Below are 144,179 nucleotides of genomic sequence, written 5' to 3' on the forward strand. Positions count from 1 at the left end.
TCTATTTGAAACTCAATCTCTCCAAAACTGAACTACTTCTGCTTCCGCCGTCTACTAACCTCCCTAAATCTGACATTTCCCTCTCCGTGAGTGGCACCACAATAACACCCCGGCAGCAGGCGCGCTGTCTGGGTGTTATGTTTGACACCAATCTCTCCTTCACATCCCATATACAATCTCTTGCCCGCTCTTGCCGCTTACACCTAAAGAACATCTCTAGAATCTGCCCTTTTCTCACCATGGAAACGACAAAAACCCTCACTGTAGCATTGATCCACTCCCGGCTGGATTACTGCAACGCTCTATTAATTGGCCTCCCCGTCACTCAACTATCCCCTCTCCAGTCCATACTTAATGCAGCAGCCAGGGTTGTCCATCTGGATAATCGGTACTCGGACGTGTCCGCTCTTCGTCAGTCATTACACTGGCTGCCCATTCATTATAGGATCCAATTTAAACTACTTGTTCTCACCCACAAAGCTCTCCACGGTGCGGCACCCCCTACATCTCCTCCCTCATCTCTGTCTATCGGCCTAGCCGATCGCTGCGCTCTGCAAACGACTTTCGACTAACCTCTGCACTAATCCGTACCTCCCACTCACGACTCTAAGACTTCTCCCGTGCTGCTCCTATCCTCTGGAATACTCTACCCCAAGAAAGTAGGACTAAACAATTTGCACAGTTTTACGCGCTCCCTCAAAACACATTTGTTCAGAGCGGCTTATCACGTTCACTAATCAAAGTCATTCTATGTGTAAGGGTGCGTGTGTAGCCCATTCACTATCTCCATCCATCCTTCACTCCCTCTAGATGGCTGGACCATCATTGTAAATACACCATTGTAAATACACACCTGTACTCTGTATCTCCCTCACCTCATTGTAGATTGTAAGCTCTCACGAGCAGGGTCATCTTATTTTGTCTTATTTTGCTTTAATTATTGTATTGTTAACCTTGTTACTTATGACTTGTGTTTTAAAACTGTTAAACTGTAAAGCGCTGCGGAATATGTTGGCGCTATATAAATAAAGATTATTATAATTATTATGTAAGTGGTGAAAAAAAATTCCAAAGTTTCTAATAAAAATTGCGCCATCTTCCGAAACCCCTAGCGTCTCCATTTTTCATGATCTGGGGTTGGGTGAGGGTTTATTTTTTGCGTGCCAAGAAGTTGTTTTTAATCATACAACTTATGTGCAGATAGACTCTTTTGATCGTCTGTTATTGCATTTTAATGCAATGTCGCAGCGACCAAAAAAGCGTAATTCTGGCGTTTTGATTTTTTTCCTCGCTACGCCGTTTAGCAGTCAGGTTAATTCTTTTTTTTATCGATAGATCGTGCGATTCTGAACGCGGCGATACCAAATATGTGTAATTTTTTTTTAAATGGGGAGAACGGGGTGTGATTTAAACTTTTATATATTTTTTTATTTTTTTCATATTTTTAAAAACTTTTTAAAATTTTTTTAGCATGCTTCACGGGAGGCAAGAAGCATCCACAACTCGATCGGCTCTGCTACATATAGAAGATAAGCAGATTGCCTCTATGTAGCAGAAATACTGCATTGCTATGAGCGCCGACTACCGGTTGATGCTCATAGCAATCAGGCAGCAAGAATCAGAGAGGTCTCTATGAGATCTCTGGTTGTTATGCCAACGCATTGCTGACCCCCGATCATGTGACGCACAGTGAATATTAAAAATGTAGAGTAGGACCCCCCACATGAGACTGCCTTGGCGGGGTGGCTCGATTTATTGATCAATATTTTGCTAAATGTCTCATTTTGAATACAGTTAGATGCTAATATGTGCATATGCACCTCATGTTATGCGTTCTGACCACCGGCAGCGCTGGCTTCTCTCTTTTTTTGGTATATGTGTATGTGTATACGGTGTATGTGTGTGTATACGGTATATGTATATATGTGTGTATGTATACAGTATGTGTATGTATATGGTGTGTGTTTTCTCCACACATACCACTTAGAAATAAAACTAAAAAGTTCTATCTTCGTCTCATCAGACCAGAGAAACTTATTTCTCATAGTCTGGGAGTCCTTCATGTGTTTTTTTTTTTTTTTTTTTTTTAGCAAACTCTATGCAGACTTTCATATGTCTTGCACTGAGGAGAGGCTTCCATCAGGCCATTCTGCCATAAAGGCAGGGTCGGACCTACCGCCTGTGCAGCCGTTCATTGCAGGGCCCCAAGGGGACAGGGGGCCCCTCCAGCCTCCAGCACCGCATGGCTAATTATTCAATGCAAATTAGCCATGTGGAGCGCGAGCACTGCAGAGCCAGTAAGGAGAGGAGAGCAGCCCTGAGGGCTAAGGTGAGATCATCAGCCAGCAAGTGCGGACACTGTGACTGGAGAGTGGAGTGGACAGTGTGGATCCTCTTGGTCTGGGACTCTGGCCTGCCCTGCCTGCTCCAGGTAAGAGTACCAGAGCTGAGCAGAACTGAAGGACTGGGACCGAGGAGGCAGGCATGAATTTGGGGGGCTCCTGGGGTGGGGGAGAACTGAAGCATGGCAGGCATGATTTTAGGGGGCTCCGTCCTGGGGGAGAACTGAAGCATGATGGCCTGGCTGCGCATGAATGGGGGGGCCCCTGGCCTGGGGAAAATCATGGCCTTGGCTGCTCACGAATGGTGGGGCCCCTGGGGAGAAGCATGGCTGCTCATGAATGGGGGGGCCCCTGGTGGAGATGCTTGGCTGCTCATGAATGGGGGGCCCAATAGTGTGGTATTATCACCCCCATCATTCCTGCTTTGCACAATAGTGACGTATAATCATCACAGCCATCATTGCTGCTTTGCACAATAGTGCGGTATAATCATCACACCCATCATTGCTGCTTTGCACAATAGTGTGGTATAATCACCCCATCATTGCTGGTTTGCACAATAGTGCCGTATAATCATCACCCTGGTCATTGCTGGTTTGTACAATAGTGTGGTGTAATCATGACCACCATCATTGCTGCATGGCACAATAGTGCAGTAAAATCATCACACCCATCATTGCTGCTTTGCACAATAGTGTGTTATAATCATGACCCCCATCATTGCTGCATGGCACAATAGTGCAGTATTATCATCACCCCATCATTGCTGCTTTGCACAATAGTGCGGTATAATCATGACCCCCATCATTACTGCATGGCACTATAGTGCGGTCTAATCATCACCCCCATCATTGCTGCTTTGCACAATAGCGCGTTATAATAATCACCCTCATCATTGCTGCTTTGCACAATAGTGCGGTATAATCATCACAGCCATCATTGCTGCTTTGCACAATAGTGCCGTATAATCATCACCCTGGTCATTGCTGGTTTGTACAATAGTGTGGTGTAATCATGACCACCATCATTGCTGCATGGCACAATAGTGCAGTAAAATCATCACACCCATCATTGCTGCTTTGCACAATAGTGCGGTATAATCACAGCCATCATTGCTGCTTTGCACAATAGTGCGGTATAATCATGACCCCCATCATTACTGCATGGCACTATAGTGCGGTCTAATCATCACCCCCATCATTGCTGCTTTGCACAATAGCGCGTTATAATAATCACCCTCATCATTGCTGCTTTGCACAATAGTGCGGTATAATCATCACAGCCATCATTGCTGCTTTGCACAATAGTGCAGTATAATCATCACCCCCAGCTTTGCCACCTGGCATTACAGTGCCATGTAATCAAGACTCCCATCATTGCTGCATGGCACAATAGTGCGGTATAATCATCACCCCCATTATTGCTGCTTTGCACAATAGTGCGGTATAATCAGCACCCCCATCATTGCTGCTTTGCACAATAGTGAAGTACAATCATCACCCCCATCATTGCTGCTTTGCACAATTGCGCGGTCTAATCATCACCCCCAGCATTGCCACCTGGCATTATAGTGCTGTATTATCATCACCCCAAGCATTGCCGCCTGGTACTATAGTTCCGTATTATCATAACCCCTAGTATTGCCACCTGGCACTACAGTGCCATATTATCATCACCCCAAGCATTGCCGCCTGGCACTATAGTGCCGTATTATCATCACCCCCAGCATTGCCGCCTAGCACTACAGTGCCGTATTATCATTACCCCCAGCATTGGTGCCTGGCACTATAGTGCCGTATTATCATCACCCCCAGCATTGGTGCCTGGCACTATAGTGCCGTATTATCACCCCCAGCATTGCCGCCTGGCACTACAGTGCCATATTATCATCACCCCAAGCATTGCCGCCTGGCACTATAGTGCCGTATTATCATTACCCCCAGCATTGGTGCCTGGCACTATAGTGCCGTATTATCATCACCCCTAGCATTGCCACCTGGCACTACAGTGCCGTATTATCATCACCCCCAGCATTGGTGCCTGGCACTATAGTGCCGTATTATCATCACCCCTAGCATTGCCACCTGGCACTACAGTGCCGTATTATCATTACCCCCAGCATTGGTGCCTGGCACTATAGTGCCGTATTATCATCACCCCCAGCATTGCCACCTGGCACTACAGTGCCGTATTATCATCACCCCAAGCATTGGTGCCTGGCACTACAGTGCCGTATTATCATTAACCCCAGCATTGCCGCCTAGCACTATAGTGCCGTATAATCATCACCCCCAGCATTGCCACCTGGCACTACAGTGCCGTGCAATCATCACCCCCAGCATTACCACCTGGCACTATAGTGCCATATTATCATCACCCCAAGCATTGCTGCCTGGCACTATAGTGCCATGCAATCATCACCCCAGCATTGCCATAGCCGCAAAGAACCAACATAGGCAGACCCACACACCAGCATTCAGCTTTAGGAGCTTTCAGAGGGGAGGATGCGATGCCACGTCAATAATAGAGGAACTGACGATTCCAACGCTGACAATGCAATGTAGGAATGAGGCGGAGGGATTTCCGGGAGGCGGAGAGCCGCAGATAACCACTGCGCATGCCCGAGAATCCCAGACCCGCAGTGTGAATAAATCATAAACGACTGCGGGGCGGGATCTCAGGCCCACGCGATATGAAGGCCGGGATGTTATCTGACAGCACGGGCACGTCAGGAAGCGCTGACTGTGCATGCCCACTAAACTACAGTACAGCGCAAGCGCTAGCATTTCAAAAGAAAACGGAGGAGGAGGCGCCAAATACGAAATCAGTGATGAATGCGAGGTGTCTGTCAGAGGGGAAAGACCTGCCCCCCTGTCAAAATTCAGGTATTTTTGAACAATTATATAAACGATTATTTCAGCGGTGTAATGGAAGCTAAGTAACAGAGACACCTTGACAGAATGCAGCATTAGTGCTGCACAAGGTGGCTCTTTTACTTAAAAACGCCTGCGTGGGGGTCACAGGTTCCCTTTAAAGCTATGCTGAACTTTATATATTAACTGGAGGCTGTGCTAGGCTGTATTATATATTACCTGGAGTCTGTGCTGGGCGCTGTATATATTACCTGAAGGCTGTTGCTGTACTGTATATATTAACTGGAGTCTGTGCTGGGCTGTATATATTAACTGGAGGCTGTGCTGGGCTGTATATATTACCTGGAGGCTGTCCTGGGCCGTATATATTACCTGGAGGCTGTGCTGGACTGTATATATTACCTGGAGGCTGTGGTGGGCTGTATATATTACCTGAAGGCTGTGCTGGGCTGTATATATTAACAACTAGAGGCAATGCTTGGCTAGTGGGCTATATATGTTATTTGGAGGCTGTGCTGGCCTGGACATTGTGCATGTCACATGTGTGTTTTTAATCCAGTTTTTTTTCGTGCTTATGCATGATTTGAGACTCCCCACCCCTCTCTTGTGTGACATGCACATAAGGAGTTGTCTTGCACCAAGTGCCCATACCAGAAAGCTCCTGTCTTAATCCTGCTCATCTAGACACTGTTCATATGTTCAGGTTTTAAATACATTAGATAGGAACTGCTTCAATTCGGGTTACCTTGACGTTGGTGAAGCAGCTTGGTATACATTTTTTTGCAAAAACACGTGTCGACTAAATACCCTGTGTTTGTTATTACCTTTTATCAGCACTTGCAGATTACTGTTATATGTCTAATTGCAAGGTATTTTTGCACATTTGTCATTCTGTGCTTTTTGTTTGTATTACCTGAAGGCTGTTGCTGTACTGTATATATTAACTAGAGTCTGTGCTGGGCTGTATATATTAACTGGAGTCAGTGCTGGGCTGTATATATTAACTGGAGGCTGTGCTGGGCTGTATATATTAACTGGAGGCTGTGATGGGCTGTATATATTACCTGGAGGCTGTGGTGGGCTGTATATATTACCTGAAGGCTGTGGTGGGCTATATATATTACCTGAAGGCTGTGCTGGGCTGTATATATTGCCTGAAGGCTGTGGTGGGCTGTATATATTAACTGGAGGCTGTGCTGGGCTGTATATATTACCTGAATGCTGTGCTGGGCTGTATATATTACCTGAAGGCTGTGCTGGGCTGTACATATTACCTGAAGGCTGTGCTGGGCTGTACATATTACCTGAAGGCTGTGCTGGGCTGTATATATTACCTGAAGGCTGTGCTGGGCTGTATATATTAACAACTAGAGGCAATGCTTGGCTAGTGGGCTATATATGTTATTTGGAGGCTGTGCTGGCCTGTATATATAATTTTGAGGCTGCAACTTGCAAATCTAATATATAAAGCTCAAAGTGTGTATGTATGTATGTATGTATGTATGTATGTGTGTGTATGTATGTGTGTATGTCCAGGATAAGCATCCGCACCGTCGCAGCTACAGCCACAAAATTTGGCACAGTCGCACGTCTGGACCACGAGAGCGTCCTAAGCTATGCTGTGAGGCGAAATTTTAACCCCGCGCGTTCCAATTCACCAAACAATTTTGCCTCTATCTACATACTGGGGGAAAAAGTGTGTGCGTATCAAGCCCTGCCCCTCATTATCTCATAATGGTTGCCATGGCGACGCTGATGTCATCATAGGTTGCAAGCCCCGCCGCTCATTATGATGTCATAATGGTTGACCATGGGATGGAGGATGTGTGATGGGTATATGGGCATGGGACTATGGGATGGAGGATGTGTGATGGGTATATGGGCACTGGACTATGGGATGGAGGATGTATGACAGGTATATGGGCACGGGACTATGGGATGGAGGATATGCATGATGGGTATATATGGGCACGGGACTATGGGATGGAGGATGTGTATGATGGATGTATGGGCACTCTACTATGGGATGGAGAATATGTATGATGGGTATATGGGCACGGGACTATGGGATGGAGGATATGTATGATGGGTATATGGGCACGGGACTATGGGATGGAGGATATGTATGATGGGTATATGGGCACGGGACTGTGGGATGGAGGATAATTATAATTTGTTGTAACTAACCACAGTTAGTTACTATGCCCGGGCAGCGCCGGGCTCTTCAGCTAGTAATAAATACAGCCCAGCAGCACCCTACAGATATTATATCCAGCCCTGCATAGCATCAATATCAGATATACAGTACATTTACGGTGGGAAAATCCGCAACAAAAATTGACATGGTGTAGATTTTCCCGCTCTAAAAAACGCAGCATATCCGCTGTTTATTTTAGTGGCACCATGTAACGCGGATCTAGCACAACTGCACTTGCCGCGGCCGGCCGCAAGCCCGATAGAGAATGAATGTGGCTTGCCGGATTGGTGGCAGAGGTGCAGAAGTCTGCCGCATCTGCTGCTAGTGTCGAAAAACGCCAGTGTGAAAGAATCCTTAAGGGCAAAAAGAAAAACCATATCAAGTCGGATGCAGTTTTCGCCTGATCTCATTGGATACAAAAAACTCGCCTATGTGAAGGCACCCTAACTTACTTTCCAGCCACAAACACTAGAGAGTCGTTCCAATGTCAGGTAGAGGGTCACAAACCTATTTGTCCCTATAGGGCCCTATATCTCTCTCCTACCTGACAGCGGAGGTTGGCACCCTCTTGATATGCAAATGGCGCCCCCGCTCCTCGGCGGCTCTCCCTAATCACCCTGTTGACTCCTATCTAAATGACATCAGCTTGGAGTACAACAGATGGCCGGGGACAAAAATATAATAGATAATAACCCCATGCTACAAACCACCAAGACAAAAATATAAGGAATAGTAACTGGAAAAAACTCTAATTTTTGGCAGATTTGTAAACATTTGCTTTGGGAGGAAAAGGGGTCTAAGTAACCCTATTTAGGTGTCTCCCTGCCTGACAGCGGAGCTTTTACACCCTACGTTACTCTGGTGCCCCCGCTCCACGTGGGCTGACCCTTACTGACCCCTACACTTCTCACCCAGAAAGAGGAAAGAGGGTGTCAGAACATATGGCCAAGGGAGACAGGGGTAATAACTTAGAATTATCCCTGAAAAAATCCCCCCCAAAGACAAAAAATGTTTTAATAATAATAATAAAAAAAAATGTATCTGCAAACTGATGTATACAGTGTACGGGATAATAGTGCATTAGCAAAGGCAGTTGCAAGTAAAGGGGGTAAGATATCAATCAGAACAGATACACAATCATTTAAATGTTCTTAAGCAGCATTAATGTACATTTCTCACATCACAAAACGCTGCTATTGCCTCTAATCCCCAACAACACATTTTTCATATTGCATCATGCCCAAAACAATGAGCCATTGATCGCTCAGGCTCAAAATTGCACTGTCCCAAAAAAAAAAAAAATCAGCAAATTAACAAATATGTAAGAACTTAGCTCATGGCCACTGAAAAATCACCTCAATATATATAGTAGGCGGGGTGATAGTACTTTGACAAAGGCAGTTTCAAATAACGGGGGTAAGGTATCAATCAAAACAGATATACAACCATCTGAGTATTCTTAAACAGCATTAATAAACATTTCTCAAATCACCAACCGCTGCTATTACCTCTAATCCCCCATAACAGCATTTTTTCATATTGCTTCATGCCCAAAAACAATAAGCCATTGATCACCCGGCTCAAATTGCACTATCCCCAAGTATTAAATCAACAAAATTGACAAATATGTAAGAACTTAGCTCATGGCCAATGATAAATCGCCTCGACGCGTTTCCCTCCCGTAAAAGGAGTTCATCAGGAGGCCCATGATGTATTATGAATTATTTACCACTACATAATGGCGGCATCAGGTAGGAAGTAAATGAAAGGAGGTATTTTTGGGACCTAAAATCATGGCGCAGATGAACTATATGAAGTGGAGACATATAAGGATCATAAGTACTATGACCCCATTTTCCTCTATCACTTTGACTAGGTTGTAAGGTCACTATAAATGACCAGTGGTCACCACATACCCATTGATACCTGCAACCAGGCATGACATCTGATGCTCGGAGGGAGCATTCATAATACATCATGGGCCTCCTGATGAACTCCTTTTACGGGAGGGAAACGCGTCGAGGCGATTTTTCATTGGCCATGAGCTAAGTTCTTACATATTTGTCAATTTTGTTGATTTAATACTTGGGGATAGTGCAATTTGAGCCGGGTGATCAATGGCTTATTGTTTTTGGGCATGAAGCAATATGAAAATATGCTGTTATGGGGGATTAGAGGTAATAGCAGCGGTTGGTGATTTGAGAAATGTTTATTAATGCTGTTTAAGAATACTCAGATGGTTGTATATCTGTTTTGATTGATACCTTACCCCCGTTATTTGAAACTGCCTTTGTCAAAGTACTATCACCCCGCCTACTATATATATTGAGGTGATTTTTCAGTGGCCATGAGCTAAGTTCTTACATATTTGTTAATTTGCTGATTTTTTTTTTTTTTTTTTTTGGGACAGTGCAATTTTGAGCCTGAGCGATCAATGGCTCATTGTTTTGGGCATGATGCAATATGAAAAATGTGTTGTTGGGGATTAGAGGCAATAGCAGTGTTTTGTGATGTGAGAAATGTACATTAATGCTGCTTAAGAACATTTAAATGATTGTGTATCTGTTCTGATTGATATCTTACCCCCTTTACTTGCAACTGCCTTTGCTAATGCACTATTATCCCGTACACTGTATACATCAGTTTGCAGATACATTTTTTTTTTATTATTATTAAAACATTTTTTGTCTTTGGGGGGGATTTTTTCAGGGATAATTCTAAGTTATTACCCCTGTCTCCCTTGGCCATATGTTCTGACACCCTCTTTCCTCTTTCTGGGTGAGAAGTGTAGGGGTCAGTAAGGGTCAGCCCACATGGAGCGGGGGCACCAGAGTAACGTAGGGTGTAAAAGCTCCGCTGTCAGGCAGGGAGACACCTAAATAGGGTTACTTAGACCCCTTTTCCTCCCAAAGCAAATGTTTACAAATCTGCCAAAAATTAGAGTTTTTTCCAGTTACTATTCCTTATATTTTTGTCTTGGTGGTTTGTAGCATGGGGTTATTATCTATTATATTTTTGTCCCCGGCCATCTGTTGTACTCCAAGCTGATGTCATTTAGATAGGAGTCAACAGGGTGATTAGGGAGAGCCGCCGAGGAGCGGGGGCGCCATTTGCATATCAAGAGGGTGCCAACCTCCGCTGTCAGGTAGGAGAGAGATATAGGGCCCTATAGGGACAAATAGGTTTGTGACCCTCTACCTGACATTGGAACGACTCTCTAGTGTTTGTGGCTGGATTTTGAAAATCAGCAATAAGCCTATTTTTTTTTGCCTGTTTTTTAAAGTTTTGAAAACTTTTTAATGATTGGTTAATAAAGTATCTTTTAAGGATTGATTTTTTTTGTATATGAGCCGTTGAATAATTAATCCAGAATTATATTTATTAAGAATTTTTGTCACCCTAACTTACTTGTTGCATATTTAATGAAAAATTAAACAACTTTACTATTTAGATTTGATAGTTGCGTTCTAAATAAATATTACAATGTATATGTTTACATAACTTTGTTGCCCTATGAAGGGCACGGGGGGGGCCAGAAAAATTTCTTGCACAGAGGCCCACTACAGTCTGTGTCCGCCCCTGCCCGACTGGTGAAGGGCTGCAGTGATAGTTGACTGTGGAACTTTTTCCCATCTCCCTACTGCATCTGTGAAGCTCAGCCATAGTGATCTTGGGGTTCTCTTTACCTCTCTCACCAAGGCTCTTCTCCCACAATTGCTCAGATTGGCTGGACGGCCAGGTCTAGGAAGACTTCTGGTGGTCACAAACTTCTTCCATTTAAGGATTATGGAGGCCACTGTGCTCTTAGGAGCCTTGAGTACTGCAGAAATTCTTTTGTAACCTTGGCCAGATCTGTGCCTTGCCACAATTCTGTCTTTGAGCTCCTTGGCCAGTTCCTTTGACCTCATGATTTTCATTTGGTCAGACATGCACTGTGAGGTCTTATATAGACAGGTGTGCGTCTTTACAAATCAAGTCCTCTCAGTTTAATTAAACACAGCTGGACTCCAATGAAGGAGTAGAACCATCTCAAGGAGGATCACAAAGAGATGGACAGCATGTGACTTAAATATGAGTGTCTGAGCAAAGGGTCTGAATACTTATGACCATGTGATTTCAGTTTTTCTTTCTTCATAAATTTGCAAAAATTCCTACATTTGTTTTGTTCAGTGAAGATGGGTACAGATTGTGCATTAATGAGAAAAAAAATGACCTTTTTAATTTACCAAATGTTCGCAATGAACCAAAGAGAGACAAATTTAAAGGGGTCTAAATACTTTCCGTACCAACTGTAGACTAAGTTAATTGAACCCATAAATGCAGTAACATTAATAAAATGTACGGAGTTCAAGGTCAGTGTCGAGTTAGGTTATGTGCATACATCTTTTCCAGGAGGCTAACCCATTGAATTTTTTGAAGAGGAAGGTGATTCCAAAAATGCTGTTTTTTTCCTGAAGCATCTTTTTTTAGAGTTTTTTTTTTTAGCATCCCGATGCCATCCATTTACATGGACTGATCTGAGAAGCTGTTATAAAGACTGATGAAACTCAGTTCATTTTTCTTGCACGTGAAAATAAAATGGACATATGAATGAACCCTAAGGAAAAGAAAAACTTCTCTAAAGAAAGCGTTTCCTATTAAAGTGGTTGTTTGGGATTTTAACATTGTTGGCCCATTTCTAGGATAGGACATAAATGTATGACCCATTTGGGTGTGACACCTGGCACCCCGTTGATCAGCTTTTCCAGGTATTGGCCTGCAACTGCTCATATGCTGAGCAGCACAGCAACGTCTACAGAATAGTGGCCGTGGATGGAAACTGCACATCCACCCTCTGTTGATTTGAATAGGGCACTGATGTGCAGTACCCGGACTTGGCCACTCTGCAATCGACTGCGCTGTGCTGTGCAGCTGCGCAACTGGGCTGACAGCGGGAACAACTGATCCACGGGGGTGCAGAGTGTCGCACCCCCATCGATCAGACATTGATGACCTATTCTAAGGATAAGTCAATGTTAAAGTCCCAGACAACCCCTTTAAATGAATGAATTCACCTCTGCTATAACTGTAGCTTATGTACTAGAAAAGAGAACACCCTTTTGTTCGGACACACAGAACCTTGTGCTGCTTAAGTTGATGAAGAAAGCGGTGATGATGGGTTCATGATATAGTGCCTGACTAGACAAAGCCGCTTTACAAGACTTGATAATGAATGCAGACACTGACTATTTCTATCGTTAATAATACTGGGCGCAGGTTGTGCTCTTCTTGCTCATTGCTGAGATAACAGATGGGCCCGTCCATTCACGTCTCTTCCCACCACATTTTGGCAACCAATGAAAGCATTGATCATCCCCGGGACAATTGTTGGCTATGAGTCATCTCTATAAGCTCAGCATTTATTTATTAAGTGCTTGGATAATAATTGAAACAAAACAAGAGAAACTTTCTTTTATTAGAGTTTTGATTTATCTGGTGAAAACTGGTGGCATTGCAAAATGAACAAAACGAACTGCCTAATACTGGATAGATGTACGAACAGAGCATCACAAATAGGAAAGTGAATCAGTGTCATGTGGAAAGGGTAGGAGTAGCTCAGAATTAGGGCTCATTCCCACTTGCAATGAAATCGGACAAATGCAAATCTGATTAAAAATAAGATGCGTCAATTCTGGCACTTAGCCTCTTACTTCTCACATGCCCTGCAGCGGTGGCAAGTGTGGTGGTAGTTGGGGGGGTTGATGTCACCTTTGTATTGTCAGGTGACACCAAACCCGGAGGTTAGTAATGGAGAGGCGTCAATAAGACTCCCCTATTACTAAGCCCATTGTATGAAAACACACACACCCAGAATAAAGTCCTTTAATTGAAAGAAAGACACCGATTCCTTTAATACATCTGTGTATCTATCTATTCTATGTGTATTTACTGTATGTAATCCATCTATTCTACGATGTCGGCTCCTGCTGTGATTTTACACTTCATGGCTGCTGAATTGCCGGCTTTTATTCTATCTAATATATCACACACTCAGGAACAGGCACCGTATTCTGCTTTAACAGTGTAACTTTACGTGATAACAAACAATCCATGGCAATTTCAGTACAGCACAAGTTCATGTTTTCAGCCTGAGCTTTCCCTCTCAATGCTGGCTCCTCTAGCCTGTGAGATGCTCTTTCTGGCTCTGCAATCCCCATATTCCTGCACCCACTTTCCCGTACTGGTTCCCACTATGGCTCCCCTTCACTGGGAGATGAAAACGGTTCCTCTTTCCTGATTCGAGCCATAGGCCCGTATTCTTTATGGGACATCATTGTACCAAGTGGCGGCTGACAGCATTCTTCTTTCCTAAGCGTTCTGTGCCTTTCTGTACTGTGTGGCCCTCTGGCCTATTCTGCCTTCTCCTGAACCACTCTCCAACACTTTCTTAACTTTACACTCATTGTGGTCACTAAATCCTGTAAGGATAGATGCGCTACAATCCCTCCCCCATTATGTAGCAATGTCCCCCATTGTGGCTGCATCCTGGTTTATGAAACACCCCTTTAAGCCGCCTCCATGGAAAGGGTGTCCCGTAGTTCTCACCTCAATAAGGAAAACAGCCTCCAACCGAATCTGGCTGGGAGCTGTAGTGGGATGCAGGAGAGTCGTCTTCTGTTAATGGTTGACTTGGGAAACCCTTGTCCACACTCCATACACACTCATAAGAGATGAGGTTGGAACACTTAGCCATTTATTCCCCTCTATAAATAAATCTGTTAATGTTGTCAAGTAACAGCAAAATAAAAATAGTATTACACAATATACAAATACAGACACAAGATGGGGTTGGCAGTAAACTTGAATGTTAGGGATGGCGCTTCCCCTTTAAATCACATGCACAATAGCATCACTTAAACTACAAATGACTGCACCAATGGAAACACCACATTCTAATGTTGGTGCCCAGTTGCCACAGATGTTGGCACGCTTGCAGAAACAGTTGGTGCACTCAATACAATAAACAAGATTCCCTACATGGCTTGCCCTATTATAATTCCTCATGCATTGAACCACAAATCCCAGCAATGCTCCATTATAGCTAGCTTTAATACACTTCCCAACAGTGGATTCACAAGTCCTTGTAGTAGCTACTCCGTAATGTAGCAGTTCGGCCATCACACAAGCTTCCAGCCTATGAGTTCAGCTGTGTCATCATACTGACTATTAACTTCATTCAAGGTGTCAAAGATAAGAATACTCATTAATAGTTGGAATAATATTCAATTATTTATTTTTCAATTTCCTATCAGTATGTATTTGGAGTGTGGGAGGAAACCGGAGAACCCGGAGGAAACCCACGCGAACACGGGGAGAACACACAAACTCCTTGCAGTTTTCTTTGGTTGGGTTTGAACCCTAGCGCTGCAAAGCAACAGTGCTAACCACTGAGCCACCGTGTTGCCCAATAGTCTTCAATGTGGCTCTAATTATGATAGGCCTCATGACGAAGACATAAATTAATATAGAAGTCACTTCATCTGTGAACTCTTCTCAGCACAAAAAGTCTGGTAAATGTCGAGAACAGATTCCAAGCCCGGAATCTGCTTCTTTATGCAGCAGGAAACTCACATTATTCCGTGAGTATGTCTGACTGCGAAAAGTCCTATAAGTGATATGTTCATAAGTGAGTACAGAGCCCGAGCCCGGAATCTGCCTCTTTATGCAGCAGGAAACTCACATTATTCCGTGAGTATGTCTGACTGCGAAAAGTCCTATAAGTGATATGTCCATAAGAGTACAGAGACCGAGCCCGGAATCTGCCTCTTTATGCAGCAGGAAACTAGCATTATTCCGTGAGTACGTCTGACTGCGGAAAGTCCTATAAGTGACATGTCCATAAGTGAGTACAGAGCCCGAGCCCGGAATCTGTCTCTTTTTTTCTGACATGTTTTCGTCTTGTAGAAGAGTCGTCACATCTGGCTGGATTCTTTATTCATTGACGGATCACACTCAGGCCTCTCTCTGGAATAGTGATCTGCAGAAATAACAAATATGACTGAAGATGAAACAACTGGATATCATATATAAGTGGCATGCAATGTACTCCTGGTTACTGAATTATTGCCTTGCAAGAAAAGATTTAAGATAATTGATAGTTGCTCATTCTTGGGTTAGGACTATACCCTCTATTCATATAGAGATGGCTGTCAACAAACTTCAGAATGGAGATTAATTACTTTTTGGTGATTTTAACATTGATTCAAATGGTTACTTAGACTCGACTGCTCAGACAGGGTAACTATCCCAAATATTAGACTAATGGCTAAATAAAGAAGAACTACAAGATGTATGTCGGTGTCTAAACATCTCTTCAAGGCAGATCACACACTACTCCGAATCATTACTAGAATGAAATTTGGTTCTCACAATTATATTCTCTTTATCAAAAATGTAAAAAATGGCTACTGGTCAAAAGACACAATCTGACCATTCCCATCTTATCGTACCTTTAAGTTTTCCTCAGGTCCAGCCATAAAAAATTCCAATTTAAGGAGATGCAACTATTATCGCCTTCAGGAGACAATCTATAAAGAAAAAATAGAATCAGGATTATAAAATGATTTTATAAAATAATACAGAAGGCTTATCTATATATACAGTAGAGCATTAAACCTGACGTATTCTACCAGTACATGCGCTTCTCTCCATGAGACACACTATGACATTGTGTTACGGTGGTACTTTACTCCAGTGCAACTCCACAGAGTATTTCCTTCCCAATTTCCTCTATGCTCGAGAGACTGTGGGAAAATGGGGTAAACTTTACCCATATTTTGGATTTGTCCATTTTTAAAGGAATTGTGGAAAGAAACTTCGAACTTATTCCCATGAATTTCTAAATCCAATATTACTCCATAGTTAGTAGTATTACAGCAAGTTGTAGAAGACATTCCACCCGAATTTCAACATATCTCTTGTTACATCTTTTTGGTGATTAAACATTTAATTACAACAAAATTAAAGCAAATAATTCATCAATATCAGACGTAATGGAAGGCGCATCAACACACAATATTAGAAGTTCAACTTTGTACTTGGGTTTTAAAAAAACTTTTTTTACCTATATTGAGTTGGATGAATGTCATGATGTAAATGTGTTTTTTTTTTTTAACACATGCTAAATCCACAACTTAAAAACTAAAGGAGGTGTATTACCAAAATATACCAGATATGTACCAAATTAAATGTTTGTAAATATTATGTGCAAAATGCAACATTATAATAGTCGGTTTATTCCTAATAATAATGAGCAGCCTTGACTTTACTTTCTATCCTGTAACTTCGCGTTGTTACCCCATTCTTCCCTTTTTATCGCTCCCCAGTTTATAGTCCTTGTTAACATTATTGTAAAATTTGAAAATGTTAAATAAACAATTGAACAAGATGACCGGACATTTAACTATTTTTTTCACCTGTGCCGTCATTCTCCTGAAACTATCATTGCTCGTCATTTTATTCCTGGGGTTCTCAATTCTCCCTTTATGTAAATCTAGTTTTTATTTTTTTTTAAGTGGGTATGACTTTCAAAATGTTTCTCTTTTTGAGAAATATCTTGATGATCATGCCTAGTTGGCTAAAATGCTTGATAAATATACAGGAAGACATATATCAGGAATGGGGAGATACGAGAGCCACAAACAACGCCAGAAAAAGAGCGGAATTTACACCAGGCTAAAATATCTGCATATTTAGTTATGGAGCTTTGTTACTCTCATGTTATGGAGCTTTGTTATGGAGATAGAGGTATTATACAGATGCTGGGGATTACAGTTACTGATTATGGAGCTAATGCTAATCCAAATTAATTCTGCAAGAGATATGAGTGGGTAATGAACATATTTCTGTATGTACCTTCAGACTCTGTCTCTGCCGTCTTGCGGTCTTTTTCAATAAAGTGGGCACATGCCAAGAAGAATCCTCCTCCAATAGCCACGGCAACGGGACAAAACATGAGGGCGTACTGTAAACGGTGGAACCTCCATATAGCCGTGTCTGGATTAAGACTTTTGAAGGTGTTGGATATCTGAAAATATGACAAAATAAATAGTTATGTATGGTTAATGAAAGTAAAAAAAAAACATAATTGACTGGACACAGTTACACTGACAGCAGTCAATGGATAACAATGAAATCTGGTGATCATAGAACTAAAAGGTGCCTCACTGCAGATAGTGGAGGAGCTTCCATCCTCCAAACCATGAACAGCACCGGTACCAGTTTCCACAGCCCCATCACTACACATTGTCTAGAGACAGAATAGCACAATCTCAAACACAGATATCATAATCAGAATTCGGGATTTAAACAACCCGAATAAATATGGGCATCAACCTTGTGGAGCTCCCAAACAACATTCAAACACCAAAACATGGTGCAAATACACCACCAAAGGACAAAGGAATTTTTTAAATAGAATAAAATGTTATATTCTTTAATAGCATAATAAATAAAAAAGACAATGAATTAATAGTGTACCTAAACAGAGCTATCCGAATATGGCCACAGATGCCAAAATGTAAAACATGATGCTACAAACAAGACAAAAGGCTACTTTCACACTTGCGTTTTTTTGTGCTTCGCTGCGTGCGCAGTGCAAATGCGCATAAAAAATGCGTCATGCGTTTTTAATGCGTTTTCTTGTTTTTTGTGCAAGGTTTTTACAAAAAACGCATGCGTTTATAAAAGCAGATGTGCGCATAATCATGCGCACGTCAGCGCTCCCATAGACTTTGATGTGTTTTTGGGTGAATTCCGTGCGCATGCGTTTTTTTGAGACAGGTCGGACGCACCAAAAATGCAACAGGTTGCATTTTGTGCGCCTGGGTGCACACTACGAAAAAATGCATGAGCATACAAATGCATACAAACGCATGGCAATGCGCATCCATGTTAAATATAGGAAAAACACATGCGCATATATGCGCAAAAACGCAGCGCAAAAAAAGTGTGAAATCAGCCAAATCAAGGGAAAAGGTAATACATTATTATTGACAGTATCCCCAATCAGAATATTAGTTCAAAATAAAGTGCCAGAGCATATTCTCCAAAGATATAGGGATGACCAAATCCTAAATGCATATAGGTAATACTACAATAGCATGGAGATTTCTCCTAGTTCTCTGGTCAGTGACCTATCACATAGAACTCACCACCTAGTAAGCTAAGGGGCCATAAATACTATAAATAGTTCTTACCCATATTGATGTCCATCTGTAGCCACAGGCCCCGACGTGCATTTCGCAATGGCTTCCTCGGCGGGCTGGGAAGGCCCCCCGAGGATCCCTATTTCTTTGGAGAATATGCACTGGCACTTTATTTTGAACTGATATTCTGATTAGGGATACTGTTGATAATTATGTGTTACCTTTTCCCAAGATTTTGTCTCGTTTGTAGCATCATGTTTTACATCTTGGCATCTGTGGCCATATTCAGAGACCTCTGTTTATATACACTATTAATTCATTGATTGTCTTTTTTATTTATTATGCTATTAAAGAATATAACATTGTATTGTCTAGAGACAGGACTGATGTGACTTCCTCCTTCAGCAGATGATCTATGACAACTCCAGGACATCTTGTCTTTGGAGTTCTCCTGCCGTGCACACAAGGTAAGAATAGTTTGCTGGTGCATAGCTTCCATATATTGTCCTGCTGGTTAATGTATGTGTATGGATACTACTTGTATGTTCTGAATGTCTGCTGTCTGCAGAGGTAGAATTCGCAGAATAAATGATCATTAGGCCATGAACATTCATTTGCAGGACACAACGTTCCTAAAAGCGATTGTTCATTTTGCTAAATGTGACCACCTAATAAATTATCTAATTACTTAAAGTGGTTATGTAAAGAAAAGATCAATAATACACATGAAAATAAGCAACTTTGCAACAGATCTTATCTTGGACTTCAGAAAGGCGGATATTAATAGACACAGAAATAGGGTAGGAGAGGTCCAATGGTTGGATGTTCTAGAGGACAAATGTCCAAGAAGGATGGGAGATTTTGCTAAATTAAATTCTCACTGCACAATCTGTAACAATTCCGAAAAGAAGGAAGAATTGGAAGTATTTAAAGAGACCAAGATGGATGACCACAGAACTTAAACACTCGCTAAAAGGGAAAAAAATAAATATATATCAAATGGAAAGATGGGGCATATCTTAAGAATAATGTATTGCTGTTTGCAGGGAATGCAGGGCAAGCGTTAGAAGAGCTAAAGCCAGTAATGAAATTAAGCTTGCAAGGTGAGGACAAAAGCAGTAACAAAGGATTTTGGGGGTATGTGAAAAGCAAAAGAAAAGTCAAAAGACAGGATTTTTACAAAATGAAAAGAGTCAAGTGGTCAAAATTGATGTTGAGAAGGCCAAACTTTTAAATTCATATTTTGCCCCTGTGTTCTCTAAGAGAGCAAATGTAACATCAAATGATCATTGGTGTGCTATCGAAGGAATAAATTGATTCACACTATCCATAAACAGAAATATCGTGAGAGAACACTTAGACAATTTACATTAATTTTAATTTCCTGGTCCAGATGAATTACATCCTATGATTCTAAAAGATGTAGCAAAAGAAATTGCAGAGCCACTAGGAAAAAACCTGGAAGAACAGGAAAAGTCCCGTAAGATTAGAGAAGGGCAAATGTCCCTATGTGCAAACAAGGAAAGACGTTAGAACCAGGAAATTACAGGCCAGTGAGCCTTACTTCTATACCAGGAAAGATCTTTGAACAAATTATTAAACAGCATGTATGTAAGTACTTGGATAAGATTACAAGTAACTAACAAGAGCCAGCATGGATTTGTAGCAAACAAGTCATGCCAGACTAATCTAATTTCCTTCTATGATGGAATCTCTAACTGGGTGGATCAGGGAAATGCGGTAGATATTGTATATTTTGACTTCAACAAAGCGTTTGATAAAGTATCTCATACAATCCTTATTGAAAAAATGACCAGGTATGGGATTGACAAGGCTACGGTTAGGTGGATTCATAAATGGCTCAATGATCGTTCTCAAAGAGTGGTAATAAATAACTATTTATTACCACTCTTTGAGTACGATTAGTAGCACATCCAATTGGAAGAGTGCTTCAAGTGGGGTACTACAAGGCTCTTTCCTGGCCACAGTGTTGTGCAACATTTTTATAAATGATCTAGATAAGGGAACTGAAGGTAAACTGATCAAATTTGCAGACAATGAAAAGCTAGGAATGAAGAGCTAACGATAGAGAAGATAGAGAAAGGACTCAGAAGGATCTAGATAAACTTGAATAATGGGCAGTGACTAATAGAATTATATTTAACATGGAGAAATGCAAGAATCTACATGTGGGCAAGAAAAACTAAAATTCCAATTACGGAATGGGAGGAATAGAACTAAGCAACAGTTTGTTTGAAAAAGACGGTATACTAGTAGATCACAGACTGCACATGAGATAACAGTGTGATACAGCAGCAGCAAAAAAAGGCAAATGCAGTTCTAGGATGTATTAAGAAAAGCAGAAAAGAGTCTAGATCACGTGAAGTAATTATCCCCCTCTACTCCTCTTTGGTCATACCTCATATGGAATACTGTGTCTAGTTCTGGGCACCACATTTTACAAAAGACATCGAAAAACTGGAGAAAGTTCAGAGAAGAGGTACCAGGATGGTGAGCGGACTGCAAAGTATGTTCTACGAGGAACGGTTAAAGGATCTGGGAATGTTTAGCTTGCAAAAAAAGCTAAGAGGAGACTTAATAGCTGTCTACAAATATCTGAAGGGCTGTCACAGTGTAGAGGGATCACCCTTATTCTCATTTGCACATGGAAACATGAGAAACAATGGAATGAAACTGAAAGGGAGAAGATACAGATTAGATAATAGCAAAATGTTTTTGAAAATGAGGGTAACCAATGAGTGAAACAGGCTACCACGAGAGGTGGGAGTTCTCCTTCAATGGAAGTCTTCAAACAGAGGCTTGCCAGACATCTGAGATGGTTTAGTGAATCCTGCATTGAGCAGGAGGTTGGACACGATGACCCTGGAGGTCCCTGCCAACTTTAACATTCTATGTTTCTAGGATGTTCAAATGGAAAAAGATGTATGAATGTAGCTTTAAAGTGATGTGAAAATATGTAAAAGTTATTTACCAGCCTGATGACATAGGAGCTTCCGACAGTCCCCAGCTCGGACGCTATCATAAATATGGCTTGTGCTGTTGATCGTCTTGCAGGAGATACTACATACTGAAACAAGAGAATATTCTGAGTGAGCAGAAGTAAGTCACGGGACGCAGCAAGACAAGAGAACATTGGCAAAGTGAACATATGTGAAACAGAAGTAAAGAGCACAGTCAGCCAGGATTGAAAAAAAAGCCCAGAAGCCCGTTATGTACTGAGATTTTATTAAAGAAGTTTTTAATCTTCTTGGGCCAAGTCTATTTTGGAGTTTAGTTGGGAATTATCCAACAAATGCTTGGATACAGCCAGGATTAAGGGGCCTTGATGGGTGAAACAGAACATACAGGCTGACTACATAAATATAATTTTAGCTTTGCTAAGTTTAGCGCTTTTCTCCACTCACCTGGCGAATATCAGCCGAAACGGAGCAGTTCAGATTCAGACACATGATTCCGATGGACATAAACACCTGCAGAGATAAGGAACAATACATATACACATTATAGAATGTAGTAGATAAGCCCCGAAAGGCAGTGGCCGCAGCTTGTAGCGGAAAAGCGAGGTGACCGGTTCCCTTTAATCCATTCATCCCCAGTTTCCATACATTCCTAGACAGCCCCCGCCATAGTCTATGATTTCTACCGCTCATTACATCCGTCCTATTTCCGAGACCCAGTAAGGTTATAAAGCAATCTACACATCAGGTACTTACATATGTGGCCACGATACTGATGTTTCCCATAAATAGAGCCACGGCCAAGAAAACGATGCAGCCGAGCAGGCCCGAAGCACAAACCATCGGGTCGGCACGAGGGTTCTTCCTATATATCTTGGCTATCTTCGCACCTGTTACAACTCCCAAGATGCCAGAGATGCATGAAATTAACCCAAAGATCAGACTGCAAAGGAAAGTGGTAAAGAGATTAGTGAAGGAGCTCGAATGAATGAAATATAAATAATTTGATACAATAATCATTTAAAATATAATTTTTTTTTAAAGAGAAAACTGGGGTAGAGGGAATATTAAATTCCCAACAGTGATTGTCAAATCAAAGTTTGGTAAACTTGTACCTGTGATAGTCACCGCCGACTTCAGTCTGATTTTGTGCGCTCTCTTGTTTGATGTCCCGGGCACGGTGCAGGAAGATAAGACCGTAGGAGCTGATGGCACCGGCAGCAAACTTTACAGCCGTCATGCCAAGAGTGCAAAACATAAAGCTTGGGCTGCAGAAAGGGGAAAGGGGAAAAAAACATGTAAATAATGTAGAAGTCACGGGGTAGATCAGTGACATCAATCAGTGCACAGAAAATACCTACTTTTTAATGAGATTTTTTACATCATAAATCCATGCTCTGAAGCTCAGCGGTTTGCTGTTATTTCCCTCTGCAGCTCTTCTGGTCGGCTCTTTTACAATCACACTCATGAACAGGAGTCCTATCATGCCCAGAACAGGGGAGAGCTGTGTAGATGAAGGAGACATCACATATTACAAATACAGAGGTGTCATCAGAAGAAAAGACTAAAGGGAATTAAAGGGAATCTATCGCCAGGTGTTTTCTGCAAATATGTGAGCAACATAATATAGGGACAGAGACCCCTAATCCAGCGATATGTCACTTGTTGCTCTGCTTGGTGTAGTTTTGATAAAATCTCTGTTTTTTCTGATGCAGATCTTGCAGAGCTTCTGAATGCTGAGCCCATTATAACCCCGCCCACACCAGCTTTTTCTGTGTACAATGTATATAGGCATAAAGCTACCAATCAGTGGGGGAAGGGGTTACACAGAGCAGGAGGACTATGTGGCATGAGACAACTAGTCCCCTCCTCATAATTTCCTGCTGATAAAACAGTGATTTTTTTTTTCTAAACAACTATAAAGAGCAGTAAGTGACACATCGCAGGAATCAGGTCCTCTGCCCCTACAGAAGCCTTGCTCTCAGATTAAATGATAAAAATATACTGGCAGATTCCCTTTAAAACCATATAGGAGTTATAATTAAGATTCACAGTTTGTCCACAAGATCCCTCAGACCTATTACTTACCAGAAAGGCTATTCGCCAGTCGCCAGAGAATGCCCTTGTAACTTCAGAGCCAATGATGTAACCAAGACCACTGTAATAAACAAAAACAAAGTTGTCATCATTTCTGCACACACAAACATATAAATGTGCGAGTGTCTTTCTCCGGCTCCTCCTTTCTGATTAAGGATTCCTCATTACTTGCGGGGGGGGTTGTAAGATGCCATCCATATGTCTTGTACATGCATGCATCTGCAGAGCACAATCTGGGCGGCCAGAGAAAGTCCACAACAAGTCCGCCTTGTCGGAATTCCTCTAATCAATAAATAGGTCCACACTCACCGGCCAATAAATCCTGCCACGTAATAGCAGGAAAGTGCGCGGCTGCGCCGGTCTCCCACATACAGGTCGGCAATGATTGAGGGAGCAGTAATTCTAAAGCTTGCCTGTGCTGCTCCCAGCAGTCCAGTGGTCAACAGAAAAACTGGAAAATACTGTGAAAACACAAAAAGATATTCAGTGACTATTCAAGAAACGTTTCTTAGACATCTAAAGAAATACCATAATAGAAAGATTTGTAACTTTCCCTAATTTTGAGCCGCTCCTGCTTGTGGTTACAAATACTAATGCAAAATACTGATCTAGATACAAACAGGTGAGAGGCTTTACAGCTCCTGCAGACGTCTGTGGATCATGGTCCGATCACTGACTACAATGCACAGACCGCGTGATGGTGATGATCGGGTCGGAAGACCCGCGGCCTGTCCGTGCATTGCGCTCCATGATGGCATCGAGATCCACAGATGCTTCCTGGCATCAGAGGCGCGTGACCGGAAGCCATCTTCTGAGCTTCCGGCCATGACTTAGGTGTTCCGTTCTCCAGCTTCAATGGTGCAGTGCGCATGGCCGTCAGTTCAAACTATGGCTCAAGGTCATGGGCAGTGCACGTCTGAAGCCAGGTAGTGTACACCCAGCTGCAGAGGTGCAGTGACGATGCCGAAATGTGCAGCGCCCGTGTGCGGGATGTGCAGGAGCTGGCGATGACAAAAGCTCCGGAAAATTATGTTATCACTCCCACAGGGGCGTGATAACATGAAAAGGGCTGACTAGTCTGGGGCAACTAACGACCCAACAACTAGTCAGCGCCTCCATTAGCACAGGAAATGGGGACAATATGAAGGCTTTATTAACCTCATTTTTACAGATAAATATTCTACAGGGCTGGTGAGGCAGGAATTTACTCCTAGATAAGTGAGTGCTGCTGGTTGGAGGGCGTGGAAGACCTGACAGGTTCAATTCATGTTCAGTTTACCTCATTGGGAACGAAGATCCTGCCGATACTTATGGCTGCCCAGACGGCCATGCATGTACACGCAATGCGTTTCCTGCTCCAGCGGTCTCCCAGGTATCCAAAGACTAGACCAAACACCACATTGCAGACTGTGAATGCTAGAATGGGAAGGGAAAAAACAGGTCAAGAAAAACATTTCTATATTATTGCAATTTTTAAATTTGAGGATTATTTAGACTGTTGCACTTAAACACTTCTCCCGTCCTCGTCACTTTAGAATAAGATTTTATATTGAAATTTTACCTAATTTTAGAAAGCTGGATCCATTGTCATCCATTTTAAAGGCGGCTTTCAGGTAAGGCATCGCTCCTGCCAGAACAAAAAGAGGAACACAAGTGATTATTGTAATCAGAGAAGTGCAGGAAGAGACGTCACAGCAACTAACGAGCCTTCTCGTTGGCCATGAAGATTTCTTTCCTTTTATGTTGCAGTTAGGGGCTTTCTACACCCTGCCCCACCGACATAACCCACTGTGCCCCTACCTACCTACAACAATGAAGAAAGCCATGGTGTTAACTATATTGATGCAGGATAGAATGACTACAGTGCTGATGGAACGTTTGCTGGAAACTCCCGTCCGCTCGTGCAGGTCCTGTGTTTCGCCGTTTTCATCCTTCTCTTTACAGTCAATGTCTATTTTCACATCATCAGCTAAAATTGGCACTTTGGTGAGATCACTGAGAGATGTCATGTTCACAGAGCCCTGCAAACACTGGAGAAAAACACAGAAGATGGTACAAATATTACATTAGTCTCAGTCTGTGGTGCTCAGTGATAATGCAGTGTATGGTATAATAAGCAAAGAATAATAAGTTAAAGTCCCGTAGGGGAACTAAAAAATAAGGTAAGAATCAATAATTCTAGAGGGAAATCTATATCTGTCCCTCTATAATCAATTGCAGGTTGTGTCTCCCCCTGGGAAAGACTTCTGTAACTCTTTAGGCTAAGTTCAGACTTACCTTTCTCTCTCTCCAACGGAAGGCGCTGATAATAATAAATAATTAAGGCTTTCTATAACAAGTTTTGCAACACACAAATTGTGACTGCAACGCACAATAGAAAGTGACTGGGGTCAGGCCGTCGCCCATAGGGATACACAGGGACCGCCAATTGTGACATCATCAGCCTGTCACATAGGGTTCTAAGTCATTGTGATGTCATCATGCAGTCCATAGGTATACGCAGGGACCGCCAATTGTGACATCATAAGACTGTCACTGGGGGTTCTAAGCCATTGTGATGTCATCATATGCAACATTCCTAACTGGAGGTATTTGCTAATATTTTTACACCTACTGCATATTGAGATAGGATCGTGGAGATGGGAATACCCCTTTTATATAATAAAAGAGGAAACTATGCAATTAAACGCCATCTCTTATTACATAGCATCCTCTAGTTATATATATGGCATTGTCCCTAATTATATAGCATCCTCTAGTTATATATGGCGCCGTCCCTTATTATGTAGCATCCTCTCTAGCTATGTATGGCGCCGTCTATTATGTAGCATCTTCTCTAGCTATGTATGACACTGTCCCTTTTTATATAGTGTTCTCTGTAATGTTCAGTGCTATCCCATTATTACTTAGTATCATGACTTATTATAAATAGCACCGTCCTTTACATAGCGTATTCTCATTATTTTTGTTAGTCACAGCGCCTTCTCTCTAGCACATAGTCCTCTCTTATTAGATATAAAATGACTGCTGATGGGGCAGCATCTGACTAGAAGACCAGTCCATCAGCTCCTCCATCAGAATAGAAGCTTTCCCAAGCTCCATCACCCATCACTGCATTACATTATCTAACAAGCGAGGACGGTATATAATAAAACAGAAAATAACAAAGATAACAGGAGAATTTGACATGTAAAGTACAAGAACTTTGTTGTAAAAAAAGGAGGGAGGCCCAGACATATTTCTTGAACAGGGGTCCCAAGCTGTCAGTGTTCACCCCTGGGTACAATCATGTATATATATGTATATACACATATACTCTCATACTGACCTATATGTATACAAACGTACTTTCACAACTATAGCGGCACAAACATACTGTATATACTCGTGTATAAGCCGAGATTTTCAGCACTTTTTTTGTGCTTTTCAGCGTGTTTTCACACCCCTCTTGGCTTATACATGAGTCATTGCTGGTGGGGGAGGGGGTATGGGGGAGCAGAAGACATCATACTCACCCTCCTGGCCTCATCGCTGCATATCAGTCCCTGCATCTCAGTCCGGGCTCCAGCATCTCTCTTCCTGTCTTCCTTCCAGTGCTGAGTGGTAACTTGGTACCGCTCATTAAAGTAATGAATATGCACGTGTCTCCACTCCCATAGGTGTGAAGCGCATATTTATTTCTTTAATGAGCATTACCACGTGACTACTCAGCATCAGAAGACAGGAAGAGAGATGCCGGCGCCTGGGCGGAGATGCAGGGACTGAGATGTAGCAGTGTCTGGATGGTGAATAGGACTGGGGGGAGTGTGAGCCATGCAATATTCACCTGTCCCCATCAGGGAATATTTTAATATGGAGCATCTTATGGGGCCATCATTAACCTTTGTGCAGCATTATATGGGGAATATTTTAATATGGAGCATTTTATGGGGCCATCATTAACCATTGTGTAGCATTATATGGGGCATATTTTGATATGGAGCATCTTATGGGGCCATCATTAACTATTGTGCATGATTATATGGGGCATATTTTTCTATGGAGCATCTTATGGGGCCATCATTAACCTTTGTGCAGCATTACATGGGGCATATTTTTGTATGGAGCATCTTATGGGGCCCATCATGAACTTTATGGAGCATTATATGGGGCGTATTTTGTATGGAGCATCTTATGGGGCCATCATGAACTGTATTGCGCATTATATGGGGTGTGTTTTGTATGGAGCATCTTATGGGGCCATCATGAACTGTATGGAGCATTATATGGGACTCCTGTTTAAATATGGATATTTAAAAACATTTAACCTACCGATGTCTCAATTAATTTCACTATTATTGGTATCTATTTTTATTTATGAAATTTACCAGTAGCTTCTGCATTTCCCACCCTAGGCTTACACTCGAGTCAATAAGTTTTTTGTGACAAAATTAGGGGCCTCGGCTTATACTCGAGTATATACGGTACTAAAATAAGATAATAGCTTTATCAGTGGTGAAGCACTACAAATCCCTTATCTATCTATCTATCTATCTATCTATCATTAATGTATCAATCCATAAGGAGGAACATTAATTTCAATATATACTGCAATACTGTGTTATTGTAGTATATAGTATAAACAATCAAACAATTATAGGTTTACATCCCCTAGTGGGACTAAAAACATAAGGTAAAAATCAACAAAAAGGTGAAGAAAAAAAAAAACAAATAATAAAACATAAAAATTTAAATCATCTCCTGTTCCGAATTAAAACATAAAGAGATAAAAACATACATATTTTGCATGAATGTGTCCACAAAAGCAAGCATTTTTTTTTCAAAAGTAAAATGAATGGTGTTCTTCAAAACAACAACTCATCTCGCAAAAAAACAAGCTTTCACCTGACTGTGAGATCAGAGAAATGAAGAAGAGGAAATATTGACCTTTTCCTGAAACAGTTAATGCCGATTACAAGAATGTGTCTCTCCTGTTATTGGCGATGATTCTATAGGGAAATCTATATCTGTCCCTCTATAATTATCTGAAGGTCGTGTCTCCCCCTGGGAAAGACTCCCATAACTCATTAGATTAAGTTCAAACTTACCTTTCTCTCTCTTCTCTCTCTTCCTTCTCCTCTCTCTCTTCTCTCTCTTCTTCTCCTCCTCTCTCTTCTCCTCCTCTCTCCTCCTCCTCTCTCCTCTCTTCTCCTCCTCTCTAGCGCTGATAATAAATATCGCTTGATAATAATAAATATCGCTTTCTATATCAGACTTTGCAACACACAACTCGTGACTGCAACGCACAATAGAAAATAACTGGGATCAGACCGTCGCACATAGTTTTACACTGGGGTCAATTGTGACATCATCAGTGTGTCTCAGAGGGTTCTATTGTGTGATGTCATCAGCGTGGCACCGAGTGTTCTAAGTCATTGTGAATCAGCGAGTCACAGAGAGTTCTGTTGTGATGTCATCATGCAGTGCATGTGCAGTACATACAATCATGGCCAAACATTTTAGCATCCTTGAAATTGTTCCAGAAAATGAAGTATTTCTCCCGGAATATTATAGCCATTACACATGTTTCGTTATACACACGTTTATTTCCTTTGTGTGTATTGGAACAACATAAAAAAAATCAGAGAAAAAAAAACAAATTGGACATAATTTCATACAAAACCCCCAAAATGGGCTGGACAAAATTGTTGGCGCCCTCAAATTAATATTTGGTTGCACACCTTTCGGAGTAAATAACTGCAACCATCCACAAGCTTCTTACATCTCTCAACTGGAATTTTAGCATTAAACCAGGAGGATTTGTGGTTATCATCCGCGCTGCTGTACAAATAACGGTCCAGACGAGTAGAAGCTGAAGAATGGCGTTTTACTCTCTCAACACGTTTCGAAGTCTACAGGACTCCTTCATCAGGAGCTGCTATAATCCTACAATATGACCTCATACTGTTAAAATAGATTCCACATTCAAATCTGGCGCCAAAGGGAATCACATGTCCAGCAGTGTCAAAGCTCATGACTCTGACACTTAGCACAGCACATGACAGTTCAGGTTGTAACATTCAACACAATAAAAAGGAATAAAATAGATTCTAGAGATTTATAGATTTATTTAAAAGAAAAAATAAAAAGAAATAAGAACGAAAAGGAGCAACTGCAGGCAAGAACTTGCTCCAAAAAATTACGTATGGACCGAGTTTTGCAGACCCATCTAATGAATGAGCCACAACTCGAGATCGGAAAACTAGTTAAAATTAATAATTGATGATTTTGAATAAAAAATTAGTGATTTGAAATAAAAAAATGTATTTAAAAGGTTGAGATTACCACCATCAGGAATAATGGAGCAGAAGAAAAGGTCACAAAAGGAAAGAGCAAAGAGGACAGGAGATCAATCCCCAGCAGCGCACCAGGCAAAAACAACAACTAAAAAACAGTCCGCACCTCACACATTACACCAGGAACCCCTTGTTCAAATGTTTACAATATCATTATTTACAAGCAATTCATTTAGAAGAACCATTTACATTGAAAGTCGTAGTTTGAAGTGGTACTAACAATGGTAGATCCATTGTATCAGATCAGTATATGAACATGATATAATATCATTGACAAATCCATATAAAATCATTTACAATCTCTTATAGAAGTCACAGATGCATACACAGCACTGATTAAAAGAAATAATAAATATTATTCGTTACAAGGGATGAGAATTGTTATAAAAAAACCCTCTGTAATTTCATTTAGACCATGCGGTTTTATGGTATTAAGTTTGTATATCCAGTATATTTCTTTCCTATGTAATTTCTGTACTCTATTAGGGGTATCTCTGGGGATATGATCAGTTGGTTTTGAGTCGCCCTCGCTTCACCCAGGGCAGTGGGGTACTCGGTACCGGGCCGGTGTCAGGGGGATGATGTGTCACAGCAGCGGTGACCCGGTCCATGACTCAGGGCCTCAATATCAATGGCGGTGGTGTTTGGTTGTAATGTAAAGTTCGTGACGCCACCTGTGGTGTTCGGCAAATATGATGTTAGGCCGACGCTGCATGCAGATCCTCTGGGACTGATGGTGTGTGCAGCATAGATGGTAAAGCTCTCCACAGGCAGAGCTGTAGACCCAAGGCAGTGTATATGCTGTAATGGCGGGGAGACGAAGATGGTGTAGGTACAGGTACTCAGGTGTAGCGGTGCGGAATAACTGGAGGACACCAGGGCGTGCGGTTCCAAAGCTTTACTCACTGTTTGCAGTTCACACACATGCCAGCCTCCGCGCTGTGTTCTCCAGGTCAGGGTTCAAGCCAACCTCCAGGCAAGATAGGTTCTCCTCTCCAGCACTCCGCCAACGTGTACCTGACTGAACGACTCTTCCAAGGCGCCTTTAGGGGCGAAGCACTCCAGTACTTAGTGACCCTGGAATGCCTCTCTCTAGGTGTTCCTAGTCTCTACTTGTATGACAGACAGCTGTAGCCTGCTTCGGGGGACTCTCGCTCCAGAGTCCCGGCTCACTAATAAGGTGCTGTTGTGTCCCAAGCCTATGATGGGAGTAAGGCGTTAGCGGCTCACTACTCCACTGGTGTCTGCTGCTGGACATAAAAGATCCAATCAACCTCGGGGACTGGGCCCCGGCCTTTGCGCTCTGGACTGGAAGGGTTCTTTCTCTTACTCAACCCGCTTCCCACCGTCCTTCTCTTCTCCTTCGTTCCGATCTGTTCTGTCTCTCTTCTGGAAGGTTAGGTCATCAATCTTATCAGTCTCTTTCTATGTCTTTCCCGTGCCAGCAGCCCAGATCACTGGGACCTGCTGCAGCACGTCCCTCAGACATCCATCTTCTCTCTCACTCTCCTCCAACCCACTAACTAACTACTTAACTCTTGACCTCACTCTTTCCACTCTCTTGTATCATCTTGCTCCATCCGCCTCCCAGCACATCTCGTGTTACGAAGCAGGGTTCCACGAGGGGTGCTCTGCTAACCCCCCAGCCTGAAGCTGTTAGGTGGCCCCACTGAACTATCCTGTGTGTGGAATGCAGGTGTGGAGTCTGGAAAGGAGTTCCCACCCTACCTGGATGGTGGGGCACTACACCTTAGGAGAAGGTGCAGTACCTCTGTGGCGACTGAAGCCTCAGGGGCGCCAAATACCCCCCGTTAAACACAGCACGTCTGCGGGCTGCAAGACATAAAATTAACAGTACAGGAACACACAAAAAATTTTAAATGCCAATTAAGAAAACCTATCTAATCTTCCTAACATAAGAGGCACATCTCTTAAACGTTATAAACAGACTAACTTCCTATCTCAATATCAAAAATTTTTACTTAAGTGCAATTCTTAATTCAAAGTGCTATACTCAACACATTTTCTTTATTACATTTCTTTCTATTATTCTTCCTTCAGTTACTCTCTTTTCACTGGACGCAAGACACTGACCATCTACTCTTGGCCTATCACCTGTCGCGTTCAATTCTCATATTCTTTATTCAAGTTTCACATTCTATCTCAAAACTTTCCTAATTCTCTGTATCAAATATTCAGTAAAAGACATTTACTTTTCATAAGACACAACATTATCAAGTACTTTATCATAAAACATTCTAAATTCTTGTAAAGTGCTGAACACTGCTCCCAGCCAGGATTCTTGCAGTGTCCGTTGAGGTAGACATCATTCTTCGAAGAGTGTCCATTCAAAAACATAATCTTCACAAAGTGTCTATATATAAAGGGTATCTTCGCAAAGACTTCCATATGTAAAACCAAGAGAGAGCACCCAAAGGGGTGCAAACTATTTACAATAAAAGTTTTGGACCAATCAGCGTCTATGATCTCCACAGTTCAATTTCAAAAATAACGCTGCCAATTAAAAACTAGGCAACATGATGCAAAAAGTAGAAAAAGGCACAACCGGTCCAACTGACCCTCCTGGGTAACGAGATTTGTATATTTTTCTTCCTCCCACGGTGTCAAGCCAGAGATCCTCTGAGGTTGCCGGGTTGGAGTCAACTTTGTAGTATCTGCAGACCTGGTAGCAGGTACCTGGGTGGTTTGGATGGCTGTTGTACGTGGAGGGGCATTGACGGGTTCCGATGGCAGGTACCTCTCAACAAATTCAGCTGGGATTCGGCGTACATTCAGGGCGTACCATCCCCTGAGCTCCTCATGGCGGGTAAACGTCACATACTTCCCAAGCTGCAGGTTCCTGTCGGGGTGTCCCTTCTGCAGGTGGGGTTCGACGTCCCTCCTGTTGAAAAATAAATCACTTATCCTCTTGGGGTCGGCAATGAATTCAAACCCCCGTTCTTGATTGACATTGAGGACCTGCCCCATCCAGCAGCGTCCTGGGAACTGTAACATCCAGTACGGGCCCTCTCCTTCCTCCTCAAATCGGGGCCTACTACAGCCAGTCTCCGCTGTTCCCTCTCCCGATACTCAGCTGCTAGCTTCTTGATAGTAGCTCGGCGATGGGCCTCACTCTCTTCTGCCTCCTCCCGGGATCTACCGCTGCCGGTTGGAACCTGCGGTACCACCGTTGAGGGTTCCGGTGTCTCCCCCTGGGGACTGGCTTCCCGGTCCCACACCAGGTCTAGCACAACCTGACCAGCCGCTGCAGCTACGGGGCAACCCCGGGCCTTCCCGGGTGAAGGGGCGTCAGATGTACCTGAGGCCTCCCGGCGGTGCGGTCCAGGTGTTGGTGGTGGTGTAGCCGGTGGCGGCTCCGGATCCGCGGGGGCCTCAGTCAGGACCTGCGCAGCCGCAACAGGTCCGGGCGGGAGCACCATCTCAGCTCCCGGGCCCTCCGGTGACTTCTTCGGGCGAGCGGCACTCAGCTGCACAGACAGCATGGAAGTGAAAACCAACGCTGCCGGAGGACAGTCTAGTGCAGCGGTGGCAGGTACCGGTGGAGAGGGTGCCACCGGTGTAGGCTCCTCCGGGGCGTGCTGCCATCTCAGCTTCTCCAGAGCTTCTCTCTTCAGCTGCAGATTTGTGGTCAATGCTATTATGTCATCTTGCAATCGCTGGCATATTGCTCCGGACTCAGGGTTGGAGCCTTCAGCCATGGCGTCGGGGGTTTGCACTTCCCCACACTCCGCAGGCCTCCTTCCCTTGCTTCCCAAGATGGCGTTGTGGCGTTCTCCTTGCTCCGCCCTTCTGCTCGCCTCTGGCTTCCTCTGCCCATCCTTCTGGGGGCGGCGTCTTCTTCCAGCGCCTCCATACCAAGCCAGTATACGAACCCCTCAGGGGGTGGGCCATACATCTGTCACATAGTAATTCAGGCGGGGAAGGCACAATACTCTTCGCGGTCTTTTCTCAGGACCTCCCATCTCCTCACGCCCTTCTTCTCCGCGCCAGCGGCCATCTTTAGGACTCATATCACAGTCTATCAAATTTGGTCTTCTGCACATTTTCAAAAGTCAAAGTTCAACAAGCCACAGGCACACAGAACCCGATAGTGTCGGGTCTCGTCATCCTGTTTGTGACGCCAAAAATTGAGTCGCCCTCGCTTCACCCAGGGCAGTGGAGTACTTGGTACCGGGCCGGTGTCAGGGGGATGATGTGTCACAGCAGCGGTGACCCGGTCCCTGGCCCTGAGCCTCAATATCAATGGCGGTGGTGATTGGTTGTAATGTAAAGTTCGTGACGCCACCTGTGGTGTTCGGCAAATATGATGTTAGGCCGACGCTGCATGCAGATCCTCTGGGACTGATGGTGTGTGCAGCATAGATGGTAAAGCTCCCCACAGGTGGAGCTGTAGTCCCAGGGCAGTGTATATGCTGTAATGGCGGGGAGGCGTAGATGGTGTAGGTACAGGTACTCACGTGTAGCGGTGCGGAATAACTGGAGGACACCAGGGCGTGCGGTTCCAAAGCTTTACTCACTGTTTGCAGTTCACATACATGCCAGCCTCCGCGCTGTGTTCTCCAGGTCAGGGCTCCAGCCAACCTCCAGGCAAGATAGGTTCTCCTCTCCAGCACTCCGCCAACGTGTACCTGACTGAACGACTCCTCCAAAGCGCCTTTAGAGGTGAAGCACTCCAGTACTTAGTTACCCTGGAATGCCTCTCTCTAGGTGTTCCTAGTCTCTACTTGTATGACAGACAGCTGTAGCCTGCTTCGGGGGACTCTCGCTCCAGAGTCCCGGCTCACTGATGAGGTGCTGTTGTGTCCCAAGTCTATGATGGGAGTAAGGCGTTAGCGTCTCACTACTCCACCGGTGTCTGTTGCTGGACATAAAAAATCCGATCAACCTCGGGGACCGGGCCCCGGCCTTTGCGCTCTGGACTGGAAGGATTCTTTCTCTTACTCAACCCGCTTCCCACCGTCCTTCTCTTCTCCTTCGTTTCGATCTGTTCTGTCTCTCTTCTGGAAGGTTAGGTCATCAATCTTATCAGTCTCTTTCTATGTCTTTCCCGTGCCAGCAGCCCAGATCACTGGGACCTGCTGCAGCACGTCCCTCAGACATCCATCTTCTCTCTCTCTCTCCTCCAACCCACTAACTAACTACTTAACTCTTGACCTCACTCTTCCCACTCTCTTGTATCATCTTGCTCCACCCGCCTCCCAGCACATCTCGTGTTACGAAGCAGGGTTCCACAAGGGGTGCTCTGCTAACCCCCCAGCCTGAAGCTGTTAGGTGGCCCCACTGAACTGGAGTCTGGAAAGGAGTTCCCACCCTACCTGGATGGTGGGGCACTACACCTTAGGAGAAGGTGCAGTACCTCTGTGGCGACTGAAGCCTCAGGGGTGCCACAGATTTATTTTTAATTCTTTAAGATCTTTATTGTGCACAATAGTGAAATGCCTAGATCGTCCATATAATAAAAGAACCCTCCCTGCGTGATGCCCCTCTAGGTTGCTGTCACTACTGACAGTGGCATCAGTGGTTACATGCCCACAATTGGTCCTAGCACCGATCGTGGGCATTGCTGCAGGGTGTCAGCTGTCACATACAGCTGACACCTGCACCCGATCACCGGAGTCCTCAGCGTGAGGCCGTGCGATCAGTGCGCCATACTAGTACTGCTGCTTGCAGGAAGGGGTTAAACAAGGCATAGGACCTTATGATACTGTATATTCTTGATCTTTAATAGGTTTTCTATTTTGACGATATCATGTCGTTATGCTCTGTGTTTTCACAGTAACCGTCTCAGAACAGATGGATTACCGCAAACAACGAAAAAGCGCGGCTTACACGATTGGACAAGGTCTTTAGTGAGGGATCGGGTAGTTTTTTTATACTTGAAATCCAGGGAAACTACTGATTTAACTAATAAATACAAGGAATTACTCAACAAATGCACCCACCTATGGTGGAGAAAAGCATTCCTAGCGAGATATATTTAACCCCTTCCCTACATTTGCCGTACTAGTACTGCAAACCGCAGTACTAGTACGGAGCTGCTATTTACGGTCACCATGCTGCATCGTGTGGTGACCAGGTTAAGATGGCTGCTGTCACTGACAGCAAACATCCCTGCACCTCACCCTGGGGGTCTGTACCGTCCCCCCATATTGGCGACTGCTGTGATTGGCTGGTCAGTTCTGACCAGAGAATCACAGCAATGTGACAAAGTTAGTAAAGAAAAAAAAAAAAAAAAGTGGCATGCTGTGATCGGTGTTGTGTGACACAACAAAAATCCCAGTGGTCATAATGGGTGGGTTGATTGCGATGTTACCTCACCTGATTAACCCCTTTGGCATTGATTGGCCAGAAACTGTTATTCAGCCAAACAGCACCAAAAAGGTTAATCTAAAATGGTGATCACCGCCCTGCACTCCATCTTTGTCTCAGATTTGGCATGCAGAGCGGGTGTATAGCATTTTTGCCTGTTTTAGCTTGAAATAAATCCCTGCAAATCTGGAATAAGAGTGTGCGGAGAACGTCATGCTCCTTTATGGCTCCCATACAGGCTCGGACTGGCCCATAGGGTAACAGGGGAATCCCCCATGTGCAAATCTATTCCCCCAACCTTACTGTATGGGCAGTATCGGTGGTCATAATTCACTTTATTCTCTCTGTACAGAAAAAAGCAGCATCTCATTTATTAACCAAACTACCCAGTTTATTATATAGAGACATGGGTAAATATGTGAACCAGGGCCTTGTAATATTTGTATACAGGTGAAAAGTGGGCCCCCATAGTCAATGTTACTGGTGGCCCCTTGGCACCCCAGTCCAACACTGCTCCCATACACATTAGATAGCTGTCGGCTGACAGATCTTTGGGCAGGAGCGTTCTCAACTGACGATGTGAGAGCCGCTGTCACCCTCCTCCTCTGGCAAAGGCTTATCCCAAGGAAAATAAAAGATTTGGCAATGAAATCCAAGGATAATTGTAGGATAATTAGGTAGGACACATATACATTTATTCTATTATATCAGTTCCACCTTCTGCAGACTGCACAGAAGAGTATCATTGGATGACTGATTGGTAATTGCCCATAGATGTGGCAGACTAACCTATGGTGTAACCAGAATCCGATGAGTCTTGGTAAAAAATTTGTACCTGGGGTCCCCTTCATGTTGGTCAGATGTATTAGCCCTTGTAGCTTACTAAATCCTATAAGAACATACGTGTTACCACCCCTCTCTCATTATGTAGTAATGTCCCCCATTTTGAGTCCATCCTGATATATATGTCCCCCATCCTGGGATATATGTCCATTTTTTTGCATATGTCCCACATCTTGGCATATACTGCATGTCTCCCATCCTGGGCCCCATCCTGGTATATATGTCTCCCATCCTGGGCCCCATCATGTTATATATGCCCCCCATCCTGGTATATATGTCTCCCATACTGGGCCCCATCCTGGTATATATGTCTCCCATCCTGGTATATATGTCTCCCATCCTAATATATATGTTATAAATAAAATAAATAATCTTTATTTTTATATAGCACTAACATATTCCGCAGCGCTTTACAGTTTGCACACATCATCATATATGTTCCCCATTCTGGTATATATGTCCCCCATCCTGGTATATATGTCCCCCATTGTGTTATATATGTCCCCCACCCTGGTCTATATGTCCCCCATCCTGGGCCCCATCATATTATCTATGTCCCCCATCAAGGCACATATATCCCCCATCCTGGTATATATGTCCCCCATCCTGGGACCCATCGTGTTATATAAGTCCCACATCCTGGTATATATATCCCCCATCCTGTTATGCACACATGGTCAAAATTTTTGGTACCCCTCATTTAATGACAGAAAAACCCAGAATTGTGACAGAAATAACTTGAATCTGACAAAAGTAATAATAAATAAAAAAATCTATGAAAATAAATAAATGAAAGTCAGACATTGCTTTTCAGCCATGCTTCAACAGAATTTTAAAAAAATTAAACTCATGGAATAGGCCTGGACAGAAATGATGGTACCCCTGAAAATAATGTGACAAAAGGGACATGTTAAATCAAAGCGTGTCCACTAATTAGCATCACAGGTGTCTACAGTCTTGGAATCAGTGAGCGGCCTGTATAGAGGCTACAGATACTCACTGTGCTGTTTGGTGACACGGTATGTATCACTCTCAACATGGACCAGAGGAAGCGAAGGAAAGAGTTGTCTCAGGAGATCAGAAAGAAAATTATAGACAAACATGTTAAAGGTAAAAGTTATAAGACCATCTCCGAGCAGCTTTATGTTCCTGTGACTACAGCTGCACATATTATTCAGAAATTTAAGCTCCATGGGACTGTAGCCAACCTCTCTGGATGTGGCCGCAGGAGGAAAATTGATTGGAAATCAAAGAGATGGATAATACGAATGGTAACAAAAGAGCCCAGAAAAACTTCTAAACAGATTAAAGGTGAACTTCAATCTCAAGGAACATCAGTGCCAGATTTCACCATCCATCGTTGTATGAGCCAAAGTGGACTTCATGGAACAAAAATCATAAAAATGCCAGACTGGAATTTGCCAAACTACATGTTGACAAGCCACAAAGCTTCTGGGAGAATGTCCTATGGACAGATGAGACAAAATGGAACTTTTGGCAAGGCACATCAATTCTATGTTCACAGACTGAAAAATGAAGCATATCAAGAAAAGAACACTGTCCCTACTGTGAAACATGGAGGAGGCTCTATTATGTTCTGGGTCTGCTTTGCTGCATCTGGCACAAGGTGTCTAGAATCTGTGCAGGGTACAATGAAATCTCAAGACTATCAAGGGATTCTAGAGAGAAATCTGCTGCCCAGTGTCAGAAAGCTTGATCTCAGTCGCAGGTCATGGGTCTTGCAACAGGATAAAGATCCAAAGCGCATAGCTAAAAACACCAAAGAAAGGCTAAGAGGAAAACATTGGACTATTCTGAAGTGGCCATATATGAGCCCTGACCTAAATCCTATTGAGCATCTTTGGAAAGAGCTGAAATATGCCATCTGGAAAAGGCAGCCTTCACACACGAGATAACTGAAGCAGTTTGCTCTTGAGGAGTGGCACAAAATACCTGTCGAGAGGTGCAGAAGTCTCATCGACAGTTACAGGCACCTTTTGATTGCAGTGATTGCCTAAAAAGGTTGTGCAACAAAATATTAAGCTAAGGGCACCATCAATTCTGTCCAGGCCTATTTCATAAGGTTTTTTTTAATATTTTTTAATTCTGTGGAAGCATGGTTGAAAAGCAATGTCTGACTTTCATTTTCATAGATTCATTATTTATTATGACTTTTGTCAGAGTCAAGTTATTTCTGTGGAAGACTAATTGGATATGGACCCTTAATACCGTCCAGCCGCATGGCCTCAATGATTACAATACTTTTGCACCCTTTTCTCTGACCACCATATCTACTATTTTTTATCCTTTACGTCTAACATGTATTTTACTATTTTATTTTGTGGTTTTAGTGTCCTTTTTATGTTATTAGTTATTTATTTATCTCTTACAGGTTTTCTACATGTACATGTATATACAGTGCCTTGCGAAAGTATTCGTCCCCCTGGAACTTTTCAACCTTTTCCCACATATCATGCTTCAAACATAAAGATACCAAATGTAAATTTTTGGTGAAAAATCAACAACAAGTGGGACACAATTGTGAAGCTGAACGAAATTTATTGGTTTTTTAAAATTTATGTGGAAATTCAAAAACTGAAAAGTGGGGCTTGCAATATTATTCGGCCCCTTTAACTTAATACTTTGTTGTGCCACCTTTTGCTGCAATTATAGCTGCAAGTCGCTTGGGGTATGTCTCTATCAGTTTTGTACATCGAGAGACTGAAATTCTTGCCCATTCTTCCTTGGCAAACAGCTCGAGCTCAGTGAGGTTGGATGGAGATCGTTTGTGAACAGCAGTTTTCAGCTCTTTCCACAGATTCTCGATTCGATTCAGATCTGGAATTTGACTTGGCCATTCTAACACCTAGATACTTTTATTTGTGAACCATTCCATTGTAGATTTTGCTTTATGTTTGGGATCATTGTCTAGTTGGAAGACAAATCTCCGTCCCAGTCTCAGGTGTTTTGCAGACTCCAACAGGTTTTCTTCAAGAATGGTACTGTATTTGGCTCCATCCATCTTCCCATCAATTTTAACCATCTTCTCTGTCCCTGCTGAAGTAAAGTAGGCCCAAACCATGATGCTGCTACCACCATGTTTGACAGTGGGTTGGTGTGTTCAGGGTGATGAGCTGTGTTGCCTTTACGCCAAACATCGTTTGTCATTGTTGCCAAAAAGTTCAATTTTGGTTTCATCTGACCAGAGCACCTTCTTCCACATGTTTGGTGTGTCTCCCAGGTGGCTTGTTGCAAATTTTAACCCTCCGTCAGGAACAATATTCGCACTAACTCGTAATGGAACAATGTGCCTGTCAAGCACAGGCTAGAAAAATGCCTAGAATATCTAATTTTCTCAATTTCAGTGATCAAAAAAGTGATCAGAGACCTTCATAGGGATGTAATAAAAGAGACTACACATTATCAGGTGCAAAACAAACCCATTTACTCAACATAAAAGTAATAACTTTGATATACACAAATTTCAAAACTCCCACCAAATAGCCCCCAATGATATCAAGTAACTGTTATTAAAAAGAGAAAAGTTTGGCACAAAAACATTTTCTAGGCACCTAGAATAATATTACACACAGAATTAATCTGAATTAGATCCTGAAGGTTCCCCAGAAAAAACACATTTGCAAAGCAAAGAGCAAGAATTGCAATACATTTTTGCATGTGTCAGGCAGATTGCATGATGACATTTGAGACATTCATAATTAGAAAGCCTTCTGTTCCCGCTTTCCATGGTGCAGGTGGTGCATCTCCTTCTTTTGGGAGGTAGTACAGGTGTTGGATTTTCAGTATCAATATCTGGGCGGAATCTTTTGAGCCTAACTTGAAGGCCAGAGGGGATACCGATGGTTTTCATACTTCTCCTGCGTAGCTCTCCAAGCATTAGTTCATGGGCCAATTGTTTCAGGTACAATCGTCTGCGGAGTGGTTCAAGCTGGTTTTCAAGGTAAATGATTTGTGAATTTATACCACCCAAATTTAGCATAGCGAAAAATATGACCATTGGCCAGCGCTTGGTGTTTCTGCTGACGCTGAAAGTTGAGCACATCTGATCAGCTGTATCAACACCCCCTTTGGTTTCATTATAAAATGTAATAATCTCTGGTTTTTGTTGTGCTTCAGATTTAGGATCGATGGCATCATCATTATGAAGCGTTGAGAGAAGAAGTACATTTTTTTTCGCGTGGTACATAGGAAACTAAAACCTTTCCATCATGGAATGCAAACATACTGCTGTACTGTTTTCTCCCTGTCACAGTAACAAGCTATGGCGGCAATTCTTTTTTATTTTTTCTTACAGTTCCGACATATGAAAGCTTCTGCGTTTTTAGATAATCAGTAAGATCACAATTTGAAAACCAATTATCAGCAGTTATATTGCGACCTGATCCAAATAAGGGCTCAGACATTCTTTTCACAACATCAGTGGGTTTGTTGCTGACACAGTAAGGACCATCTGGCTGTTTTCCAGCATAAATTTCAATGTTGCATGTGTAGGTCTTACTGGCATCAACAAGGGCATACATTTTTATTCCGTATTTGCTAGGTTTTGATGGTATGTATTGACGAAATGCGCATCTGCCACGAAAACCAGGGAGCATTTCGTCAATTGTGACATTTGCCCCAGGGCGATAGTTTATCTTACAGTTTTCCACAAATTTTTGGAATACATCGCGAATTGGAGCAAGCCGGTCATATGTTTTACGTTCGGTTCGGGTAGTTCTGTCATCAAACCGAACGAATAAGAATCTTGAATCTTTTTAGAGACATAACAAGGCTAAATTTTTCAATTCCATCACTTTCTATACCCCAAAGTTCCTCCAAACTTTGCCGATTTGCCCTATAAGCTCCTGCAAGGTATAATAATCCCAAAAATGCACGCAGTTCGATTTCATCCGTGGGCTTCAGGATTCTGTCACAGATGAACTTGTGCTTTATACTGTCTATATATTGATTAGTGTATATGACAATAGAGTCCAGAATGTCATCTGTGAAAAAAGTATTCCAGCATTCAGCTGCATTTTTTTGCATTACGTGCTGTTCCCATAACTGCAGGAAGGTGAGTGATAATGTTATGAGGTTCCATACGTTTTTTTATGGGTGGATTCTTGTTCCATTTGATTTTTTTATCTTTTCCCATATAATAAGATTCTATATCTTCTTCCTCCTCATCACTGTCACCATCTTGCTCTGTTTCAGAATTTAGTTCACAGACTTCCACCTCATCATGAGAATCAATCTCACTTTCTTCAAAATCCTCATTCATTGTGGGGTCTGCATCATCATCATCATCATCATCTAACAGCATGTTTCCCACTTCCTCAACCTGATGGGGTTTTGAAAGATCATACATTTTCTTCTCCATTTCAGAAGATAATACGTTGGTATACACGTAATGTGGATCCTCTTCTTTTTTAGTCATTGCACTGCACTTTATTTATAAATCACATTATTATGATAGTATGGCAGCACCATAATAATGTACAATTGATTTTTTTTATTTGTGCACTGCACTTTATATTACTGCTTACATTATTAGGCTAGCATGGCAGTATTATATCTTTGCAATGTTTTATTTTGATTTCTATACGGCTTCCTCTTTATTATTATCCCATATCCTAGTGTGCGTCCTTGTCTGAGTTTTTATTATTATATATTATTCTTTTACCCAGCTGTTACCATTCACTATTACTTGTGTACAGTAAAGATTACTTTTATATCATTACATTGGGATGTTTATTGGTCGGTTTTTCCTTTCTTCCCCCCTTTTTTATCATATTTTAGTACCTACTGTCCCTTGCTCCTAATTTAGTCTGGTCTGCTTGGTCATATAATTTATATTACTGATTCATTATGATTTATTATAATTAATTGATTTATGACCTAGTTACACTACTGTTCAAAAGTTTGGGGTCACCCAGACAGTTTTGTGCTTTCCATGAAAACTCATACTTTTATTAATCAAATGAGTTGCCAAATTAATTTAAAATCTAGTCCAGACATTTCCAAGGTTCGAAAAAGAGATTTTTATTTGAAATAATAATTTTCTCCTTCAAACTTTGCTTTCATCAAAGAATGCTCCCTTTGCAGCAATTCCAGCATTGCAGACCTTTGGGATTCTAGCAGTTAATTTGCTGAGGTAATCAGGAGAAATTTCAGCCCATGCTTCCAGATGCCCCTCCCACAAGTTGGTTTGGCTTGATGGGCACTTTTTACGTACCATACGGTCAAGCTGCTTCCAAAACAGCTCAATGGGGTTGAGATCTGGTGACTGCGCTGGCCACTCCATTACAGATAGAATACCAGCTGCCTGCTTCTTCCCTAAATAGTTCTTGCATAATTTGGAGGCGTGCTTTGGGTCATTGTCCTGTTGTAGGATGAAATTGGCTCCAATCAAGCGCTGTCCACAGGGTATGGCATGGCGTTGCAAAATGGAGTGATAGCCTTCCTTATTCAAAGTCCCATTTACCTTGTACAAATCTCCCACTTTACCAGCACCAAAGCAACCCCAGACCATCACATTACCTCCACCATGCTTGACAGATGGCATCAGGCACTCTTCCAGCGTCTTTTCAGTTGTTCTGTGTCTCACAAATGTTCTTCTGTGTGATCCAAACACCACAAACTTGGATTCGTCTGTCCATAACACTTTTTTCCAGTCCTCTGTCCAATGTCTGTGTTCTTTTACCCATATTAATCTTTTCCTTTTATTATCCAGTCTCAGATATGGCTTTTTCTTTGCCACTCTGCCCTGAAGGCCAGCAGGCCGGAGTCGTCTCTTCACTGTAGACGGTGACACTGGCGTTTTGCGTGTACTATTTAATGAAGCTGCCAGTTGAGGACCTGTGAGGCGTCGATTTCTCCAACTATAAACTCTAATTCACTTGCCTTGTTGCTCAGTTGTGTCCCACTTCTCTTTCTACTCTGGTTAGAGTCTATTTGTGCTCTTCTCTGAAGGGAGTAGTACATACCATTGTAGGAAATTTTCAGTTTCTTGGCAATTTCTCGCATGGAATAGCCTTCATTTCTAAGAACAAGAATAGGCTGTCGAGTTTCACATGAAAGTTCTTTTTTTCTGGCCATTTTGAGAGTATAATGGAACTAACAAATGTAATGCTCCACATTCTCAACTAGCTCAAAGGAAGGTCAAGTTTATAGCTTCGCTAATCAGCCAAGCTGTTTTCAGCTGTGCTAACATTCTTGCACAAGGATTTTCAAGGGTTTTCTTACTATCCATTAGCCTTCTTACACAGTTAGCAAACAAAAAGTACCATAAGAACACTGGAGTGATGGTTGTTGGAAATTGGCCTCTATACACCTATGAAGACGTTTGCAGCTAGAATAGACATTTACCACATTAACAATGTACAGAGTGTATTTTTTAATCATTTAATGTTAGCTTCATTGGAAAAACCTGTGCTTTTCTTTCAAAAATAAGGAAATCTATACGTGACCCTAAACTTTTGAACGGTAGTTTATAAACTCTCTGTTTCCCTTGCTACTCACCCATATACCCATCATACATAGCCGCCATCCCTTAGTCCTGTGCCCATATACCCATCATACATATCCTCCATCCTATAGTCCCGTGCCTATATACCTATCATACATATCATCCATCCCACAGTCCAGTGCCCTTATACAACAAAATCTGCATGTAACAAGTGGGGATTTTGATGAAGAACATTGGAAATGCTGCAGGTAGCTGGGGATAATCAGCAGAAAATCCACATCATATCCACTATTTATACTAGATATATACAAGGTTCTTGAACTTATTCAAGCATAGATCATCGTAGGACACTCATTATTAACCTCTCAATGACTGAAGCTTTTTCGATTTTGCGTTTTCGTTTTTCGCTCCGCTTCTTCCCAGAGCCATAACTCTTTTATTTTTCTGTCAATATGGCCATGAGAGGGCTTATTTTTTGTGGGATGGGTTGTACTTTTGAAATACATCATTGGTTTTAGCATGTCGCGTACTCAAAAATGGGAAAAAAATTCCAAGTGCGGTGAGATTGAAAAAGAAAGTGCAATTTCACACATGTTTTTTGTTTGGCTTTTTTGCTAGGTTCCCTAAATGCTAAAATTGACCCTGCCATTATGATTCTCCAGGTCATTATGAGTTCATAGACACCAAACATGTCTATGTTCTTTTTTTATCTAAGTGATGAATAAAATTCCAAAGCTTGCTAAAAGAAAGAAAAAACAAATTGCGCCATTTTCCGATACCCGTAGTGTCTCAATTTTTGATGATCTGGGGTTGGGGCTTATTTTTATGCTTGCTGAGCTGACATTTTTAACCCCTTAGTGAAGGAGCCAATTTGCAGCTTAATGACCAGGCCAATTTTTATAATTCTGACCACTGTCACTTTATGAAGTTATAACTCTGGAACACTTTAGCGGATCCCGCTGATTCTGAGAATGTTTTTTTCGTGACATATTGTACTTCATGTTAGTGGTAAAATTTCTTCGATATGACTTGTGTTTATTTATGAAAAAAATGGAAATATGGCGAAAGTTTAAAAAACCATTTTCAAACTTTTAATTTTTATGCCCTTAAATCAGAGAGATGTGCTTTACAGAAGTTTATAACATAGAGCCGTGAAAATAAAAAAATCATATTTTTTTCCACAAAAATGATCTTTTCGCACCCAAATTTTTATTTTTGCAAGGCTAACAGGAGAAATTAGACAACCAAAGTTGTTGTGCAATTTGTCATGAGTAGGCCGATACCCCATATGTAGAGGTAAACTACTGTTTAGGCGCATGGCAGGGCTTGGAATGGAAGGAGCGCCGTTTGACTTTTTCAATGCAGAATTGGCTGGAATTGAGATCGGATGCCATGTCACATTTGGAGAGCCCTGTGTGAGCAATTTAAGAGGAGGAGGCTTATACCAGATCCTGATTACCAACTCACCTCACTAATCAGGAGAGAGGAGCCAGGTATTAACTAACTTTGAACTTGTGTCCTGGCCTAGAACGACATCGCAGCGCCAGCCGACCACAACTGCGCCAGCTGTGAATGCAAAGTGCAGCTGATCCTCAGTATCGTGTGTATGATTAGTGCAAACTCTGTGCTACTTATTATCCTTATTATATACACTACCGTTCAAAAGTTTAGGGCCAATTAGAAATGTCCTTATTTTTTTAAAGAAAAGCAGTTTTTTTTCCAATAAAGCTAACATTAAATGATTCAGAAATACACTCTACAGTATACATTGTTAATGTGGTAAATGACTATTCTAGCTGCAAACGTCTGGTTTGTAATGAAATATCTTCATAGCTGTATTTTTTGCCATTGATGAGGCTTTTTCTAGTGTTAGCACCTCTGTAGTATCCATCTTGAGTGGAGGTGTTTTCTCCGACTAGTTATTTATGCTGGTAATTACAACTGGCTGGATATTTTTTAATGATAAGATTTTTTCTGTTTTGCTAGTAATATCAGCTCGCTATTGTGAGGTATTGTCATGATCTGCTTAGTTCATGGGATTAGGTAGTTCAGAGGTTAATCTGGACGGCCTCACTCTGAGATTCTGGGAGGCTTTTTATAGCCTCATTGTGGGCTCATTCCTCGTTGCTTATACTCAGATCCTTGGCTGAGTGTTTGTGACCCTGGTGTGCTTTGTGACTGTGATACTTTATGCTTGTTTGGTTTTGATCTGGTCTTGTCCCTGTTACGAGTTCTGCCTGTTCCCTTTGTACTGCGTTGCTATCTCTGTGTATGACTCATTGCTTACGTTCTGACTATTCTCTGCTTGCCCCTCTGGTACTATGCCGCCCTCTCTGTGTATGACCCCCAGCTTGTCTGACCTGAGTTTCCCTAATCTTTACTCCAGGATTCCTGTAATAGAATCCTACAGTCATCTACTGCAACAGGACGCTAAGCCACGCCCCCTGTGGTCACATGATCGTAGGTCCTTGTACTCTTTACTACCTTTAGTGTCGCAGATCCTGTTCTGGGAACTTTCCCTGCAGTTTCGGACCCCGGGCCCTCCTGTAGTCTGGGTGAGTGACCCTGTTCAGCCACTGCAGTCCGCCAGCGCTGACAGGATCCTGATAGGTATAGGTCTATACAGAAGAGAGAGTATTATTATGTGTATCATTATCATTTTAGCTGGTACTTAATAAAGTGATTTTTTAATAAAAGTTTTGTTTCTTAGTAAGTTAGTTGTATAGAGGCCCATTTCCAACAACCATCACTCCAGAGTTCTTATGGTACTTTGTATTTGCTAACGGTGTAAGAAGGCTAATGGATGGTTAGAATACCCTTGAAAACCCTTGTGCAAGTGTGTTAGCACAGCTGAAAACAGTTTGGCTGATTAGAGAAGCTATAAACCTGACCTTCCTTTCAGCTAGTTGAGATTCTAGAGCATTACATTTGTTGGTCTAGTTGAGATTCTAGAGCATCACATTTGTTGGTTCCATGAAACTCTCAAAATGGTCAGAAAAAAAGAACTTTAATTTGAAACGTGACAGTCTATTCTTGCTCTTAGAAATTAAGGCTATTCCATGCGAGAAATTGCAAAAGAAACTGAAGATTTCCTACAGCGGTGTGTACCACTCCCTTCAGAGGAGAGCACAAACAGGCTCTAACCAGAGTAGAAAGAGAAGTGGGAGGCCCCGCTGCACAACTGAGCAACAAGACACTTACATTAGAGTCTGTAGTTTGAGAAATCGACGCCTCACAGGTCCTCAAGTGGCAGCTTCATTAAATAGTACACACAAAACGCCAGTGTCAACGTCTACAGCGAAGAGGCGACTCCGGGATGCTGGCCTTCAGGGCAGAGTGGCAAAGAAAAAGCCATATTTGAGACTGGCTAATAAAAGGAAAAGATTAATATTGACAAAAGAACACAAACACTTGACAGAGGAAGATTGGAAAAAAGTGTTATGGACAGACGAATCTAAGTTTGAGGTGTTTGGATCACACAGAAGAACATTTTGAGGCGTAGAACAACTGAAAAGATGCTGGAAGAGTGCCTGACACCATCTGTCAAGCATGGTGGAGGTAATGTGATGGTCTGGGGTTGCTTTAGTGCTAGTAAAGTGGGAGATTTGTACAAGGTAAATGGGATTTTGAATAAGGAAGGCTATCACTCCATTTTGCAATGCCATGGCATACCCTGTGGACAGCGCTTGATTGGAGCCAATTTCATCCTACAACAGGACAATGACCCAAAGCACACCTCCAAATTATGCAAGAACTATTTAGGGAAGACGCAGGCAGCTGGTATTCTATCTGTAATGGAGTGACCAGCGCAGTCACCAGATCTCAACCTGTTATGAATAGGTCACCGAGGAGGATAGCCGGGGAATAAGCTATGCAACCGGAAAACCAGAAAGGTTGGTAACTAAGTGGATTGCAGACCCCTAAAACTAACAACACAACTAGAATTAGCCATGGGACGTACCTACGATGCCCTAGACGCCTTGGCACAGCCAAAGAGTTAACTAAGCCTAAAGGAAGAAAGGGGTAAGCAAAACTGCCCTGGAGTAGAACCCCAAAGGAATAGATAGCCCCCAAACATATATTGCCGGTGAGACAAGATGAGGCACATACACAGGCAGAAAATAGAGTAAGCAAATGATGGGGCCCAAACTGTGTAGATAGAACAGGACAGGAAAGATACTGTCTGCAATCACGCAAAAAACCCTAAGAAAAATCCAACATGTCTGATATGCAAAAGTACTGAGGCCACACGACCTCTCCCCTAGTAGATCAGCATTCTGGTGTGAACAGGAAGCAAAGCAAAAGATACTGATATAACAGGGGACTAGTAATACTGAACAGACTGACATAAGCTGTGGCATATGGAACGGAGTCCAGCACTGGTCCCAGCAGGGAACAATGCTGAACCCACACAGAAAAGCAGAAAGCAGAGAAAGGCAAAAACTGGATCAAATGCAAAAAGATTCCAGCAAACAAATAACTTATCTCAACGATGCAGGACCAAGCAGGGGGCAAGCGGACTTCAAAATGCACAGGAAGAAAACCAAATCACCAGCAACAACTGAGGGAAGCTTGCTGACTTAAATCTTCCCAGTCTATAACACCTGACCTCCAATCATCCTCTTTAGGTGATTGACTAGTGTCAACCTGACCAGCTCCATTACTCGCAGCAACCACCAGTGGGAGAAATTTCTCCAGATTTGCTCAGCAAATTAACTGCTAGAATGCCAAAGGTCTGCAATGCTGGAATTGCTGCAAAGGGAGCATTCTTTGACGAAAGCAAAGTTTGAAGGAGAAAATTATTATTTCAAATAAAAATCTTTTTTCCAAACCTTGTCAATGTCTGGACTAGATTTTAACTTCATTTTGGCAACTCATTTGATTAATAAAAGTATGAGTTTTCATGGAAAGCACAAAATTGTCTGGGTGACCCCAAACTTCTGAATGGTAGTGTATATAGTGAAATTTGTTAGACATTTCAGAAACTTTAGGGGATATCAACGGGTTTGGTATATTTTTAACTCATTTTTATATTTTATATTTTTTAGATTTTATTGTTTAATTTTTTTTGCTTTTTCAACATTATTGCTTTGCAAGTATTTTTTTGTTTATATACCTACCTATATCCCACTTTTTCTTTTTTATTTGAGGGAGGTAGTGTTTTATCTGTTGCGATTGTTTGCAAAAAAAAATTTTTGCGCAAGAGTTGGGATATTTTGGAGTAATTTTGCTGTCATTTGGTTCTTAAACGTGTGTGTGTGCGAGTCTTGGACATGTCTTATAAATCTAGGGCAGTGTGCCATCTTGTGCAATTCTGACAGTACTTATTGTACATGTATGACACTTGGGGTGGGGGATATGACCATTGTTAATAATGACCATTTTCGGTCCACTTTGATTGGAAATCTTTCATCTTCGTCAAAAAAAAAGTCTTTATAAAAAGTAGAACTTGTTTGGTGGCTTCCATTGGTGGAAGTCTTAGGCTGGGGTCACACTAACCGACGCAAAATACGGTCCGTAGTTTACAGGCATAATACGGATGAATGACCCCTAAATAGTGCTCTGTATGTCATCCGTAAGCAAGGTGTGGTCGCGTATTTTGCGCATGTAAGCATCCGTATGTAATCCGTATGTAATCCGTATGCTGAGATTTTCTCGCCGGCTTGCAAAATGGACATATAATGGAGCCCTATGACAGGTTTTATAACACAAATGAAAGAATAGATATAGACACATAGAATATATATATATATATACATGTCATTGAGACACATATATATATTGTAAAAAAATGTGTGGGCTCCCGCTGTAATTTGTCAATGCGGGAGCCCACACATTTTTTTAACAATTAATTAACCCCTTAAATTAACACCTACACCTCCCAAATTTTAAACATCAACCCTCATCTAATTACTAATGAAAGACGTACAAAAAAAACATGAAATGAAATGGTTTACTGTATGTAAACCATGTGTCATTTCATGTCGGGTTGGGGAATGATTTGACAAAAGCCAGCAATTGAATTAGGCCTCTTTCACACATCAGGTTTTCGCCGTCAGGCACGATCCGGCGCTTTTGACAAAAACCGGATCCGGCGAAATGCAATGCCGGATCCGGTTTCCCCCCCATTGACTTGCATTTGCGCCGGATCGCGCCGGATGGCCATGTGTTTCATCCGGTTTTCGCCGGATCCGGCATTGTGTCTCAATCCGGCGTCTGGAAAAAACGGCTACTGTAACGTTTTTTGTCTCCGGCGAAAAAGCCGGACACGCCGGATCCGGCGCGTCCGGCTTTTTCACACAATGAAAGCCTATGAGCGCCGCAATGCGCCGGATCCGGTATTTTTGGTCTGAGCATGCTCAGTAGCTCTGCCCACAAGACACATATATAAAAGCAAGACAGTGGGACCCTCAGCCACACCCAACATGGCACCCAAGACAGCAACCAGGCGCAGGACAAGGCAGGAGACATCTGCAGCAGCACCATCAGCACCACCACCACCCCAAATGGAGCAGCATGCTGAACAACGGGAGGGGAGTCCAGCAGCAGATGAGAGACGGTAATTATCAAATCCCCCATTCCTCCAAACTAGGGCCATGGAATATCAAGATATTCATTGCCCCTTTGTTTCTCTTTATTCAACAGCCGCCCAAGAGATGCAGCAGCAGCAGCAGCACTGGAAGCACTGGCAGCAGCAGTACCACCACCCACAGGCATGGAGTCTGGCCAGCAGGAAGACAGCACATCTTCTTCTGGGAGCCCTCCCTCACATCGTCAGCGTTTGACGGGAAGTTTTTATTTCCAAAATCCATCATCTCTGTAATATATGTCTATTCATTGCCTTTTATTTCAAAACAGGAATCACAAGATGAAGAGGAGCTCCCAGAAGAAGAAGGAAGGGGTGGACAGACACCTGGAATGGGCTCACAATTGGTAAGTTTTTGGCATCAAACGCAGAAACACAACATCACACTACACACAACACATAGAAAACAATGTTCTGCAGACCACACACAGCAAACAAATGCCTACATCCAAAGACATAACATTTTTTGTTTTCTTCTCTAGTCTTCCCAATCTGGTGCTCGGCCAAGAGGTCCTCGCAGTGCCTCCCAGGGTCGTCGGCGACAGCAACGCGGCGGTCACCAGCGTGTAAGTATAAATATTTTTGCTTTGCTTTTTTGCACTTTTTATTTCATTTCTTTTGTGGAGGCTAATTATGTTATTTTTGTCTTTTTCTTTAACAGCCTTCACAGCGTGCTCCCGACTCTGACAGTGAGGATGGAGGAATCGATGTGGACCACCTCATCGATCTCGTCAGAGAAAGGGAGCCGCTCTGGAATATGGCTGACCGCCGCCACGCTGACCTGATTGTTACCCGGCGACTCTGGGAGGAAATCTGTTCGCTCCTTGTGGACCGCTGGGAGGACCTCGATGCTCGGGCCCAGATTAAAGAGCGTAAGTATATACAGTACCGGTTGCTTGATGTAAACCAGTGTTTCCCGAACAACAGTCCTCGTGGTCCCCACGGATCATGTGTTCAGGATTTCTATTTACTATGGAAATCCTGAAAACATGACCCCTCGGGACCATGAGGACTGGAGTTTGGGAAACACTGATGTTGTATACTAACCACTCCTTTCTCATTTCAGGGGACAGAAGTGTGAAGCGGTGGCGGTCTGTGAGGGATCGTTTCAAGAAGGAGTTCAATAAAGAGATGCGGGCCCCGAGTGGATCTGGAGGACGCAGGAGCAAGTACAAGTACGCACAAGCCCTGTCGTTCCTCCGGGATACAATGGTCACCAGAAGGTAAATATTACACACCACATGTGAAAAAAAATGTTAGATGTAACTTTTTTTTTTCAGCCAGGGCCATACCATGTCACTATTTTAATTGTTTTTTTTTCTCTTTATTCCACAGCACGGTGAGCAGCACTCGGGAGCCTGCACGATTGGACCCTTCTGAGGCGATCCCTGAGGAGACCGGCATCGAGGGACACTTCGACCGCCCCGGTACATCTGCACCTTCCCAGCCTTCCCACACATTCGACCCATCTGTCCCATCCACCAGCACAGGAGCATCGTGGCCGCCTACATTACATGAAGCTGCTGGTGAGGAGATCGATTTCCCTTTACCCCACCCTTCTGCCCCTGCCACCTCTAGTACACCTGCGGGTACTGGGCGGCAGCGGCAGAGGGGTCAGAAAAAGACTTATGCGCCAGAGTTCTTGCATCTGAATGCATCTTTCCAGAACTGTCTAAAAGTCTTGTCAGAGCAAATCTCCGCAGGCTTTCAGCAGATCAACTCCAGCATTCTGGAGGTGAAGACACTTCTGCAAACCATGCATTCAGAAGCAAGATCTTCGCCAAACCACACCTTTTTCAGGTCTGTTGTGGAGCGCATGGAAACGCTATCTACTACACAGCAGATGCATGTAATGCATTCATGCCACGGTGCTCTCCAGCACGTTACCTCCCAACCTCCTCCTCCCACCACAGTAGTTCCTCCACCTGCACCCCCTCCAGCCACTTTCCATCCTCCCCCTCCTATTACATCTACACCCCCTCCAGCCACTTTCCATCCTCCCCCTCCTATTACATACCATCCACCTCCCCAGTACCAGCAACCTCCCCAGTACCAGCAACCTCCCCAGTACCAGCAACCTCCCCAGTACCAGCAACCTCCCCAGTACCAGACATCTCCCCACTTCCAGCAACCTGCCCCGTACCAAACTCCTTCCCCGTACCAAACTCCTTCCCCATACAACTTGCCATCAACATCATCTGCTCCTACAGTCCCTGCCCAACCCTCCACTCCACCGGCCACCACATCTTCTGCCTCCCACATGTCCACCCATTCTGTTGCTTTTTCCACACCATCACCTCTAACTGTTCCTTCCCCACCACGATCCCAGTCCTCTCTCCACACACCCAGTGTCGAAGTGTCCCGCAGCCCCTCCAGCAGTATTTCCACCCCACACTACACAGATTTATGATGTGTTTTGTAATAAAAATGCCCAGTTGGTTTCAAACCTTTATTAAAAAAGTTTTTTTAACTTTAAAAACAGTTTGCAAAAAAAAAATATTTTAAATAAAAGTTAAATTATTGTTTACACTGGTTGTCTGTCATTTCTTTCTGCGGCGAAATATGTTTAAAAAAAAAGGTTAAATACAGGGTATTTAAAAGGTAAAAAGGTATTCAAAACCAGGTATATAACTGTGGGTAAATTTTAGCTTTTTGCCACAGTTGTGTTCCTGGTTGTGTTTGAAGCAAAGTATTTCACCTAAAAAGTTGTGTTTATTGTTGGTGATTTCCTAACAATGTACACAACTTTTGTTAAAAGGTGAAATACTTTGCATAAAACACAACCAGGTACACACCTGTGGCCTAAAGCTAAAAATAGAGACCATGACAAGATAGCCAACTTTGGTTGGCAAAGGTATATACTGTTGGTACAGAAGGTACACAAGTTTGGTTAAGGGCACAAATCTTTCACAGTCTGTCATCCTGCCAGTGTACTCTGCCTTGAGGTGACATAAAGTATAGTGCAAAATTGTCCCTCATTACTGAAACCGTCACAGAACTTCTAGTGGTAATGTCATGGTAATCTTGCAAGGTGGTTTCTTCAGAGGTGTCCTCAATGGAAATGGGTTCCTTGCAGATAACAAAATTGTGGAGTACCACGCAAGCTTTGATCACCTCGTCCACAGTTTCTGTCTTGAGGTTGATCGCAGTCAATAGGACCCGCCATTTGGCTGTCAGAATACCAAAGGTACATTCTACCATTCTTCTTGCTCTTGTGAGGCGGTAATTAAAAATGCGTTTTGTTCTTGTCAATCCTCTGCTAGAGTACGGTTTCAAAAGGTGTTCTGACAGCTGGAAGGCTTCATCCCCTACACAGACAAATGGCATAGGTGGACCAGATGTTTGCGGCAGCGGTCTAGGGGGTGGGAACTGGAAGGTGTTTCCATACAGTTTACGCCCCATGGCAGACAGTTTGAAAACTTGAGAGTCATTGGAGCGGCCATAGGCCCCAATATCAACAGCAATAAATTTGTATTCCGCGTCAGCGATGGCCATGAGGACAATTGAAAAATATTTCTTGTAATTGAAATATTCCGATCCCGATCCGGCTGGCTTTACAATGCGGATATGTTTCCCGTCCACAGCGCCCAAGCAGTTGGGAAACTGACATATCTGTTGAAACTTTTCTGAAATTTCAATCCACCTCTCTGTTGGGGGCTCTGGTAAAAACTCTTCAGCTAAGGAGTCCCACAGTGCACGGCATGTGTACTTCACTATTCCAGATATGGTGGAAATCCCGAGTCTGTACTGGAAATGCAGTGACGAAAGGGATTCTCCAGTTGCAAGAAATCTGTGGGGAATTAAAAAACATTCAATTAGTTTAAAATCACAGCATTACATACCAAAACTCAGCTATAACACTTGGAGATACAAACTACCACCAACAAGATTGCAGTGAAAGTGTGCTCTGATGCGAGCACATCCAATAAATGTGGCTTACCTTAAAGTCACCATCAGACGCTCTGCGGGTGAAACAGAGAAGCGGCAATAGGTGTCCGCTTTTCTTATGAGGTGTGCAATGCGCTCCACCAAGTAATCAAAATTCTCCATTTTCATCCGAACATATCCAAAAAATGTATCCGGGTTTCGTCGAAGGTCCATGCAGAGTGTAGAATAGACCCCACGCGTCATTCTCTTGGCTGTGATGGGGTGGATCCACAAACGTCGTCTACGATGCCTGATGCGCTGCTGTCTCGCTCTCTCCTTCTCCAGAACAATCACCCTCAAACGATTCGCCTCCGCTGTAAAATCCGCCAAATTCTTCAAAATATTTCCAATGACAACATCCATCTTCGCCAGTAACTTGCTCTTCTCTCCAACCTGCACTTTCTCCTCTACAACCTGTCAAAGAAGGGCTGTAGGAACACGCTATATATAGTTTTCCAGTAGCCAATCCCGTTCGGAAGGCCACAAGGGGTGTTTTTAAAAACCGGATCCGGCGTAATCCGTCGAAAAACGGATAGAAAAACGGATGAACCGGATGAGACGGATCCGGTTTTGTCTGTCAAGAACAAGACGGATCCGGCAGAAAACCGGATCCGTCACATCCGGTTTTACAAAACATTTGCCGGATCCGGCGTTCCGGCACGACGCCGGATCGCGCCTGACGCCGAAAACCTGATGTGTGAAAGTAGCCTTAGCGGCTATTCTGCTATGAAGAACGCTGTGAAATATAAATATATATATGTGTCTCAATGACATGTGTGTATATGTATATATGTATTCTATGTGTCTAGATCTATTCTTTCGTTTCTTTATTAAACCTGTCAGTGTGAGTTTACTGTATAGCGCACTGAATTGGCGGTTTTCTAAAGGACACTGGGTGCGTATTTCTCGCAAGTCACATGTGTGGTCCATGTGTAATGCGTATTTTTAGCGCACCCATAGACTTGCATTGGCGTACTTCGGGCGTAGTACGCTGACAGTCGCAGCATGCTGCGATTGGCACGGACCGTAGAATACAGACGAGAAATATACGGCTGATGGGAGCTGCCCCATAGAGAATCATTGGTCCGTGTGTAATGCGTGCTTTTAACGTCTTTCACTCGTCCGTATTCCTCTCTAGTGTGACCTTAATCTCTTTTCCTACAGTGGTGGCCTCTGGTAACCTGAGCTGGCCTTGATGCCTCTGAGATACAACCTGCAGGCGGCTAAACAGATTCTGGTCTTGTTTTCTTCACCTTCTGCACATTTAGTTACTTTTTTTCTGGTCCCCCCCCAAAAAATACCTTAGGGATAGGCAAGCTCTTCTTCTGAAGACCCATAGGATATTTTAGGAATTATTTTCTAAGTCTTTTTGTTTGGGTGTGCCAGGAAAAAAATACAACTTTGTCAAAACACAAAAAATTACCGTAATACATTAAAAACTAATTTTTTGTATTTTTTGCAATATTTGTATTTTTTCCCCCTGTTACACCTATATAAAAATTGTTACCTAGGGTCATAGATTTTATTTATTTATTTATTTATATATTATTTTTCTGGCTTGAGGATCAGGGAAAAAAATTGACATTGGGTTTTTAACTATATCAAAATTACTTAAACATTCTCAATTGATTTAATTTTTTCTCTTTCCATGCTTGAGGAAGGGGCTAGGACAAGGGGGGGGGGGGCTAAACAGCAATATGTCAAACCTTGTAATATTTCTGCCTAGAAAAAAAATATTGGTAATAATGAAGAAAACAAATCTGACCAATGAATTAAAGGCAGCAATTTTTTTTTTTTGACGAGAAAAATCAACATAAAGAAATACCTCCATGTGACCAAACATTTGTGGGCACCATACACATGGACCAGGATCAGACACGTTCCTTTGTGTTGCATACCAGGATTCATTGCCTGTTACAAATCTCCACCTCAATAGGGGATTATACCCCCTACAATGTCTAAGTGGAAATGGTCGTTGTTTGCTCTGCTTTATGGATCTATTGTTCTTAATCTTTGCTAATCCCAAGGTCACTGATCCTAAAAAACTCCATTTACTGGAGGAATAGTCAATCGCTATGAACATGCAAAGCTGCAGGAATAGCTGATTTATTTACTAGGACCTGTCTCTTGCCATAAATGTATTTATTTTTTTCCTGATGTAAATGCTGCTGTTCTCCTGAATCCGGTATTGTTTTACTTTCGTTCCTACGCCTCTCCGTTCCTGAGAAACGGCCATTTCTTTTCTGTATAAAAATCTAGTCTTGTTAGACAAGTGGGAGTGGTCCTCCAACTCTTCTGTGTGTGTTCTTGAGGAGCACTCCTGGTTGGCTAAAAAACCCTAGATTTTTATACAGGGAAGAGGGAGCCGTATTTCCGGAATGGAGAGGAGTAGGAACAAAAGAGAAACATTGCCCGATTCAGGAGAACAGTGGCGTTTACAACATATAAAAATAATATTAATATTTCTAGTTTAATTCGCCCAACATAAATAAAATCTTTTTTGGAAATGAAGATCTACACAATAGAGAGGCAATTATAGGGTACATATTTTTCTGGACTTTTTCATTCTTTTAGGGAACACTACACTCAGCTTGACATCTGATCACTGGGAAGGATATCCCAGAGAAGGGGATGATGACCTGATTCATGTTTTGTGACCTTCTGCTTCATTAATGCTCTCTCTCTAAAGGGACACTGGTCATCCTAACCTGCCCTTCACGCCGGGTCACCTGTCAGATTTTAGGGGAAGTTGACTTGTCATTCTCCGATTATCAGAACCTGACCCTGAATGTAAGTTAGTACTCTTCAGTGCAATCCAACCATGACTTTCTCATTGGAGTGGCACTGGCGGTCTTCTCCAGCATCCTCATTGGGAGCAGTGTCATCCTGAAAAAGAAAGGTCTTCTTCATCTGTAAGAGCAAGGACAGACGCGTGCAGGTGTGGAAAATGGGGAGCTCCAGTCTATGTGGACTTGGGTTGGATAGACGAGAGGGAAATGTGACCATCCACAGGATAGGGTTAGTGGGGGACTGATCACTAGTTCTCGAAATATGTGGGGGTCCCTTGTGAAAATGGAGAGGTAGCTCACAAGTGTCACCTCTACTCCAGTCACGACTATGGGTGTGTGTCATCTGTGAAGTTGATTATTCATTTTGTCTAGGTGCTGGTGGACACGGATACCTGAAAGACTGGTTGTGGTGGTCTGGACTTCTTACAAGTAAGTTTAAAGGGGAAAACACACTTTTTTACATCCTAACTGCAACAGTTACGCCCTTTTCTAAATCACTTCACTAAATGATTTGTCCTTTTGCTTCTATAAAGTCTTTAAGGCCATGTGCACACACTGAGTATTTGGTGAGTTTTTTACCCCAGTATTTGTAAGCCAAAACCAGAAGTGGAACAGTCAGAGGAAAAGCATAATAGAAGTATTTGCACCACTTCTGCATTTTTCACCCACTCCTGGTTTTGGCTTACAAATACTGGGGTAAAAAACTCAAAAGTTACAAATCCGCCAGCGCTCTGGGTTCTGATAGCTCTCTCTGCTCCCTTCTCTCTGTGTTAAAAATAGCAGCAGGGAGGAGGTTGTACATGGATTTCTAGTGTGGCAAGGGAATAAAGCATGTGGTGTGAATTCTCTTGATCTGACTTCTGAGTCGGGGCTCCCTCTGGTGGCTATTACGGGTAGTGGAGCTGGCCAGGTTGACAGAAGTCTGCCACCTGATGACGATGATTGGAAATCAGGGGTTACTGACTGGGAGGATATAATTGAGCAGGCTTTCCTCAGTTGCTGCTGGTGATTGGTTCTTCCTGTGCATTTTGAAGATTGCTGTCTCCTGCCTGATCCTGCATTTTTCAGTTAAATGGAATCTGTCACCCCTTTTCTGAGATATCATATAATGATATCATTCACTTGTGTGTCACATAAGGATTCTCTTAGTACTTTTGCTTCCCCCTGACCCCGCACCTTTCATGCATAAATACCTTTTTTATATCAGTTCAGATGTATGTAAACTGCCACGGTCCGGTCCAATGGGCAGGGCTTATTCAACTGCTCCCCCCTCCCTGTCTTGCTCTACACAAGAAGAAATGCGTAGAGCAAGACAGGGAGGGGGAGAGCAGCTGAATAAGCCCTGCCCAGCGGACAGGACAGCGGCAGTTTACATACATCTGAACTGATATAAAAAAGGTATATGCATGAAAGGTGCAGGGTCAGGGGGAAGCAAAAGTACTAAGAGAATCCTTATGTGACACACAATTGAAAGATATCATTATATGATATCTCAAAAAAGGGTGACAGATTCCCTTTAAGTTGTTCATTTGCTAATCCGCCCCATATGTTACAGCTTGTGTCAGTTTGTTCTGTCCCCTGTTATATTAGTCTCTTTTGCTTTGCTGCCAGTTCATACTAGAATGCTGATATAGTAAGGGAGAGGTCGTGAGACCTCAGTGTTGTTTGTACATCAGACGTGTTGGATTTTTTAGGGTTTTTGCGTGATTGCAGACAGTGTCTTTCCTTTCTTATCCTATCTAGACAGTTTGGGCCCCATCATTTGCTCAGTCTACTTTCTTCCTGTGTTTGTGCCTCATCTTGTCTCACCAGCAATATATGTTTGGGGGCTATCTATTTCTTTGGGGTCCTACTCCGGGGCAGTTTTGTTTTCACTTTTCTTGCTTTAAGCTTAGTTAGTTCTCCGGCTGTGCTGAGGCGTCTAGGGCATTGTAGGTACGCCCCACAGCTGCTGTTAGTTGTGTTGTTAGGATTTGGGGTCTGCAATCCTCTAAGTTACCAACCTTTCTGGTTTCCTGGTGGCCTAGCTTATTCCTGCCATCCTCATCGGTGACCTATTCATAACAATGTGGTGTCTCAAGGATGGCAAAAAAAAAATAGGAAGAGGAAAGCATCAAGAATAAATCAATGCAGGTTAGAACCTGTGTTGCTATATCAACCTGGATACACCCATATACCTCTTTGTATACTTTTTTCCTGCCATGTAAACGGTATTCATAGTATTTCATTGATTGACATTGTAACACCCCATTTTTAAGTCATGTCTATACCCGCTCTGTTTTGATCTGCTTACAACATAGAACTAACCTCAGATCTTCTGTGGATGTCACTTTTGTAAATCCTTGTCTCTTCATGTAATCCCAGACATATGAATGATGTTGTGATGGGGTCTATGTGGAGGTCATTGTCATTATTTTGAGGACTCCTTGTTCTTCTCTACTTTGAAGAATGTTCTTAATGCCTTTGGGGTCGATGTACTGCTTTAGAATAAATTTGAAGTCAGACGTCTCCTTGATGGTATTATATGATGGATCAACGTCTGTATTCCTTAGCATTAATTACACCAAGAAATGGCAATCTTGAGGACTGTAGTTGCAGTCAGCAGCCAAGGAAACTTAGTGCAGCAGATGAAAGACACATGATGATTACTTCCCTTCGGGAGGTGTCCAGCAGTGCCATCAGTTTAGAATGGGACACAGTTAAGCCCATCTACTGTTGAGAGAAGTATGGCCTTGAGTTGGAAGCATCATGGCCAAAAAACATCTGTAACATGGAAATGAGGCACGTGACTCTACTGTCCACGTAAACATAGGAACTAGGATGCAGAAAACTGGCAGCAGGTGATCTGGACTGAGGAGTCAAAATGTGAAATATTTGGCTGTAACAGAAGATTGTTTACTAAAGGGCTGGAGAGCGGTACACAGTGACTGCAGGAACAGTGAAGCATTGTGGAGGTTTCTACAAGTTTGGGATGCATTTCGGCAAAGGAATTGAGAATTTGGTCAGGACCAATGGTGTCCTCATGGCAGAGTAATGCATCCAGATACTTATCCATAATGTAATACCATCAGGAGGCATCTGATCATCTCCAAATTTATTCTTCAACAGGACGACCCCAAACATACTGCCAATGTCACAAAGAGCCTGAGTCCTAGAAGTGATTATATGAGAACCACAGAGCCCTAATCTCAACATCATCCAGACTGCCTGGAATTACATGTAGAGACAGAACATCTGTTGTTACTTCTCTCAGATGTTTGGGAAAACTTCTCTTCCAAATTACTTCCCTCCCACTCTCCTTATACCTGACTAGATGGTGGCCCGATTCTAACGCATCGGGTATTCTAGAATATGTATGTAGTTTATTTATGACGATTTAAAGGGAATCTGCCACCCTTTTTTTAGAATATGTCCTGCCGGCACCGCCATCAGGGGCTTATCTACAGCATTCTGTAATGCTGTAGATAAGCCCCCGATGTAACCTGAAAGATAAGAAAAGAAGAGTTAGATTATACTCACCCCGGCGTCCGGTCCGGTCCGATGGGCATTGCTGTCCGGTCAGGCGCCTCCCATCTTCATACGATGCCGTCCTCTTCTTTTGTTCCTGTCGTGGCTCCGGCACAGGTGCACTGCTCTGTTGAGGGCAGAGCAAAATACTGCTGTGCTCAGTGCTGGACCTCTCTGACCTTTCCTGGTCTCATAAGAGGAAGATAGAACTTTTTGGTTATAATTTTAAGCAGTATGTGTGAAGAAAACCAGGCACTGCTCATCAGCTGCCCAATAAAATCCCAACAGTGAAATATGGTGGTGGCAGCATCATGCTGTGGGGGTGTTTTTCAGCTGCAGGGACAGGATGACTGGTTGTAACTGAAGGAAACATGAATGCGGCCAAGTACAGAGATATCCTGGATGAAAACCTCTCCCAGAGTGCTCTGGACCTCAGACGTGGCCGAATGTTCATCTTCCAACAAGACGATGACCCTAAGCACACAGCTAAAATAAAAAAGGAGTGGCTTCAGAACAAATCTGTGACCAATCTTGACTGGCCCAGCTAGAGCCCTGACCTAAACCCAATTGAGAATCTCTGGAGAGACCTGAAAATGGCTGTTCCCCCACTTTTACCATCCAACCTGACAGAACTGGAGTGGATCTGCAAGGAAGAATGGCAGAGGATCCCCAAATCTAGGTGTGAAAAACTTGTTGCATCATTCCCAAGAAGACTCATGGCTATACTAGCTCAAAAGGGTGCTTCTACTCAATACTGAGCAAAGGGTTTGAATGCTTATGACCATGTGATATTATAGTTTTTTTTTTTAATAAATTTGCAAAAATGTCTACATTTCTGCTTTTTTCAGTCACGATGGGGTGCAGAGTGTACATTAATGAGAAAAAAAAATAACTTTTTTGAATTTACCAAATGGCTGCACTGAAACAAAGAGTGAAGAATTTAAAGGGGTCTGAATACTTTCCGTACCCACTGTATTTATAGGAGTTGTGGAGCTGATGGTATGCTCCCTGACACTCTAAAGGGTTAAATATATTTGATATTCATGTATGTTATAAAAAGGTAGCATTCACTGGGGCTGCAGTTACCTTAGGCAGGGGTAGCTGTAATGGCTGGCCTAGTTTGGGAGGGGGAACTGAGAGTCAGTGTGAGGATCACAAAGTTTGAGGCAGCTGAGGGACAGTAGTGTGAAGTGGCAGCAGCAGTCTCATGAACTGGGCTGCTAGGGACAACATGGGCCTAATACTCTTGGTTGCCAAGAATGCCCTTCCATGTGATTCCGTCTACCGGCTTGGGGAACCTCGAGATGGACGTCAGGGCCTTTGGGCGCACTCAGCTTGTGAAGCTACAGTGAAAGATGGACTCAGACTACATGGGGCGGAAGGTACTGCAATCTGGATGCACTGCTAGTGGTGGAAAAGACTTCCTAGTGCTAGAGAATATAGCAAGAGGAACACTCTACCTATGTAGGAGGATGGACCGGGATAGGGCGGCTCCTTGCTTGCCTGGTCTGGAACTATCGGGGCTGTTACCAGGGGTAAGGATTTTCTGAAGAACTTTCTGACCATCGCAGACCTGTGCACCTGACTGAAGGGGGTGGGGTGGACATAAAAGGAGTGGAGCGCGTGAAAATAGGGCTGTTGGCGGGAAGACAGTGCACACACAAGGAGAAGGTTCACTCTGCCTTCGCTGCTCTACATCAGCCAGCAGGCCTACTCTGAAGCCTGTCCGCCCCAGCGCACGCAACCCGTGCACACCCAGAGCTGAGCATCTCGCAGACTCCTGTACCAGAGAACCCTGACTGGTCAGCACCCCTGACAATAACTGACAATCTACGCCGTTCCGACCATGTAGCACACGCTCATTCGGAAGGCCCTGCTGTCGCCTCTACCCCGGGACTTTGTGTCACACATGCCGTGAACTCCAACCTCTCGTACAACACCGTGTTGCTGGACCGGGAGTTTACATCTGGAAAACGCAGGATACACCGTTTCGGTACAGAGACAGTGCTACAACTTCATCCGGTCTGCTTCAGAGATGTCTCGCGTCACCTGCGCCGCCATCGTGAGATCTTTCAACCTTGCCCATCCAGGAGCTACAGACTGATAAGTTGAATCGTCTTTGTACTATCTGTTGTTAGCGTTGCATCTCCACCGTTTTTCTTCTTGCATTTGTATAATATCATTTTTCTGCAATCTCCCTGCGTGGAGTATTCGCTGATTAGATTTCTCTGCATAAAGTACCCGTTAACTCTTGCTTTGCCTCCTGCTCGTCACTGCATCCCGTGTTCCTGCTAGAATCTTACACCTATACCAAGAATTAGGGTGAAAGTTGTGTCCGGTACCTGTGGGAAAGACGACAACCCATTGGGCCTTATCCTGTAAGCTTGTTTGTAAAGTCTGCCATTCATTAAGTAAAAGTTGGACTGTTTTTACAAATCTTGTGTCCACTGAATTGATTGCTGCTGAGGTTCCAGAAGAGGAAAACTTTAAGCCAATGGAGGCCTGTAGGCTCAAAGTAAGTGTGATGCACCCCACACACAGCAGCCCACTGGGATGAGGACAAATGTTATCTGTAGAGTGCCAGAGCCAGAGGAGCCACAGCTCGCCAGGACTACCTCGCATGGGCACTTTAGATATTCACTGTGGGACTTTAACTTATCATTATTTGCTTATTATACTACAGTTGTGCTCAAAAGTTTACATACCCCGGCAGAATTTTTGCTTTCTTAGCCTTTTTCCAGGAGGCTTCTTACGTGCAAGCTGCCTTTAAAATGGATGACAGTAGATCTGGCCTTATAAACTTAGGTAAAATTTCAACATAAAATCCTATTCTATAGGTCACTTGTGAGAATGACAATTATTCCAGGCTGGAATCTCGTGACATCATAAGGCTTCACTTTGGTAGCATTCATACGATGGCCGCCTTCAAATTATTATAGTTACCAAAAATGCAAAAAGTGATGAGGACGAGAGAAGGGTTTAATGCAACAGTTTAAATAATAATAATAATTATAATCCCCATATTTAGAGATATATAATTTTTCCATATTTCAGCCCACAGTTATGTGACAGCTTGTTTTTTTGCGGACTAGTTGACGTTTTTATTGGTACCATTTTTAGTCACATGACTTTTTTGATCGCTTTCTATTCCGATTTTTGTAGAGGCAGAATGAACAAAAACCATCAATTCAGGAACTGACCCCCCCCCATTTAGGGTGTGGTAAAATTGATAAGACAGCCATATTCTTCAGGTCAGAACGATTACAGCAATACCCCATTTATATATTTTTTTATGTTTTGGCGATTTTACACAATAAAATTTTTTATAGAAAAGAAAAAATTGTTTTTTATTCTGAGAGCTATAACTTTTTTTATTTTTCTGCTGATGTAGCTGTTTTTTGTGGGATAAGATCACGTTTTCATTTATATTTGTGTTTTTTTCATTGATATTTATTCCAGTTTTTCCAAGCGGTATGATGATAACGCATAATTTTCAAATTTTTTATTTTTTTTATTTTTAAGGCGTTCACTCAAGAGGTTAACTAGTGTGAGCTTTTATAGATCGGGTTCTTCTGGACGCAACGATACCAAATGTAAACTTTTTTATTTCATTTTTTACATAAAAATGTGTATTTGTTAGTGTAATTTTATTATTTTGTATTTTTTCATTTAATTTTCCTTTTTTAACTGTTTTCTTACTTTTTTACTTAGTCCCTTTATGGGACTTTCACTTTTTACTTTGATTGCCGGGATAACACATGGCAGTACACCAGCATTGCTGTGCATTACACCTATACTGAAAGCTTCTGACTCCAAGCTGTGAGTGTGGTGGGTCGCCCTCCCAGGGCTGTGGGGTACTCGGTACCGGGCCGGTGTCAGCGGGATGTGTCACAGCAGCAGTGACCCGGTCCGTGGCCCTGGGCGCCCAAGTAATAGGGGAGATTGAATGGTGGAATGTAGTTGGTTAAATTAATAGTTCGTGACGCCACCTGTGGTGTTGGGCAAGTGAGATGTTAAGCCGACGATGCATGCAGATCCTCTGGGACTGATGGTATGGTGCAGCGAAGATGTAAAAGCTCCCCACAGGTGAAGCTGTAGTCCCAGGGCAGTGTAAATGTGGTTGGCACGGGCATATAGCAGTGCCGGAAGGGTAGGAAGAAGACAAAGACACAACAGGGTGCAATTTCTGTACCTTTACTTGATAAATGCAGTCCAGGGTCCTGATTACAGATGGTACCGGAGCAGGCTAGCCTGGAAGCAGCTCAGGGATTCTCTCTCAGCAGATGGGCTGTGCAGTCTCCTTCCTAGCGCTTATTTGAGTGAAGTACTCCTAGTACTGAGTTACACTGAAGTTCCTCCTAATTCTCTTCTACTAGCACTCCTCGTATGGCAGACAGCTGTAGCCGCATTCCTCTCTTGGCTCACTCCGTGCTGTTGTGCCTCCGAGTCTTAGATGGGGTAGGGCATTTACAGCCTCCTACTCCTCTGGGTTCTGTTGCAGGACCATTAGTGCTATGATTGAGTCACCGTAGGAGGCAAAAGCAGAAATACAAGCTAAGTCCAGAAAACCAGAGAAGTTGGCAACTATCAGATTGCAGACCCCTGAACCTATCAACACAACTAGCAGTAGCCGTGGGGGGTTCCTACGATGCCCTAGACCCCTCGATCACAGCCGGAGAAATACATAGGTTTAAAGAAAGAAAGGGGAAATCTAAACTGCCCCAGAGCAGACCCCAAAGCAATAGGCAGCCCCCAACATATAATGACGGTGAAGCAAGATGAAAATACTAACACAGACAGAAAGATAGACTGAGCAAAGACGGGGCCCCAAAACTACCTAGATAGGAAAGGAAAGGAAGGCTGCTGTCTGCAATCTGCCAAAACCCTATCAAAGACAAAAGCCAACCAGCTGATATGAAAAAGACCCTGAAGCAGCTAGGCTTCAAAAACTGAATCAGCACTCAGGTATTTTCAGAAGACAGAGCTAAATGAATTCAGCACACCCCAGCAGGGAATGGCAGAAATCCAGAAAAACAAAGCCAAAACAAAGTCAATGCACAAAAGCAAAAGGCCGAGCAGCAAACTTAGCTTTGGAGGAGTAGGAAGTCAGACTGGTCTCCAAGGATCCCACAGAGAAATCACCCGCAGGGCAGAAGGGCGTCGGCAGCATTATATCCAGTCCGTAACTCCACTCAGCCTGTCACAATCATCAGCCTCAGGTGTTTGACAATCAGGCTCACTACCTTTCTTTACCAGAAGAGGGAGTTCCTCGGGCCTCAGTAATGAAGGGGAAAATGAACTCACAACAGTACCTCCCCCTTGAAGAGGGGTCACCGAACCCTCAACTATGCCACCAGGGCGATCAGGGTGAGCCCGATGAAAGGCACGCACCAATCGTTTGGCATGAATATCAGAGGCGGAGACCCATTAATTATCCTCCTGACCATAACCCTTCCACTTAACCAAATACTGGAGTCTCCGTCTAGCCAGACGGGAATCCAGTACTTTCTCTACCTCATACTCTATGTTACCTTCAACCAATACAGGGTCTGGAGGTGCCACCCCCGGAACAACAGGTTCAACAAACCTCTTCAACAAAGATTTATGGAACACATTATGGATTTTAAATGTGACAGGAAGAGCCAAACGAAAAGAGACCGGATTAATAATCTCCACAATCTTGTAAGGTCCAATAAATCTAGGCTTAAACTTAGGAGAAGCCACCTTTATAGCAATATTTTTTGATGATAACCACACCATATCACCAACCTTAAACTGGGGACCAATGGTCCTATGTCGGTTGGAAAACCGCTGGGCCTTCTCCTGGGAGAGAGATAACTTATCCACCACTTGGTCCCAGATCTGGTGCATTCTCTCCACCACAGTGTCAACACCTGGGCAGGCAGAGGGCTCCACCTGCCCCGAAGAAAATCGAGGATGAAACCCAAAGTTACAAAAAAAAGGTGACATCAAAGTGGCAGAACTAGCTCTATTATTCAAAGCAAATTCGGCCAAGGGCAAAAATGAAACCCAATCATCCTGATCAGCAGAAATAAAACATCTCAAATATGACTCCAAGGTCTGGTTTGTTCTCTCTGTCTGCCCATTGGTCTGAGGGTGAAAAGCAGAGGAGAAGGACAACTGAATTCCCAGCCTGGAACAGAAAGTTCTCCAAAATCTAGACACAAACTGCACTTCTCTGTCAGATACAATGTTCTCAGGAATCCCGTGCAAACGAACCACCTGTTGTAAAAACAGGGACACCAACTCAGAGGAAGACGGCAACTTAGGGAGTGGTACAAGATGAACCATCTTAGAGAGCCTATCACAAATCACCCAAATAACAGTCATCCTCTGAGAGACAGGCATATCAGAGATGAAATCCATTGAAATATGGGTCCATGGCCTCTTGGGGACAGGCAAAGGCATCAACAACCCACTAGAGCGAGAACACGATTTAGACCGGGAGCACGTCCCACAGGACTGCACAAAATTCCTGACATCACGAGACAAGGAGGGCCACCAAAAAAACCGACTCACCAGATCTCTAGTACCAAAAATACCTGGATGACCAGCCAAAGCAGAGCAATGAACTTCAGACATCACTCTCTTCTTCCACTGGTCAGGAACATACAACTTTCCACTGGGACAACGCTCAGGTTTGTCCTCCTGGAACTCTTCCAGAGCACGTCTCAAATCGGGCGAGATGGCAGAAAGAACTACCCCTTCGCCTAAGATGGTAGCAGGCTTGGTCACCACTGGAGAATCAGCAAGGAAGCTCCTAGAGAGGGCGTCTACCTTGACATTCTTTGTTCCAGGAAGAAAAGAAACCACAAAATCAAAACGTGTAAAAAACAAGGTCCACCTAGCCTGTCTAGGGTTCAAGCGCTTAGCCGACTCTAGGTAAATCAAATTCTTGTGGTCAGTGAGGACCACGACTTGATGCTTAGCTCCCTCCAACCAATGTCTCCACTCCTCAAATGCCCATTTCATGGCCAACAGTTCCCTATTCCCCACATCATAGTTACGTTCAGATGGAGAGAACTTTCGGGAAAAGAAAGCACAGGGATTCATTTTAGATGTTACAGGATCCTTTTGGGACAAAATAACTCCTGCACAATCTCAGAAGCATCCACCTCTACCTGGAATGGAAGTGAGACATCAGGTTGCCGCAAAACCGGGGCAGAGGTGAATCTTCGCTTCAACTCCTGAAAGGAAGAAACAGCCTCCGGAGACCAATTTAACACATCAGCACCCTTCTTAGTCAGATCAGTCAATGGCTTGGCAATACTAGAAAATTTTGCTATAAATTTCCGATAAAAATTAGCAAAACCCAAAAACTTCTGGAGTGCCTTCAAAGAAGTGGGCTGAACCCAATCGTGAATGGCCTGTACCTTGGCCGGGTCCATTTCAATAGTTGACGGGGACAAAATAAATCCCAAAAAAGAAATCCTCTGTACTCCAAAAAGGCATTTAGATCCCTTGACATACAGGGAATTCTCCCTCAAGATCCGGAACACAGTCCGAATATGTTCCACATGAGAATCCCAATCCTTGGAGAAGATGAAAATATTATCCAGATAGATAATCAAAAATTTATCGACAAAATCTCGGAAAATATCGTTCATGAAGCACTGGAAGACAGAAGGGGCATTAGTGAGCCCAAAAGGCATCACCAGGTACTCAAAATGTCCCTCCGGAGTATTAAACGCCGTCTTCCATTCATCCCCATGCTTAATGCGAATAAGATTATACACCCCCTGAGGTCAAGCTTGGTAAACCAGCAAGCACCTTTAACTCTGGAGAATAGATCAGAAATCAGGGGTAACGGATACTGATATTTAACAGTAATTTTGTTGAGGGCACGATAATCAATACAAGGTCTTAATGATCCATCCTTTTTGGCTACAAAAAAAAAACCGGCAACCAAGGGTGACGAGGATGGTCTAATATGACCCTTCTCCAACGCCTCCTTAATATAGGATCGCATAGCCTCGTGCTCGGGTACAGATAAATTGAAGAGCCGACCCTTGGGAAATTTACACCCCGGGCTCAGTTCAATTGCACAGTCATAACTCCTATGAGGAGGCAGAGACGCAGACTCATTCTCACTAAATACATCATAAAAGTCCGCCAAATAATCAGGAACATCATGCGACTAAGGAGAGGTGGAAAACACCGGTGCCTCACTAAAGGCACACCGACAACCCCAACTCACCACAGACACAGATTTCCAATCCAAAACTGGATTATGAATCTGTAACCAGGGAAACCCCAGAACAACAGTATCATGCAGATTATGCAATACCAGAAATCTGCAATTTTCTTGATGGTCTGGGGCGACCCGCATTACCACCTGGGTCCAAAACTGGGGTTTATTTTTAGTCAAAGGAGTAGCATCAATTCCCCTCAAAGGGATAGGCGTCTGCAGAGGTGTCATCGGAAATCCACAACGTTTAGCAAAATCCAAGTCCATTAGGTTTAGGGCTGCTCCCGAATCCACAAACGCCTTGGCGGAAAATGTGGACAGGGAGCAGATCAGAGTAATAGCCAGAAGAAACTTAGGTTGAACACCCCCAACAGAAAACGTGTGTGCAAAGCGTTTCTCTCATTTGGGACAGACAGAAATAATATGCGAGGCATCTCCACAGAAAAAACACAACTTATTACGCCTTCTGAACTCCTGACGCTGCTCTCTGGAAAAAACTCTATCACATTGCATAGGTTCAGACATTTGTTCAACAGGTGGCAACACCTCTCGTGCAGCTTTGCGTTGGCGCAAACGCCGATCAACCTGAATGGCTAATGACATAGAATCGTCAAGATCAGAGGGAACAGGAAATCCCACCATAGTATCTTTTACGGCTTCTGACAACCCCTTCCGAAAGAGAGCAGCCAAGGCATTATCATTCCAGGTAGTAAGTACTGCCCACTTTCGGAATTTTTGACAGTACAATTCTGCAGAATCACGACCCTGGCTCAATGCCAGCAGGGTCTTTTCAGCCTGATCAATGGCATTAGGTTCGTCATACAACAACCCCAAAGCTTGAAAGAATGCGTTCACATTAGTCAGAATAGGATCATCTGGTTTCAAAGAAAACACCCAATCCTGGGGATCGCCACGCAGCAAAGAGATGACAATTTTAACCTGCTGCTGACGAGTTAGGCTTCAAGGCAAAAAATAATTTACAATTATTTTTGAAATTCAAAAATTTAGACCGATCCCCAAAAAATACATCAGGTGTAGGAATCTTTGGTTCAGCAGCATGTGAATGAGCAAGGTAGGCGGAAATTCCCCGCACTTCCGCAGCGAGCTGCTCCACACGATCAGACAATTGCTTTATCTCCATTGAGAGAAAAAAAAAATTCCCCCTACGGCCTCAGAGATATAGAGGAAAAAATATACACTTTTTTTTTTTTTTTTACAATTCTTTCCTGCTATTGAGTACCCTAGAATCTGCGGTATCGCTGGTGATTCTGTTATGAATGAGTCACCGTAGGAGGCAAAAGCAGAAATACAAGCTAAGTCCAGAAAACCAGAGAAGTTGGCAACTATCAGATTGCAGACCCCTGAACCTATCAACACAACTAGCAGTAGCCGTGGGGGGTTCCTACGATGCCCTAGACCCCTCGATCACAGCCGGAGAAATACATAGGCCTAAAGAAAGAAAGGGGAAATCTAAACTGCCCCAGAGCAGACCCCAAAGCAATAGGCAGCCCCCAACATATAATGACGGTGAAGCAAGATGAAAATACTAACAAAGACAGAAAGATAGACTGAGCAAAGACAGGGCCCCAAAACTACCTAGATAGGAAAGGAAAGGAAGGCTGCTGTCTGCAATCTGCCAAAACCCTATCAAAGACAAAAGCCAACCAGCTGATATGAAAAAGACCCTGAAGCAGCTAGGCTTCAAAAACTGAATCAGCACTCAGGTATTTTCAGAAGACAGAGCTAAATGAATTCAGCACACCCCAGCAGGGAATGGCAGAAATCCAGAAACACAAAGCAAAAACAAAGTCAATGCATAAAAGCAAAAGGCCGAGCAGCAAACTTAGCTTTGGAGGAGCAGGAATTCAGACTGGTCTCCAAGGATCCCACAGAGAAATCACCCGCAGGGCAGAAGGGCGTCGGCAGCATTATATCCAGTCCATAACTCCACTCAGCCAGTCACAATCATCAGCCTCAGGTGTTTGACAATCAGGCTCACTACCTTCTTTTACCAGAAGAGGGAGTTCCTCGGGCCTCAGTAATGAAGGGGAAAATGAACTCACAACACATTAGTATCCGTACAACCGTGGAGACCAGGCTCCAGTTCATGCTCTCTCACTGGAGATGAGCCTTTCCTCTCCGCTCGATCTCCGCGCTTCCTCCTCACGTCTGCACACTTCACCCTCCTCACACTAACTGACCACTCCTTTCTCTTGGCCCTCAGAGAGCACTCCTACCCTCAATTCCGCTTCAAAGTCCCCCCTGCTGGCCTGGAGTGGAACTGTGTTGCATGTATAGGTTAACTGCGAGAGAGACCCTTCACTGCTTCCAAGCCTGGCATTACCCTCCCTGGAGGAAGGCAAAGCCACTGTGACGGCCATACTCTTGGGGGCACCACATTCCCCCCTAGTGCAGTCAGCACTCCTGGGCTGAACAAAAGGTGTAAAACATATAAACAGTTAAACAAGGTGAACAGTTATAATTGTACAAGATTTAAAAAAAAAAAAAAAAAAGTTACAAAAACCAAGAGCTCCAAAAATAGTCTATGATGATAAGCCCAGCATCAATGTCCATGGTCCATTCCTGGGCAAATGGTGAACTAATTACAAAGAAAGTTTTTGACCACACACAGTCCTGTGGTTCAGTGTCCATAAAACAAGGTAAAAACTGGAAAATTCAGAGGAAACTCTTACAGATTACCTGTAGGCACAAAACTTGAAAACAGTTACATATACAGTGGGGCAAAAAAGTATTTAGTCAGTCAGCAATAGTGCAAGTTCCACCACTTAAAAAGATGAGAGGCGTCTGTAATTTACATCATAGGTAGACCTCAACTATGGGAGACAAACTGAGAAAAAAAAATCCAGAAAATCACATTGTCTGTTTTTTTTTCACTTTATTTGCATATTATGGTGGAAAATAAGTATTTGGTCAGAAACAAAATTTCATCTCAATACTTTGTGATATATCCTTTGTTGGCAATGACAGAGGTCAAACGTTTTCTGTAAGTCTTCACAAGGTTGCCACACACTGTTGTTGGTATGTTGGCCCATTCCTCCATGCAGATCTCCTCTAGAGCAGTGATGTTTTTGGCTTTTCGCTTGGCAACACGGACTTTCAACTCCCTCCAAAGGTTTTCTATAGGGTTGAGATGTGGAGACTGGCTAGGCCACTCCAGGACCTTGAAATGCTTCTTACGAAGCCACTCCTTCGTTGCCCTGGCGGTGTGCTTTGGATCATTGTCATGTTGAAAGACCCAGCCACGTTTCATCTTCAATGCCCTTGCTGATAGAAGGAGGTTTGCCCTCAAAATCTCACGATACATGGCCCCATTCATTCTTTCATGTACCCGGATCAGTCGTCCTGGCCCCTTTGCAGAGAAACAGCCCCAAAGCATGATGTTTCCACCACCATGCTTTACAGTAGGTATGGTGTTTGATGGATGCAACTCAGTATTCTTTTTCCTCCAAACACGACAAGTTGTGTTTCTACCAAACAGTTCCAGTTTGGTTTCATCAGACCATAGGACATTCTCCCAAAACTCCTCTGGATCATCCAAATGCTCTCTAGCAAACTTCAGACGGGCCCGGACATGTACAGGCTTAAGCAGTGGGACACGTCTGGCACTGCAGGATCTGAGTCCATGGTGGCGTAGTGTGTTACTTATGGTAGGCCTTGTTACATTGGTCCCAGCTCTCTGCAGTTCATTCACTAGGTCCCCCCGCGTGGTTCTGGGATTTTTGCTCACCGTTCTTGTGATCATTCTGACCCCACGGGGTGGGATTTTGCGTGGAGCACCAGATCGAGGGAGATTATCAGTGGTCTTGTATGTCTTCCATTTTCTAATTATTGCTCCCACAGTTGATTTCTTCACTCCAAGCTGGTTGGCTATTGCAGATTCAGTCTTCCCAGCCTGGTGCAGGGCTACAATTTTGTTTCTGGTGTCCTTTGACAGCTCTTTGGTGTTCACCATAGTGGAGTTTGGAGTCAGACTGTTTGAGGGTGTGCACAGGTGTCTTTTTATACTGATAACAAGTTTAAACAGGTGCCATTACTACAGGTAATGAGTGGAGGAAAGAGGAGACTCTTAAAGAAGAAGTTACAGGTCTGTGAGAGCCAGAAATCTTGATTGCTTGTTTCTGACCAAATACTTATTTTCCACCATAATATGCAAATAAAATGAAAAAAAAACAGACAATGTGATTTTCTGGATTTTTTTTCTCAGTTTGTCTCCCATAGTTGAGGTCTACCTATGATGTAAATTACAGACGCCTCTCATCTTTTTAAGTGGTGGAACTTGCACTATTGCTGACTGACTAAATACTTTTTTGCCCCACTGTATATACAATTTCAACATTTACTTATCTATACATGATATCTGATGGGTGGTAATCTTTATTTTTTTTATAAATATAATCTTTATGTTTTATATAGCGCTAACATATTCCGCAGCGCTTTACAGTATGCACACTTACCTTGTATACCTTGTGTAGTACGGGTAGACCTGCGTGACACTGGTGTCACTGGGAATCCTACTGGTTGTCTGGTGCTAACTACTGGTGTAGTGTGTAATGTACTGGATACACTACTGGTGGTTCTGCATGGCACAGGAATACTAGATTGTCTGCGAACTCTTAAGGCCCTTTTACATTTAGCGATGCACCAGCGATCCAACCAGCGATCCGACCCGGTCAGGATCGCTGGTGCATCGCTAAATGATCGCTAGTGAGCTTTCATACAGAAAGATCTCACAGCGATGCAGCAGCGACGCAGCGCACGATACTTACCATTCACACACAGCGATCCAGACGTCCTCCCGCCCGCCTCCACGCGTCGCTGGACGTCACAGCAGGAAGCCCAGCAGGAAGCGTCCGACGAGAAATGGAGCCGGACATTCTCGCGCGATCAGCGATGGACAGCGGGGGAGCCGGTCGGAGGTAAGTATCACACATAGCGATATCGCTAGCGATATCACTATAACGTCACAAAACCAGTGACGTTTTAGCGATATTGCTAGCGATATTGCTTAGTGTAAAACCCCCTTTAGACTCACCATGGGTATAACAGATTCACCACTGGCAGGGCGAGGGTTCTCTGGCTCCACTGCTGGGGTGGCATCTGCTGCCTGATTTTCCTGATCTTCAGGATTTTCTGGAGTCACGTCTTCCTGTTCTATAAATTGGGGAAAGTCAACACTGTCACCTCTATAGCATCATTTACTTTAGTCCAATTTGCAGGGAATTCTCCAAGTATTGTGCTTACCTTCTCTTCTTCTTCTATGGGTTTGGATGTTATCTTGTTCTTCCATTCTTTCTTTTAACACGTCAGGACATAATTTCAAATGATCCCTTGATCTGGCTGCTGAGGTTTCTCCTCCATCTTTGCTAATAAGACACACCTTGGTATTGTCAAAGTTTGAGGGTAGAATGGTGTAAGGCTCAGCTTCCCATTGGTCATCCAATTTATGCAATCTTCTTTTCCACTTGATAACTTGCTCTCCTGGTGACAAGGGAACCGCAGGTGCATGCTGATTGTAGTTCCTTTCTTGTTTTTGTCTTGCCTGGGCTAAACTCTTCTCCACACACTCCTGTACTCTTCTGTACTGTTGTTGTCTTCATATATCCCAGTCAGCATCTGGTGACGTTACTTCAGGCGTAAGGACTCCAATGTACAAATCAATAGGCAGTTTACCAGGTCTTGCTCTCATTAGGTAGGCTGGGGTACAGTTGGTGGAATTCACCGGAATATGGTTGTAGAGGTCTACCAGATCTGGCAACTTTTCTGGCCACAGATTTCTCTCCTCCAAAGGCAATGTCTTCAGTAGGTCAATCACTACCTGGTTCATCTTCTCGCACATGCCATTGGTCTGTGGATGATAAGGGGTTGTCCTGATCTTCTTGCAACCATACAAGTTACAGAATTCCTGGAACACTTCTGCCTCGAAAGCCGGACCTTCATCAGTAAGTACTCTCTCAGGATATCCATGTGGTCTGCAAAAGTGCTGTTGGAAGGCTCTGGCTGCTGTCCTGGCTGTTTGATCTTTGACAGGCACAACTACCAGGAATCTTGAGTAGTGGTCCACGATGGTAAGAGCATAGATGTAGCTTGACCGGCTTGGAACCAGCTTCACATGGTCCAGGGCTACCAACTCAAGTGGCTGTTTGGTGATGATTGGCTGTAGAGGAGCTCTCTGGCTGTTTCGATCCTTTCTGTGCAAGTTACATTGTCCACACTCTCGGCACCACTTTTCAATGGCTTTTCTCATACCAGCCCAGTAGAATCTCTCCCGGAGCAATGCTTCCAACTTCTTCCATCCGAAGTGTCCAGCTCCATTGTGGTATGCTTCCAAGACCATTGATGCCTCTCTCTTTGGGACTACCACCTGCCAGACCAGCTCATGAGTGCGGGCATTGATACTCCTCCGACACAGCTTTCCTTCATAGATGAACAGCCGACCTCTTTCCTTCCACAACTGCTGGGTTTCTTTAGGAACATTCGACTCTGGGCATGAGTCAGCTTGTGACAGTAGCTCCTTCACCAGGCGGACCGCGGGGTCATTATCCTGAGTTTCTGTCCAGTCATGATGGGGCAATGGATTTAGGGTGACCTCTTTCAAGCCAGACCTTCTGTTTCTCACTCCCTGTGCACGTTGGGCCGCAAGGGGTCGGTGGAAGGGAGGCAACTCTATTTCTTAAAGTGCCTCAGGGTCTTCTCCTGCATCTGGCAGATTAGGCATTCTGGACAGGGCATCAGCATTGGCATCCTTGTGCCCTGTCCGGTACTTGATGGTAAACTCATAGTTAGACAGCCAAGCCATCCATCGCTGCTCCAGTGCACCTAGTTTTGCAGTGTCCAAGTGAGTCAACGGGTTGTTGTCCGCAAAAATGGTAAACTTGGCTGAAGCTAGGTAATGCTTGAATCTTTCAGTCACAGCCCAGACTTTGGCGAGGAACTCCAGCTTGAAGGAACTGTAGTTATCTGGGTTCCTTTCAGTGGGACGAAGCTTCCTGCTGGCGTAGGAGATCACTGTTTCTTTGCCATTCTGTACCTGTGACAATACTGCTCCAAGTCCCACATTGCTGGCATCAGTATACAACACAAAGGGTTTGTCATAATCTGGGTAGGCCAGAACTTCATCTTCTGTGAGAGCCATCTTCAGTCTGGTGAAGGATCTCTCCAACTCCTCAGTCCATTCAAAGGTGGAACTTTTCTGTTTGGCCTTCTTGGACTGCCCCACCAGAAGATTTTGCATAGGGGTGGCTATCTCCGTGAAGCCTTTGACGAACCTTCAGTAGTAGCCTACCAACCCGAGGAATTGGCATACTTCATGGAGGTTGCTGGGCTTTGGCCAGTCCCGGATGACTGTGACTTTGTCAGGATCTGATGCCACACCTTCTGTACTCACTACATGACCGAGGTACTGTACCTTGGGCTTCAGGAGGTGGCATTTGGAAGGCTTCACCTTCAGGCCAAAGTTGGACAAGGCTTCAAACACCTCAGCCAGGTGCTCCAGATGGTCTTCATAAGTCTTGGAGAAAACAATGACATCATCAAGGTACAACAGGACTGTCTCAAAGTTCATGTGTCCCAGGCAGGACTCCATCAGCCATTGAAATGTTCCTGGGGCAGTGCAGAGCCTGAATGGCATATAGTTGAACTAAGAGAGACCCATTGGGGTGGTAAATGCTGTTTTCTCCTTGTCTGCCTCTGCCACGGGAACCTGCCAATACCCACTAGTGAGATCTAAGGTGGAAAAGTAGTTAGCAGTTTTAAGTGCAGCTAATGACTCTTCAATTCTGGGTAATGGGTAGGGATCTTTATGTGTAATGCTGTTAATTTTTCTGTAATCAACACACATTCTCATGGTACCATCCTTTTTCTTTACAAAAACTATTGGGGCTGCCCAGGGGCTACAACTGTCTCTGATGACCCCAGCTTCCTTCATCTCTCTCAACATACCTTTAGCACATTGGTATTGTGTGGGGGGCATAGGCCGGTACCTTTCTTTAATGGGTGGATGATTTCCAGTGGGGATATGGTGTTGAACCCCTTTTGCCTTCCCAAAATCTAGAGGGTGTTTACTAAATACCCGCTCATATTCCTGGGTCACCCTGTAAACCCCATTTATCTGGTATGAAGGTGTAGAGTCAGTCCCCACCTGCAGTTGCTGGCACCACTCCTCCAGCTGCTTTACAGAGCCGTTGTCCTCCACCTGGTCGGATGAGACCAAGGGCTCTGCTGCCTGCATTGCATTATTACTGATAGTGAGCAGCTTAGCAACTGTGGCATACCGAGGTATTGTGGCCTCCTCCTCCCCGCAATTCAAAAGGCGTACAGGTACTCTCCCCTTTTGTACATCAACTGTCATGATCCACTTTTGGATCTGACAGTTTAAATGGACAAAGTGAACTTTTTTTCCTTTGGGTAGGTGCAAAGTGACCGTGATTGCCCCCGGTGGCCATTAGAATTACTACACGTGGTGTTTCATTCTAAGTTGCCCGGTGGTGGAGAATGGTATCGCACCTTAGCTTTAGTTTTAAAGCACAATTATAAATCAGGTGTGACACCCTATAAAGGTGTGCTAGGTGTGTGCAATCACTGCTGGTGATATTGTGTTCATTTGGGAAGGAAGCCTGGGTGAACATGGAGCTGAATAGGAGTCCTGCGCAGTCAGCCAGAGGGTACGAGTGGCAGCTAATGGTGTCTGCAAGAAAGGCTGGCATGGCCTGGTGGAGTCGCAGTTTATGGTGTCAGCAGGAAGTGCGTGCATGGCTTGGTGGAGTGACGACTATGGAGAGAGTCGCACTCGGCATGCTCAACTTGGTTGCTGATAGTTGAATTCAAGCATGCTTAAATTCTTGGCAGAGGCTGACTCATCTTTGGGACTCTGTTACTGGACTGCTGCAATTGGTGGTGGACTCTGCTCCAAGGCTGCACTATGGTGAAAGATCCAAGATGGTGATGGACCGAGGTGGAGGAGAAGACGCACGCAGGTGGTGGGGCTCTGTTGCAGGAGCGTAAGCACAGAGCATAAAGATAAGTGGTGTCCCCTGTATTGTCTTCTTTCCTCATGTGTGTTGTTAGTGCAGTGGTGGGATTAGTCTACGCACCGACCAATTCCCTAGTGAGGGTTTAGGGTCAGGGCGAGCAAGGGTTTTGAGTAGAGTTGAGCGAAACGGGTCGAAAAATTTCAAAAGTCGCCGACCTTTGGCAAAGTCGGGTTTCATGAAACGAAACCCGACCCTAGGATGAGGTCGGCCACGAGGTCGGCGACTTACTCGCCAAAGTCGCGTTTCAAAAGTTTGTTTTGCGCTCTTTTTCAGCCAATCAGGATCCACGGACACTGTGGGCAACGTGATGACATAGGCAGGGGTCACCACCATCTTTCAGAAGGGCATGCAAGTGATTGGCTTGCTTTGGTGGGCGTCACAGGGGTTATAAAAGGGCGTGCACGCCGAACGCCATCTTACTTCTGCCGATCTTAGCATAGGGAGAGGTTGCTGATTCTGTAGGGAGAGAGTTAGGCAGGGAAGAAGAAAAAAAAACTGCTTCTGCTGCTAGCGATTTTGCCTGTGCAACCCACCAGTCACTGTGTGTGCAGTGCAAGGGGAGGCTATATTGTGGTGGATCAGCGGTGTTGGTTGTTAGGCTGCCTTCTAAGGCTTCCTGACAGCTGCATTGCTGTTTCCCCACTGCTCTGCAAACTGCTTTTTTAAAAGCAATCCCAATTTTTTTTTTTTGTCCTGCTGAGGTACTGAGCGTGCATTTTTTCACACCATACAGCGGTGTACGCTCCTCACACAGTACCGTGTAACGGCTGTTATCACAGCCACAGTGAAGCTATCTGTGTGTCACTGTGGAAGGATAAGTGGAGGACTTGTTCCGTTCTTACAGACCTACACTCTAGGGAGATTCCTATTCTGCCCAATTCTACATACATCTTGTAGTTTGTGATACACTAGCCAATTTCTGCCTGTGACATAGCGCTCTGATATTCAGTGGGCCTCACACAATCCAAAAGTGTCCAGTGTCCACAAGTGTCTGCAGAAATTCAAAATCTCCCTTATCCTGTAGTCACTTTTTTCACACCTGTGTCATCGAGCCTGTGACATAGCGCTCTGATATTCAGTGGGCCTCACACAATCCAAAAGTGTCCAGTGTCCACAAGTGTCTGCAGAAATTCAAAATCTCCCTTATCCTGTAGTCACTTTTTTCACACCTGTGCCATCGAGCCTGTGACATAGCGCTCTGATATTCAGTGGGCCTCACACAATCCAAAAGTGTCCAGTGTCCACAAGTGTCTGCAGAAATTCAAAATCTCCCTTATCCTGTAGTCACTTTTTTCACACCTGTGCCATCGAGCCTGTGACATAGCGCTCTGATATTCAGTGGGCCTCACACAATCCAAGTGTCCAGTGTCCACTAGTGTCTGCAGAAATTCAAAATCTCCCTTATCCTGTAGTCACTTTTTTCACACCTGTTGCATCGAGCCTGTGACATAGCGCTCTGATATTCAGTGGGCCTCACACAATCCAAGTGTCCAGTGTCCACTAGTGTCTGCAGAAATTCAAAATCTCCCTTATCCTGTAGTCACTTTTTTCACACTTGTTGCATCGAGCCTGTGACATAGTGCTATGATATTCAGTGGGCCTCACACAATCCAAGTGTCCAGTGTCCACAAGTGTCTGCAGAAATTCAAAATCTCCCTTAGCCTGTAGTCACTTTTTTCACACCTGTGCCATCGAGCCTGTGACATAGCGCTCTGATATTCAGTGGGCCTCACACAATCCAAAAGTGTCCAGTGTCCACTAGTGTGTGCAGAAAATCTAAATCTCCCCTGTCCTATAGACACCTTGTACCTTGTTTTACATTACTATATAGTTTGTTGGATTTTGTCTACATTTCTACCAAAAATGAGGAAGGCTGGTGGAAGAGGTCGTGGAATTGGGCGGGGGTTGGCAGCTGGTAATGATGGTGTTGGTGGTGGATCTGATGGTAGTGGCAAAAGCAAAATAGGACCGAATGCAGGAGGTGTTGCGCCTGCGTCATCGTCTGGCTCCATAAGGCTTTGAAGGCTTAGTTTTCTAGGAGTTGGCAAACCGCTTTTAAAGCCAGAGCATCAGGAAAAAGTTTTGTCTTACATTGCTGACTCAGCCTCCAGCTCTATCGCCTCTTCTTCTGAAGTTGTAAAAAGTAAAAGCACTGAGTCGTCATTGGAGGCTCATGTTCATGAACCACACCTTTCCTTGTGTCCTTCGCCCCAACCAAGATTGAAGGATGACGCAGGCCATACTACTGATTACTCCATGGAGCTGTTTTCACATACCATGCCTGGATTATCAAGTGAAATGGTGAATTACCCAGGCCAAGATGAATCTGACATGGAGTGCACTGATGCACAGCCGCTGATAGTTGATTCTGCTGGTACAATCACTCAGAGCACTACATTGTCCTCGCAGTGTACAGAGCCAGATTCTGACCCTGATGAGACTCAGGTGCCCCTTCCCGCACACTATACCACCATACACGGTGACACAGAGGAAGGTGCACATGACATTGAAGAGGAGGTGATGGATGACCCAGTTGTTGACCCAGATTGACATCCATTGGGGGAAGAGGGTGCTGCTTCCAATAGCTCAGATGAGGAGCATCCACAGCAGACATCGACATCGCAACAGCTGTTATCTGGCAGGCCCGGAGCACTCCAAAGACAGGTTCCAAAAATCAAAAGAGTTGCTGGACAGCTTGTCCAGAGGGTCAAAAGATCACAGCGTGCTAGGCCGCAAAATGTCTGCCAGTAGTAGGAAGTAGGAAGAGTGCAGTGTGGCACTTTTTTGAACAAAATCCTCATGATCAGGCCAAGGTTATCTGTAAGAAGTGCGCAAAGACCTTTAGCCGAGGGAAAAATCTGAAAAATTTGAATACCAGTTGCATGCTTAGACATTTGACCAGCATCCACTTGCAAGCATGGACACAACACCAAACCTCAAGTGCCACATGTGCAACTGATCACAAAGAAGGTAGTCAGCAACGCTACATTGTTTCCCCCACTGTTAGCCCACCCGTTAGCACAGCAGCAAATGTTGAGGTGTCATTGCAAGGCCACAGCAGTCAGGGAATCTCACTGTTATATCAACGAAATACTGAATCTAGGCCATCAGAAAGAACACCAACTCCATCACCATCATCAACCCTCTCTCAGTCCGCCCTGTCCACCATTACTTCCACCATATGCAGCTCTCAAGTCCAGCTCACCCTCCCAGACACTATGAGTAGGTCAATAAAGTACTCAGTCTCTCATCCGCGTACACTGGGTTTGAAAGCCCACATTGCCAAACTAATCTCGTTTGAGATGATGCCCTATCGGTTGGTGGAAAGCGCAGCTTTCCGCGAACTCATGGCCTATGCAGTACCACGCTATGAGCTACCCAGTCGCCACTTCTTCTCTCGCAAAGCCATCCCAGCCCTCCACCATCATGTAAAAGACCGCATTGTCCATGCACTCAAGCAGTCAGTGAGTGGAAAGGTGCACCTCACAACTGATGCATGGTCCAGTCGGCATGGCCAGGGCCATTACGTGTCCATCACTGCGCACTGGGTTAATGTGGTGGATGCAGGGTCCACAGGGGACAGCGGTGGTGGGACAGTGCTGCCTAGCCCACGGTATAGGAAACAGTTGGCTGTAGGCGTTCGACCCTCCTCCTCCTCCTCCTCCAGAAGCGAAAGCTCGTCCACAGAGCGCAGTCGTACGAGCACTCCATCTGCAGCTGCCACTGTTGCACACGAGGTGTCCCCCTATCGAGCAGCTAGTGGAAAGCGTCAGCAGGCTGTGTTGCAGATGATGTGTTTGGGCGACAGACACACCGCCGAGGTGCTGGCCGAGTACTTGAAGCGACAAACTGAGTCATGGCTGGGTAGTGTACATCTTGAAGCAGGCAAGGTAGTTAGTGATAACGGCCGTAATTTTGTGGCAGCCATAGCCCTTTCAAAACTCAGCCACATACAGTGGGGAAAAAAAGTATTTAGTCAGTCAGCAATAGTGCAAGTTCCACCACTTAAAAAGATGAGAGGCGTCTGTAATTTACATCATAGGTAGACCTCAACTATGGGAGACAAACTGAGAAAAAAAAATCCAGAAAATCACATTGTCTGTTTTTTTTTCATTTTATTTGCATATTATGGTGGAAAATAAGTATTTGGTCAGAAACAAAATTTCATCTCAATACTTTGTGATATATCCTTTGTTGGCAATGACAGAGGTCAAACGTTTTCTGTAAGTCTTCACAAGGTTGCCACACACTGTTGTTGGTATGTTGGCCCATTCCTCCATGCAGATTTCCTCTAGAGCAGTGATGTTTTTGGCTTTTCGCTTGGCAACACGGACTTTCAACTCCCTCCAAAGGTTTTCTATAGGGTTGAGATGTGGAGACTGGCTAGGCCACTCCAGGACCTTGAAATGCTTCTTACGAAGCCACTCCTTCGTTGCCCTGGCGGTGTGCTTTGGATCATTGTCATGTTGAAAGACCCAGCCACGTTTCATCTTCAATGCCCTTGCTGATGGAAGGAGGTTTGCACGCAAAATCTCACGATACATGGCCCCATTCATTCTTTCATGTACCCGGATCAATCGTCCTGGCCCCTTTGCAGAGAAACAGCCCCAAAGCATGATGTTTCCACCACCATGCTTTACAGTAGGTATGGTGTTTGATGGATGCAACTCAGTATTCTTTTTCCTCCAAACACGACAAGTTGTGTTTCTACCAAACAGTTCCAGTTTGGTTTCATCAGACCATAGGACATTCTCCCAAAACTCCTCTGGATCATCCAAATGCTCTCTAGCAAACGTCAGACGGGCCCGGACATGTACAGGCTTAAGCAGTGGGACACGTCTGGCACTGCAGGATCTGAGTCCATGGTGGCGTAGTGTGTTACTTATGGTAGGCCTTGTTACATTGGTCCCAGCTCTCTGCAGTTCATTCACTAGGTCCCCCTGCGTGGTTCTGGGATTTTTGCTCACCGTTCTTGTGATCATTCTGACCCCACGGGGTGGGATTTTGCGTGGAGCACCAGATCGAGGGAGATTATCAGTGGTCTTGTATGTCTTCCATTTTCTAATTATTGCTCCCACAGTTGATTTCTTCACTGGAAGCTGGTTGGCTATTGCAGATTCAGTCTTCCCAGCCTGGTGCAGGGCTACAATTTTGTTTCTGGTGTCCTTTGACAGCTCTTTGGTCTTCACCATAGTGGAGTTTGGAGTCAGACTGTTTGAGGGTGTGCACAGGTGTCTTTTTATACTGATAACAAGTTTAAACAGGTGCCATTACTACAGGTAATGAGTGGAGGAAAGAGGAGACTCTTAAAGAAGAAGTTACAGGTCTGTGAGAGCCAGAAATCTTGATTGCTTGTTTCTGACCAAATACTTATTTTCCACCATAATATGCAAATAAAATGAAAAAAAAACAGACAATGTGATTTTCTGGATTTTTTTTTCTCAGTTTGTCTCCCATAGTTGAGGTCTACCTATGATGTAAATTACAGACGCCTCTCATCTTTTTAAGTGGTGGAACTTGCACTATTGCTGACTGACTAAATACTTTTTTTCCCCACTGTACCTTGCTTGGCTCACACCTTGAACCTGGTGGTGCAGTGCTTCCTCAAAAATTATCCGGAGTTAACAGCCCTGCTCCAGAAGGTGCGAAGACTGTGCGCGCACATCCGCCGGTCGCCTGTACACTCCGTTCGTATGCAGAAGCTGCAGCGATTGCTCCACCTTCCCAACCACCGCCTCATTATCGACATTGCAACAAGGTGGAACTCCACCCTGCACATGGTGGAGCGGCTGTGCGAGCAGAGGCAGGCCATAATGCATTTGTGGGAGGATACACGGCCAGGCACTTTGAGAGCAGACATGGAGTTGACAGGTGTGAGTGGTCGAAGCTGAAAGACCTCTGTAAAGTCCTTCAGTGTTTTGAGGAATGCACACGGCTGGTAAGCGCAGATGACGCCATCCTAAGCATGAGCATCCCACTTATGCGTCTGCTCATGCAAACTTTGACGCACCTTAAGGAGCAGGCGTCTGCAGCCAATGTTGACGAGGAGGAAGAGGTGGAGGGAATCCTTGATGACATTCAGCCATTGTCTCCTCAGGGACCTCTCCTGGACGAGTTGGAGGAAGAAGAGGAGGAGGAGGATGATGATGGGGATGATTACTTAGGGGAGGAGGATGCATCTCGTGGGGCAAGTGAAAATGTTGGCGTGGCAAGGTCTGGTACAGGGTTTGTGCATGACTGGAGGGATGTGGATTTGCCAGAAAGTGCTCCTCCAACCAGCACTCGCAGTGCATCATTGACACCGGGAACATTGGCCCACATGTCAGATTATGCCTTGCGGATCCTAAAAAGGGACCCCCGCATTGCCAAAATGATGAACGATGACGACTACTGGTTGGCCAGCATCCTGGATCCACGCTATAAAGGCAAATTACAAAACATCATGCCACAGGAGAACCTTGACCTAATATTGGCTAATAAACAAGCAACTCTGGTAAATCGGTTGCTTGAGGCATTCCCAGCACACAGCAGCAGTGATGGTTCTCACACGAGCCGTACGGGCCGGGGGCAGCTTGGCAGAGGTGTTCATGGTGCACACAGCAGAAGTGGCGTTGGAGACAGGGGTTTCATGACAATGTTGTGGACTGATTTTTCAAGTACCGCTCACACAACTGGTAATACAGCATCGATGGAAAGTGACAGGAGACAGCAGTTGTCAACTATGGTTACAAACTATTTTTCCTCCCATATCGATGTTCTCCCACACAGGTCATTCCCCTTTGACTATTGGGCCGCTAAACTGGACACCTGGCCTGAATTGGCCCAATATGCCTTACAGGAGCTCGCTTGCCCAGCTGCAAGTGTGCTATCGGAAAGAGTCTTCAGTGCAGCTGGATCAATCCTGACAGAAAAAAGGACCCGTCTGTCAACCCAAAATGTGGATGATCTAACCTTCATTAAAATGAACCATGCATGGGTTTCCAAGGATTTTGTCCCACCTTCCCCTGATGACACATAGGGTGACAGAAAAATGACTTGCTTTGGTCCACCTCTTCCTGGGACTTCACCTATTTCGCCTTTTGCATCAGCTGAATGTCCAACATCAACATATGCCACTTTCTAAAACTCCCTAACTGTGCTGCCTCCCCCCCCATGGCCGGGGTCACCACCTAGCGCACGACACCGTGCGAGTGCCGTTGCCCTGGACAGGTGGGTAGGCCGACTCTTGGGCGCGGGCACTGGCACAGGGTCCCTCATAGTGCAATCAAGTGTCTCTGACGGTGGTGGTGCACACCCGCCGTCAGACACACCGCTGTACTATGAGGGGCCCAGTGCCAGTACCGACGCCCACGAGTGGGCCCCCCTTGCTTGGGCAGGACCCCAGCAGTTGCAATCTTTACCTCTCCCTGCTCCTCCGCTGTGTAATCTGGGCCGTCAAATCCATACTGTGCCTGACACCGTCTGAGCCTGCCTCCTGAGACATATATTTTGAATGTGTACGCTATCCATACATGTTATCTGGGGATACGGTACCCTTTCTAACCTTTGTGCAATCACGTGCAATCCATACTGGGCCTAACACCGTCTGAGCCTGCCTCCTGAGACATATATTTTGAATGTGCACGCTATCCATACATGTTATCCGGGGAAATGGTACCCTTTCTAACCTTTGTGCAATCATGTGCAATCCATACTGGGCCTAACACCGTCTGAGCCTGCCTCCTGAGACATATATTTTGAATGTGTACGCTATCCATACATGTTATCCGGGGATACGTTACCCTTTCTAACCTTTGTGCAATCACGTGCAATCCATACTGGGCCTGACACCGTCTGAGCCTGCCTCCTGAGACATATATTTTGAATGTGTACGCTATCCATACATGTTATCCGGGGATACGGTACCCTTTCTAACCTTTGTGCAATCACGTGCAATCCATACTGGGCCTGACACCGTCTGAGCCTGCCTCCTGATGTATAGACATATATTTTGAATGTGTACGCTATCCATACATGTTATCCGGGGATACGGTACCCTTTCTAACCTTTGTGCAATCACGTGCAATCCATACTGGGCCTGACACCGTCTGAGCCTGCCTCCTGAGACATATATTTTGAATGTGTACGCTATCCATACATGTTATCCGGGGATACGGTACCCTTTCTAACCTTTGTGCAATCACGTGCAATCCATACTGGGCCTAACACCGTCTGAGCCTGCCTCCTGAGACATATATTTTGAATGTGTACGCTATCCATACATGTTATCCGGGGATACGGTACCCTTTCTAACCTTTGTGCAATCACGTGCAATCCATACTGGGCCTGACACCGTCTGAGCCTGCCTCCTGAGACATATATTTTGAATGTGTACGCTATCCATACATGTTATCCGGGGATATGGTACCCTTTCTAACCTTTGTGCAATCACGTGCAATCCATACTGGGCCTGACACCGTCTGAGCCTGCCTCCTGATGTATAGACATATATTTTGAATGTGTACGCTATCCATACATGTTATCTGGGGATACGGTACCCTTTCTAACCTTTGTGCAATCACGTGCAATCCATACTGGGCCTAACACCGTCTGAGCCTGCCTCCTGAGACATATATTTTGAATGTGTACGCTATCCATACATGTTATCCGGGGATACGGTACCCTTTCTAACCTTTGTGCAATCACGTGCAATCCATACTGGGCCTGACACCGTCTGAGCCTGCCTCCTGAGACATATATTTTGAATGTGTACGCTATCCATACATGTTATCCGGGGATACGGTACCCTTTCTAACCTTTGTGCAATCACGTGCAATCCATACTGGGCCTAACACCGTCTGAGCCTGCCTCCTGATGTATAGACATATATTTTGAATGTGTACGCTATCCATACATGTTATCTGGGGATACGGTACCCTTTCTCACCTTTGTGCAATCACGTGTAATCCATACTGGGCGTGAGAACGGCTGGCGAGCTGTTAAGCAAGCTACAGCACCTGTGGTTTGCACACGTAAGTTTTTAATTTTTTCAGGAATGACGGTTAGGCCTAATTCCGGAACTGCGGTTGACCTGCACTTACTGGGAAATCATCGTTCGCGGGTAATAATTGTAATCAGTGATCCCCATCACTAACGTTGTTCAGCGGGTTTTCTGCACCCGTAAGCGACAAACGCTGGCCTTTTCAGTGTAGCGCACATGCAGCCACGGACATGTAAGGGCATGACACACCAGTTATTGGCCAATCTCATGTGCCAGAGCCTCACGTGTCCCTCTAGTAAGCCGGACTCGGACCGCGGGGCATGACGGAGTCTCGTTCGTTAACAGAATTAAGCTTGCAATGTGTGCATCTGTTCTGTAGCTGGCATGGTTGAGGTTTCCCAGGTGGAGTCGAATTTAACCGTAGGCTCCACTCCTGGTGGTGCCCTTCTGGACATTCCTTTAAGGTTCAGCTTTACAACCATACTGCCCACGTAAAACAAACACTTTGCCTTCATGAACGCTGTTTGGAGGGTCATGACTCGTGGGAATAATGCCGCCCAATCAGTTAACCTGCTAGAGAGATCCTTCGTTGCTCCCAAGCATGACATCACACTCCCTAGGAAGAAGGTAATGCCACTGTGGCGACCGTACTCCTGGGGGCGACACAAGTGCACTGATGCCCAGCCACTGCTCGATGAATCTGCTGGTACATTGACCCAGACCACTACATTCCCCTCGCATGCTACATGACCTGAATCTGACCCTGATGAAACTCAGGTTACCCTTCCCATATACAGTTCCATCTTACACGGTGACAAAGAGGAAGCTGCAGATGAAAGTGCAGGTTCGGCCCACCCGCCATCAGACACACCACCGTACTATCATGGGCCCTGTGCCAGTGCCGTCGCCAACGAGTGGGCCCCCCCTGCTTGCCCAGGATCACAGCACTTGCAAAGTTGAAATACTGTGCAGTGAGATGGAAGATGGGGACGACAAGGAATCCAGAGAAGTACAGGGATTCCCTAGCGAGGAGACTTATTTGATTGTTTTCAATGTTGGGACAGCAATTTTTGGGGAGCACTATACTCTGGAGAATGATAGATGGGGCCCACCATACACTGGAACATTCCAAAGGTGTACATCAGACACTGGAGCAGCATTTACAGGGCCCATTATACACTAGAGCATTAGAAATGGGGCCCATTATGTTTGGAGCATTATTTGGGCCCATAAGACAGTGGAGCTTCATCCATGGGGACCAACATATACTGTAGCATTATGTGGAGCTCATCATATACTGTTTCAAACATTATATGGGACCAATGATTCTGTATGGAGAAATAGATGGGCCTCATCATGAGATGTAAAAAGTGAGGTATTTTTCATTGTACTATACTGCTATTTCTCTGCCGTATCGGAGCATGATGAGTTGTGGTATGTGTTAAAGGGGCGCTCTTTCGCCCAGGGCACATGAAAACCTGCAGCCAGCCCTCCCCCCCCACAACTTTAGCCAAATAACCCCCATTTTTCAGTGCGTAACTTGTATTATGAAGTTAATTAAGGTTGACAAGCTTAAGTAAGAAGAATTGATGCTTTTGGCATTCAAATGGGCACTGTAGGTGTGTTTCCTGTCCTCCTCTCACTGCCGACTTTTATTCCCCATTGACTTACATTGGGTTTCGTGTTTCGGGACGACCCCGACTTTTCCCTATAATCGGACGATCTTGCTCGACCCGACTTTTAGAAAAGTCGGGTTTCACGAAACGAAACGCGACCCTAAAAAATCAAAAGTCGCTCAACTCTACTAATGACATAGAATCGTCAAGACCAGAGGAAACAGGAAATCCCACCATAGTATCTTTTAAAGTCTCAGACAAACCCTTCCGAAAGAGAGCTGCCAATGCATTCCATGTAGTAAGGACCGCCCACCTTCAGAATTTCTGACAGTATAACTCTGCAGGATCCTGACCCTGGTTCAATGCCAATAGGGCTCTCTCAGCTTGATCAATAGCATTAGGTTCATTATATAACAACTCCAAGGCTTGAAAAAATGCATCCACATTAGTCAAAACAGGATCTTCAGGTGTCAAAGAAAACGCCCAATCCTGGGGATCGCCGCACAGCAAGGGGATGGTAATTTAACCTGCTGCGCAGAGCTCCCCGATGAGTTAGGCTTCAAGGCAAGAAATAATTTACAATTCTTAAAATTCAAAAATTTAGACCGATCCCCAGAAAACACATCAGGAGCAGGGATCCTTGGTTCAACAGCATGTGAATGAGTGAGAAAGGCGGAAATTCCCCGCACTTCAGCAGCGAGCTGCTCCACATGATCAGACAATTGCTTAATCTCCATCAAGGAGAAAAAGAAAAAAAAAAAGAATCCTCCTACGGCCCCAGGAAAAAAAAGAAAATATACATACAAAAAAAAAATTCTGACACTTTTTTTTTTTTTTTTTTTTTTATTTACAATTCTCTCCTGCTTTTGAGTACCCTAGAATCTGCGGTATGGCTGGTGATTCTGTTATGAATGGGTCACCGAGGAGGAAAAAAACAAAAAGCAAGCTAAGCCCAGAAAACCAGAGAGGTTGGCAACTAGCAGTAGCCATGGAGCTTGCCTACGGAGGTCCTAGACGCCTCGTCACGGCCGGAGAACTAAATAAGCATAAAGGAAGAAAGGGGAAATCTAAACTACCCCAAAGCAATAGACAGCCCCCAACATGTATTGTCTGTGAAACAAGATGAAAACACAGACACAGATAGAAAGATAGGCTGAGCAAACCATGGGGCCCTCACTAACTAGAAAGGACAGGAAAGAAAAGCTGCTGTCTGCAATCACGCAAAAAACCCTGCCAAAAAAAATGTCCAACACGTCTGATAGAAAAAGGCCCTGAAGTCGCTAGACTTCAAATCACTATATCAGCACTCAGGTATATTCTGAAGACAGAGCAAAAGAGATCAACTGATCAGAGACAAAATGGGGATTCAGCCCAGTCCCAGCCAGGGCTGGCTGAACACAAAAACTAAGTAAACCAGACAAAATCTCATATGAACAATAGCAGAGAAAACTTAGCTTTAGGAAGGCAGGAACCAAACTGGAAACCAGAAGCCACAGTCAGGAAAAATCGCCAGCAAGAAACTAGGGAGTCGGCTGCCTTAAATCCAATCAGAAACTCCTGATGTCCAATCGCAGTCCTCTTCCTCAGGTGGCCAGTCTCTGCCATTTAGATCAGCTTCATTACCTCCCTTCACCAACAGAGGGAGTCCTGATAGAGAACTCACTACTCCTCTGTCACAGCCAGCTCCATAACCCTCACCAGAAGCCAGAGGCAAACCCGAAAATGAGCTCACAGCAGATTCCCTCCGGTCCATCATAGCATCCATGGAGTAGGGAGAATACCTTGCCTCCATAGACATACAAGACGCATATCTCCACATAACATTTGCTCCCGCCCATCAAAGGTTTCTCAGGTTCGCGGTCAACCAAGACCACTACCAGTTTGTCGCTCTCCCGTTCGGACTCACCACAGCTTCAAGAACGTTTACCAAGGTCATGGCAGCCACCATGGATTTTCTACACTCCAGAGGCATTCTAGTCGTTCCGTATCTAGACGACCTTCTCATCAAGTGTTCCACCTTCAAGGACTGCGAGGTCAGTGTCTCAATCACAATCGACACACTAAGTCGTCTGGGATGGTTAGTCAATTTACAAGAATCATCGACTACCCCGAGTCAGACTTTAACCTTCCTGGGAATGCTATTCGACACCTCCAGGGGTCTTGTGGTCCTTCCCAAGGACAAGACACTGGCCCTCCGTCTAGGAGTGCGCACACTCCTCCGCAAACCTCCCCGATCTCTCCGGTTTGCCATGAGAGTCCTCGGCAGGATGGCAGCAGCAATGGAGGCAGTGCCATTTGCCCAGTTTCACCTCAGTCCTCTTCAACTAGCCATCCTCAGGTCTTGGGACAAGAACCCCTTCTCCCTCGACAGGGAGTTCCGGTTGACATCGTCAACCAGGAGGTCCGTACATTGGTGGCTCAAGCCAACTTCGCTTACAAGAGGAAAACCCTTTCTTTCAGGTCAGTGGAAGGTCCTGACCACCGATGCAAGCCTGACAGGTTGGGGTGCGGTGCACCTACATCACAGGGCACAAGGCAAGTGGTCACCAATGGAAGCGACCTTGCCCATCAATATCCTGGAAATTCGGGCCATCTTCCTGGCACTGAGAACCTTTCATCACCTGCTGGCGGCCTCTCACATACGGAAACAGTCGGACAATGCCACGGCGGTGGCATATGTGAATCACCAAGGCGGGACCTGTAGTGTCCAGGCGATGAGAGAAGTAACACATATTCTCCACTGGGCGGAAGACACCAGGTCGGTACTCTCGGCGGTCCACATTCCAGGGGTGGAAAACTGGGAAGCAGAATTCCTCAGCAGGCAAGGAATCGACTCGGGGGAGTGGTCTCTCCACCCCGAAATTTTTTACCAGATCTGTCAACGCTGGGGAACCCCAGATGTGGACCTAATGGCATCCCATCTCAATGCCAAGGTCTCCAATTTCATGGCCAGGACACACGACCCGCGGTCGCTCGGAGCGGATGCCCTGGTTCAGGACTGGACCCATTTCCAGCTCCTGTACATCTTTCCACTCTCCTCCTGATCTCCAGAGTAGTGAGGAAGATCAAACAAGAGGGAGTTCCAACCATCCTGATCGCGCCGGACTGGCCCAGACGTACATTGTACGCCGACATCGTTCATCTTACAGCAGACGCCCCCTGGCGTCTCCCCGATCGTCACGACCTTCTGTCACAAGGTCCGTTCTACCATCAGAATTTAGGGGCTCTCAATTTGACGGCATGGCCCTTGAAACCCGGATTCTAACCCAGGCAGGGTTCACACCGGATGTCATTGCGACCATGATTAGGGCAAGGAAGCCAGCTTCTGCCAAGATTTATTATTGTACCTGGAGAACTTTCTTTTCCTGGTGCGAATCTCATGGACAGGTCCCACTCCCTTATTCTCCCGAAGGTACTAGGTTTCCTTCATTCGGGCCTAGACGCCAAGCTATCCCTAGGCTCGCTTAAGGGTCAGGTGTCAGCGCTTTCAGTCCTTTTTCAAAGGCGCATTGCTACCAAACCGCAAGTAAGAACTTTTCTCCAGGGAGTTTCCCGATTGGTTCCTCCCTGCAGGCGTCCACTGGAAACGTGGGACCTCAACCTGGTCCTGACAGCATTGCAGGCACCACCCTTCGAACCCCTTAAAGAAGTTCCACTCTGTATTCTGTCACAGAAAGTGGTTTTCCTAGTGGCAATCACCTCGCTACGCAGGGTGTCGGAATTGTCAGCACTTTCCTGCAGACGGCCTTTCCTAGCTTTTCACCAGGACAAGGTGGTCCTCCGTACTGTACCATCCTTCCTTCCGAAGGTTGTGTCCACCTTTCACCTCAATGAGGAAATCTCACTGCCATCCCTTTGTCCGGTTCCGGCTCATAGAGTGCAGAAGGCTCTGCATACGCTTGACCTCATCAGAGCATTGCGGATTTATATGTCCAGGACTGCCCCCTTCCGGAAGTCTGATTCCCTCTTCATTCTTCCGGAAGGCGGTCGCAAGGGCCTGCCGGCCTCCAAGGCTACCCTTGCCAGGTGGATCAAGTCCACCATACATGAGGCTTACCGACTCAACAGTTCCTCTCTTCCGGCCGGTATCACGCCCCACTCTACTCGGGAAGTAGGGGCCTCCTGGGCCATTCGGCACCAGGTTTCGGCACAACAAGTGTGCAAGGCGGCCACTTGAACTAACCTACACACATTTACAAAACACTACAGTGTTCATACCCAGTCCTCAGCGGACGCGAGCCTGGGTAGACTGGTTCTGCAGGCGGCAGTGCCCCAAGTTTAGGGTCCTGCTAGCACAATATTCGTCCATTGCTTCCCACCCAGGGACTGCTTTGGGACGTCCCATGGTTCTGTGTCCCCCAATGAGGCGACAGAGTAAAGGAGATTTTTGTGTACTCACCATAAAGCCTCTTTCTCTTAGCCCCTAATTGGGGGACACAGTTCCCACCCTGTTGCCCTTAATTGGCGGCTGTTACGGTTGGGTTCTCATATTGTTCTTTGAGCTTGTACATAGTAGCCTTCTTACAGGCATGGTTATGTTTCTTCTGTTATGTTCCTCCTAATGCTTTTGCACAATACTGGAGAAGGCGGACGCCATCCAGGGGTGTATTCTGCAGAGGAGGAGCCATAGCTAACCTTTTTCAGATTATGCATAGTGTCGCCTCCTAGCGGACAGCAGCATAACACCCATGATTCTGTGTCCCCCAATTAGAGGCTAAGAGAAAGAGATTTTAAGGTGAGTACACAAAAATCTCCTTTTTACACTTCGCTGATCTGTCACATCACAGATCGCTGTGACAGATCAGCGATCTGTCACAGGTAGTGCTGCAGGCTTCCTCATGCCGGTGCTTTGCAGGCATGAGGAAGCCACCTCCCTGCAGGCCCCCAAAGGTCCCCACCGCCATTTTGGATTCGGGGACCTGCAGGGAAGGAGGCCCCCGCAACAGCGCTGCACATTGCTCTGCTACGGGGGTCTCAGGAAGCACGGAGGGAGCCCCCTCCCTGCCGATGATTCCCTAAACCCACGGTACACTGCGATCGTGTTTGATCGCAGTGTGCCAGGGATTAACATGTCAGGACGGTCCGTGACCGCCCCTGACATAGTGCCGGGTGTCAGCTGTGATAATCAGCTGACACCTGGCCGCGATCAGCGGCGCTCACCATGTGAGCGCCGCTGATCGCTATGACGTACTATCCCGTCCATGAGCATAGGGGCCCAGGTCCCATGGGCGGGATAGTACGTCAGATGGCAAAAGGGGTTAAATGGCATCTGTCTGTAGGAAAAACCCTCCTAAGCCGTCTATATGGGCATGTAGGTCATAAAAAGTTGGACAAAATGATACCCCAATATCTGCGATCTGATGTCTTATTCCAGAGAATTCAACATTCTATTCAATATGTAGATGAGCTGTTAAGATCTATGTGCTGGATGTAGATCTCCCTGAGAATCTGCCTCCACACATTATTTTACATGAAAGGAGCGTTACCAGTGTGAGACATGTAATGACTGGCAGTCTGCTCTCCTGATATACATGTCTCACACTGGTAACACTGCCTTTCATTTAACATAAGCTCTGTAGTTAGATCAGGGAGATCTACGTCCGGCCCATAGATCTTAACAGCTCATTTACATATTCTAGAGAAATCCATGCTTTTCTTAATAAGGCATCAGATCGCAGACATCATGATATCATTTTACACAACTTTATATGACCTACATGTCCATACAGATGGCTTAGGCCTGTTTCACACATCCGTTTTTTCACACTTTGGCGGACGTCAAAAAACGGATGTGTGAAACAGGCCTTAGGAGGGGTTGATCCTACTGATGTAGTCTTTAAAAAGAATACCTAAGCTATTTTTTATTTTTTTTTTTTATTTTGTCCAGAATGGAAAGTTATGAAACTTTCCAAATATCTTCATTAAGGAATTTGTTTTTATTGCTGTTTAACAAAACAAAAAAAAACACCTGTAAATGGCGGCTTTTCCTCAGTCTCTCTGCCTGCCTTCAGCTACATTGCTATCAGAACGTATTCCTTTGGAGTACAGATGATGGCAGTGATGAGTATTGCCTGACTCCTGAGTGTTCTGCTTATCAGAACGATCTCCTGCAGCAGCCTCAGGGACTGAACATATTTTTCGAGTACACCGATATCACTTGGTTAGCATCCGAGCATTCTAGGATATCACCTTATCCAAGCACGTTCGCTCATCACTAGTGCTGTCCCATCACTGCCATCATCTGTACTCCAAATGCGTGCACTCTGATATTAATGCAAATAGACTGGGCAAAATCCGGGGTTTAGAAGCAACTTGCATGTTTTTTTTTTTTTTTTTACTGGAATGAAGACAAATCCCATAATAAAATAATTTGCAAGGTTTTATAATTTTTTTGTTTTCTCCCCCAATGTGGACCTGTGCACTAGCACGTACACTAGTATTGGTCTATGTGCAGTCTGTTGCACAAACGAATCAAACATACATTTGTCTGAATTTAGGCTCGGGGTAAGTTCAGGCAATTATTTTTACAGTCTGTGTGCAGCCAGTATTATCCCATTATTATCTAAGGTCTGCATAATATAAAAACCTCCACCAAGAATGATGATGCATTTTAAAACCTTGACCAAGAACTTAGGCTACGTTCCCACGATGAGTTTTGGGTGAGTTTTTTTTAAATTTTTTTTATACAATGCTTCTTTTTGAAAAGAAGGCGCGTAATCTATTTTACTTAAAGGGAATCTGTCACCTCGTTTTTCCGCTATAAGCTGCGGCCACTGCCTTTCGGGGCTTATCTACAACATTCTATAATGCTGTAGATAAGCCCCTGATCTAACCTGGAAGATAAGGAAAACAAGTTTTATTATACTCACCCGGGGGCGGTCCAGTCCGATCCGATGGGTATCGCAGGTCCGGCGCCTTCCATCTTCTAGAGATGATGTCATCATCCTCCTTGCTTTGTGTCTTGGCTCCTGCGCAGGCGTACTGATCTGCCTTGTTGAGGGCAGATCAAAGTACTGCAGTGCGCAGGCACCGGGAAAGGTCAGAGAGGCTCAGCGCCTGCGCACTGCAGGAATATGCTCTGCCCTCAACAGGGCAGATCAGTATGCCTGCGCAGGAGCCGTGACACGAAACAAGGAGGATGATGACATTCACTGCATGAAGATGGAAGGCGCCGGACCTGCGACACCCATCGGATCGGACCAGACCGGTCCGCCCCCGGGTGAGTATAATAAAAGTTGTTTTCCTTATCTTCCAGGTTAGATCAGGGGCTTATCTACAGCATTATAGAATGTTGTAGATAATCCCCAAAAGGAAGTGGCCGCAGCTTATAGCGGAAAAATGAGGTGACAGGTTCCCTTTAATGGGTGCAGAAATAGCGCAGAAAATCTGCAATATCAAAAGCTCATCGTGGGAACGCGGCCTAACAGGTGTTTGCACGGACTTCTGTGAACACTTTCTTGGGTGCGTTTAGGAGAGTACACTTGCTCTGCTTCATTCTTGGATATATAATTACTAATTTTATTGTATTTTATTTTTTTTCAGCTCATTTTCATCATGTCATTGAACAGCTGAGGTTTCGGCAAGGTACCGTCCTGAGCATATTTCTGTCTGCTGGTATGTAATGTTCCATTTTCAGACTATGAATAGAATTTTATTTTTATCATTTTGTCTTGTTTTTTTTTTTTTTGGTTTTTTCTTTGCTTAATTTGCACAATTGAGGCCATTTTATTTTTCTTGTAGCTTTTCAGTTTTCATACACTGCAGTGTTTGGAGCATACACCGCTTTTATCTTCATAAGAACAGGTGAGAACGTGTGGCGTTTAGTCCTGATACAGACTTTGTTTCATTGCCATTTTTTTAAATATTATCCCACAAGTAGTAATGGATTAAAACAAAACAAACAAACAAATAGAAATGTAAAAACTTTCAGTTATACTTTTCTTTTAAGCTATGTTCACATAAGGTCAGGAAAAACCAAGATGGAAACTCTTGATTTGTCAGACATGCGCCACCGTATCAGCGCTGTTGACAGTAAGGTTATGAAATTAAAAACTTGCCGCGAGTTAGTTCATTTTATTTTTTTATTTTTTTTTTTTTCTCCTGTTTTTTTTCCTGGGGAACATGTTTTAAAATATTTGCATTTTGGGAAGAATTTCAGCAGTGTTAGTAAAGATTTTAGGCACAGAATCCATGTTTACTTCCTGACAATGTGAACATGCTCCTAGGCTTCTCATAACTTCTTAGAAAACTGCTCCATAGCGCAAAGTGTGAACTGAGCCTTTGAAAAAAAAAGTGTTTTTTGTTTTCTTATTTCTTATTGTAGTTTAATGTTAATTTGAGATTTATCATGCCATGGCTCGTGTGTGGTTGTTGTGTGTTGTTTTTTTTTTTTTGTAAGCTGGGGAAAATGACTGATACACTTTGCATGATATATTTGAGTGATGGGCAATAGTCTTTGTCCACTTTCACCCGGGAGCATGACATGAAGACCACATCTAATAATTGTCATTCGGTCACTTTGCAGCTTGGAAAACGAGGCCGGAGTGGGTCACACCGTGGCTTTGGCCATGACACAGGTCATGTAGCTAAAGATCACTTTGTGCCACTTCTACATCCCCGCATAATGTGAATGTAATGGAGGTTGTATTGCAAACCGCAAGGTGCTGTGACCTTGACAAGCAAATCACAAAAATTCAGACCGTTGGATTTGTTTTTGTGTCTTTGTATTCTCACTGCAATGCAATCACATTCACTTGTATTACTCTGCAAAGTCGTAGCAGCATATTGCGATCTTTGGGCTTGCAACCAACATTGCAGCCAAAGCTGCTGCATACCCATACCCCAATGGTATATGCACACAGTGGTGTTTTTTGAACAGAAATTGAGCAGAAACTCCCCAAATCCTTTTAACCCCTTTAACCTCCTAGGTGGTTTGCATGTTCATGACCGGGCCAATTTTTACAATTCTGACCACTGTCCCTTTATGAGGTAATAACTCTGGAACGCTTCCATGGATCCCAGTGATTCTGACTTTGTTTTCTCGTGACATATTGTACTTAATGTTAGTGGTAACATTCATTCATATAACTTGCGTTTATTTGTGGAAAAAAAAAAACGGAAGTTTGGGGAAAACTTTGAAAATTTCGCAATTTTCAAAGTTTGCATTTTCATGTCTTTAAAACAGTGAAATATGTCACACAAAATAGCTAATAAATAACATTTCCCACATGTTTACTTTACATCAGCACAATTTTGGAACCAAAATTTTTTTTTTTTATAGGAAGTTATAAGGGTTAAAAGTTGACCAGCGATTTCTCATTTTTACAACACTATTTTCTTTTACAGACCACATCACATTTGAAGTCACTTTGAGGGGTCTATATGATAGAAAATACCCAAAAGTGACATCATTCTAAAAAGTGCACCCCTGAAGGTGCTCAAAACCACATTCAAGAAGTTTATTAACCCTTCAGGTGCTTCACGGGAATTTTTGGAATGATTAAAAAAAATGAACATTTAACTTTTTTTTCACAAAAAATTTACTTCTGATCCAATTTGTTTTATTTTTACCAAGGGTAACAGGAGAAATTGGACCCCAAAAGTTGTTGTGCAATTTGTCCTGAGTACGCTGATACACCATATATGCATGTAAACCACTGTTTGGGCGCACGGCAGAGCTCAGAAGGGAAGGAGCGCCTTTGACTTTTTCAACGCAAAATTGGCTGATATTGAGATCGGACGCCATGTCACGTTTGGACGGCCCCTGATGTGCCTAAACCGTGGAACCCCCCCAATTCTGACTCCAACTCTGACCCCAACACACCCCTAATCCCAACCCTAACTTTAGCCCCAACCCTAACCCTAATGGGAAAATGGAAATAAATACACTGTTCAAAAAAATAAAGGGAACACTAAAATACCACATCCTAGACATCACTGAATGAAATATTCCAGTTGCAAATCTTTATTCATTACATAGTCGAATGCGTTGAGAACAATAAATCATAAAAATGATCAATGTAAATCCAAATTAATATCCCATGGAGGTCTGAATTTGGAATGCTAATCAAAATCAAAGTGGAAAATCAAATTACAGATTGATCCAACTTCAGTGGAAATGCCTCAAGACAAGGAAAAGATGCTTAGTATTGTGTGTGGCCTCCACGTCCCTCTCAGTATTGTGTGTGGCCTCCATGTACCTGTATGACCTCCCTACAATGCCTGGGCATGGTCCTGATGAGGCGGCAGATGTTCTCTTGAGGGATCTCCTCCCAGACCTGGCCTAAAGCATCCGCCAACTCCTGGACAGTCTGTGGTGCATTGTGACCTTGGTGGATGGAGTGAAACATGATGTTCCAGATGTGCTCAAGATGTGCTCAATCGGATTCAGGTCTGGGGAATGGGCGGGCCAGTCCATAGCTTCAATGCCTTCATCTTGCAGGAACTGCTGACACACTCCAGCCACATGAGGTCTGGCATTGTCCTGCATTAGGAGGAACCCAGGGCCAACCGCACCAGCATATGGTCTCACAAAGGGTCTGAGGATTTTATCTCGGTACCTAATGGCAGTCAGGCTACCTCTGGCGAGCACATGGAAGGCTGTGCGGCCCTCCAAAGAAATGCTACCCCACACCATTACTGACCCACTGCCAAACCGGTCATGCTGAAGAATGTTGCAGGCAGCAGATCGCTCTCCATGGCATCTCCAGACTGTCACATCTGTCACATGTGCTCAGTGTGAACCTGCTTTCATCTGTGAAGAGAACAGGGCGCCAGTGGCGAATTTGCCAATCCTGGTGTTCTGTTATAAATGCCAAGCGTCCTGCACGGTGTTGGTCTGTGAGCACAAGCCCCATCTGTGGACGTCAGGCACTCAGACCATCCTCATGGAGTCGGTTTCTTACCGTTTGTGCAGAGACATGCACATTTGTGGCCTGCTGGAGGTCATTTTGCAGGGCTCTGGCAGTGCTCCTCCTGTTCCTCCTTGCACAAAGGCGGAGGTAGCGGTCCTGCTGCTGGGTTGTTGCCCTCCTACAGCCCCTTCCACGTCTCCTGGTGTACTAGCCTGTCTCCTGGTAGCGCCTCCAGCCTCTGGACACTACGCTCACAGACACAGCAAACCTTCTTGCCACAGCTCGCATTGATGTGCCATCCTGGATGAGCTGCACTACCTGAGCCACTTGTGTGGGTTGTAGAATCCGTCTCATGCTACCACGAGTGTGAAAGCACAACCAACATTCATGAGTGACCGAAACATCAGCCAGAAAGCATTGGTACTGAGATGTGGTCTGAGGTCCCCACCTGCAGAACCACTCCTTTATTGAGGGTGTCTTGATAATTGACAATAATTTCCATCTGTTGTCTATTCCATTTGCACAGCAGCATGTGAAATTGATTGTCAATCAGTGTTGCTTCCTAAGTGGACAGTTTGATTTCACAGAAGTTTGATTTACTTGGAGTTATATTCTGTTGTTTAAGTGTTGCCTTTATTTTTTTTGAGCAGTGTACATTTTTTTATTTTATTTTTCTCTAACTAATGGGGTGGTAAAGGGGGGTTTGATTTACTATTTATGGCGGGTTTTTATGTTTGGCATCTGTCACGCTAAAAGACGCTTTTTATTGCAAAAAATTAGTTTTTGCATCACCACATTTTGAGAGCTATAATTTTTCCATATTTTGCTCAGTCATGTGAGGTCTTATTTTTTTGCGGGACGAGTTGACATTTTTATTGGTATCATGTTCGGGCACGTGACATCTTTTGATCGCTTTTTATTCAGATTTTAGGGGCGCAGAATGAACAAAAACCAGCAATTCATGAATTTCTTGGGGGGGGGTGTTTATACCGTTCCGCGTGTGGAAAAATTGATAAAGCGGTTTTACTCTTTGGGTCAGTACGATTACAGCGATACCTCATTTATATCATTTTTTAATGTTTTGGTGCTTTTATATAACAAAAACTTTTATATAAAAAATAATAATTTTTGCATCGCTTTATTCTGCGAGCTATAACTTTTTTTTATTTTTTCCCTGATGGCGGCTTGTTTTTTGCGGGACAAGATGACGTTTTCAGCGGTACCATGTTTATTTATATCCGTCGTTTTGATCGAGTGTTATTCCACTTTTTGTTCGGCGGTATGATGATAAAGCATTGGTTTTTTGGGCTTTTTTTTTTTTTAAATGGTTTTCACTAATGGGGTTAACTAGTGGTACATTATAGGTTGGGTCGTTACGGACGTGGGGATACCAATTATGTGTACTTATATGGTTAAGAGTTTTTTTGTATTCAAATACTGATTTATTGTTAAATAAATATATATTTTTTTTTAAATATTTTTACTATTATTTTAAAAGATTTTTTTTATTTAATTCTGACTTTTACACTTTGTCCCACTATGGGACACTTATTTTGTTCAGGCTGCTCGCTTATCTGCATGCTATAGAAGCTGTCAGCACTGCAGCTTCTGCGCACTGACAACAGAGACTTCCTGACATGCGCTGTGCATGACTGGAAGTCTCTCAGGCCTGGAGACCTGGATGTCATCATGACGTCATCGGGTCTTCATGTCAGCTATTGGGACCCCGCAACATGCCGTGGGGTCTCCGATCCAAAGGCAGAGGTGCTGTCACAGCTGACAGCCCCTCTGCCTGCTCCTGAAACACTGCGATCATGTTTGATCACAGTGTGCCGGGGGTAAAAGTGCAGGGAGCGGTCCGTGACACCTGACACCTGGCTCCCACAGCTGATACCTGGCACTATCAGTAGCGCTCCCCCCCCGTGAGCGCGGCTGATCAATGATGACGTACTATCCCGGGAATAGTACGTCATCTGGCAGAAAGGGGTTAAAAAAGAAAAAAAAATTGGAGGTTGTGCTCATTTTCTGAAAACTTTGCAAAAATACTGTCTGCACATAGCTTTAAGATGCATGTGAATTGTGAGTTGCCTATAGTCAGGCTGCAATTTAGTGGTGTGTTTTTATTTTGTTTGTTTTTTTCAGGCAATTCACAGATTTAAAATATTATATATATTACTGTCAAATTTAATCTCTCTTTTCTAAAAGACAGGAGTTATCACTTTCAGTCAAAAGATTTTAGTCTTGATTAACGTTGGGAAGTTTTCCAGGGGTCAGACTTGGGTTCTCTTTTAAAATCCATGGCCCAGATGAAAATGGCCAAATGCAGTGCTTGTTTGTTTCCAGAATAGTCTTTGTAACTTTCCGGGCAACTGTACATATAAATCATAGAGGGTTTTAACCCCTTACATCAGACGTACTATTATGCCAATGTCAGTATCACCAGCTTTGATGAGGGCTCCGGCGGTGAGCCCACCTCAAAGACGGGACATGTCAGCTGTTTTAAACAGCTGACATGTTCTCGTAATAGCTGTAGGTGGAATTGCGATCCGCCCGCAGCTATTAACTAGTTAAATGCTGCTGTCACACTGACAGTGGCATTTAACAAGCGCATCCGGCCGGAAATACGCACACTGGATGACCTGCGTCACGTGATGGCGGGTCACCGATGTGTCGGCATAACAACCAAAAGTCTCCTTGAGACCTCTATGGTTGTTGATGCTGGATTGCTGTGAGCACCACCATGTGGTCGGCGCTGATAGCAATGCAGTAAATCTGCTACCTATAGGCGATCTGAGCATCACTTCTATGTAGCAGAGCCGATCAAGTTGTGGCAGCTTCTAGCCTCCCAAGGAGACTATTGAAGCATGCCAATAGTTAAAGAAAAATGTTTTTAAAAATATGGAAAAAAATGCAAAATATATAAAAGTTCAATTCACCCCCCCTTTCGCCCCATTCAAAATAAAACTAAAATCAAACCTACAGATATTTGATATCGCCGCGTTTAGAATCGCACGATCTATCAATAAATAAAGGATTAACCTGATCGCTAAATGGCGTAGCGAGAAAAAAATCAAGCCGCAAGTATTAAGGTTTTTTGGTCGCTGCGACATTGCATTAAAACGCAATAACAAGCGATCAAAAGTTTGTATCTGCACCAAAATGGTATAATTAAAAACGTCAGCTCGGCGCGCAAAAAAAAAAGCCCTCGCTTGACCCGAGATCACGAACAATGGAGATGCTACGGGTCTCGGAAAATGGCGCAATTTTTATTTTTTTTTTAGCAAACTTTGGAATTTTTTTTAACCCATTAGGCCTGTTTCACATTTCAGTTTTTTTGACGTCAGTCAAAATCCGCCAGGTTGTGAAAAAACGGATCTGTCTCTATTGTGGTACAAACAGATGCCACCGGATCCATTTTTGGACTGATCCGCTTTAGCAGCTAGAGACTGAAATTTAAAGTCTGGGAATGAGAGAGAGAGAATATTTTGGGTTAAATTTCCGGCAAGGAAATTCTTCCGGGCATGCTCAATGTAAAAAAAACAAAACAAAAAAAAAGCATATCCGTTGCCAGATTCCGTCAAATAACGGTTGGCAACGGATCCGCCGCCCTATCCGCTGTTTTAACGCAGACAAAAAAAGTTTCATTGTCTGTCCACTCAAGACAGCGGACGTCAAAAATATGGCGGATCCGTCAAAAAACGGATCCAACGGATGACCATCCGTCAAAATCCGCCGCTAGTGCAAGTCAATGGGAAAAAACGGATCTGTCAAAAAAAATGGCGGATCCTTTTTCAAAACGGCGGATCTTGACTGACGTCAAACAACTGAAGTGTGAAAGAGGCCTTAGATAAAAAATAACCTAGACATGTTTGGTATATATGAAATCATAATGACTTGAAGAATCCTAATGGCAGGTTAGATTTGCAAACAATCAACAAACAAAAGTGGCTACCTGAAAGAGTATACACACCAGAAATTCAAAAACACATACAAATACCATAATTCAATAAATATAAAATAAATCATTACGAAAATTCATGCCATTCGGGAATTTTGTATCACGTTTTAAAATTCAAAAAGCTTCCCCTTATATTCAGCAATTTTTGCCTGTCACCTCCCCGTTCAGGGTTATTAACCCTTTCTAAAGCATAAAATGCAAATGAGCTAATATCGCCCTGGTGTGTTCTGACAAAATGTTTTACCGCTCCAGAATAAGCTGCGTTTTTTAATTCAGTGTTCCTTAAATGTTCTGCTATCCTTTTCGTTATTTTTTGCATGGTGCAACCAATATATTGAATTATGATTCTCCAGGTCATTACAAATTCATAGACAGCAAACATGTCTAGGTCCTCATTAACCCTCAGACACTTTCAGACTCACTACACTCATCACTATCCCCAATCTCCTCTTCTTCCTGTCCTAATCTGGCTGTTCATCACTACAATGACACTCTTAGAAGCACCCTTGACCAAGTAGCTCCCCTCACCCTCAGAACCTCCAAGCACAGAGTAAAACAGCCCTGGCTCACATTGCAAACTAAACTTCTCCAGCGATGCTCTAGGAGTGCTGAACGCCTATGGAGAAAAACCCGCACACCAGAAGACTTCATCCACTTCAAATTTATGTTAAGAGCCTATAACGCTGCCCTTCACCTCGCCAAACAGACCTACTTCACCACCCTGATCTCACTAGCCAACAACCTCAAGAAACTTTTTGACACTTTTCACTCCCTCCTCAGGCCAAAAGCACAAGCTCCTGTCACAGACATTTGTGCTGATGACCTGGCCTCCCACTTTACAGAAAAAATAGATAATATTCGTCAGGAAATCTGCTCCCAACCACCAAGTGATGTGACTCCCATCCCTTCCTGCATCTCCCCTGGCTCACTTTCCACATTTGATCCCATCACAGAAGAAGAAGTCTCCAGACTCCTCTCTTCTTCTCGTCCGACTACATGCACTACTGATCCCATTCCTTCACATCTCCTCCAGTCTCTCTCCAGTCGTCACAACCCACCTAACTACAATCTTTAATATCTCCCTCTCCTCGGACATTTTCCCATCCTCCTTCAAACACGCCATTGTTACTCCATTACTAAAGAAACCCGCTCTCGACCCATCCTGCACAAACTACAGACCAGTCTCCAATCTCCCCTTCATCTCTAAACTTTTGGAGCGCCTTGTCTACTCCCGCCTTACCCGTTACCTCTCCACTCTCTCCCTTCTAGACCCTTCACAGTCTGGCTTCCGTCCCCTACATTCGACTGAAACTGCACTCATCAAAGTGACCAATGACCTTCTGACAGCAAAACGTAATGGTAACCACTCTCTGCTCATTCTTCTTGACCTATCTGCAGCTTTCGATACTGTTGACCACCATCTCCTACTCTCTAGGCTCCAGTCACTAGGCATTAAGGACACTGTTCTCTCCTGGTTCTCTTCCTATATCTCTGACCGCTCCTTCAGTGTTTTGTTCTCTGGCTCCACTTCATCTCCTCTTCCTCTTGCTGTCAGGGTGCCTCAGGGCTCAGTCCTTGGCCCCTTCTCTTCTCTCTACACAGCCCCAATTGGACAGACCATCAGCAGATTTGGCTTTCAGTACCATCTTTATGCTGATGACACACAACTATACACGTCATTCCCCGACCTTACCCCCTCTGTACTACAGAACGCCAGTGACTGTCTGTCCGCAGTCTCCAATATCATGTCCACTCTCTATTTGAAACTCAATCTCTCCAAAACTGAACTACTTCTGCTTCCGCCGTCTACTAACCTCCCTAAATCTGACATTTCCCTCTCCGTGAGTGGCACCACAATAACACCCCGGCAGCAGGCGCGCTGTCTGGGTGTTATGTTTGACACCAATCTCTCCTTCACATCCCATATACAATCTCTTGCCCGCTCTTGCCGCTTACACCTAAAGAACATCTCTAGAATCTGCCCTTTTCTCACCATGGAAACGACAAAAACCCTCACTGTAGCATTGATCCACTCCCGGCTGGATTACTGCAACGCTCTATTAATTGGCCTCCCCGTCACTCAACTATCCCCTCTCCAGTCCATACTTAATGCAGCAGCCAGGGTTGTCCATCTGGATAATTGGTACTCGGACGTGTCCGCTCTTCGTCAGTCATTACACTGGCTGCCCATTCATTATAGGATCCAATTTAAAGTACTTGTTCTCACCCACAAAGCTCTCCACGGTGCGGCACCCCCTACATCTCCTCCCTCATCTCTGTCTATCGGCCTAGCCGATCGCTGCGCTCTGCAAACGACTTTCGACTAACCTCTGCACTAATCCGTACCTCCCACTCACGACTCTAAGACTTCTCCCGTGCTGCTCCTATCCTCTGGAATACTCTACCCCAAGAAAGTAGGACTAAACAATTTGCACAGTTTTTCGCGCTCCCTCAAAACACATTTGTTCAGAGCGGCTTATTACGTTCACTAATCAAAGTCATTCTATGTGTAAGGGTGCGTGTGTAGCCCATTCACTATCTCCATCCATCCTTCACTCCCTCTAGATGGCTGGACCATCATTGTAAATACACCATTGTAAATACACACCTGTACTCTGTATCTCCCTCACCTCATTGTAGATTGTAAGCTCTCACGAGCAGGGTCATCTTATTTTGTCTTATTTTGCTTTAATTATTGTATTGTTAACCTTGTTACTTATGACTTGTGTTTTAAAACTGTTAAACTGTAAAGCGCTGCGGAATATGTTGGCGCTATATAAATAAAGATTATTATAATTATTATGTAAGTGGTGAAAAAAAATTCCAAAGTTTCTAATAAAAATTGCGCCATCTTCCGAAACCCCTAGCGTCTCCATTTTTCGTGATCTGGGGTTGGGTGAGGGTTTATTTTTTGCGTGCCAAGAAGTTGTTTTTAATCATACAACTTATGTGCAGATAGACTCTTTTGATCGTCTGTTATTGCATTTTAATGCAATGTCGCAGCGACCAAAAAAGCGTAATTCTGGCGTTTTGATTTTTTTCCTCGCTACGCCGTTTAGCAGTCAGGTTAATTCTTTTTTTTATCGATAGATCGTGCGATTCTGAACGCGGCGATACCAAATATGTGTAATTTTTTTTTAAATGGGGAGAACGGGGTGTGATTTAAACTTTTATATATTTTTTTATTTTTTTCATATTTTTAAAAACTTTTTAAAAAATTTTTAGCATGCTTCACGGGAGGCAAGAAGCATCCACAACTCGATCGGCTCTGCTACATATAGAAGATAAGCAGATTGCCTATATGTAGCAGAAATACTGCATTGCTATGAGCGCCGACTACCGGTTGGTGCTCATAGCAATCAGGCAGCAAGAATCAGAGAGGTCTCTATGAGATCTCTGGTTGTTATGCCAACGCATTGCTGACCCCCGATCATGTGACGCACAGTGAATATTAAAAATGTAGAGTAGGACCCCCCACATGAGACTGCCTTGGCGGGGTGGCTCGATTTATTGATCAATATTTTGCTAAATGTCTCATTTTGAATACAGTTAGATGCTAATATGTGCATATGCACCTCATGTTATGCGTTCTGACCACCGGCAGCGCTGGCTTCTCTCTTTTTTGGTATATGTGTATGTGTATACGGTGTATGTGTGTGTATACGGTATATGTATATATGTGTGTATGTATACAGTATGTGTATGTATATGGTGTGTGTTTTCTCCACACATACCACTTAGAAATAAAACTAAAAAGTTCTATCTTCGTCTCATCAGACCAGAGAAACTTATTTCTCATAGTCTGGGAGTCCTTCATGTGTTGTTTTTTTGTTTTTTTTTAGCAAACTCTATGCAGACTTTCATATGTCTTGCACTGAGGAGAGGCTTCCATCAGGCCATTCTGCCATAAAGGCAGGGGCGGACCTACCGCCTGTGCAGCCGTTCATTGCAGGGCCCCAAGGGGACAGGGGGCCCCTCCAGCCTCCAGCACCGCATGGCTAATTATTCAATGCAAATTAGCCATGTGGAGCGCGAGCACTGCAGAGCCAGTAAGGAGAGGAGAGCAGCCCTGAGGGCTAAGGTGAGATCATCAGCCAGCAAGTGCGGACACTGTGACTGGAGAGTGTAGTGGACAGTGTGGATCCTCTTGGTCTGGGACTCTGGCCTGCCCTGCCTGCTCCAGGTAAGAGTACCAGAGCTGAGCAGAACTGAAGGACTGGGACCGAGGAGGCAGGCATGAATTTGGGGGGCTCCTGGGGTGGGGGAGAACTGAAGCATGGCAGGCATGATTTTAGGGGGCTCCGTCCTGGGGGAGAACTGAAGCATGATGGCCTGGCTGCGCATGAATGGGGGGGCCCCTGGCCTGGGGAAAATCATGGCCTTGGCTGCTCACGAATGGTGGGGCCCCTGGGGAGAAGCATGGCTGCTCATGAATGGGGGGGCCCCTGGTGGAGATGCTTGGCTGCTCATGAATGGGGGGCCCAATAGTGTGGTATTATCACCCCCATCATTCCTGCTTTGCACAATAGTGAAGTATAATCATCACAGCCATCATTGCTGCTTTGCACAATAGTGCGGTATAATCATCACACCCATCATTGCTGCTTTGCACAATAGTGTGGTATAATCACCCCATCATTGCTGGTTTGCACAATAGTGCCGTATAATCATCACCCTGGTCATTGCTGGTTTGTACAATAGTGTGGTGTAATCATGACCACCATCATTGCTGCATGGCACAATAGTGCAGTAAAATCATCACACCCATCATTGCTGCTTTGCACAATAGTGTGTTATAATCATGACCCCCATCATTGCTGCATGGCACAATAGTGCAGTATTATCATCACCCCCATCATTGCTGCTTTGCACAATAGTGCGGTATAATCATGACCCCCATCATTACTGCATGGCACTATAGTGCGGTCTAATCATCACCCCCATCATTGCTGCTTTGCACAATAGCGCGTTATAATAATCACCCTCATCATTGCTGCTTTGCACAATAGTGCGGTATAATCATCACAGCCATCATTGCTGCTTTGCACAATAGTGCCGTATAATCATCACCCTGGTCATTGCTGGTTTGTACAATAGTGTGGTGTAATCATGACCACCATCATTGCTGCATGGCACAATAGTGCAGTAAAATCATCACACCCATCATTGCTGCTTTGCACAATAGTGCGGTATAATCACAGCCATCATTGCTGCTTTGCACAATAGTGCGGTATAATCATGACCCCCATCATTACTGCATGGCACTATAGTGTGGTCTAATCATCACCCCCATCATTGCTGCTTTGCACAATAGCGCGTTATAATAATCACCCTCATCATTGCTGCTTTGCACAATAGTGCGGTATAATCATCACAGCCATCATTGCTGCTTTGCACAATAGTGCAGTATAATCATCACCCCCAGCTTTGCCACCTGGCACTGCAGTGCCATGTAATCAAGACTCCCATCATTGCTGCATGGCACAATAGTGCGGTATAATCATCACCCCCATTATTGCTGCTTTGCACAATAGTGCGGTATAATCAGCACCCCCATCATTGCTGCTTTGCACAATAGTGAAGTACAATCATCACCCCCATCATTGCTGCTTTGCACAATTGCGCGGTCTAATCATCACCCCCAGCATTGCCACCTGGCATTATAGTGCTGTATTATCATCACCCCAAGCATTGCCGCCTGGTACTATAGTTCCGTATTATCATAACCCCTAGTATTGCCACCTGGCACTACAGTGCCATATTATCATCACCCCAAGCATTGCCGCCTGGCACTATAGTGCCGTATTATCATCACCCCCAGCATTGCCGCCTAGCACTACAGTGCCGTATTATCATTACCCCCAGCATTGGTGCCTGGCACTATAGTGCCGTATTATCATCACCCCTAGCATTGCCACCTGGCACTACAGTGCCGTATTATCATCACCCCAAGCATTGGTGCCTGGCACTACAGTGCCGTATTATCATTACCCCCAGCATTGCCGCCTAGCACTATAGTGCCGTATAATCATCACCCCCAGCATTGCCACCTGGCACTACAGTGCCGTGCAATCATCACCCCCAGCATTGCCACCTGGCACTATAGTGCCATATTATCATCACCCCAAGCATTGCTGCCTGGCACTATAGTGCCATGCAATCATCACCCCAGCATTGCCATAGCCGCAAAGAACCAACATAGGCAGACCCACACACCAGCATTCAGCTTTAGGAGCTTTCAGAGGGGAGGATGCGATGCCACGTCAATAATAGAGGAACTGACGATTCCAACGCTGACAATGCAATGTAGGAATGAGGCGGAGGGATTTCCGGGAGGCGGAGAGCCGCAGATAACCACTGCGCATGCCCGAGAATCCCAGACCCGCAGTGTGAATAAATCATAAACGACTGCGGGGCGGGATCTCAGGCCCACGCGATATGAAGGCCGGGATGTTATCTGACAGCACGGGCACGTCAGGAAGCGCTGACTGTGCATGCCCACTAAACTACAGTACAGCGCAAGCGCTAGCATTTCAAAAGAAAACGGAGGAGGAGGCGCCAAATACGAAATCAGTGATGAATGCGAGGTGTCTGTCAGAGGGGAAAGACCTGCCCCCCTGTCAAAATTCAGGTATTTTTGAACAATTATATAAACGATTATTTCAGCGGTGTAATGGAAGCTAAGTAACAGAGACACCTTGACAGAATGCAGCATTAGTGCTGCACAAGGTGGCTCTTTTACTTAAAAACGCCTGCGTGGGGGTCACAGGTTCCCTTTAAAGCTATGCTGAACTTTATATATTAACTGGAGGCTGTGCTAGGCTGTATTATATATTACCTGGAGTCTGTGCTGGGCGCTGTATATATTACCTGAAGGCTGTTGCTGTACTGTATATATTAACTGGAGTCTGTGCTGGGCTGTATATATTAACTGGAGGCTGTGCTGGGCTGTATATATTACCTGGAGGCTGTCCTGGGCCGTATATATTACCTGGAGGCTGTGCTGGACTGTATATATTACCTGGAGGCTGTGGTGGGCTGTATATATTACCTGAAGGCTGTGCTGGGCTGTATATATTAACAACTAGAGGCAATGCTTGGCTAGTGGGCTATATATGTTATTTGGAGGCTGTGCTGGCCTGGACATTGTGCATGTCACATGTGTGTTTTTAATCCAGTTTTTTTTCGTGCTTATGCATGATTTGAGACACCCCACCCCTCTCTTGTGTGACATGCACATAAGGAGTTGTCTTGCACCAAGTGCCCATACCAGAAAGCTCCTGTCTTAATCCTGCTCATCTAGACACTGTTCATATGTTCAGGTTTTAAATACATTAGATAGGAACTGCTTCAATTCGGGTTACCTTGACGTTGGTGAAGCAGCTTGGTATACATTTTTTTGCAAAAACATGTGTCGACTAAATACCCTGTGTTTGTTATTACCTTTTATCAGCACTTGCAGATTACTGTTATATGTCTAATTGCAAGGTATTTTTGCACATTTGTCATTCTGTGCTTTTTGTTTGTATTACCTGAAGGCTGTTGCTGTACTGTATATATTAACTAGAGTCTGTGCTGGGCTGTATATATTAACTGGAGTCAGAGCTGGGCTGTATATATTAACTGGAGGCTGTGCTGGGCTGTATATATTAACTGGAGGCTGTGCTGGGCTGTATATATTACCTGGAGGCTGTGCTGGGCTGTATATATTACCTGGAGGCTGTGGTGGGCTGTATATATTACCTGAAGGCTGTGGTGGGCTATATATATTACCTGAAGGCTGTGCTGGGCTGTATATATTAACAACTAGAGGCAATGCATGGCTAGTGGGCTATATATGTTGTTTGGAGGCTGTGCTGGCCTGTATATATAATTTTGAGGCTGCAACTTGCAAATCTAATATATAAAGCTCAAAGTGTGTATGTATGTATGTATGTATGTATGTGTGTGCATGTATGTGTGTATGTCCAGGATAAGCATCCGCACAGTCGCAGCTACAGCCACAAAATTTGGCACAGTCGCACGTCTGGACCACGAGAGCGTCCTAAGCTATGCTGTGAGGCGAAATTTTAACCCCGCGCGTTCCAATTCACCAAACAATTTTGCCTCTATCTACATACTGGGGGAAACGTGTGTGCGTATCAAGCCCTGCCCCTCATTATCTCATAATGGTTGCCATGGCGACGCTGATGTCATCATAGGTTGCAAGCCCCGCCGCTCATTATGATGTCATAATGGTTGACCATGGGATGGAGGATGTGTGATGGGTATATGGGCATGGGACTATGGGATGGAGGATGTGTGATGGGTATATGGGCACTGGACTATGGGATGGAGGATATGCATGATGGGTATATATGGGCACGGGACTATGGGATGGAGGATGTGTATGATGGATGTATGGGCACTCTACTATGGGATGGAGAATATGTATGATGGGTATATGGGCACGGGACTATGGGATGGAGGATATGTATGATGGGTATATGGGCACAGGACTATGGGATGGAGGATATGTATGATGGGTATATGGGCACGGGACTGTGGGATGGAGGATATGTATGATGGGTATATGGGCACGGGACTATGGGATGGAGGATATGTATGATGGGTATATGGGCACGGGACTGTGGGATGGAGGATAATTATAATTTGTTGTAACTAACCACAGTTAGTTACTATGCCCGGGCAGCGCCGGGCTCTTCAGCTAGTAATAAATACAGCCCAGCAGCACCCTACAGATATTATATCCAGCCCTGCATAGCATCAATATCAGATATACAGTACATTTACGGTGGGAAAATCCGCAACAAAAATTGACATGGTGTAGATTTTCCCGCTCTAAAAAACGCAGCATATCCGCTGTTTATTTTAGTGGCACCATGTAACGCGGATCTAGCACAACTGCACTTGCCGCGGCCGGCCGCAAGCCCGATAGAGAATGAATGTGGCTTGCCGGATTGGTGGCAGAGGTGCAGAAGTCTGCCGCATCTGCTGCTAGTGTCGAAAAACGCCAGTGTGAAAGAATCCTTAAGGGCAAAAAGAAAAACCATATCAAGTCGGATGCAGTTTTCGCCTGATCTCATTGGATACAAAAAACTCGCCTATGTGAAGGCACCCTAACTTACTTTCCAGCCACAAACACTAGAGAGTCGTTCCAATGTCAGGTAGAGGGTCACAAACCTATTTGTCCCTATAGGGCCCTATATCTCTCTCCTACCTGACAGCGGAGGTTGGCACCCTCTTGATATGCAAATGGCGCCCCCGCTCCTCGGCGGCTCTCCCTAATCACCCTGTTGACTCCTATCTAAATGACATCAGCTTGGAGTACAACAGATGGCCGGGGACAAAAATATAATAGATAATAACCCCATGCTACAAACCACCAAGACAAAAATATAAGGAATAGTAACTGGAAAAAACTCTAATTTTTGGCAGATTTGTAAACATTTGCTTTGGGAGGAAAAGGGGTCTAAGTAACCCTATTTAGGTGTCTCCCTGCCTGACAGCGGAGCTTTTACACCCTACGTTACTCTGGTGCCCCCGCTCCACGTGGGCTGACCCTTACTGACCCCTACACTTCTCACCCAGAAAGAGGAAAGAGGGTGTCAGAACATATGGCCAAGGGAGACAGGGGTAATAACTTAGAATTATCCCTGAAAAAATCCCCCCCAAAGACAAAAAATGTTTTAATAATAATAAAAAAAAAATGTATCTGCAAACTGATGTATACAGTGTACGGGATAATAGTGCATTAGCAAAGGCAGTTGCAAGTAAAGGGGGTAAGATATCAATCAGAACAGATACACAATCATTTAAATGTTCTTAAGCAGCATTAATGTACATTTCTCACATCACAAAACGCTGCTATTGCCTCTAATCCCCAACAACACATTTTTCATATTGCATCATGCCCAAAACAATGAGCCATTGATCGCTCAGGCTCAAAATTGCACTGTCCCAAAAAAAAAAAAAAATCAGCAAATTAACAAATATGTAAGAACTTAGCTCATGGCCACTGAAAAATCACCTCAATATATATAGTAGGCGGGGTGATAGTACTTTGACAAAGGCAGTTTCAAATAACGGGGGTAAGGTATCAATCAAAACAGATATACAACCATCTGAGTATTCTTAAACAGCATTAATAAACATTTCTCAAATCACCAACCGCTGCTATTACCTCTAATCCCCCATAACAGCATATTTTCATATTGCTTCATGCCCAAAAACAATAAGCCATTGATCACCCGGCTCAAATTGCACTATCCCCAAGTATTAAATCAACAAAATTGACAAATATGTAAGAACTTAGCTCATGGCCAATGAAAAATCGCCTCGACGCGTTTCCCTCCCGTAAAAGGAGTTCATCAGGAGGCCCATGATGTATTATGAATGCTCCCTCCGAGCATCAGATGTCATGCCTGGTTGCAGGTATCAATGGGTATGTGGTGACCACTGGTCATTTATAGTGACCTTACAACCTAGTCAAAGTGATAGAGGAAAATGGGGTCATAGTACTTATGATCCTTATATGTCTCCACTTCATATAGTTCATCTGCGCCATGATTTTAGGTCCCAAAAATACCTCCTTTCATTTACTTCCTATCTGACGCCGCCATTATGTAGTGGTAAATAATTCATAATACATCATGGGCCTCCTGATGAACTCCTTTTACGGGAGGGAAACTCGTCGAGGCGATTTTTCATTGGCCATGAGCTAAGTTCTTACATATTTGTCAATTTTGTTGATTTAATACTTGGGGATAGTGCAATTTGAGCCGGGTGATCAATGGCTTATTGTTTTTGGGCATGAAGCAATATGAAAAAATGCTGTTATGGGGGATTAGAGGTAATAGCAGCGGTTGGTGATTTGAGAAATGTTTATTAATGCTGTTTAAGAATACTCAGATGGTTGTATATCTGTTTTGATTGATACCTTACCCCCGTTATTTGAAACTGCCTTTGTCAAAGTACTATCACCCCGCCTACTATATATATATTGAGGTGATTTTTCAGTGGCCATGAGCTAAGTTCTTACATATTTGTTAATTTGCTGATTTTTTTTTTTTTTTGGGACAGTGCAATTTTGAGCCTGAGCGATCAATGGCTCATTGTTTTGGGCATGATGCAATATGAAAAATGTGTTGTTGGGGGATTAGAGGCAATAGCAGCGTTTTGTGATGTGAGAAATGTACATTAATGCTGCTTAAGAACATTTAAATGATTGTGTATCTGTTCTGATTGATATCTTACCCCCTTTACTTGCAACTGCCTTTGCTAATGCACTATTATCCCGTACACTGTATACATCAGTTTGCAGATACATTTTTTTTTTATTATTATTATTAAAACATTTTTTGTCTTTGGGGGGGATTTTTTCAGGGATAATTCTAAGTTATTACCCCTGTCTCCCTTGGCCATATGTTCTGACACCCTCTTTCCTCTTTCTGGGTGAGAAGTGTAGGGGTCAGTAAGGGTCAGCCCACGTGGAGCGGGGGCACCAGAGTAACGTAGGGTGTAAAAGCTCCGCTGTCAGGCAGGGAGACACCTAAATAGGGTTACTTAGACCCCTTTTCCTCCCAAAGCAAATGTTTACAAATCTGCCAAAAATTAGAGTTTTTTCCAGTTACTATTCCTTATATTTTTGTCTTGGTGGTTTGTAGCATGGGGTTATTATCTATTATATTTTTGTCCCCGGCCATCTGTTGTACTCCAAGCTGATGTCATTTAGATAGGAGTCAACAGGGTGATTAGGGAGAGCCGCCGAGGAGCGGGGGCGCCATTTGCATATCAAGAGGGTGCCAACCTCCGCTGTCAGGTAGGAGAGAGATATAGGGCCCTATAGGGACAAATAGGTTTGTGACCCTCTACCTGACATTGGAACGACTCTCTAGTGTTTGTGGCTGGATTTTGAAAATCAGCAATAAGCCTATTTTTTTTTGCCTGTTTTTTAAAGTTTTGAAAACTTTTTAATGATTGGTTAATAAAGTATCTTTTAAGGATTGATTTTTTTGTATATGAGCCGTTGAATAATTAATCCAGAATTATATTTATTAAGAATTTTTGTCACCCTAACTTACTTGTTGCATCTTTAATGAAAAATTAAACAACTTTACTATTTAGATTTGATAGTTGCGTTCTAAATAAATATTACAATGTATATGTTTACATAACTTTGTTGCCCTATGAAGGGCACGGGGGGGGCCAGAAAAATTTCTTGCACAGAGGCCCACTACAGTCTGTGTCCGCCCCTGCCCGACTGGTGAAGGGCTGCAGTAATAGTTGACTGTGGAACTTTTTCCCATCTCCCTACTGCATCTGTGGAGCTCAGCCATAGTGATCTTGGGGTTCTCTTTACCTCTCTCACCAAGGCTCTTCTCCCACAATTGCTCAGTTTGGCTGGACGGCCAGGTCTAGGAAGACTTCTGGTGGTCACAAACTTCTTCCATTTAAGGATTATGGAGGCCACTGTGCTCTTAGGAGGCTTGAGTACTGCAGAAATTCTTTTGTAACCTTGGCCAGATCTGTGCCTTGCCACAATTCTGTCTTTGAGCTCCTTGGCCAGTTCCTTTGACCTCATGATTTTCATTTGGTCAGACATGCACTGTGAGGTCTTATATAGTCAGGTGTGCGTCTTTACAAATCAAGTCCTCTCAGTTTAATTAAACACAGCTGGACTCCAATGAAGGAGTAGAACCATCTCAAGGAGGATCACAAAGAGATGGACAGCATGTTACTTAAATATGAGTGTCTGAGCAAAGGGTCTGAATACTTATGACCATGTGATTTCAGTTTTTCTTTCTTCATAAATTTGCAAAAATTCCTACATTTGTTTTGTTCAGTGAAGATGGGTACAGATTGTGCATTAATGAGAAAAAAAATGACCTTTTTAATTTACCAAATGTTCGCAATGAACCAAAGAGAGACAAATTTAAAGGGGTCTAAATACTTTCCGTACCAACTGTAGACTAAGTTAATTGAACCCATAAATGCAGTAACATTAATAAAATGTACGGAGTTCAAGGTCAGTGTCGAGTAAGGTTATGTGCATACATCTTTTCCAGGAGGCTAACCCATTGAATTTTTTGAAGAGGAAGGTGATTCCAAAAATGCTGTTTTTTTCCTGAAGCATCTTTTTTTAGATTTTTTTTTTTTAGCATCCAGATGCCATCCATTTACATGGACTGATCTGAGAAGCTGTTATAAAGACTGATGAAACTCAGTTCATTTTTCTTGCACGTGAAAATAAAATGGACATATGAATGAACCCTAAGGAAAAGAAAAACTCCTCTAAGGCTGGTTTCACATTTGCGTTTTTTAGCGCTGGAAAAAAACGCATACCTGCGCATGCGTTTTTTCCCCTATATTTAACATGGGTGCGCATACCTGCGCACTGGTAAGCGCATGTATGCGATTTTCATGCGCTGCGTTTTTTTGGGGTGTGCGTTGGTATTTTCCAGACGCAGCATGTTGCATTTTTTGGCCCTGCAAAAAAGCGCATGCGCACATATGCGCATGTTTTGCGCTAAAAATGGCCATTATAGCCTATGGATGCGCATATGTGCGCACTGGCATGCTCATGTATGCGTTTTTTTGCATATGCGTTTTTTTTTTTTAACCATGGAATTTAGGGGTTTGGGTTAGAGTTAGGGTTAGTTAAGGGGGTTTAGGGTTAGGGTTAGGGTCAGGGTCAGGGTTAGGGTTGGGGTTTGGGTCAGGGTTAGGGTTAAGTATGGTTTGGTTAAGGGTTAGGGTCAGGATTAGGGTTAAGTATGGTTTTGTTAAGGGTTAGGGTCAGGGTTAGGGTTAGGGTTAGGGTCAGGGTTAGGGTTAGGGTTGGGGTCAGGGTTAGGGTTAGGGTCAGGGTTAGGGTTAAGTATGGTTTTGTTAAGGGTTAGGGTCAGGGTTAGGGTTAGGGTCAGGGTCAGGGTTAGGGTTAGGGTTAGGGTCAGGGTTAGGGTTAGGGTTAGGGTCAGGGTTAGGGTTAAGTATGGTTTTGTTAAGGGTTAGGGTCAGGGTTAGGGTTAGGGTCAGGGTTAGGGTTGGGGTCAGGGTTAGGGTTAGGGTCAGGGTTAGTTAGGGTTTAGGGTTTGGGTTAGGGTTAAGTATGATTTGGTTAAGGGTTAGGGTCAGGGTTAGGGTTAGGGTCAGGGTTAGGGTTAGGGTCAGGGTTAGGGTTAGTAAAGTCATGGTTTGGGTAGTGTGAGGGGCCACCTAAAAATGTTGGAAAAAAACGCAAACGCGGTAAAAACGCACTAAAAACGCTTACAAACGCATAAAAACGCTGCGTTTTTTTCATGCATGCTCATAAAAATGCTTGAAAAAAACGCAGCAGTTGTATGCTTATGTATGCGTTTTTTCAATGCGTTTTTTTGCGGCAAAAACGCGCTGCAAAAAAAAGCAAGTGTGAAACTAGCCTAAAGAAAGCGTTTCCTATTAAAGTGGTTGTTTGGGATTTTAACATTGTTGGCCCATTTCTAGGATAGGACATAAATGTATGACCCATTTGGGTGTGACACCTGGCACCCCGTTGATCATCTTTTCCAGGTATTGGCCTGCAACTGCTCATATGCTGAGCAGCACAGCAACGTCTACAGAATAGTGGCCGTGGATGGAAACTGCACATCCACCCTCTGTTGATTTGAATAGGGCACTGATGTGCAGTACCCGGACTTGGCCACTCTGCAATCAACTGCGCTGTGCTGTGCAGCTCCGCAACTGGGCTGACAGCGGGAACAACTGATCCACGGGGGTGCAGAGTGTCGCACCCCCATCGATCAGACATTGATGACCTATTCTAAGGATAAGTCAATGTTAAAGTCCCAGACAACCCCTTTAAATGAATGAATTCACCTCTGCTATACCTGTAGCTTATGTACTAGAAAAGAGAACACCCTTTTGTTCGGACACACAGAACCTTGTGCTGCTTAAGTTGATGAAGAAGGCGATGATGATGGGTTCATGATATAGTGCCTGACTAGACAAAGCCGCTTTACAAGACTTGATTATGAATGCAGACACTGACTATTTCTATCATTAATAATACTGGGCGCAGGTTGTGCTCTTCTTGCTCATTGCTGAGATAACAGATGGGCCTGTCCATTCACGTCTCTTCCCACCACATTTTGGCAACCAATGAAAGCATTGATCATCCCCGGGACAATTGTTGGCTATGAGTCATCTCTATAAGCTCAGCATTTATTTATTAAGTGCTTGGATAATAATTGAAACAAAACAAGAGAAACTTTCTTTTATTAGAGTTTTGATTTATCTGGTGAAAACTGGTGGCATTGCAAAATGAACAAAACGAACTGCCTAATACTGGATAGATGTACGAACAGAGCATCACAAATAGGAAAGTGAATCAGTGTCATGTGGAAAGGGTAGGAGTAGCTCAGAATTAGGGCTCATTCCCACTTGCAATGAAATCGGACAAATGCAAATCCGATTAAAAATAAGATGTCAATTCTGGCACTTAGCCTCGCACTTCTCACATGCCCTGCAGCGGTGGCAAGTGTGGTGGTAGTTGGGGGGGTTGATGTCACCTTTGTATTGTCAGGTGACACCAAACCCCGAGGTTAGTAATGGAGAGGCATCAATAAGACTCCCCTATTACTAAGCCCATTGTATGAAAACACACACACCCAGAATAAAGTCCTTTAATTGAAAGAAAGACACCGATTCATTTAATACATCTGTGCATCTATCCTATGTGTATTTACTGTATGTAATCCATCTATTCTATGATGTCGGCTCCTGCTGTGATTTTACACTTCATAGCTGCTGAATTGCCGGCTTTTATTCTATCTAATATATCACACACTCAGGAACAGGCACCGTATTCTGCTTTAACAGTGTAACTTTACGTGATAACAAACAATCCATGGCAATTTCAGTACAGCACAAGTTCATGTTTTCAGCCTGAGCTTTCCCTCTCAATGCTGGCTCCTCTAGCCTGTGAGATGCTCTTTCTGGCTCTGCAATCCCCATATTCCTGCACCCACTTTCCCGTACTGGTTCCCACTATGGCTCCCCTTCACTGGGAGATGAAAACGGTTCCTCTTTCCTGATTCGAGCCATAGGCTCGTATTCTTTATGGGACATCATTGTACCAAGTGGCGGCTGACAGCATTCTTCTTTCCTAAGCGTTCTGTGCCTTTCTGTACGGTGTGGCCCTCTGGCCTATTCTGCCTTCTCCTGAACCACTCTCCAACACTTTCTTAACTTTACACTAATTGTGGTCACTAAATCCTATAAGGATAGAAGCGCTACAATCCCTCCCCCATTATGTAGCAATGTCCCCCATTGTGGGTGCATCCTGGTTTATGAAACACCCCTTTAAGCCGCCTCCATGGAAAGGGTGTCCCGTAGTTCTCACCTCAATAAGGAAAACAGCCTCCAACCGAATCTGTCTGGGAGCTGTAGTGGGATGCAGGAGAGTCGTCTTCTGTTAATGGTTGACTTGGGAAACCCTTGTCCACACTCCATACACACTCATAGGAGATGAGGTTGGAACACTTAGCCATTTATTCCCCTCTATAAATAAATCTGTTAATGTTGTCAAGTAACAGCAAAATAAATAGTATTACACAATATACAAATACAGACACAAGATGGGGTTGGCAGTAAACTTGAATGTTAGGGATGGCGCTTCCCCTTTAAATCACATGCACAATAGCATCACTTAAACTACAAATGACTGCACCAATGGAAACACCACATTCTAATGTTGGTGCCCAGTTGCCACAGATGTTGGCACGCTTGCAGAAACAGTTGGTGCACTCAATATAATAAACAAAATTCCCTACATGGCTTGCCCTATTATAATTCCTCATGCATTGAACCACAAATCCCAGCAATGCTCCATTATAGCTAGCTTTAATACACTTCCCAACAGTGGATTCACAAGTCCTTGTAGTAGCTACTCCGTAATGTAGCAGTTCGGCCATCACACAAGCTTCCAGCCTATGAGTTCAGCTGTGTCATCATACTGACTATTAACTTCATTCAAGGTGTCAAAGATAAGAATACTCATTAATAGTTGGAATAATATTCAATTATTTATTTTTCAATTTCCTATCAGTATGTATTTGGAGTGTGGGAGGAAACCGGAGAACCCGGAGGAAACCCACGCGAACACGGGGAGAACACACAAACTCCTTGCAGTTTTCTTTGGTTGGGTTTGAACCCTAGCGCTGCAAAGCAACAGTGCTAACCACTGAGCCACCGTGTTGCCCAATAGTCTTCAATGTGGCTCTAATTATGATAGGCCTCATGACGAAGACATAAATTAATATAGAAGTCACTTCATCTGTGAACTCTTCTCAGCACAAAAAGTCTGGTAAATGTCGAGAACAGATTCCAAGCCCGGAATCTGCTTCTTTATGCAGCAGGAAACTCACATTATTCCGTGAGTATGTCTGACTGCGGAAAGTCCTATAAGTGATATGTCCATAAGTGAGTACAGAGACCGAGCCCGGAATCTGCTTCTTTATGCAGCAGGAAACTCACATTATTCCGTGAGTATGTCTGACTGCGAAAAGTCCTATAAGTGATATGTTCATAAGTGAGTATAGAGCCCGAGCCCGGAATCTGCCTCTTTATGCAGCAGGAAACTCACATTATTCCGTGAGTATGTCTGACTGCGAAAAGTCCTATAAGTGATATGTCCATAAGAGTACAGAGACCGAGCCCGGAATCTGCCTCTTTATGCAGCAGGAAACTAGCATTATTCCGTGAGTACGTCTGACTGCGGAAAGTCCTATAAGTGACATGTCCATAAGTGAGTACAGAGCCCGAGCCCGGAATCTGTCTCTTTTTTTCTGACATGTTTTCGTCTTGTAGAAGAGTCGTCACATCTGGCTGGATTCTTTATTCATTGACGGATCACACTCAGGCCTCTCTCTGGAATAGTGATCTGCAGAAATAACAAATATGACTGAAGATGAAACAACTGGATATCATATATAAGTGGCATGCAATGTACTCCTGGTTACTGAATTATTGCCTTGCAAGAAAAGATTTAAGATAATTGATATTTGCTCATTCTTGGGTTAGGACTATACCCTCTATTCATGTAGAGATGGCTGTCAACAAACTTCAGAATGGAGATTAATTACTTTTTGGTGATTTTAACATTGATTCAAATGGTTACTTAGACTCGACTGCTCAGACAGGGTAACTATCCCAAATATTAGACTAATGGCTAAATAAAGAAGAACTACAAGATGTATGTCGGTGTCTAAACATCTCTTCAAGGCAGATCACACACTACTCCGAATCATTACTAGAATGAAATTTGGTTCTCACAATTATATTCTCTTTATCAAAAATGTAAAAAATGGCTACTGGTCAAAAGACACAATCTGACCATTCCCATCTTATCGTACCTTTAAGTTTTCCTCAGGTCCAGCCATAAAAAATTCCAATTTAAGGAGATGCAACTATTATCGCCTTCAGGAGACAATCTATAAAGAAAAAATAGAATCAGGATTATAAAATGATTTTATAAAATAATACAGAAGGCTTATCTATATATACAGTAGAGCATTAAACCTGACGTATTCTACCAGTACATGCGCTTCTCTCCATGAGACACACTATGACATTGTGTTACGGTGGTACTTTACTCCAGTGCAACTCCACAGAGTATTTCCTTCCCAATTTCCTCTATGCTCGAGAGACTGTGGGAAAATGGGGTAAACTTTACCCATATTTTGGATTTGTCCATTTTTAAAGGAATTGTGGAAAGAAACTTCGAACTTATTCCCATGAATTTCTAAATCCAATATTACTCCATAGTTAGTAGTATTACAGCAAGTTGTAGAAGACATTCCACCCGAATTTCAACATATCTCTTGTTACATCTTTTTGGTGATTAAACATTTAATTACAACAAAATTAAAGCAGATAATTCATCAATATCAGACGTAATGGAAGGCGCATCAACACACAATATTAGAAGTTCAACTTTGTACTTGGGTTTTAAAAAAACTTTTTTTACCTATATTGAGTTGGATGAATGTCATGATGTAAATGTGTTTTTTTTTTTTAACACATGCTAAATCCACAACTTAAAAACTAAAGGAGGTGTATTACCAAAATATACCAGATATGTACCAAATTAAATGTTTGTAAATATTATGTGCAAAATGCAACATTATAATAGTCGGTTTATTCCTAATAATAATGAGCAGCCTTGACTTTACTTTCTATCCTGTAACTTCGCGTTGTTACCCCATTCTTCCCTTTTTATCGCTCCCCAGTTTATAGTCCTTGTAAACATTATTGTAAAATTTGAAAATGTTAAATAAACAATTGAACAAGATGACCGGACATTTAACTTTTTTTCACCTGTGCCATCATTCTCCTGAAACTATCATTGCTCGTCATTTATTCCTGGGGTTCTCAATTCTCCCTTTATGTAAATCTAGTTTTTATTTTTTTTTAAGTGGGTATGACTTTCAAAATGTTTCTCTTTTTGAGAAATATCTTGATGATCATGCGTAGTTGGCTAAAATGCTTGATAAATATACAGGAAGACATATATCAGGAATGGGGAGATACGAGAGCCACAAACAACGCCAGAAAAAGAGCGGAATTTACACCAGGCTAAAATATCTGCATATTTAGTTATGGAGCTTTGTTACTCTCATGTTATGGAGCTTTGTTATGGAGATAGAGGTATTATACAGATGCTGGGGATTACAGTTACTGATTATGGAGCTAATGCTAATCCAAATTAATTCTGCAAGAGATATGAGTGGATAATGAACATATTTCTGTATGTACCTTCAGACTCTGTCTCTGCCGTCTTGCGGTCTTTTTCAATAAAGTGGGCACATGCCAAGAAGAATCCTCCTCCAATAGCCACGGCAACGGGACAAAACATGAGGGCGTACTGTAAACGGTGGAACCTCCATAAAGCCGTGTCTGGATTAAGACTTTTGAAGGTGTTGGATATCTGAAAATATGACAAAATAAATAGTTATGTATGGTTAATGAAAGTAAAAAAAAAACATAATTGACTGGACACAGTTACACTGACAGCAGTCAATGGATAACAATGAAATCTGGTGATCATAGAACTAAAAGGTGCCTCACTGCAGATAGTGGAGGAGCTTCCATCCTCCAAACCATGAACAGCACCGGTACCAGTTTCCACAGCCCCATCACTACACATTGTCTAGAGACAGAATAGCACAATCTCAAACACAGATATCATAATCAGAATTCGGGATTTAAACAACCCGAATAAATATGGGCATCAACCCTGTGGAGCTCCCAAACAACATTCAAACACCAAAACATGGTGCAAATACACCACCAAAGGACAAAGGAATTTTTTAAATAGAATAAAATGTTATATTCTTTAATAGCATAATAAATAAAAAAGACAATTAATGAATTAATAGTGTATATAAACAGAGCTATCCGAATATGGCCACAGATGCCAAAATGTAAAACATGATGCTACAAACAAGACAAAAGGCTACTTTCACACTTGCATTTTTTTGTGCTTCGCTGCGTGCGCAGTGCAAACGCGCATAAAAAATGCATCATGCGCACGTCAGCGCTCCCATAGACTTTGATGTGTTTTTGGGTGAATTCCGTGCGCATGCGTTTTTTTTGAGACAGGTCGGACGCACCAAAAATGCAACAGGTTGCATTTTGTGCACCTGGGTGCACACTACGAAAAAATGCATGAGCATACAAATGCATACAAATGCATGACAATGCGCACCCATGTTAAATATAGGAAAACACATGCGCATGTATGCGCAAAACGCAGCGCAAGAAAATGCAAGTGTGAAATCAGCCAAATCAAGGGAAAAGGTAATACATTATTATTGACAGTATCCCCAATCAGAATATCAGTTCAAAATAAAGTGCCAGAGCATATTCTCCAAAGATATAGGGATGACCAAATCCTAAATGCATATAGGCAATACTACAATAGCATGGAGATTTCTCCTAGTTCTCTGGTCAGTGATCTATCACATAGAACTCACCACCTAGTAAGCTAAGGGGCCATAAATACTATAAATAGTTCTTACCCATATTGATGTCCATCTGTAGCCACATGCCCCGACGCGCATTTCGCAATGGCTTCCTCGGCGGGCTGGGAAGGCCCCCCGAGGATCCCTATATCTTTGGAGAATATGCACTGGCACTTTATTTTGAACTGATATTCTGATTAGGGATACTGTTGATAATTATGTATTACCTTTTCCCAAGATTTTGTCTTATTTGTAGCATCATGTTTTACATCTTGGCATCTGTGGCCATATTCAGAGACCTCTGTTTATATACACTATTAATTCATTGATTGTCTTATTTATTTATTATGCTATTAAAGAATATAACATTGTATTGTCTAGAGACAGGACTGATGTGACATCCTCCTTCAGCAGATGATCTATGACAACTCCAGGACATCTTGTCTTTGGAGTTCTCCTGCCGGGCACACAAGGTAAGAATAGTTTGCTGGTGCATAGCTTCCATATATTGTCCTGCTGGTTAATGTATGTGTATGGATACTACTTGTATGTTCTGAATGTCTGCTGTCTGCAGAGGTAGAATTCGCAGAAAAAATTATCATTAGGCCATGAACATTCATTTGCAGGACACAACGTTCCTAAAAGCGATTGTTCATTTTCCTAAATGTGACCACCTAATAAATTATCTAATTACTTAAAGTGGTTATGTAAAGAAAAGATCAATAATACACATGAAAATAAGCAACTTTGCAACAGATCTTATCTTGGACTTCAGAAAGGCGGATATTAATAGACTCAGAAATAGGGTAGGAGAGGTCCAATGGTTGGATGTTCTAGAGGACAAATGTCCAAGAAGGATGGGAGATTTTCACTGCACAATCCGTAACAATTCCGAAAAGAAGGAAGAATTGGAAGTATTTAAAGAGACCAAGATGGATGAACACAGAACTTAAACACTCGCTAAAAGGGAAAAAAATAAATATATATCAAATGGAAAGATGGGGCATATCTTAAGAATAATGTATTGCTGTTTGCAGGGAATGCAGGGCAAGCGTTAGAAGAGCTAAAGCCAGTAATGAAATTAAGCTTGCAAGGTGAGGACAAAAGCAGTAACAAAGGATTTTGGGGGTATGTGAAAAGCAAAAGAAAAGTCAAAAGACAGGATTTTTACAAAATGAAAAGAGTCAAGTGGTCAAAATTGATGTTGAGAAGGCCAAACTTTTAAATTCAGATTTTGCCCCTGTGTTCTCTAAGAGAGCAAATGTAACATCAAATGATCATTGGTGTGCTATCGAAGGAATAAATTGATTCACACTATCCGTAAACAGAAATATCGTGAGAGAACACTTAGACAATTTACATTAATTTTAATTTCCTGGTCCAGATGAATTACATCCTATGATTCTAAAAGATGTAGCAAAAGAAATTGCAGAGCCACTAGGAAAAAACCTGGAAGAACAGGAAAAGTCCCGCAAGATTAGAGAAGGGCAAATGTCCCTATGTGCAAAAAAGGAAAGACGTTAGAACCAGGAAATTACAGGCCAGTGAGCCTTATTTCTATACCAGGAAAGATCTTTGAACAAATTATTAAACAGCATGTATGTCAGTACTTGGATAAGATTACAAGTAACTAACAAGAGCCAGCATGGATTTGTAGCAAACAAGTCATGCCAGACTAATCTAATTTCCTTCTATGATGGAATCTCTAACTGGGTGGATCAGGGAAATGAGGTAGATATTGTATATTTTGACTTCAACAAAGCGTTTGATAAAGTATCTCATACAATCCTTATTGAAAAAATGACAAGGTATGGGATTGACAAGGCTACGGTTAGGTGGATTCATAAATGGCTCAGTGATCGTACTCAAAGAGTGGTAATAAATAACTATTTATTACCACTCTTTGAGTACGATCAGTAGCGCATCCAATTGGAAGAGTGCTTCAAGTGGGGTACTACAAGGCTCTTTCCTGGCCACAGTGTTGTGCAACATTTTTATAAATGATCTAGATAAGGGAACTGAAGGTAAACTAATCAAATTTGCAGACAATGAAAAGCTAGGAATGAAGAGCTAACAATAGAGAAGATAGAGAAAGGACTCAGAAGGATCTAGATAAACTTGAATAATGGGCAGTGACTAATAGAATTATATTTAACATGGAGAAATGCAAGAATCTACACGTGGGCAAGAAAAACTAAAATTCCAATTACGGAATGGGAGGAATAGAACTAAGCAACAGTTTGTTTGAAAAAGATGGTATACTAGTAGATCACAGACTGCACATGAGATAACAGTGTGATACAGCAGCAGCAAAAAAGGCAAATGCAGTTCTAGGATGTATTAAGAAAAGCAGAAAAGAGTCTAGATCACGTGAAGTAATTATCCCCCTCTACTCCTCTTTGGTCATACCTCATATGGAATACTGTGTCTAGTTCTGGGCACCACATTTTACAAAAGACATCGAAAAACTGGAGAAAGTTCAGAGAAGAGGTACCAGGATGGTGAGCGGACTGCAAAGTATGTTCTATGAGGAACGGTTAAAGGATCTGGGAATGTTTAGCTTGCAAAAAAAGCTAAGAGGAGACTTAATAGCTGTCTACAAATATCTGAAGGGCTGTCACAGTGTAGAGGGATCACCCTTATTCTCATTTGCACATGGAAACATGAGAAACAATGGAATGAAACTGAAAGGGAGAAGATACAGATTAGATAATAGCAAAATGTTTTTGAAAATGAGGGTAACCAATGAGTGAAACAGGCTACCACGAGAGGTGGGAGTTCTCCTTCAATGGAAGTCTTCAAACAGAGGCTTGCCAGACATCTGAGATGGTTTAGTGACTCCTGCATTGAGCAGGAGGTTGGACACGATGACCCTGGAGGTCCCTGCCAACTTTAACATTCTATGTTTCTAGGATGTTCAAATGGAAAAAGATGTATGAATGTAGCTTTAAAGTGATGTGAAAATATGTAAAAGTTATTTACCAGCCTGATGACATAGGAGCTTCCGACAGTCCCCAGCTCGGACACTATCATAAATATGGCTTGTGCTGTTGATCGTCTTGCAGGAGATACTACATACTGAAACAAGAGAATATTCTGAGTGAGCAGAAGTAAGTCACGGGACGCAGCAAGATAAGAGAACATTGGCAAAGTGAACATATGTGAAACAGAAGTAAAGAGCACAGTCAGCCAGGATTGAAAAAAAAGCCCAGAAGCCCGTTATGTACTGAGATTTTATTAAAGAAGTTTTTAATCTTCTTGGGCCAAGTCTATTTTGGAGTTTAGTTGGGAATTATCCAACAAATGCTTGGATACAGCCAGGATTAAGGGGCCTTGATGGGTGAAACAGAACATACAGGCTGACTACATAAATATAATTTTAGCTTTGCTAAGTTTAGCGCTTTTCTCCACTCACCTGGCGAATATCAGCCGAAACGGAGCAGTTCAGATTCAGACACATGATTCCGATGGACATAAACACCTGCAGAGATAAGGAACAATACATATACACATTATAGAATGTAGTAGATAAGCCCCGAAAGGCAGTGGCCGCAGCTTGTAGCGGAAAAGCGAGGTGACCGGTTCCCTTTAATCCATTCATCCCCAGTTTCCATACATTCCTAGACAGCCCCCGCCATAGTCTATGATTTCTACCGCTCATTACATCCGTCCTATTTCCGAGACCCAGTAAGGTTATAAAGCAATCTACACATCAGGTACTTACATATGTGGCCACGATACTGATGTTTCCCATAAATAGAGCCACGGCCAAGAAAACGATGCAGCCGAGCAGGCCCGAAGCACAAACCATCGGGTCGGCACGAGGGTTCTTCCTATATATCTTGGCTATCTTCGCACCTGTTACAACTCCCAAGATGCCAGAGATGCATGAAATTAACCCAAAGATCAGACTGCAAAGGAAAGTGGTAAAGAGATTAGTGAAGGAGCTCGAATGAATGAAATATAAATAATTTGATACAATAATCATTTAAAATATAATTTTTTTTTAAAGAGAAAACTGGGGTAGAGGGAATATTAAATTCCCAACAGTGATTGTCAAATCAAAGTTTGGTAAACTTGTACCTGTGATAGTCACCGCCGACTTCAGTCTGATTTTGTGCGCTCTCTTGTATGATGTCCCGGGCACGGTGCAGGAAGATAAGACCGTAGGAGCTGATGGCACCGGCAGCAAACTTTACAGCCGTCATGCCAAGAGTGCAAAACATAAAGCTTGGGCTGCAGAAAGGGGAAAGGGGAAAAAAACATGTAAATAATGTAGAAGTCACGGGGTAGATCAGTGACATCAATCAGTGCACAGAAAATACCTACTTTTTAATGAGATTTTTTACATCATAAATCCATGCTCTGAAGCTCAGCGGTTTGCTGTTATTTCCCTCTGCAGCTCTTCTGGTCGGCTCTTTTACAATCACACTCATGAACAGGAGTCCTATCATGCCCAGAACAGGGGAGAGCTGTGTAGATGAAGGAGACATCACATATTACAAATACAGAGGTGTCATCAGAAGAAAAGACTAAAGGGAATTAAAGGGAATCTATCGCCAGGTGTTATCTGCAAATATGTGAGCAACATAATATAGGGACAGAGACCCCTAATCCAGCGATATGTCACTTGTTGCTCTGCTTGGTGTAGTTTTGATAAAATCTGTTTTTTCTGATGCAGATCTTGCAGAGCTTCTGAATGCTGAGCCCATTATAACCCCGCCCACACCAGCTTTTTCTGTGTACAATGTATATAGGCATAAAGCTACCAATCAGTGGGGGAAGGGGTTACACAGAGCAGGAGGACTATGTGGCATGAGACAACTAGTCCCCTCCTCATAATTTCCTGCTGATAAAACAGTGATTTTTTTTTTCTAAACAACTATAAAGAGCAGTAAGTGACACATCGCAGGAATCAGGTCCTCTGCCCCTACAGAGGCCTTGCTCTCAGATTAAATGATAAAAATATACTGGCAGATTCCCTTTAAAACCATATAGGAGTTATAATTAAGATTCACAGTTTGTCCACAAGATCCCTCAGACCTATTACTTACCAGAAAGGCTATTCGCCAGTCGCCAGAGAATGCCCTTGTAACTTCAGAGCCAATGATGTAACCAAGACCACTGTAATAAACAAAAACAAAGTTGTCATCATTTCTGCACACACAAACATATAAATGTGCGAGTGTCTTTCTCCGGCTCCTCCTTTCTGATTAAGGATTCCTCATTACTTGCGGGGGGGGTTGTAAGATGCCATCCATATGTCTTGTACATGCATGCATCTGCAGAGCACAATCTGGGCGGCCGGAGAAAGTCCACAACAAGTCCGCCTTGTCGGAATTCCTCTAATCAATAAATAGGTCCACACTCACCGGCCAATAAATCCTGCCACGTAATAGCAGGAAAGTGCGCGGCTGCGCCGGTCTCCCACATACAGGTCGGCAATGATTGAGGGAGCAGTAATTCTAAAGCTTGCCTGTGCTGCTCCCAGCAGTCCAGTGGTCAACAGAAAAACTGGAAAATACTGTGAAAACACAAAAAGATATTCAGTGACTATTCAAGAAACGTTTCTTAGACATCTAAAGAAATACCATAATAGAAAGATTTGTAACTTTCCCTAATTTTGAGCCGCTCCTGCTTGTGGTTACAAATACTAATGCAAAATACTGATCTAGATACAAACAGGTGAGAGGCTTTACAGCTCCTGCAGACGTCTGTGGATCATGGTCCGATCATGGACTACAATGCACAGACCGCGTGATGGTGATGATCGGGTCGGAAGACCCGCGGCCTGTCCGTGCATTGCGCTCCATGATGGCATCGAGATCCACAGATGCTTCCTGACATCAGAGGCGCGTGACCGGAAGCCATCTTCTGAGCTTCCGGCCATGACTTAGGTGTTCCGTTCTCCAGCTTCAATGGTGCAGTGCGCATGGCCGTCAGTTCAAACTATGGCTCCCGGTCATGGGCAGTGCACGTCTGAAGCCAGGTAGCGTACACCCAGCTGCAGAGGTGCAGTGACGATGCCGAAATGTGCAGCGCGCGTGTGCGGGATGTGCAGGAGCTGGCGATGACAAAAGCTCCGGAAAATTATGTTATCACTCCCACAGGGGCGTGATAACATGAAAAGGGCTGACTAGTCTGGGGCAACTAACGACCCAACAACTAGTCAGCGCCTCCATTAGCACAGGAAATGGGGACAATATGAAGGCTTTATTAACCTCATTTTTACAGATAAATATTCTACAGGGCTGGTGAGGCAGGAATTTACTCCTAGATAAGTGAGTGCTGCTGGTTGGAGGGCGTGGAGGACCTGACAGGTTCAATTCATGTTCAGTTTACCTCATTGGGAACGAAGATCCTGCCGATACTTATTGCAGACCGGACGGCCATGCATGTACACGCAATGCGTTTCCTGCTCCAGCGGTCTCCCAGGTATCCAAAGACTAGACCAAACACCACATTGCAGACTGTGAATGCTAGAATGGGAAGGGAAAAAACAGGTCAAGAAAAACATTTCTGTATTATTGCAATTTTTAAATTTGAGGATTATTTAGACTGTTGCACTTAAACACTTCTCCCGTCCTCGTCACTTTAGAATAAGATTTTATATTGAAATTTTACCTAATTTTAGAAAGCTGGATCCATTGTCATCCATTTTAAAGGCGGCTTTCAGGTAAGGCATCGCTCCTGCCAGAACAAAAAGAGGAACACAAGTGATTATTGTAATCAGAGAAGTGCAGGAAGAGACGTCACAGCAACTAACGAGCCTTCTCGTTGGCCATGAGGATTTCTTTCCTTTTATGTTGCAGTTAGGGGCTTTCTACACCCTGCCCCACCGACATAACCCGCTGTGCCCCTACCTACCTACAACAATGAAGAAAGCCATGGTGTTAACTATATTGATGCAGGATAGAATGACTACAGTGCTGATGGAACGTTTGCTGGAAACTCCCGTCCGCTCGTGCAGGTCCTGTGTTTCTCCGTTTTCATCCTTCTCTTTACAGTCAATGTCTATTTTCACATCATCAGCTAAAATTGGCACTTTGGTGAGATCACTGAGAGATGTCATGTTCATAGAGCCCTGCAAACACTGGAGAAAAACACAGAAGATGGTACAAATATTACATTAGTCTCAGTCTGTGGTGCTCAGTGATAATGCAGTGTATGGTATAATAAGCAAAGAATAATAAGTTAAAGTCCCGTAGGGGAACTAAAAAATAAGGTAAGAATCAATAATTCTAGAGGGAAATCTATATCTGTCCCTCTATAATCAATTGCAGGTTGTGTCTCCCCCTGGGAAAGACTTCTGTAACTCTTTAGGCTAAGTTCAGACTTACCTTTCTCTCTCTCCAACGGAAGGCGCTGATAATAATAAATAATTAAGGCTTTCTATAACAAGTTTTGCAACACACAAATTGTGACTGCAACGCACAATAGAAAGTGACTGGGGTCAGGCCGTCGCCCATAGGGATACACAGGGACCACCAATTGTGACATCATCAGCCTGTCACATAGGGTTCTAAGTCATTGTGATGTCATCATGCAGTCCATAGGTATACGCAGGGACCGCCAATTGTGACATCATAAGACTGTCACTGGGGGTTCTAAGCCATTGTGATGTCATCATATGCAACATTCCTAACTGGAGGTATTTGCTAATATTTTTACACCTACTGCATATTGAGATAGGATCGTGGAGATGGGAATACCCCTTTTATATAATAAAAGAGGAAACTATGCAATTAAACGCCATCTCTTATTACATAGCATCCTCTAGTTATATATATGGCATTGTCCCTAATTATATAGCATCCTCTAGTTATATATGGCGCCGTCCCTTATTATGTAGCATCCTCTCTAGCTATGTATGGCGCCGTCTATTATGTAGCATCTTCTCTAGCTATGTATGACACTGTCCCTTATTATATAGTGTTCTCTGTAATGTTCAGTGCTATCCCATTATTACTTAGTATCATGACTTATTATAAATAGCATCGTCCTTCACAGAGCGTATTCTCATTATTTTTGTTAGTCACAGCGCCTTCTCTCTAGCACATAGTCCTCTCTTATTAGATATAAAATGACTGCTGATGGGGCAGCATCTGACTAGAAGACCAGTCCATCAGCTCCTCCATCAGAATAGAAGCTTTCCCATGCTCCATCACCCATCACTGCATTACATTATCTAACAAGCGAGGACGGTATATAATAAAGCAGAAAATAACAAAGATAACAGGAGAATTTGACATGTAAAGTACAAGTACTTTGTTGTAAAAAAAGGAGGGAGGCCCAGACATATTTCTTGAACAGGGGTCCCAAGCTGTCAGTGTTCACCCCTGGGTACAATCATGTATATATATGTATATACACATATACTCTCATACTGACCTATATGTATACAAACGTACTTTCACAACTATAGCGGCACAAACATACTGTATATACTCGTGTATAAGCCGAGATTTTCAGCACTTTTTTTGTGCTTTTCAGCGTGTTTTCACACCCCTCTTGGCTTATACATGAGTCATTGCTGGTGGGGGAGGGGGTATGGGGGAGCAGAAGACATCATACTCACCCTCCTGGCCTCATCGCTGCATATCAGTCCCTGCATCTCAGTCCGGGCTCCAGCATCTCTCTTCCTGTCTTCCTTCCAGTGCTGAGTGGTAACTTGGTACCGCTCATTAAAGTAATGAATATGCACGTGTCTCCACTCCCATAGGTGTGAAGCGCATATTTATTTCTTTAATGAGCATTACCACGTGACTACTCAGCATCAGAAGACAGGAAGAGAGATGCCGGCGTCTGGGCGGAGATGCAGGGACTGAGATGTAGCAGTGTCTGGATGGTGAATAGGACTGGGGGGAGTGTGAGCCATGCAATATTCACCTGTCCCCATCAGGGAATATTTTAATATGGAGCATCTTATGGGGCCATCATTAACCTTTGTGCAGCATTATATGGGGAATATTTTAATATGGAGCATTTTATGGGGCCATCATTAACCATTGTGTAGCATTATATGGGGCATATTTTGATATGGAGCATCTTATGGGGCCATCATTAACCTTTGTGCAGCATTACATGGGGCATATTTTTGTATGGAGCATCTTATGGGGCCCATCATGAACTTTATGGAGCATTATATGGGGCGTATTTTGTATGGAGCATCTTATGGGGCCATCATGAACTGTATTGCGCATTATATGGGGTGTGTTTTGTATGGAGCATCTTATGGGGCCATCATGAACTGTATGGAGCATTATATGGGACTCCTGTTTAAATATGGATATTTAAAAACATTTAACCTACCGATGTCTCAATTAATTTCACTATTATTGGTATCTATTTTTATTTATGAAATTTACCAGTAGCTTCTGCATTTCCCACCCTAGGCTTACACTCGAGTCAATAAGTTTTTTGTGACAAAATAAGGGGCCTCGGCTTATACTCGAGTATATACGGTACTAAAATAAGATAATAGCTTTATCAGTGGTGAAGCACTACAAATCCTCTATCTATCTATCTATCTATCTATCTATCTATCATTAATGTATGAATCCATAAGGAGGAACATTAATTTCAATATATACTGCAATACTGTTATTGTAGTATATAGTATAAACAATCAAACAATTATAGGTTTACATCCCCTAGTGGGACTAAAAACATAAGGTAAAAATCAACAAAAAGGTGAAGAAAAAAAAAACCAAATAATAAAACATAAAAATTTAAATCATCTCCTGTTCCTAATTAAAACATAAAGAGATAAAAACATACATATTTTGCATGAATGTGTCCACAAAAGCAAGCATTTTTTTTTCAAAAGTAAAATGAATGGTGTTCTTCAAAAGAACAACTCATCTCGCAAAAAAACAAGCTTTCACCTGACTGAGATCAGAGAAATGAAGAAGAGGAAATATTGACCTTTTCCTGAAACAGTTAATGCAGATTACAAGAATGTGTCTCTCCTGTTATTGGCGATGATTCTATAGGGAAATCTATATCTGTCCCTCTATAATTATCTGAAGGTCGTGTCTCCCCCTGGGAAAGACTCCCATAACTCATTAGATTAAGTTCAAACTTACCTTTCTCTCTCTTCTCTCTCTTCCTTCTCCTCTCTCTCTTCTCTCTCTTCTTCTCCTCCTCTCTCTTCTCCTCCTCTCTCCTCCTCCTCTCTCCTCTCTTCTCCTCCTCTCTAGCGCTGATAATAAATATCGCTTGATAATAATAAATATCGCTTTCTATATCAGACTTTGCAACACACAACTCGTGACTGCAACGCACAATAGAAAATAACTGGGATCAGACCGTCGCACATAGTTTTACACTGGGGTCAATTGTGACATCATCAGTGTGTCTCAGAGGGTTCTATTGTGTGATGTCATCAGCGTGGCACCGAGTGTTCTAAGTCATTGTGAATCAGCGAGTCACAGAGAGTTCTGTTGTGATGTCATCATGCAGTGCATGTGCAGTACATACAATCATGGCCAAACATTTTAGCATCCTTGAAATTGTTCCAGAAAATGAAGTATTTCTCCCGGAATATTATAGCCATTACACATGTTTCGTTATACACATGTTTATTTCCTTTGTGTGTATTGGAACAACATAAAAAAAATCAGAGAAAAAAAAACAAATTGGACATAATTTCATACAAAACCCCCAAAATGGGCTGGACAAAATTGTTGGCGCCCTCAAATTAATATTTGGTTGCACACCTTTCGGAGTAAATAACTGCAACCATCCACAAGCTTCTTACATCTCTCAACTGGAATTTTAGCATTAAACCAGGAGGATTTGTGGTTATCATCCGCGCTGTTGTACAAATAACGGTCCAGACGCGTAGAAGCTGAAGAATGGCGTTTTACTCTCTCAACACGTTTCGAAGTCTACAGGACTCCTTCATCAGGAGCTGCTATAATCCTACAATATGACCTCATACTGTTAAAATAGATTCCACATTCAAATCTGGCGCCAAAGGGAATCACATGTCCAGCAGTGTCAAAGCTCATGACTCTGACACTTAGCACAGCACATGACAGTTCAGGTTGTAACATTCAACACAATAAAAAGGAATAAAATAGATTCTAGAGATTTATAGATTTATTTAAAAGAAAAAATAAAAAGAAATAAGAACGAAGGAGCAACTGCAGGCAAGAACTTGCTCCAAAAAATTACGTATGGACCGAGTTTTGCAGACCCATCTAATGAATGAGCCACAACTCGAGATCGGAAAACTAGTTAAAATTAATAATTGATGATTTTGAATAAAAAATTAGTGATTTGAAATAAAAAAATGTATTTAAAAGGTTGAGATTACCACCATCAGGAATAATGGAGCAGAAGAAAAGGTCACAAAAGGAAAGAGCAAAGAGGACAGGAGATCAATCCCCAGCAGCGCACCAGGCAAAAACAACAACTAAAAAACAGTCCGCACCTCACACATTACACCAGGAACCCCTTGTTCAAATGTTTACAATATCATTATTTACAAGCAATTCATTTAGAAGAACCATTTACATTGAAAGTCGTAGTTTGAAGTGGTACTAACAATGGTAGATCCATTGTATCAGATCAGTATATGAACATGATATAATATCATTGACAAATCCATATAAAATCATTTACAATCTCTTATAGAAGTCACAGATGCATACACAGCACTGATTAAAAAAAATAATAAATATTATTCGTTACAAGGGATGAGAATTGTTATAAAAAAACCCTCTGTAATTTCATTTACACCATGCGGTTTTATGGTATTAAGTTTGTATATCCAGTATATTTCTTTCCTATGTAATTTCTGTACTCTATTAGGGGTATCTCTGGGGATATGATCAGTTGGTTTTGAGTCGCCCTCGCTTCACCCAGGGCAGTGGGGTACTCGGTACCGGGCCGGTGTCAGGGGGATGATGTGTCACAGCAGCGGTGACCCGGTCCATGACTCAGGGCCTCAATATCAATGGCGGTGGTGTTTGGTTGTAATGTAAAGTTCGTGACGCCACCTGTGGTGTTCGGCAAATATGATGTTAGGCCGACGCTGCATGCAGATCCTCTGGGACTGATGGTGTGTGCAGCATAGATGGTAAAGCTCTCCACAGGCAGAGCTGTAGACCCAAGGCAGTGTATATGCTGTAATGGCGGGGAGACGAAGATGGTGTAGGTACAGGTACTCAGGTGTAGCGGTGCGGAATAACTGGAGAACACCAGGGCGTGCGGTTCCAAAGCTTTACTCACTGTTTGCAGTTCACACACATGCCAGCCTCCGCGCTGTGTTCTCCAGGTCAGGGTTCAAGCCAACCTCCAGGCAAGATAGGTTCTCCTCTCCAGCACTCCGCCAACGTGTACCTGACTGAACGACTCTTCCAAGGCGCCTTTAGGGGCGAAGCACTCCAGTACTTAGTGACCCTGGAATGCCTCTCTCTAGGTGTTCCTAGTCTCTACTTGTATGACAGACAGCTGTAGCCTGCTTCGGGGGACTCTCGCTCCAGAGTCCCGGCTCACTAATAAGGTGCTGTTGTGTCCCAAGTCTATGATGGGAGTAAGGCGTTAGCGGCTCACTACTCCACCGGTGTCTGCTGCTGGACATAAAAGATCCAATCAACCTCGGGGACTGGGCCCCGGCCTTTGCGCTCTGGACTGGAAGGGTTCTTTTACTCAACCCGCTTCCCACCGTCCTTCTCTTCTCCTTCGTTCCGATCTGTTCTGTCTCTCTTCTGGAAGGTTAGGTCATCAATCTTATCAGTCTCTTTCTATGTCTTTCCCGTGCCAGCAGCCCAGATCACTGGGACCTGCTGCAGCACGTCCCTCAGACATCCATCTTCTCTCTCACTCTCCTCCAACCCACTAACTAACTACTTAACTCTTGACCTCACTCTTTCCACTCTCTTGTATCATCTTGCTCCATCCGCCTCCCAGCACATCTCGTGTTACGAAGCAGGGTTCCACGAGGGGTGCTCTGCTAACCCCCCAGCCTGAAGCTGTTAGGTGGCCCCACTGAACTATCCTGTGTGTGGAATGCAGGTGTGGAGTCTGGAAAGGAGTTCCCACCCTACCTGGATGGTGGGGCACTACACCTTAGGAGAAGGTGCAGTACCTCTGTTGCGACTGAAGCCTCAGGGGCGCCAAATACCCCCCGTTAAACACAGCACGTCTGCGGGCTGCAAGACATAAAATTAACAGTACAGGAACACACAAAAAATTTTAAATGCCAATTAAAAAAACCTATCTGATCTTCCTAACATAAGAGGCACATCTCTTAAACGTTACAAACAGACTAACTTCCTATCTCAATATCAAAAAATGTTACTTAAGTGCAATTCTTAATTCAAAGTGCTATACTCAACACATTTTCTTTATTACATTTCTTTCTATTATTCTTCCTTCAGTTACTCTCTTTTCACTGGACGCAAGACACTGACCATCTACTCTTGGCCTGTCACCTGTCGCGTTCAATTCTCATATTCTTTATTCAAGTTTCACATTCTATCTCAAAACTTTCCTAATTCTCTGTATCAAATATTCAGTAAAAGACATTTACTTTTCATAAGACACATTATCAAGTACTTTATCATAAAACATTCTAAATTCTTGTAAGGTGCTGAACACTGCTCCCAGCCGGGATTCTTGCAGTGTCCGTTGAGGTAGACATCATTCTTCGAAGAGTGTCCATTCAAAAACATAATCTTCACAAAGTGTCTATATATAAAGGGTATCTTCGCAAAGACTTCCATATGTAAAACCAAGAGAGAGCACCCAAAGGGGTGCAAACTATTTACAATAAAAGTTTTGGACCAATCAGCGTCTATGATCTCCACAGTTCAATTTCAAAAATAACGCTGCCAATTAAAAACTAGGCAACATGATGCAAAAAGTAGAAAAAGGCACAACCGGTGCAACTGACCCTCCTGGGTAACGAGATTTGTATATTTTTCTTTCTTTTCTTTACTGGTGATCCCCTCCTGGGTTTCTGGAACAGGTACTGGAACCAAGGTAATCATTAGCCATTTTTAAGTAGGCTTCCTCCCACGGTGTCAAGCCAGAGATCCTCTGAGGTTGCCGGGTTGGAGTCAACTTTGTAGTATCTGCAGACCTGATAGCAGGTACCTGGGTGGTTTGGATGGCTGTTGTACGTGGAGGGGCATTGACGGGTTCCGATGGCAGGTACCTCTCAACAAATTCAGCTGGGATTCGGCGTACATTCAGGGCGTACCATCCCCTGAGCTCCTCATGGCGGGTAAACGTCACATACTTCCCAAGCTGCAGGTTCCTGTCGGGGTGTCCCTTCTGCAGGTGGGGTTCGACGTCCCTCCTGTTGAAAAATAAATCACTTATCCTCTTGGGGTCGGCAATGAATTCAAACCCCCGTTCTTGATTGACATTGAGGACCTGCCCCATCCAGCAGCGTCCTGGGAACTGTAACGTCCAGCACGGGCCCTCTCCTTCCTCCTCAAATCGGGGCCTACTACAGCCAGTCTCCGCTGTTCCCTCTCCCGATACTCAGCTGCCAGCTTCTTGATAGTAGCTCGGCGATGGGCCTCACTCTCTTCTGCCTCCTCCCGGGATCTACCGCTGCCGGTTGGAACCTGCGGTACCACCGTTGAGGGTTCCGGTGTCTCCCCCCGGGGACTGGCTTCCCGGTCCCACACCAGGTCTAGCACAACCTGACCAGCCGCTGCAGCTATGGGGCAACCCCGGGCCTTCCCGGGTGAAGGGGCGTCAGATGTACCTGAGGTCTCCCGGCCGTGCGGTCCGGGTGTTGGTGGTGGTGTAGCCGGTGGCGGCTCCGGATCCGCGGGGGCCTCAGTCAGGACCTGCGCAGCCGCAACAGGTCCGGGCGGGAGCACCATCTCAGCTCCCGGGCCCTCCGGTGACTTCTTCGGGCGAGCGGCACTCAGCTGCACAGACAGCGTGGAAGTGAAAACCAACGCTGCCGGAGGACAGTCTAGTGCAGCGGTGGCAGGTACCGGTGGAGAGGGTGCCGCCGGTGTAGGCTCCTCCGGGGCGTGCTGCCATCTCAGCTTCTCCAGAGCTTCTCTCTTCAGCTGCAGATTTGTGGTCAATGCTATTATGTCATCTTGCAATCGCTGGCATATTGCTCCGGACTCAGGGTTGGAGCCTTCAGCCATGGCGTCGGGGGTTTGCACTTCCCCACACTCTGCAGGCCTCCTTCCCTTGCTTCCCAAGATGGCGTTCTGGCGTTCTCCTTGCTCCGCCCTTCTGCTCGCCTCTGGCTTCCTCTGCCCATCCTTCTGGGGGCGGCGTCTTCTTCCAGCGCCTCCATACCAAGCCAGTATACGAACCCCTCAGGGGGTGGGCCATACATCTGTCACATAGTAATTCAGGCGGGGAAGGCCCAATACTCTTCACGGTCTTTTCTCAGGACCTCCCATCTCCTCACGCCCTTCTTCTCCACGCCAGCGGCCATCTTTAGGACTCATATCACAGTCTATCAAATTTGGTCTTCTGCACATTTTCAAAAGTCAAAGTTCAACAAGCCACAGGCACACAGAACCCGATAGTGTCGGGTCTCGTCATCCTGTTTGTGACGCCAAAAATTGAGTCGCCCTCGCTTCACCCAGGGCAGTGGAGTACTTGGTACCGGGCCGGTGTCAGGGGGATGATGTGTCACAGCAGCGGTGACCCGGTCCCTGGCCCTGAGCCTCAATATCAATGGCGGTGGTGATTGGTTGTAATGTAAAGTTCGTGACGCCACCTGTGGTGTTCGGCAAATATGATGTTAGGCCGACGCTGCATGCAGATCCTCTGGGACTGATGGTGTGTGCAGCATAGATGGTAAAGCTCCCCACAGGTGGAGCTGTAGTCCCAGGGCAGTATATATGCTGTAATGGCGGGGAGGCGTAGATGGTGTAGGTACAGGTACTCAGGTGTAGCGGTGCGGAATAACTGGAGGACACCAGGGCGTGCGGTTCCAAAGCTTTACTCACTGTTTGCAGTTCACACACATGCCAGCCTCCGCGCTGTGTTCTCCAGGTCAGGGCTCCAGCCAACCTCCAGGCAAGATAGGTTCTCCTCTCCAGCACTCCGCCAACGTGTACCTGACTGAACGACTCCTCCAAAGCGCCTTTAGAGGCGAAGCACTCCAGTACTTAGTTACCCTGGAATGCCTCTCTCTAGGTGTTCCTAGTCTCTACTTGTATGACAGACAGCTGTAGCCTGCTTCGGGGGACTCTCGCTCCAGAGTCCCGGCTCACTGATGAGGTGCTGTTGTGTCCCAAGTCTATGATGGGAGTAAGGCGTTAGCGTCTCACTACTCCACCGGTGTCTGTTGCTGGACATAAAAAATCCGATCAACCTCGGGGACCGGGCCCCGGCCTTTGCGCTCTGGACTGGAAGGATTCTTTCTCTTACTCAACCCGCTTCCCACCGTCCTTCTCTTCTCCTTCGTTTCGATCTGTTCTGTCTCTCTTCTGGAAGGTTAGGTCATCAATCTTATCAGTCTCTTTCTATGTCTTTCCCGTGCCAGCAGCCCAGATCACTGGGACCTGCTGCAGCACGTCCCTCAGACATCCATCTTCTCTCTCTCTCTCCTCCAACCCACTAACTAACTACTTAACTCTTGACCTCACTCTTCCCACTCTCTTGTATCATCTTGCTCCACCCGCCTCCCAGCACATCTCGTGTTACGAAGCAGGGTTCCACAAGGGGTGCTCTGCTAACCCCCCAGCCTGAAGCTGTTAGGTGGCCCCACTGAACTGGAGTCTGGAAAGGAGTTCCCACCCTACCTGGATGGTGGGGCACTACACCTTAGGAGAAGGTGCAGTACCTCTGTGGCGACTGAAGCCTCAGGGGTGCCACAGATTTATTTTTAATTCTTTAAAATCTTTATTGTGCACAATAGTGAAATGCCTAGATCGTCCATATAATAAAAGAACCCTCCCTGCGTGATGCCCCTCTAGGTTGCTGTCACTACTGACAGTGGCATCAGTGGTTACATGCCCACAATTGGTCCTAGCACCGATCGTGGGCATTGCTGCAGGGTGTCAGCTGTCACATACAGCTGACACCTGCACCCGATCACCGGAGTCCTCAGCGTGAGGCCGTGCGATCAGTGCGCCATACTAGTACTGCTGCTTGCAGGAAGGGGTTAAACAAGGCATAGGACCTTATGATACTGTATATTCTTGATCTTTAATAGGTTTTCTATTTTGACGATATCATGTCGTTATGCTCTGTGTTTTCACAGTAACCGTCTCAGAACAGATGGATTACCGCAAACAACGAAAAAACGCGGCTTACACGATTGGACAAGGTCTTTAGTGAGGGATCGGGTAGTTTTTTTATACTTGAAATCCAGGGAAACTACTGATTTAACTAATAAATACAAGGAATTACTCAACAAACGCACCCACCTATGGTGGAGAAAAGTATTCCTAGCAAGATATATTTAACCCCTTCCCTACATTTGCCATACTAGTACTGCAAACCGCAGTACTAGTACGGAGCTGCTATTTACGGTCACCATGCTGCATCGTGCGGTGACCAGGTTAAGATGGCTGCTGTCACTGACAGCAAACATCCCTGCACCTCACCCTGGGGGTCTGTACCGTCCCCCCATATTGGCGACTGCTGTGATTGGCTGGTCAGTTCTGACCAGAGAATCACAGCAATGTGACAAAGTTAGTAAAGAAAAAAAAAAAAAAGTGGCATGCTGTGATCGGTGTTGTGTGACACAACAAAAATCCCAGTGGTCACAATGGGTGGGTTGATTGCGATGTTACCTCACCTGATTAACCCCTTTGGCATTGATTGGCCAGAAACTGTTATTCAGCCAAACAGCACCAAAAAGGTTAATCTAAAATGGTGATCACCGCCCTGCACTCCATCTTTGTCTCAGATTTGGCATGCAGAGCGGGTGTATAGCATTTTTGCCTGTTTTAGCTTGAAATAAATCCCTGCAAATCTGGAATAAGAGTGTGCGGAGAACGTCATGCTCCTTTATGGCTCCCATACAGGCTCGGACTGGCCCATAGGGTAACAAGGTAATCCCCCATGTGCAAATCTATTCCCCCAACCTTACTGTATGGGCAGTATTGGTGGTCATAATTCACTTTATTCTCTCTGTACAGAAAAAAGCAGCATCTCATTTATTAACCAAACTACCCAGTTTATTATATAGAGACATGGGTAAATATGTGAACCAGGGCCTTGTAATATTTGTATACAGGTGAAAAGTGGGCCCCCATAGTCAATGTTACTGGTGGCCCCTTGGCACCCCAGTCCAACACTGCTCCCATACACATTAGATAGCTGTCGGCTGACAGATCTTTGGGCAGGAGCGTTCTCAACTGACGATGTGAGAGCCGCTGTCACCCTCCTCCTCTGGCAAAGGCTTATCCCAAGGAAAATAAAAGATTTGGCAATGAAATCCAAGGATAATTGTAGGATAATTAGGTAGGACACATATACATTTATTCTATTATATCAGTTCCACCTTCTGCAGACTGCACAGAAGAGTATCATTGGATGACTGATTGGTAATTGCCCATAGATGTGGCAGACTAACCTATGGTGTAACCAGAATCCGATGAGTCTTGGTAAAAAATTTGTACCTGGGGTCCCCTTCATGTTGGTCAGATGTATTAGCCCTTGTAGCTTACTAAATCCTATAAGAACATACGTGTTACCACCCCTCTCTCATTATGTAGTAATGTCCCCCATTTTGAGTCCATCCTGATATATATGTCCCCCATCCTGGGATATATGTCCATTTTTTTGCATATGTCCCACATCTTGGCATATACTGCATGTCTCCCATCCTGGGCCCCATCCTGGTATATATGTCTCCCATCCTGGGCCCCATCATGTTATATATGCCCCCCATCCTGGTATATATGTCTCCCATACTGGGCCCCATCCTGGTATATATGTCTCCCATCCTGGTATATATGTCTCCCATCCTAATATATATGTTATAAATAAAATAAATAATCTTTATTTTTATATAGCACTAACATATTCCGCAGCGCTTTACAGTTTGCACACATCATCATATATGTTCCCCATTCTGGTATATATGTCCCCCATCCT

The sequence above is a fragment of the Dendrobates tinctorius genome, unplaced genomic scaffold, assembly GCF_039654945.1.
Source record: "Dendrobates tinctorius isolate UK_male_01 unplaced genomic scaffold, ASM3965494v1 ptg000059l, whole genome shotgun sequence".
Taxonomy (NCBI): Eukaryota; Metazoa; Chordata; class Amphibia; order Anura; family Dendrobatidae; genus Dendrobates; species Dendrobates tinctorius.